The 144179-nt window shown below is 40.7% G+C and overlaps 2 protein-coding genes and 1 long non-coding RNA gene across 4 annotated transcripts; 1 reads left to right on the forward strand and 2 right to left on the reverse strand.

The window, feature by feature from the left end:
- Positions 1-419: 419 nt before the first annotated feature.
- On the reverse strand, positions 420-2689 carry NKX3-2 (NK3 homeobox 2). Its single transcript, XM_064712412.1, has 2 exons — positions 2293-2689; positions 420-1876 (listed from the first exon to the last, which is right to left on the reverse strand). The coding sequence occupies exons 1-2, from the start codon at positions 2687-2689 to the stop codon at positions 1398-1400; spliced, it is 876 nt and encodes a 291-aa protein (XP_064568482.1). The 3' UTR covers positions 420-1397.
- A 17504-nt stretch (positions 2690-20193) lies between these two features.
- Positions 20194-56736, reverse strand: BOD1L1 (biorientation of chromosomes in cell division 1 like 1). Of its 2 annotated transcripts, none has more exons than XM_064711801.1 (25): positions 56352-56736; positions 55830-55954; positions 54400-54590; positions 52646-53245; positions 52031-52177; positions 50563-50726; positions 49610-49733; positions 49113-49257; positions 48393-48468; positions 41394-47508; positions 39259-39320; positions 37824-37893; positions 35311-35357; positions 34299-34386; positions 33156-33235; positions 32455-32539; positions 31403-31476; positions 30094-30169; positions 29979-30013; positions 28094-28139; positions 25219-25253; positions 25029-25113; positions 24427-24580; positions 22639-22782; positions 20194-21512 (listed from the first exon to the last, which is right to left on the reverse strand). In XM_064711801.1, exons 1-25 carry the CDS (start codon positions 56544-56546, stop codon positions 21404-21406), a joined length of 9072 nt encoding a protein of 3023 aa, XP_064567871.1. In that variant the 5' UTR covers positions 56547-56736; the 3' UTR covers positions 20194-21403. The 2 variants fall into 2 exon arrangements, with proteins under 2 accessions (XP_064567871.1, XP_064567872.1); XM_064711802.1 differs by having other exon boundaries at positions 35311-35354; positions 56352-56735.
- Positions 56737-136823: 80087 nt separating this feature from the next.
- LOC135447472 (uncharacterized) lies at positions 136824-139179 on the forward strand. Its single transcript, XR_010440150.1, has 4 exons — positions 136824-136945; positions 137161-137325; positions 137851-137922; positions 138738-139179. It is a non-coding gene; the product is annotated as an uncharacterized LOC135447472 (long non-coding RNA).
- Positions 139180-144179: the final 5000 nt, after the last annotated feature.

Below are 144179 nucleotides of genomic sequence, written 5' to 3' on the forward strand. Positions count from 1 at the left end.
CCAAAGAAGTGATTAGGGCACCCGGCCAGAGCTCCCGGGTCCCCTCCGCCTCCCGCAGAGGGAACGGGCATCAGCGCTGACCGCTGCAGCCGGGCAAGGCGGCCCAGATCTCTGCCAGGCCCTACGATCCTCACCGTGCGAGTGGGAAAAGGAGGGACGTGGTCTGAGCTACGGCCTGAGGTTGCTGCGGGGGAAAATATCACTGGGGAAATCCGTGTCTGCTCTCAGAAACGACAGAAGCAGCAGGAGTAAGTGTTAAACTAAAGTTTATAAATTAGAAAAAAAACCAAACAAACAACAAAACAAGTACAGCGGGTAGCTTACAAACATTCACAATTCATTTGAAGTAAATAATCTAGTTGAGTGCACAGTGCCATTAAAAGGGAAATAGAGGGGAAAAAAAAAAGAAGAAAAAAAAAAGCAACGAGTTACCTTGGAAGAAAGAGACTGTAATTACATTGCTGAGCAGATCAGAAACCCCCACCCCTGGAGGAGAGCTCTGCAGAAGAATTGTAAAAGGCACTGACGGTATTAAAGTTTCCTGTTACATCGATTTCTTAAAAAGCCTGACTAGAAATATTCACATTGAATATAAAAATAACAACTTTAATACATCTGGAAAGTGCGAAAAATCCATAACTCCTCCCTCCCCGAACACGGAAAGATCTCAGGAAAAAAAGGAAAACAAGAAGTCAGAGTTTTGATATAAGTCTCACCCTTTTGTGACATATTTATCCTTTGCCAGGGATCATGGAGTACAGGAATAACATGGGCAACAAGAGCAGGGGGACCTGAAAGAGGCTTCCATACATTCAGCACCATACAAGGCACACTCAGTTTGCAACAAGTTGGAAGACCAAGGACTCAGACGACAAAAATAATCTTCCTTACAATCCACTGAGGGAGTCCTTGATCTCCTCTTTTGAGTTGCAATTGGTTTTGCGGGTTGTATTTTTTTTTCCTCTCCTTTGTTTTCTTTCTCTTTTTCTCCACACAAGATCGAGTCTCTACCCATCCAAAGCAAAATAAAACAAACAAACAAAAAGTCTACACCGAATACACTGACAACATGGATACCATGAACAAGTTGTGCCGAATCGCGAGAGTCCTCGGCTGGCGGGATGGGGATGGGGTGAGGGTCAGGGTGGGGGTGGCCAAGAAGTCCTACGTTGAAAGAGGAGAGGGTGAGGAACCATCCAAAAATATTAATAATAAAAATAACAATAAAATAATAATAAATACTGTCCGAGGCACTGAGAGCTGCAGCTGGGGCTCTGGACTTGAGAAGCGGAGCGGACGGATTGATGGATGGGGGGGTGGCAGAGGGAAGATGGGTTTCCTGGCTGCCAGTGTGTATGCTGGGGGTGTCGGGGCCGGGGATTGTGTGTGTGTGCCTCTCACTGCGTGCCGGCAGCTGCGGCGCAGGTGGACAGAGCCCACCCGGGAAGGCAGTAGTAGGGGTAGTAGTAGGATGGCTGCAGGGAGAGCAGCGAGGGCGGCCGCAGCACCTCGCCAGGGTGGTACTGTCTCTGGTCGTCGCGCACCAGCACCTTGACGGCCACCTTCTTGGCGGCGGGGGCGGCGGCCAGGAGGTCGGCGGCCATCTGCCGCCGCTTGGTCTTGTAGCGCCGGTTCTGAAACCAGATCTTCACCTGCGTCTCGGTGAGCTTCAGCGAGGCGGCCAGGTCGGCCCGCTCGGGCCCCGACAAGTAGCGCTGGTGGTTGAAGCGCCGCTCCAGCTCGAAGACCTGCGCGTGGGAAAAGGCTGCGCGGGAGCGCTTCTTCCGCGGCTTCGGAGCCGCCGCCGCCTCCTCCTCCCCCGGCAGCAGATTCCCGCACTTGCCCGCTCCGTCCTCTTCCTCCGGAGGGCTGCGATCTGCAGGCAGGGCGAGAGCACGGCGGTCAGGGCAGGCAGGCACCGGGACAGCGGCACCCGCGCACAGGCGGCCAGGCGCGCTTCCTGCGGCCGGTCCGCAGCGACGGGGCGAGCGGAGAGCCCTCCGAGCCGCTGCCCGCCCCGTCGCCGGGACAGCCGCCGGCGGCAGCGGCCGGGGCTTCTCGCTCTCCTTTAAGCGCCTGGCGAGCTGCGGGCTCCGCCGGGCCAAAGGCCCTCCCCGATCCGCCCTCCCTCGCCCCGCGGGACGCGTTGCGGGTTTTCTCTCCCCCCCGGCACAACCGAGCCTGTCGCACAACTCCGGGGAGCCGGCGACAGCCACGGACACCTCCCGTTCCCAGCCCTCCGGGGCCCTCCTCGCGCGGGCGCGGAGGAGCCGCCATCGGGGCTGCCCCTACCTGAGACGGCGGCCGACATCTCGCTGTCGCTGAGGCCGGTGGTGTCCCGCTCCGCCGCCTCCGGGGGCTGCGCCTCGTCCTCCGCCGGCCGACCCCCGCCCGTGGCTTCTGCGGGGCGGGCGCTTCCACCGGCGCCCTCCTCCTCGGAGCGCCGCTCGCCCTCGGGGTCCTCGCTGAGCGCGGAGTCCGAGTCCCAGCCCGCCGGCGTCCGCGGGGCCGGGGCGCGGGCGGCGGGCGCGGGCAGCGGTGGGTCCTCGGCGGCGCCGCACAGCCGCCAGCCGCCGGCCGCCCCCGGGAGCGGCGGCCGCCCCGCCGCGTGGCGGGCGCGCTCCTCCTTCTTGTTGAGGATGGCTTGGATGGAAAAAGGCGTCAGGGCGTTGCCGCCGCGGACGGACATGGCCCGGCGACGGGCAAGCCCCGCGGACGAGCAGCGGACCGTGCCGCGTCTTCAGCTGGGCGACCGCATCGCCGGCCGCCGCCGCGCCGGTGCCGGGCCCTGTTCTGCCGCCGGGAGGGCGGGCGCCAGCGGGAGCAGCCTCTCTGCGCCACTGCCGGCCCGCCCGCCCATAGGGCCGGGGCCACCGGGGCCACCGCGCTGCGCCGGGCGCCGCCGCGGGTCCCTGGCGGCACGGGCGCTGCCTCCGCCCCGCTCTGTCCCGCCCCCGCCCGCCCTCCGCTTTTTCTGCCGGCGGCGCTGCCATCCCTCACGGCCGCCCGACAGCGCCTGCACCGCGCCTTCCCATTGGGCAGCCCCCGCGCGCCCCGCCCGCCCATTGGCTCCCGCCGCGGGCCGATGCGGCTCCGCGGGGCGCGCGCCGGGGCGCTCCGTCCCTTTAACCCCTTGCGGCCCGCGGGGCGCCCCCGCCTCGCCGGGCCGAGGAGACCCTCGAAGGGACGGTCCCTCTCCGAGGCAGAAAGCGGCGGCTTCCACCTGGACAGTGCGGGATCGCACTGCAGAGATGTTTTCCCCCTCGCCGCGCCTCAGCAGAGCGCTGTAGCCTGGCGCGGGGGAAAGGTTCGGTCCCGACGGGAGAGGTGGCGGGGACGGGACCGACGCCGCAGTGTGGCGGGCATTGCTGCGCGCCGCTGGGGAAGGGCGTCGAAACTCGCCTGTTCCGAGTCTGTCCGGGGCCGAGACGCCGTGCCCGTGCTGGGCAGTACGAGCTGCGGGATGAGCGCCCCAGCCCCCGGCCGCCCGCACTGTCGGGGTAAACGCAAATCAGCCTCGGCCAGTTTTGAAAAATGCGCTTTTCACTACTGCGTTTTTTTAAAAACATGGCCGGGTTTATGTTAAGTACGGTCTTCTGTCCATGGGGCTTATAAAGCCCGTATTAGGAAAGCAATTTCTCGCAGATTAAACTCTTTTCCCTAAACGATGCTTTCCCTAAAAGAAAACGGCCCTGCACGGGAAGACTTTGGAAACTATTACAGGCACGTGAATTGTATATCCGAGACTCGCTGCCAAAACAACAATATACCCCCAAGCATTACGCTTTTCTCTTTTTCAAATATTATTGGCTTTCTCGGAGCTAATAAAAATACCGGCAAGGGTATCAAGCAGGTACACGAGAAATGAAACGCCTGTGCTGCACGAACATGGGTGTTTGGTGCTGGGTGAAAGCGACAACATAAGGAGATAAAGCACAGAAAAAAGACACCCGCAAACTCGCTTTGCTCCATGAACTAAATTCTCAGAGTGTCACCGGGCTTCTCCACAGGCGTGTGGCCACGCTAACACCTCCCTACTTGATCTCACAGAGATGAACGGTTTGCAGTAGACTACGAAGTGACAATAATTGATTTTCAACGACTTTGGCACGAATTATATGTTTTCAATCATAAATTTTACATAAAAAATAAATCCATAAAATAAATAATTCTACTTTCATACACAGCGCAAAGCTAGAGAGTACCTCTGCCTGACTAAGCGGGAACTGTCTTTATCTTTCTGAACAAACTCAGACCATTTTAATAACCTTGCTTGGACTCACCTTTTACCTATTTTTTTCCCCAGGAAAGCCATCGCTTTGCCACCAAAGACTTCGGTATCACGATACACTAAAGAAATATCCAAAGGGAAAATTTTTTAAGAGCTAGAGGTAAACGAGAAGCATCTAGGAAGCTGCGAGAAATCCACTTACGAGAATATACGTAGGGGGATACTTAGGGCGCTAGGAAGGGTGTCCTGCACGAGTGTTTTAAAGGCTCCTTAACAGCCAAGAGATGGAATTTGGGATGTCAGAAGAGACGAGCGGCCTCAAACACGGGGACAGAGGAAGGGCTGGGAGCGCGGGTTGTGGGAGACGTGGTTTGGATTGGCGGCCAGAAGGGGGTTCGGGGCACGGGCGGACACGGGAACTCCGGACAGAGGGTTTCTTTTGTCGGGCTCTGCTCAGGTGCAGCAGAGCGCCCCGAGAGAGGCAAAGCGGGCGATGCCGGGGGCCGGCGAGCGGCGGGGAGGAGAGCGAACCTCTCCCGGTGCAGCCTCCCGCCGTGCTCCGGCACACGGAGCTCCAGCCCAGGAAGACCCTGATTTACAGAGTTTTGTGCCCAAGCTGTTGAAATACCTGCATATGGTTTACAGTGGCTGTAATTCTTTGCTAATTTGCTCAGCTCTTCCTTCCCCCCCACCTCCTTTTCTCTTTTTCTTTCTTAATTTTTTTCCCTCTTCCGCCTACTCAGGCGATCTCTGCACCCTCTTTCTGATCAGCAAACCTCTGTTTGGGGGAGGAAATGCCTGGGGAAGAGGCCGGGAGGAGAGCGGGGTAAGGCGCAGAGAGCGGCGGAGCGGAGGGAGGCCGGGCAGGGCCGGCGTGCCGGGGCCGGGGGCCAGCTGGGTGGTCTCGGCCCGCCCGGCCCCCAGCCCCGCCGAGGAGAGGGGCAGCGGGAGGGAGGGATGGAGGGATGGATGGAGGGATGGGGGAGAGCGGCGGCCCGGCTGTGCCCCGTGCTGTGCCCCGTGCTCTGGGGTGGGGCTGGCCCCGCTCCGGCCGCCCTTCGCCAGGGCAGCACCGGAGAGCTCGGGCTGCCCGTTCACGGCGTGCGGGGTCACAGGGCCCCCTCCGAGAGTGCGACGGAGAAACCGGGAAAGCCTCTCTGGAAAAGGCTCTGCGTGGACGTGATGGACGCAGTGGAGAGGCAGGGGATGTCTGAGGGGGCACGATTCCCACCTGGCCTCCACCCTTGACAGAGCTCCGCACCTCCCATTCCTCGCCGTCTGGAAGCGGCCTTAATACACACACCGTGATATACCGTAACACACGGATCCGCCGTTTCTCAGTCGTGTATTACATTTCAGCGGGGAAACATCAAACCCGCCGTGCCCCTGCCTCTCCCCGCTCCCACTGGAGACCCTCGGCCCGCTGTCCCGGACCCGCCTGGCTGTCCTGGGGCCTGGCTCGCTGTCCCGCACCCGGCTCTCTTTCCCGGGGCCTGGCTCGCTGTCCCGCACCCGGCTGGCCGTGCCGGGCCCGGCTCACTGTCCCGGTCCCGGCTCGCCCCGCTGTCCCTCCGCCGTCCTGGGGCCGTGCCGGTGCCGCCGGTGGCCGGGCTGCCCCACCTAGAGGCGGCCAGGCCGCACTGCCCGGCCCGGGCTGCCGTCGGGGCCGCGCTCGGAGGGGACAGCGGGGCCGAGGCGGACACCCGGGTGCCAAGGCACGGCCCCGGTGCCCGGTGTGCAGTGACAAACCACCGCGGGAGCGGAACAGCTGAGGGGAGCCTGGCTGGCTGCCCTGTGGGGCGGCTTCTCTCAGCCACCTGAGCGTTCTGAGCCAGGTGAGAGGCAGGGCTCCCACAGAAACGCTGCAGATGACATGTGGGGTGATGAAATGGGGAAAGATGTTCTGCTTATAAAGCCTTTTTACCACATGTGAAAGCACAAGGAAAGGTGGCTGCAAAACCTTAAAAAAGCCTTTGTAAAGAGCACAGATTTCTCTATAATATATAATGCTGTATAAAGAGACCCAGATCATCCCCTGTCTGGGAGTACAGTGCACTGGGAAAAGGAAATATTATAGCTTTTCCTTCAGGGTAGGATTTGCCCAGTATGGGAAAATAATTAGTGGTGTAATGTCCATGTGCCAGTTTTGGGGCAGAGCCAAAAGCACAGTACCACTTCTGCCTTCCAAGCTCTTCTCAGCTCTGAGGAAGGCCAAGGAGCTTCATGGCCAGGGGCTGCCACACACTGCAACCGTCTTGCAGCACCTCCCAGAGCCTGCATGGTGGTATGGTGGTGGCTATTACTTTTGCCATACCTTATTAGAGGTGATTTTTTTCTAGACACAAGCTGTCTTTCCAAACTGGTTTTCCTCCTCATATACTCAGGGCAATGCAAATTCTTGCTGAGTCTCCTGCTGGATCTTTCAGGGACTTAGATGGAAGATGACATTGGTACAAACAGTGCTTCCTTCTGTAAGGAATTTGAATCCGTTGTTGGTAATGGGGAAGATTTCTTTCACGGCTTTTACCTCAGCTGTGCTGCTCTCTGGCTGTGCAACAAAGACACACAGACATACCCTGGACAGGTTTTGACTCCATTTCTTGAATCAATTTATTGAAACAATTTATTTCCAACAAATGTAACTGTACCTACACAGTAGGTGAGAGCTGTACATCTCTAAACCACTCTCAAGATTTCTCTATGTATTTCAAGAGGGATCTCATATAAGTGACTGCTGCAACACTCAGTCTTCAAATTGCTTTTTGCAGTTGACATCAGGATCCTGTGCTGTTGCTGAGATGTCACCTGCAGGATGCTTCAGGCTCGAGTGAGAGGAGGATTTACCTTCTGCAATTAAGAAAAAAAATTGAATTATTTTTAGAATTCAACTGAATATGTGCAGATATAACGCTGACAATGAGAACTTTATTCTCACTAATGCGACAAGCTTTTAACAAATTAGCTCAGTAGGTTTTAATAGCTGCTTTACAATCCCTTTCATTCCTTATATGGGGAAAAGCCCATGTCCTTTAGGGCTGGGAGGATCAAACAAAAACACTTCTACAGCAGTTTACAACCAAACTGAAAAGAATGCCTGAATTTTGCTGGTTGCATATTTACAGTGACACAATTTCTCCCAGTTTTATTGTTCAGAGATGCTATTTCTGGGAAAACCAACCCAAATCTCCCTCTTGTTGCTTCATCTTTACACTAACAAGTGAAGGCTTGGTATGCAAAGTACCAAGAATGAAAATAAACCTACCAACATTTCATTTCACTGCATGGCAGTTTCTCCTGAATTATTCCTCCTTTCAAGACCTTGACAGGGAAAAGACACACAGGCTGTCTAACCACACCATGCTCTCAGGAAGGAGTGGAGCTGCATGGTTGTGTCTGGTGCTTAGTGCCAGGAGGCAACAAGTTCTGTACACACTGAGAGCCCTGTCCCACAACAGCCTCCAGGCACCACCAGCTTTTGAAATAAATCTTCTCTTTGACTGTCTCCTTATTTCTATGCTAGGTTTCTTGCTAAAGACATAAATGGCTATATGTTCCTTACTTTCTGATGCAGTTACCTATAGGATAGCAATACAACCTGGATAAGATTAGCTTGCTTTACTAACAAAAACCAAATCAGCATGTGCAAATAGCCAGGTGCTTCTCTCAGTCATAAAGTAAAGCTTTTGCAGATCCAGTATTTAGCTTTTAATCTGTTTTATTTGCAGTACCTGATAGAAAAATTGAAGTAGAAATGTCATGTATGAGTGAGTCATCCATACAATATATTTACTTGTTCTGAATTTTTCCCCATTATTTAGTAGAACATTTTAATGACTATCCACCATATTACAGTATATGCATTTGCTGTGTGCAAGTTTCCAGGCTTTTAAGAACACTCCTAGCACAGATTAATCATTTGATGTTTATTTGGTACAACATCATATGAAGTCCAGGTTTCCTTTTCTACTGCTGTTCCACCTATATAGAAATAATAATCTTTCCTACTTTTTGTTTGAAGTAGTGGAGCTCACTTTTCTCATATGATAGACTAACTTGGTAACTAAATCAATGGCTGCATTGGGGTATTTAACATTTAAATATATTTATTGCTTTTGATGCTTAGGTAAATCAAATGAGCCTCTCAGGATACTGGCACTATTGCTTTTGATGCTTAGGTAAATCAAATGAGCCTCTCAGGATACTGGCACTGTTTACTTTTCTGAAGTGATTTTACCTCTTTGTCTAGGACACACCTCTTTATCGATAGCAATTCAGTAGTAATTTTATATTAATATTTCTATCTCTTTATTATTCATATCAGGAGTAGACACCCACCAAAGGTAAAATCTGTGAGCGGTTGGGACTTAAACATTTTCACAGATTGCTGGTTGCTCAAAAATTTCAGCTTCTGAGATCAAGGACGTGTTTGTTTCACATCCTTCTCCCACTGAATAGGAAGCCTGAACTGTGGAAATGGGATGTGACATTTCTGTGTGTTTTGGGCAGTCTCCTGCATGCAGTGCTGGCTGATGGGATGCTGCTTTGAGGAGCAGCCTGACTCAGGAGCTCCTGTACTGACTCAAGTGTCTCAAACATGGTGTGCTGTGGAGATGAGAGTTGTGGAATATCCATCCTATTTTGGACCCAGGCCTGTGTGATTGCCTTCCTGTGTTGGAAGGGCAGTCAGAGGTGTCAGAGCAGCAGCAGCAACAGCTGCACCCAGGTTTGGGTCTGGTGCCAGGAGTGCCCAGCAGAGAAGGAAGCCGGGCAGTTTAGACCAAGATTCTCACTCCATGTGAGGGAGGCACCCCAGCCTGCTTGGGAGCACTGTGACCCCTCTGGGAGGGAATTCCCCAGCTCTGCCTCCAGCTCTGCCTGCTGTGTGATGGGGCTCCCTGTCTGCAGCTGCCCTGCAAGCTCACAGTGCTGGCCTTGCCCAGTGACCTGGGGTGGAGCAGCCAAGCCAAGCAGTTTGAGCATGGAGAGCTGGGATCCAGGGCTGAGTTTATGGAGTTAGGGCAATTCGCAGGTTCACTTGTGTGAGTTGTTTCCACTGGCAATGATTTTGTATGTACAGTGACTGTACATTTCATCTGAACACAGCTTTTACATTCAATCACTAATTCTTTTGGCTGGCTCAGTGAGAATGCAAATACTTACATGAACTTCACAACTAAATTAGTGACTCTCTTTTGTTCAGTACACCTGCAGATTTAATTGGCTGCCTGAAAATTACTAACCAAAAAATCAAACACTGCACAAGTTGTCTGCAGGCAATACAGATATTGTTCTTACTTTCTAAGTATTTCTTGAAGGAAAGATACTTTGGGCACGTCAGTTGTGGATGACTACAAATAAACACCCTGTCTTCTCTTTGTACCCTACCCATTACATGACCAAGTGTAAATGAGATGGTTGGAAAAGCATCCAGTACTAAAGGATTCCTATGACTTAGTGGAAAATTCTTGTGATGGGAGATGGACAGAAATGTAGGTGGACAAAACATCAGTTATGGATTCCTTGGAAAACCAAGAAAATCCTTTTATTTCTCCAGGTTTTTCACAACTAAAGGATTCAGAAATATGCCTGCAAGTGAAACGGAGTAGAGGAGTGCTGTCTGGAAGGAATTTTTCCAAGATGGCAAACTGTGATATCCTGCACTAAGGATGAGGTTATTTTTGGCAGGACAAATGAGAGCTTTCTGCTCTCTCTGCTTTGGAAGAAGGGTAGTCTGTAGTGTGACCTTCTGGTGCTTTATAGTATCATCTGTATTTTATGAGAGCTGATTAACAACCCCATGCTTTTATGCATGTTCTCTTAGGTTTCCAAGCCTGTACAGGACCAAAGTAAACTGCTGCCTGTAGGAAGCATTAAAACACAGGCTTTGGTAAAAATGTTGCTATCAACTCTCCTTTCAGATCTCTGGAGGACTTCAGATATCCAGATATTCAGATATAGATGTGGCTATATTTCTTTCACTCACTGTGCACTTTGTGCAACACCTCTCAAATACTGTTCTGCACCAGATATGCTCCCCCATGAGGAAACACAACTCAATAAAATGAGTTGTTATGCTTTATAGCTCCAAAAAGATGTCTGCAGTATGGTCTTCTGCAAAATAAGCAACAAAGCTGTTGTAGTCCAAGATCTTTGTACGTTGTGATGATTTGGTCAGGTTGACTGAACTTTCCAAACACAGAGGGAATGTATGTCTCTGGATCAGTCATGGACATCCATACCTCTGACTTTACCCATAGCTATCATGCAGGAAACAAAAATCTCTCATGGGCAAGGACCTTCATGTACAATCATATTTCTTTCACAAGGTTTAATTTATCTATTTTAGTGTCTCCTCAACATCTAACTGTAACAAACCCCTGCAAGAGTAAGACCTGAATGCTGACCCTGAATCCCTGTGAGCTGCTGGCAGGCTCTGGAAGAGCAGCAGCATGCCAGAAGGAAGAGTGGACATCCTGCAGTCTGTGGAGGATATGGAAGAACTTCCACCTTCCAACCCCAAATGCCTCAGTCCTTGGCCTGCACATGGCCAGGGGCACCCTACAGCTCCTGGGGCTGCTTTCCTCATGGTGACTTCAGAAGCAGGCCTGGGCAGCTCAGGTACCTGCTTTGGTATAAGGTAACGTCTGCTTTTACAGAGGATATAGTAAATGTCAGAACACCTGGATAATGAGATAGTGAGATCCTTTCAGTGAGGAGGAGGCAAGACTAGCATCTGAGCAGCTGAAAAGACAAATCAGTGTCATGGCAGGGATCTATGAATTGTTTTGTTCCAGTAGCCCTAGCCCTTTGGACTTGAAAAATTGAAAGTAGTAGTGGTGCTTGGGAGCATTGCAGTACCATATTCTTGCATTCAATAGCAACTGCTTTTCAGAAAGTGTTGATTCTGAGACTCCTGATAAGACCAGCTTATGAATATAATGGGTTGCTACAGGCTGTAGCTTGCTTAGATCCCTTGTCATGTGCTCCAGCATCTGGGCAGAGATGACAGAAAAATCCCAGTGCATTTTCTCCAAGAGCCAGAGACTGTTCAATAATTTCCTTGAAGAACAGATTTTATTTCCCCAACTTCTGGGTCAGCTGCTTTTTGATGTTGAGTCTGTCCCAGTTCTTGTTTTCTGCATCCTGGAAGCCTAAAACGTGATTCCAGCCACATCAGAGTTAACGGAAAGCAATGAGGAATAAGGATCGCAAAGGAAAAGGGGATTATTATTGCTTTACTTGATATTTACACAACTTCCCTCATCATATTGACTCACAGAAGCCAGTACAAATAAGGTAAAGGCCCCCAGGTAAAGGCTAACCTGTTTCAATGTCAGTACCTCCATGTACTCTTTCATCCACAAAAGTTCTTGGTCATGCCAAGAAGACTGAGACAAGGGAAGAATGGAGCTGAAGGAAGGATATTTTAAGAAATAAAAGGAGGACAAGAGTAAAGGGAGAGGTTACAATATATGTTACATTATATTATATGTGATTCAAGGTTTTGCAAGAAGCTGATGAGGAGAAGGGAAGGGGAAAGGGAAAAGAAAATAACAAGAGGAAAGCAAAGGAGAATGAGGTCTTAGAGGGATCCTGTGGGAGAATCGAAGTGCTGGGATGGGAACAAATGGACATTCAGTGAAAGACAGGTCAAATAAGAAGTGAGGATGGTGGAAGTTAGTCTGGAAAAGTGCTAGGAAGAGGGGCTAGAAAATGAGAGAAATAAGAAGGACCTAAACAAGGAAACAGCATGGAATGGAATAGATGGATGGCTTCTATTAAACCACCAAATCTAACTCATTACACTTGAGGAAAAAAATGTTAAATGCACTGTTCCTGAAGAAGTTTGATGTGCCTATAAATAGAGACCCACATTATATCGAATTTAATATTATATCTGGAAACAAAACACTTGGTGGACTGGGCTTGTGCATGGCGTGCTGCACAGCCTTCTCATGGATGCAGAGTTGAAGAAAGCTGTTTCTGCTCAAGGGGGTGAGTCCTGCTGTGCCGTGCCGAGCAGCAGCTCAGGAGGAGCTGGTGGGTGGGTGGCTCAGGACATCCAGGAGTGCTGGCCCAGGAGCAGCCCAGCCCTGCCTTGCTCCTCTCTCGAGCCCTTGTGTGTCCTGTCGAAACTGCGCCGGGCTCTGGGTTCCAGCGGCAGGAGCGGGATCCTGCCTGTGCCCGCCGCTTACCTGGCAGGCACCCGTTGCCATCTAGTGGCTATTGTAGGACTCTCCATGCCTGGAAAACAGTTTTTTCCCAACGGAATTGCAACCCAGCGATTGCTTTTCTAGAGAAGGTTTGAGCAATTTGTCCCCACGAGCTCCTGAGTGACTTGCTCAGAAGCACAGGAGTGATGCTTGGAGTCCCTTTCTGTGGCACCCAGAGTTTGGCCTTGCTTTGCAATTAGATAGATTATTCACCTGCCTTCTAGGTGGGCATTTTACAGAAGGAGGAGGCTGGGAAAGTCTCAAAAGCAGCTGAATAAGACCTCAGCCCTGCTGGGCTGGCTCCCTTACTGGCAAATGGGAGCTCAGCAGCACCAGGATCTTCACCTCTCACTTTTGATGATTCTGGCCAGATTATTGGAATAGGCTGGAAGTTTTTGTCAGTATATTTTAGTATTTTCACCCTTGCTAGATCCCAACTGGACCAAGACGAAATACTCTAGCTGTTGGGCCAGCACAGAGAAAATATTGGTCCAATGGGATGTTGAACTGGCTCCAGACCATTCCTCTCCCCTGGTCCCTGAGAATTGAAGACATGGTGCAGAGGGACAGTTTAAGACTGATGCCCTTGAATGTAAACCAAAGTAATTGGATTCCTTTTCCTTTTAGAGCTGCCAGTCACTTTCCAAGAAAAGAGATGATAAAAGCTGAGAAAATTTGAGAAACGTGGAAAAAGAAGGAGAAGAGTGAAGGAATGAGGTCTGTGGAGCAAGCCCTCTATTCACTGGTGTCTTTGAACAATCTTGTTATCTCAAAAGATCAAGCAGAAAAGTCTTAAGAAAAGAATTAGGAGAACTTGAAAAAGTGGAGTACCTCCCTTGCCCATTATAGGGAGACCACTATGAAGGAATGGAAGAATTTTCCTTCTCTGTCTCATAGAGTGCCTCAACACAGAACATCCCCACATCCTTTACTGTGGCAGCACCTACTTGGCTTTGTGCTCACTTGTGATGGATTATTCAGTTTTGGGTTATTGCCACTGTGGTGTATAATCATCATAGCAAATAATAACCAATTATTAAGTGCTTATCACTTACACACTGCTCCTATTGCTGTTTTCAGAAGAAAAACTTCCCCAGTTCTGGAAATACAACAAAACTCTGTGAATATTCATCATGAGGTGATAGTGGTAACTGGACAGTATTTTGTTCATGCAAGAGAAATGAAGCTCACAATATGTCTGTGGCAGCAAAGCTTTGTGCATGTGTTACAAGGCCCAGCTGCCTTTCTTCTTTCTTGGATGCACTTGAAGAGGATCCTTGAGTCTGCTTGCTCCAGGCTAAGGCAAACCAAGGTATCCCTGCAAAGCATGACTGCAGGGCAAAAATCTGAATCTGTTGTATGAAACTCCCTCCACCAGGCATGCTTTATAATGAAAAAAACTCCCAACTTTTTATTTATTTTTTAATGTAGAACTCTGTCCTTTTTATAAGTTTATTTCAAAACAGACAAAACCTTTGCCCTATGCTTCTGCTTAAATTGAGGGTTTTATACTATTCGGCCTTTTTTTTTCAGTAGAAAAGTGGGAAGAAAAATATATGAGCCACTGAAAACTCAGAACAAATACAGTTTTGATTTTTGAAAACAGAAAAGTAGCAAAACTAGATCAAGCAAAAAGTAGGTCTTAAGGAGGTGGGACTCCACTGTAAAGACATTTGGTCATACAGGGAATAAAAGGCAACAATTGCAACAGAGAATTTCAGGCTAGAAAAAATTCTTTACATATAATGATCAGCAAGGGTTGGGTGCCATGGCGGTGGTGTGTGTTTGCCATCACTGGGTATCTGTGGGGTCTGGTCAGACATCACACACTTGGGACAGCCTGGAGTGCCTGCCCAATGACCAGCCAGCCTTTTCCTTCCCCCATCAGAGAGGCTGTCCCGTGCCTGACTTCCAGAGGTGTTGGTGCCAAACCTTCATAAAGAAATGGACCAACCTCTCAGAGCCTCCAGCCCCTCGGTGGTGGTCTGGGCCCACCCAGTCCTGTTGGCAGCAGGGTGTGGAAAGGGCACAACCTCCAGGGCCTCCCTGGCCTCTGTGGCCCTTCTTGCTCATATCTAGGGGCTCCTCCACCTTCATGCCAGTCTCTGTCCACATGCCCTCCTCTGATCCAGAAAAGGAGGTGGCATCTTGCAGGGAATGGATGACTACCATTTTACTTTTATTAGGGCTTCCCCAAGAGGATATATCCTGTCATTGAGGGCCACATAGAGTTCTAAGTTCAAAATTAGTTGAAAGAAATTTTATCATAAGTTTTATTTTTCTTTTTAAAGTGGCCTTATATTGCCTATTTACTTAGCATGAAAAATCCTGAACAAACAGAGTTAAATAAGCACTATATTACTGAGCAATCCTTAGCTCTTGTTTATACAAAAGCAGCAGAGTGAACCTATCATTGTCTGAAAGGAAAGTCACATTCCAAATCTCTGCTTGCTTTGGGCACCAAAGCAGGAATGACTATTTAATTTTAACATTTTCAAGTTTATATATTGGAACTGATGCTGGAGTATCATGAATGTGATCACAGAGCATTTTTCTTTCATGTATTCCTCTTTATTCATTCATTTTAATGTATGTTGACTCATATAAATCATGGCACAGCATGTGTGACATTTTACAATGAAATCTAGAAAAGAAAAAGCCATCATTGCAGGGCTGAGTTCTCCAGCTGACAGTAGGACTGATAGCTTTGATGCTGCTCTGTTATTCATTCTCAGTTACATCCTCCATACACGTACAGAGGTACAGCCAGTGCCTGTGCTGTCCAGCTGTGTGATCAGCAAAGGAGTTGTGTTTAAAAACGTGGCTCAGTTTTGGTCTATTCTTGTGGTTTGTGAGGGTCCAAAATATTCTGAAATATTTATAGATTTAGATTTACTCCCACCAGCTAGTTAAGCTGGATAAGAGCTGCACTTTGTGTATGGCTCAGCTGGAGCCACATGTAAGCACTGTCCTTCCACAAGGAAAAGCCCCAAATGGAGCTCACCAGGACTGCAGCAGGTACCTGATCTCCAGACTGAACTGACAGAAAGGTTTATGTTTCCCCAGTGGAAAGCATAGATATTTTCAGTGTATTTGGTGACACCAGGGACCAGGGCTCTGCAACAGCTTTCCTACATTTCAGGGTACCTGAGCTTGCTGATGTGTGATATTGATGGTGAGGGTAGAGATCCACACCTTTCAATTGTCAGTACAATTTGTTGTCAACCCTAAACAAATACATGAAATAAAAATTAGAATCCTTGGGGATGCATAATCTGTCCTTCTTTCAAGAAGCCTCTTTGTTTTGTCACTAGAAAGGATGAAGCTCACAAATTACCTCACTGCTTACTTATATACCAATTATTGATAGAGAGGTGCCGTAAATGCCATAAATGGGAGAGCTAATGGTGCACCTCGATGACGAATGTAAGGGCGCTCAGATCCATGGTACAATGGGAAGGTGATTTCACAGCCCCTCTCTGCCACATGGATATCTTTGTGCAGGCAGCAGGATTTGCCCAGTTTCATCAGCAGCTGGTTTAATAAAACAATCACATTAAAAACTGATCTGCAGCTTTATTTTGCAGAGGTAGTTTCAAGCTCCCTGATCCAGCAGTCTGTGACTGTACAATTCAACACTGGCATGGAGAAAGGCACTGGCAAAGGGGCAGAAAAGGGAAGGTGAAAAGTGTCTTGGTGAAATGGAGTCACTGCCTGACCATGCAGCCCCACCCCTCTGACAGACAGTGCCAAAAATCTATTCGTGCCCTACTACGTTACGGCCATTTCAAATCATATTTTCATTCCCCGGTTGTTTGGCAAGAGTGTTATGTTCCTAGCTTTAAATACTATCTATCCAGGGACTCCCAGCAAGACATTTATTTTTATTATGTTTTTCTTTTGGACTTTATTCACAAAGGATAACTAAAAAGCTGAGATTTGAAAGAGAAGCGGGTTTAAATGAGAAATACCCTTTCAAGGAATTTTGGTGAAACATCTTGAAACAGAGATTAGAATGGAGATAGAATTTCCTTGGTGTTTAAACTTTCATGTTTTAGTAGAGAAAAACCCACCTTGTTTGAAACAGGCCCCAGATTTTTGAGGAGCTGATGGAAGTAATGGAGTGTGATGTACATAGCTGGGACAAGGAATATTCAGGAAGAAGAGAGCACAGTACCTTTAAGAAGTTGCCAAGACCTGCAGAAGGCTTACATGGGCAATTTCCTCCAAACTGAAGCTACAAGCAAATGAAATAGATGGAAGAAGGTTGTTGAAATTGAAGGTATGAGTCTTCTGAGCTCTATACAAAACAAACAAGCAGGCAATTATGAGGATACCAGAGTTATCAAGAGTTTGGAGTAAGTGTATGCTGTATGAATGTGCAGTCACCTTTGTCAGGATGGTCCCATTAAACCTTAAAACTGAAAATTTTACTGGGAAGAGAATTAAAGTGTACCAGTTACTTTCACTCTTTACAATATGAACAGGTGCAGCTTCAAGAAAATCAAGTGCTGCTTTGGAAGGATCTGTAAAGGCACTCAGTGCATCCCAGATTCAGGGCAGCAGCTCTCTCTCTTCAGACCAGTGATGCTCAGCATTGCAGAGGTGCCACCACCTCTTCCAAGAGCAGGGGAGTACCAAAAGTCTGTGGTGGAAAATGATCTTTTCCTAATGCAGAACCTGATACAGGTATCAGACTTAAACCACTTTTGGGTGTAGACAACCAATCTGGTGTTGGACTTGCTTCACGGTGGACATCTGCTGATTGTCACTACAACCAGGAGCACCTGCTGCTCTTGGTTGCCAAGTGTTATGGGACAATTTTTTGCTGAGTTTCTGGAGAGATTAAAGCAGCTCAGGACCTTATGGAGCTTTTGAGGGACTGGGGCCAGAGATTGTTCTGTATAGGATAGTCTTGGAACATTGGTTGGGAGAGAAGAGTAGATGTGTATTTGGGATGGATGTCAGAGATTAACCCGGCCTCCCTCAAGAGAGAAGTAGATGTGTTACTAGAGAAGCTGTTGGAATAGAAAACTGAGGCACTCAGAGATCTGCCAACATCAGCAAAACCTTGCCCCAGCTGCTGAGTGCACCTACTGACTTTGGATCAGGCTCTAGAGGGAAATTTCACCAGTTGCAAGACTGAAAATCTTGCCAGACCCCACCTAAAAAGGAAAACTGCAAACTTGTAACTGGTGACCCTCTAGCTGGTTTAAAAATCCACCACAAAAAAAAAAAAAATTCATTAGTGTGATTTAAACTCTATATAGTACATAAAACCATAGTATTTCAAGTTGAAGAGAGTTAAGAGGTGTAAATAGCCTTTACAGAGAATGCATCAGAAATATGAAGAGATCCTGAGAACACGCCAACAGCCAGCTGGTAACACAGGCAGCTGAGGTATGGCAAGCAGGACTCAAGGTCCTGTTCTGTAAAACTCTGGGAGGAGTTGAACTCAGTCTTCCACCAGCACATCTCTGCACACTCAGTATTTTAATATTCAGAGAAATGGAGTTGTCCCAAGAGAAGGAACTGGAAGAACAAACAGCCACTAAAACATAAAAACCAGCCAAGTGGTTTAGGAATTGACTGGGATTGAAGCCTAGCCATGTTATTGCACCAAACGGCCCTGAGCAAATCTCTCCACAAAACACTTTCAGGACATTCTGTTTCAACACAATGCAAGACAGTATTTTTCTCCTGACCTCTCTAAATTTGCATGGGCTAGGAAAGTGTCACTTCTTTGGACATATGTCAAGATTCAAGCTGGAGTACAAACCTCACTTCTGAAGATGGGTTGTGCGTGTCTGTGGCAAAAGATAGGTGCACAGAGGGAGCGGGAGGAAGACTCTTTTATAGGGAGTATGACTTGTCCCAAGATGAAAACCAGGTGAGAATTGCAGGAAGAACTGTCACATAATGAGATAAAATTCTGAAGTAGCTCCAGAGGTGCTTGTATTGTAATTGTGGATTCTGCAAAGCCAGAGTGCAAACACTTCTAGCTCTTCCTGCTGATGTATAAACCCTTTAGACCTGCTTGTCTTACACTGGCAATACTTAGATACTGTGTCAGCAATAAATCCAGTCATAATCATCCACATAACCAGTGCCAGAGTTACTGTGCCTGACTCTTCTCTCTACTACTTGCCCTTAACATGACTTGTTGCATACCCCCAAGGAAAACAGATTCTTCTTCCCCTCCCTGTTGTGCTCAGAAGGGCTCTGGGCGACAGAATGTACAAAAGAAGTGGAAGTTGTGAACATTCAATCATAGAACCACAAGGGCTGGAAAAGGTCTCCAAGATCATTGAGCCCAATCCTTGATCAAATGCTGCCACATGAACTCAAACACAGCACAGTGCCACATCCAGTCACTCCTGAACAGTTCCAGGGATGGTGACTCCAGCACCTCTCTGGGCAGCCTGTTCCAAGGCTTAACTGCCCTTGCAGTGAAGAAACCCTTCCTTATGGCCAACCTGAACCTCTCAAGTTTTGCTTAACTACAGCAGACCAGTACTGTTCCTGTAAAGTGCAACAGTAATTTAGATGACACTTTCAAACTACTGAGCAAAAAAAACATTGGGAAAAAATTCCCAATAGGGATTGACAGTGATTGGTCTTTCTTGACAAGAAAGGTGGCAGCAAGTGAAATATGCATAAGCTGAAAGTCTGTGGAACTGGCAGGTTTCACCCTCTCTTTAAGAGAAAGTGGATGTCCTGCAGAAAGGTAATTCCTTTAATGCTTTCATATTACAGAAAAACTTAATCAACAATCAAAGATACATTCCATACATGAGATGCTGCCAGACGTTATTCCTAAATGTTATCCATCACTAGGGGAAAGGACAGTAGGCTACCTCTTAGGAGCTCAGTTTTGAGAGACTGACACTGATCTTCGGAGCTGTTTATCTACTGAGATATCAGAAAAGAGCCAGTCAAAAGGATCTGACACAAGTCAGAGCTTTGTCAATCATTATAATCCCTCAGAAGAGCTCTGCTTGTGAAAGAGGCAAATATGAACTGTCCTGGAGCAGCAGGACAGGTACTACCAGCAGAGAGAATAAATGTAGAGTGCAGTGGCAAGGCTTCCTTAGGAACCGCCTGAGCAACCTCACTACTGAATCCAGGTGTAAGGAAACAAATGGAAAGGTGCAGGCAAGGACTCCAAATCCCACCTAAAGACTGGAAAGCACCCATGGAAAAACCAGCAGCTCAGTCTTACAGAACAAAGGCTGAGACAAAATATACAACTTCAGTCCATGCATGCTGCAGGGGGCAAAGGGGGAAAAAATGGAAAAAAGGAAAGGTTCAACTTATCCTACAGCCGTGCATATGCATCACTGTTAGTAACACAAAGGAATATATCAATCAGTATGCTAGCAAGGCCTCTATGGCAGCAGAGTTAAGGTACAAAGTAAAAGGAATTAATTTTCAGAGCAAAGGTATTTTCTTCTTTCAGACTAATTTACCTAAAAAAGTATTATGTGAGCACTCTTATAGTGTCCTAAGGCAGGCAAACAGATTTTCCCTACTGTTTACGTATCTAACATGTAAGCACCTGTGAACATTTTTTAAAGACACTAACCAGGTAAAGTTTATAGACATGACTCCAACCAGACATGTGTAAAGACAAGTTCCCCAGTAAAACAATTAAAGGAAAATAAAATATGGCAACTCAGATTTTTGGCAAACATTTTATATTTTTATACAAAAATCTCAGTAAGAAACCTAGCAGAATATCTGACCAAAACATTTGCCTTACAAGTTCGAAAAAAAAAAAAAAAACCTCACAAAAAAAAGAGAAATAAAGAAAAAAAAAGTAAAATTCCAACCCCCCAAATAGTTTTTAATTATAAACCAGAATATCAACAAAACACTTAAAATAATCTCAGATTGTTTGGCAATTCATCACATCATAACAAGAGACACATTTGATCATAAGAAAAGTTTAACTTTATATACAACTTCACTTGAACATTTGCTCTTACCAGAGTTAATATACATTAAAAAAAGATTCTGGCAATAATACCAGCTTCTATTTTTAATACCTGTGTATAAAATGTAACATAAAATGCAGAAGCTCTATAGTTAGGAGAAGTGACATTTGATTTCAATGGGTCCCTCTTTGTTGAAAAAGATAAATACTGAAAGAACACGTGTTTAGTTGCAAAATAAAACTTTCATTTTAGGGTGGTATTGGTTGACTGTGAATAAATCTAACCTAGTACTATTTATTTCTTGAAGTTGGTAGTAAATTTCCAAGTGAAAATATAATCTAGTAAGATTACATTTTAAATGCTGTACTTTGCCACAAATGTGAACAGAAAGGAGCCAAGTCCCTTTCACTATGCTAAACTACTTTAATGCATGCGAGAAAAATATTTTACCAACTGTCTGAGCATATTTTAGAGAACTTCAGATTTTAGACAGCCCTGGGGGAGCGGAGGGGAAGTTTCCTACTGACATCTGCATAGAATGTAAAATATATAATTAAAAAACCCTAAGATATATACTAAAGTTTACAGACCAATGCTTTCCATATAATAAATAAAATGTCCATCATTGATCAGATTCATACACAGAGTAAAATACAACCTATTTTTACAAGTTTATGTACAAAGTATTAGTAGGCACATGGGTGCCTTATGGGCTGGAAGCATCTGCATTAGCATGTCACATTGGGAAACTCCAACTTTCCAAGTCAGTGATAAAATATATAACTACTTTGTTTTTCATTCAGATACAAAGTAAACTTATTTTTCATCTGAAATAAATGTACATAATATTTTGTATAAACAATAGTTTATAAAGCTGTTTAAAATGTAACTTAAAAGTACTGCATTGTTTAACTTAGAGCTCTGAAACAAGCACGTGCAAATCCCTTTGCTTTAAAAAAAATAGAAGCACAGATGTTTGTTTTCCTTTTTACTCTTCCACGAACAGTACTGGCTGGTAAAGATTATCGCTTTGCTTTCTTTAGTGGTGCCTCCTCTGCCTTCTGCTGGCCTTTTCTCCGTACCACTGTTGGGCTGTCCTCCCTTTTACGCTTGGCAGACTGCACCTTTAACCTGAAAAACATCATAATTATTTCCACAATGAAGAGTGGTCAGGCACAATTCTATTCAGAGCTGAACTAAACTGTCCATCTCTAATATTTTATATAAAAGCTTACTACTAAAACCCACTTCTTAGTAAGAAATCGGGTACTAATTCTGTATGTTGGAGAGCGCTTCACATGTACAATTTGGGGCTAGGATTCTATTCTTCCTTCTCTTTCTCTTGAAAGATTTGTGGATTTATAAGAGAACATAATGGACTTCAATATTCTGTCCCCTGTCTCACAAAGACAGAATAGCAGCAACAGTGTCTCAAGCCCAGCATACACAAGAGGGAGTAAGGGGCAGACTTCACATACCCTGTGCATTCACACTCATCTATATAGTCACCATATTTCAGCTGTAACTAACTGTAAATGGGTTTAAACTCTTGGCCATTCATAACCACACAAAATAATGGAGCTGAGGTGTACTGTGACAGTCATCAGTGCACAATGCACAAGTTCTCCAGGCTCAGCCTGAAGACACTGACACATTTCAGAAAGGATGACAGCTTGTCATCCGTGTTTGGCATACAACACATTTTACAGGTAAACTACAAGATGCAGAGCAACTGTGCACCACGTCTGTTACTTATTCCCTTGGGATTCTGCACTATGATCTCAGCTTTACAAATTAAAAAGTATAACAGGAAAGGAGGGAAAGGGAAATACATTCAAAACTTGGTTATAAGGGCTCTCAGTTTCTCCTCTTTTTATCAGCTGATCTTAGATCTTTAAAGCATTAGAATCAAATCATCATATTTAGCTTTAACCTGAACCACCAAGGCTCTTACCCCCCATCCAGGAAAGAATCACAGCTGAAGTTAAAATACTACATAAACAGCACTTTCAGATTCTCCCAAGAGGTTTCCAAGGATATAAGAAAAAAAATCTAGTCTTCCAAATGTCAAATAAAGGAAGAAAAAGAAAAAATGTAAACAGAAGAAAATCCTTTAAAAGCTTTTATAATTCACATGAGAACAGAACAAAACTAGTCTGCTGTTCAGATTTTGAAGCAGTATGTTACATATAAGGAAAGGATCATTGTACTGGCTTCCAGAACAAATCCTCAAAGTGAATTCAACTTTAATACTTACTGTGTCAATGGAGGAGATTTATTAATTTTTGTATCACTTGGAGATCGTTTTTTAGCTGCGAGTTTCTGTCGTTTTCTAGGAGAAACTGAACTTGGACTGCTGCCTTTAGAAGTTGCACGTGTGGTTGGCTTGCTGGCCTTTTTTCTGTAACACAAAAGCATGATGAATTTATATATAACCAAATACTTCTACCAAGTCAATTTCTTCTTGCATTCCAAGTGCAGATAATCAAGACTGCACAGTATTTGCAACAAGTAAATCAAAGTTGCCAAAAGAAACAGTGAGAAAACCATATTTGCCTGCTTCAAGACACACTGTGAAGCCAAGCTGGGTATTTTTGTATCAAATGTAGAATCAAAAGATCGTTTTACTGTCAGTATTTGGTATTTACAAAGAAAACCAAAACCAAACCAATCCATTCCAAATCTTGCAGTAACTTTTGTACATAAGTGTCTATGTTTAAAAGAACATACTATAGTCTGAATTCACTCATGTAAGTCTTGGTATCCACAAGTTCAGAAACCTGAAAAATTGGTTATTAGTGATTAATTTAATAGTTAAGAAAACAGGGGACTTAAGTCAGAGAATCCAGCAATGCTGAATATGAAGACGCATCCTCTTCAACAGACTTATTCCCAGATGCTATTTATAAAATGCATACTGTACACAGCACCTTAAGGTAGAAATGCTTGTTGAAATCAGTGTCAGAAAGGTAGCATTGGAAATCTGAGACACAGCCCCAAATTTATAAAAAAAGTAGATGTTTCCACAAGCAAGCAGAATAAACCCACAAATACCTAAACCTTTGTTACAATTTTAGAGTTAACAATTATGTGAGACTAAAGGAAGTTCCCTGTGGCTTTACCAAAACAAAACTGTTGTTTATTAAACAGTAGTGGTAAACCTTCACAGTTTTTATGTAAATGAAGAATCATGTAACTACTTACAGATTCAGTTCTGAAATTATCAGTTCAAGAGCACTGTGGCTAACATATAATATATACAATAGAACATAATATTCTGAAGAGGGAAGTCAATATGGTCAATTGAAAGTAATCCCACCACCAACATAAAAAAATGCCTGCACTCCAATTCTCTTCTGAAAGACAGCAACACACATCAAAACTTTCCAGAGCTGCTGTTTCATTGCTTCCACAATAAGATCAAGAGGATGAGCTCTGCTAGAATTCAGTATGCCTCCAAAAGGCAGACCAGTGCTAAGGCAGATGAAGAATGGCTTCCTGAAAACAGAACTCTTGCTACCCACACTTGTCATTCTCAGCCAGATTGCTTTCCAAGCTTGCAGATCACCATACTAGAAATAAAGTCCTCCAGCACTGCAGATTGATGTATTTAACTTGGACAGTGTACCTAAAGAAACCAACAGGGATAATTTTATTTTCAACTTGTTCCAACACCAAATGGTGAAGTGCACAGTCAACTCTGATGTCCCATTTTACCCACCAGAACCAAGTGTCCTTAGACTGAAATTCTGAGGCATCACTAGGATGAAGAGTGCCAATAGGATCAATTCTTACCTTGCTACATACTCAAGTACGCCTTTTGAGACCCTGACAATTTCCCTTAACCTCACCTTTTGTCCCTTCATTCCTTGAAGAGTGGTACTAGAATTGGAATGAAAAATATTTGGGAAGCTCTTATCCATTTAAAACAAACAATCAGAAAAAGGCAAAAAGAGGAAGTCACAACTCTTTCCTGCAACAAACCCCACAATACCTAAAAATAAGGTGGAAAAAAAGCTTGTTATTGGAGTGTCTACACAGTTACCTTTGAGCCTCTAATCTTGTGGCTGATCTAGTTGTGGCCCCAGAATGTGCGTCATCATCTTCCTCACCATCCTCTTCCTCACCTTCCTCTTGCTCTTTTAGCTCATCTTCAGAAGAAGTCAATTTCCGACGTTTCTTCTCTGGCTCCAGTGTTTCTGTCCATTTAAAATTTTACACATATGCTATAATTTTCCAAAAGGCCTCCAAAAGGATATGAACACTTAATTTAGAACAAGTATTCTAGTCACAAGTCCCATTTTCAGTAAGTAATTTTCCATTTCCTTCACATTTCAACATTTTTAATTCACACTTGTTTGACTTAATCTTGCTAACACATTCACCACAGTTTACTTACACAGCTCATAGCCAGAATTCATAGAAAATTCATGAGGCTTTATAGAAGCATCTGGGATGTAGCAATTCTGACATGAGATTACAGCAATTTACACATATTTACATAATATTTACACTAGCTGTAACTCAATGATTTTTCCTCAAGAAAGGAAAATTGAATAAAGCTTATCTTGTTGCTATTAGTAAACAGAAAGGCACAGCAGTATTTTCTGATTCTGTTAGGAGTGGCACAGCCTCTCATGCTTTTACCCGTTTCCTCTGATTGAACCAGAGAGCGCCTGGGCTTTCTTCCCCTTTTACGCACAACCAGTTCTGCCTTCTCAGCTTCATCTTCCTGAAGAGACAAAATGGAACCATGGAAGTCAAGAACTATTTACTTTACACAGAAGACAGACATTTTTCATTATATACTGCTTGTAAATTTACAAATCACACTTACATTTGTTGTTTCTTTCTTATTAGATATGTCTGTACCTAAAAAGAAAGGAAAGAACAAAACTTGATCTTGAACTTCAAATCTTTTACCAATCAATTTAAAAGGGAGTTCTTTCATAGTCTCTCAACTTTGTGTAAACATCACTGTTGCCCTAAAAATATTTCAAGTCTCTTTCTAATTTAGAAAATAGCTTTCTTGTTCTTTGTTACATACAGAGACTGGGACAATGATTAAATTGTTAAGTACTAAGGCTTTATATGACTGACCGTATTTATTGTTTTGTTGCATATGCTGTTTTGTTTTAATGGAAAAGAAGAAGATACTTACCCCCTTTAACTACTGTCAACCAATCACAGAATCACAGTACAATCTGGCTTAGAGGGGGCCTCTAGAGGTCACCTAGTCCAATTTCCTGTTCAAAGCATGGCTAAATTAATCGATCTAATCTTGCACCAGATCTTGTTCAGTCCAACTTTTAAAGTCTCCAAGAACATGGTTCCTTCAGGTGATCTGTTCTAGTGCTTAACTGTGCTCATACCAAGATGACTAAGATGAAGCTTAAAAAGATACTATTTAAAAACTTTCTATCATGTGAATTACAGAACTTCCTCTGCTGAAACACTTCTTACTTCCAACTCAGTAATAATTACAGGCTAGCCTATACATGTTAAAACAGACTTTTAACTTTACATCCCATGTCTCAGCTTGGCTTCTCTCTATGGTTACTACTTCTATCCTAACTCTGTGATGAGAGAGATTTTACAAAGCTTTTGAACTCTGTCAAATGGAGTTATCTCTAACACTGCAAGGATAAAAATCCTTAGCAATAAAAAAGAGAAACCTAAATAAAAGCAAGTTTTTATGTATTTTTCCCCCGCCATAAAATTGCTGTCTAATTTCTGAAAGCTAAATAAGAGAGGACACAAACTCTAAACCCCTCACCAATAAGAGTGAGAAAACAAGCAAAAGAATGATAATGCAAAGGATCTAAAATAGATCTCAAAGAGCAGAAACATTCTGAAACTCACAAGCTTTTTGGCACTCCTTTGTAAGGTTATGGGGAAAAACTCTTATGCAAATGAAGTAAAACAGAAATATAGTTAAGTGTTCAAAAATAACTGAAAAAGTGTTCAAAAAATATTGGACTGTCCACTGTATTAAGCTCTACACACAACATAAGCACATACATAATACAACCAGCATTATCAGTATTAGTTCTATTGTGTTCAAAAGAGATACTTCATAATTCTGGTTCACTTGGGCAAATCTGTAGCAAAGGGGTTTTTGACTGAAGAATAATCCCATTTAGGTCCATGACATGCCTTTAACAGATTACCCTCTGTAAGATACCAAAATGTAGCATTTTGCCTAAAGATAAGTATAAAAATATTAAGACATAGTATCTAAAATCACACTAATTTTAGAGCAGCAACTGTTGATTAATGTTAAGTAATTAGTTTCAAGTTCAGTGTTAGTGTTATGGGAGGATGATATCTTCAGTAAACATGTGTCTCTTAATGTGCTGTAGTGACCAAAAATAAAACTCTGCGTCCCACTTCACTCATGTGCAAATCCTTATGCAGAACACCCAGAACGCACCAGAGTAAGTGAACTGCACAGAGAGATTCAACTTTGCTTCCTTTTCATCACCAGGGGTTCTCAACCCCTTAATGCCCATGAATGCTAATACAGGATGAAAAATTTAACAGTACATTCCCCTTTATATACTTCTCTGAACATTGCTGTAATAGCAATAGCCTGTTACCTGGAAAACAGAAATGTTACATAACACACTCAAACTTTAAGTACACAGTCAGGTGTCTGTGCTTTTGAATAAAAAGCAAAGCAGAATGCACTTTTATTTCATTCTCACATTCTTGTCTGTTCTCTTGGCAGTTCGTGGAAGTCAAGTACCACACAATGAGCTAACCCTCCAGAGACAATTCTGAAGCATATGGATTAAAGCTGACATTTTTACAAATGTGGAGAAAATAGGAAACAGCCCATATGCTCGGTGCAGCCAGATTAGTATATCTGTAGAAACCTAAACTTTTGGAAACTCCAGAAGATTTGTTTTGAAGACTTGGTTTCTCAGATTTTCTGCCTCTTTGTTTGCATTTGTTTACAAACCATTTTAATCTACTTTTCAGTTTCACCTGCTTCCTAAAATGGCTTTAAAAAGTTTTTTTTATGAATGGCCATAATTAAAAAGAGACATTTAAACAACCAGTGCAGTTCAGACTCTATACACAAGAAAAATTAGAAAAGAGAAATAGAAAGGTATTTCACTTAATTGTATTTTAGTCTGAAGCACTTAAAATACATTTTCGAGTTAAGCTAAGCAACCATGTTCCAAAGATCTTACAGCAATTGTGAAAAGGGAAAGAAATATCCTCTCAAGATACCCCTAAGATCTTTAGACACATATCCACAGATCCAACAATTGGCTGAATAAAATTTGAAAGGTAATGTAGTAAGTGTGACTGATAGTCAGTGTATTAAAAAGAACATGCAGAAACAGAAAACAATCACTAAGAGCCAGTCTGATGGGGCACCTACCTTCCTCTGGAGCTCTGCCATCTACTTAGCCTACTCAATCGTTTGGTATATTCTGTAATGCATTATTCAGCACTGAGCAGTGCTGCTACATCTTTGAGCTAAGTTCTTATCAAGCTGCTCTTTTTTGGAGCTAAAAACTTGGTAGCAATTAGGGACAAGTCTTCACTTCATCTCTTTCTTCAGAGGCTTTCATTCATGAATAACACACTGACTGCCAGAGATGATGTCAGGATGAAGGACCCATGTGATTTTTGTGAAAACCCTCTTTCATTTCTTCCATCTTTCATTTCGCAAGTTGAGGCAGGTATAATTTGCTTACCTGTTTGAGGTGTTTTCCCTCTACTTGCAGAGGTAGGAGACTGCAGCTGAAATTAAAAAAGTGGGTTTTTTAATTAAAAAAAAATCAGGAAAATTCAGCACTGCATCACATTATCACAGCAAGCTGCTCACATTCAATGTAGAATGGATCTGTAAATCTAGGAAACATGAACACTAATGAGCACACAAAGTTTGTACTGTAGTTTAAGAGTAGGATGCATTTTTCCATTTTGATAAATAGCGGAAACAAATCAGCTCATAAACAAATCACAGCACTTTTAGTAACCTGACACTAAAGTCATTGCAATAAAGGACACAAAAGATAAAAGCAGTTTCAGTCAAACACATTTCCAAGTATTTAATTATCAACAAAGAAGTTAGTACAGTCACTTTAGAACTACAAGTCACCAGAAACTGTTTATTTACTCAGCATGCAGAAAAAGCTATATATAATTACACAATATCCTATGACTGCCCAAAACCTTCAGTGCTTTCCCCACTGAATGACCACACCAGGATGCCTATGGCTCCTCTAAAATAGCAATGTGCTCCCAAAGCAGCCCTGGGGAAACCGTCCTGCCCTCCTGTCTCAGGTGAGCCAGCCTGCAGCCCCTGAGCCAGCCTGCAGCTCACACCAACCCCTCACTCATCACTAGGAAGTACCAGACCTCTGAACACTTGAACCAGAACAAGATGATTCTGTTCCAGTACTGAGGGTGCCAAGGTACACCTATTTCTGGGGCTGACTTAAAAATTAATCTTAATCCTTAATTGAACAAAAAAACACCCCAAAAAACCAACCAAACAAAAACCAACCCACAACACCAAAACAGAAAAACCAAATATCAAAATCCACACCAGTTCAAATTACATTTCATTAAATTAACATTGAAAAAAAATCAACCAGGAAAGACTAGGAATTCCGAAACAGAATTCCAGCCAACCTGTAAGAAGGGACAGGACTCAAAGGACTGCCTGAAATATGAGGACAGAACAAGCAGGGACAATAATTCCTTTTATCCATAAACTAGGTAAATTCCCAAGATTTCCAACAGCCATGCCAGCTGCTGCCTCACCAGGCAAGCAGTAGGAAAATCTGTGTTTCAACACAACTTCATTTTTAAAATCCACCCTTTTCTATGCAATACCATTGATTCTGAAATAGAGGCATTTCCTAGACAGAAGCCTTTAACCAGAATAAACAAAACTGGCTGCACTCCACAAACACGCCTGACCCACCACTGTCCTGTGCTGTAATCCAACTGGACTGCAGAAACAATACCAACAGACCACCTTCCTAGCTGTGAATATTCTTCACAGGGCTTAGGAAATAAAACTACCACTGAGCTTTAGAAAACAGACATGTTTTCATGAGCCCCTAGGTTACTCACTAGTATGTCTCTCTCTCTCACATGAGGTGTAATACAACTGCTTTACATAATATTTTTATTTTACAGCTATGAAAAGATTCTATGTGCTATTATTATGATATATTCAGTAGAGGGAAAAACCTCTCATTTCTGAAATAAAGTCACCCTTGCTCTTCAGGCCAAAATTACTCCCAGCATGAACTAAAAGTCACATATGCACACCACCAAAAACTCACCCTGCACTCAGGTATATATTGCTAGCTAGAATAACACTTATATTAAGTGAACTAAGTGTGAAGCTGGTAGGTAATTTGCTACATTCTGAATTAACACTGTATTTTGCTTAAAAAGGTCACCTACATTAAGAGATACTATTAATAAGTTTTGTTTGCTTAGACTGAACTCAAATATCAAGTTTTCCATAAGATGTTTCTGAAATGCTGTTAACTGTTTAAAAGATAAATGGCTCTTGAAATACTGTGTTTAAATGCACCCAAACAAAATAAAGGCACTTACATTCCCAGTGCTCATATCAGCTTTTGACTCCCCACCTGAGGGAAGAAATATGAGTTCAGAACTTGAATGTCACTATTATCCTTGTTTTCCCACACAGGTACTATGAGCTACTTACCACCAGGCTGTACTGCTTCAAGAGGGTATTTACGAGGCCGGCCCCTTTTGCGTTTCACTACTACAGGCTGATTTTCCTATTAAAAGTAAAGGACAAAAATATTTTACTTTCTGTAACTGACTTTTGGCAGTTACAATACAAAGATTGCTAACTGAATTCATAATGTGACAGTGGCAGAAGTAGTACTTTGCAGTTAAAAAAAATAGATGAGGCAAGTTTAATAGCAAGAGACACTGCCTGTTATGAAATCCACTAATAAACGTGAAAAGAAACAAGACAATTCCCAGTTATACAAAATTCTCAGTGGTTTGACTGAGGCACAAAGCATGTCTGAGAATGCAGTACCTTCTGCTCCCCTAACCCCAGAACCTCTTAGTGTCACAAATGCTGTTGGCTTACCCCATACAAGAACTCCAGACTTTACATCCCATGAGCTCCTTTTCCCAGTGCCATATAGCACAGGCTGCATCCTGTATGTTGAGCAAGTGCTTCAAACAATTAATATTCTAATTATCCCAATACACAGATTGCTGAATTCTTTGTATAAACAGCATCTTTAGCAAAAAGGGCCCCTTCCTTTCAAGTTTTAAGCTTTGATAGAGAACTTTTAAGTAACAAAGTCAGATACAAAATCCCCAATAGGACTTTCTCTTATACACAAGGAAAGCTTAAATGCCTCATTCAGCATTTACTGAGGTTTAGCAGTATCTCCCCCAGAATGGTTCTTAGAAACTCAAGCCTTGAGTGAACAAATATAAAAACATATTCTTTAAATTTTCTTCTTCTTCCAAATTTGAGGCAAAAAAACCCCCAAATGATGAAAGCCAACACCTTTCTGAGATCAGTGTCTATTTCTAGGGGACAACATCAATTTTAATCTCGAGGGATCAGACATTTGTTTATAACCCATACTGCAGATTATCTCAAGTACGTGCCTAGGAGATAACAAAGACTTTAAAAACTGTTGATAGTATTTTTAAAAGCAAATTTTATTTGTTTATGACTAAACTGTCAATATCAATTACCAAGTTTTCAGGAAATATTATTTCTATACAATACAACTCTAAATAATTGCTTTCTAGACATTTTGTAAGCACTATTAAACCTAGGAAGGGAGTTAGTCCTATTTCCATATTGAGACATTGATGTTTTATGGTCTGTGAGTTTGTACTTTGTGACAGAGCTACGTAAGCCCTTAGTACTTTTTGAAGACAATTTTAATATGGCTGTCAACAAAATAGTTATGTACCACAAAGAGCACTGGGAACCTGCACTGTCTCAGTGAGTTAACATGAATAAGATCACTCACCTCTGGAGAATTTTCATTTGATTCTGGACTGTGCTTTTTCTTTTCAGACATTTCCTGTTCAAAGTTAGGTTCATCTTTACACATAAGAAAAGAAAAAAAAGAAAGAAATTGTATACCTTTGTTTTATTTGGCAAAAGAACTAAAAAGAGCCACAACCTCAACACTGAAAATGTTATTTCATTCTTTAGCCCAAAATTTCCTAAAAACACCCATCAGAAATCAACACTGTTTGCCTTGTAGCAACAGTGTATTGATCTGCCAAAATGCTTCCCACTAATGCCAGATGAGTTAGGGAGGTCTTCTATTTTAAGGTAAGAACAAAAGCTCACACTTGTGACATACTATAAAATAGTAGGGCAAATACAAGCCCTTATTCCATTTTCTCACATGTTCCATGAAACAGGAAGCTGAGGATACAAAAGCACATTGCAGAACAGATTCAGACTCGTCAACTTGCTCAATGAGAAACAAAACTATTAATAGGCCAAACTAACATCAGGGAACATTCTCGGAGTGCTCCCACAAAAACAGACTGAAGTAACAAAGCCACATAATTATGCGGACACACCACATTTTATTATTTATTTTAGTGCAATTTAGTCAATTATGACAGTGCAGCTTGCACTCTTCTCTGGTTGTTTACTCTACAGAAACATACAAAACTGATCTGATGGTTATGTCATGGATTTTTACGTAGGACAGCCCTTGCTTGTAGTCAGAGGTAGATGTTCTTATCACATAATGCTGACTATTCTATTTTCCCCACCTACCTGTTTATTTCCCATTAGCTTTCCTACCCAAGATACATACTGAAGCAATAATGGAGCCAGTGGATGGTAACAGCAAAAGCATCAAAACTTTTCTCATCGTTAAAGAAACTAAAATTAATGCATTATTTGCTAGCAGTAATAGAGTAGAAATCAACCAGAGAATATATGCAAGTACATTTGCTGGGATCAAGTTCCCACTTTCTCTCAAAAATCATTCAAATGAAAAGAAATGAGCATTCAATATGAGTTCAGAAGATCTGCCATAATGGGCAGTTTAATTACCTTTTCCTTCCACAGTACTTCTAGGAGGTGTTTGTGTTACATCAATTTCTTTGGACACTTCTGCTGCATCACCTGAAATAACGTCCTACATTATTTTGAAACAAGAGAGGAAAGATGCTTTACTACACATTAAAAATCATGGCCAGTTACACAAAAAAACCCACCCCATCCTGATACATGAGCAGTTATTTTACTGATCAAGGTTTTGTACTGTCTCTTAAAAGCTTTAATGTTGAGAAGCTTCATCACAAATCAGTGGGTGAGGTAGTCCCAAATATACTGCACATACTCCTAAAAAGAACACCTATCTTGTCCTAATTCCTGTTTTGATTTAGCAGAACTGAGGTAAAGTGCAATACACCCTCTTGAAGAGCTCAGATCAGTACACCCATGCAGACACTGAACTGACTGGAGCACTGGCATCCAACAATGCTCCATGAGATCCTGAGCTCCCAACCTCTGTGCAACCCAGTCCTCTCACACTTCCACACCTCAAAGAGTCCACACAGACCCCTGCCTTTTTGTTTTTTAACTGTCTCCCTCACTGAAAAGTATCATCTGCTAATCAGTTCTTTTGTACTCAAAGCAATGCAAAAGTAGCTTAATTATGGAAACATCTCAAAAAAGAAACCGCTGAAGAAATTATGATTAAGATTTTCATATTATCTACAATTGCAGAACATAAGAGTTCTTGAAAATACCTTGACGTTACCAGGTTTCATTTTGGAACACTGACTTTGTTCATCATCTTTTAGCACATCCTGAGAAATCTGCTTGTTGCCTGCAAAAGCAAGTGACAATTGAAGTGTTAAAAAAGTGTCTTCTGCATTTGTCATGTTTTTGTGTCACTTACACACCAGCTCACTATTACTGAAATTCAAAAGTCTGAAAAACAGTCTCTTACTACCAAAAATATGAACAGAAAGTTATTCTAATCACTCTTTGAAATGGGAAGACAACACAATAACAGAAGAGAATTACATGTTTCTTATATATTACAGGTGTGGATTGTTTTGTTTGCTTGTTTGTTTTTAAAGATAAGCTCAAAATTGAAATGTGGTAACACATCAAGAAATACAACACCAACCTCAACTTCAACTCACCCAGAGACAGGGAAAGCAGTTAATGCTATGTGGGACACTAATGAATACATGACTTTTAATCACTCACTTCATCAGATCACAATTCTTAGAAGAGGAATAAAAGCTCTTATGAAAAATGCTATTATTAATGATACTAACTTTTTTCTAAATTTTTCTGATGCTGAAAAGACATAAGAAGTTGAATCCAGAGCTTGAAGAGGTATTACATTGTCAGTCTTGTAAATACTATATCAACAAAATGCCCAACTTATTTTCATGCTAGCTGCATCTAAATGAAATTTAGAAATGTTTATGCCATTCAATGGACTAAACTCCATCTCACTTTTTGCTTGCAGACAAATAAAAGGCTACACTAAAATTTATTTCTTTCCACCTAAGAAAAGGAAGCATCCATCCCCACAAAGTTTAGATTTTTCTAATGATCAGCTTCCTTATCTTTTATTTGAGAAGGATAAAATTAGTAATTATTTTATAGACTGAACAAAAAATGTTTCTTCACCTATGATTGAGAAAATGACTATAATGCTCTTCTGTGCAGTAATTACATTTGTTGCAATATTTTTATCAAATATTTTAACTGAAATATTAGATATTATTTTGGGAGTATAAATTGCTTTGAGTTTGAAATTTCCCCATCTCTACTATTTTCTCAAAAATACCATTTTATGGCCTAGACACAGTAGAACATGGCTTTGTCACAGAAAAGCTTTGCAGAAATTCCTGCACTTCTGTATCACTTACACTTTTTTTCATCCATTTTTTCTGGAGATTTAAGTTGAATTCCTCCAGATCTATGTTCTTCTGTTATCTGGGTAGCTGAGTTTTCCACCTACACATAAAACACAAAGAAGGATAACTTCTTTTTTTCTCCATGAAATTTATAAACACGGAAGGGAGAAACTTTTCCCTACTGGCTACTTCCAAGCACAACATACATTAAAATGGAAAGCAGCTGTTACAAAGGAATTTATTCCTAGAACTCAAGTAACATTCCTACTATAGAACAAAATGATCAAAAAACTTTAAACCTGCCGTATTTTCAAAATTTTTGACTGATATTTTTATTGATAAAAGTCTCTATCAAGTTCAGAATTAAGCACCCTAGTACATGTTTTAAAAGTACTTCATCACAGTAAATCACAAAGAATATTTCTGGGTTTCAAGAACATTCTCCTACCACAGGAACAATAGAATTATCTCATTAGCATCAGAAATGTGGCCAACCAGCATTTCAATATAGTAATAAATATATTTACTACCTGAGTTTAATTAACCACAAACACAATTTCAGCCCGCTATCTGTATTAAATGCCTTATTTTTGCTCCAAAAGATACACTTTACATTTGCAAGTTTACATTTGCAAGGCAAGAGTTATGCCTCTTATAAAATCTTGTGAAAGACAGCAGACTGCATTAAAATAGGTTTCTAATTGTGATATAAACCTCCAAGAATAATCCCTATTTTTTTTTTTCTCTAGTCTCATGGAGATCAGTCAAGCTTCTTTTTTCTGCCAGTTAACAGCCTCGAAATAGTCATAGACTATAGAATAACAATGCAAGATTTATTTACTGGCAGATTTGAAAGAATAATTAGACATCAACCTACGCAGCTGCAGAGTCTCAATAAACATAGTCTCTGCATATATAAAAATAATATTTTCCTTTAGAGAATACTTAATGTAAATAGAAGTAAATTCAAGTAAGAGAAATACAGTACAGATTTATAAAATAAATTTAAAAAACAAGTACTTACATGAGAAGTTTCTCTTTCTAAAGGAATATTCCTCTGCAGGATATCTACTAAAAATAATTTATCACAATTAGAAAAGCTGAGCAAATGCAAAGTATCACAGTATCCTCTACTTCACCTCCCTGAAAGGATTCCAGAGAATCTGAAACTACATAAAACTTACTTTCTATGTCAGAAGTAAAAGACATCCAATCTTCTCTTTAACAATATACCCACAAAACAAGAATATGAATTCCTCAGCACAGGATAACTGAGAATCACCTTATGGTTGAAATATAGGTAATTAGGGGGCTGTCATATTTCAAATTTACAGTGACTGAAATTTCAAATATAATTCCACCATCTTAATCGGAATTTCATCCATCACAATCCTAGATTCTGGACCATGGGATGAAGTAGAACGTGATTAAGCTACATTATAATTTCAGAGAACTAAAGTTTGCTTAATTGTACTAGTAATACCTGTAGCTGACAGAATGCACATAAGGAAATTGTCCAGTTGCTAAACTCCACTATACTCTGATGAAGTACAGCCTCAGCCTTCCATATCACAAAAATAGGGAAAATAATTATGACAGTTGATGAGTGGTCTGGAGTTTTGAAAGAATTCCATAACTTTCAATACACAAAGAGAATTATAAAGAAGCTGCTCTATCAAGTGTTCTTAAAATCTGATTAATAAAAGCACCAAATTAATACCTTGATTAAAAAAAGTTGCTGAAACTATCCAAGCAACTTTCCCTTAAAAACATAAACCTAAAATCAAATAAAACCACATTTTTTTAATACAGTTTTATATATTTTGTAGCTTGTTTCTTATATCTCCATGTTTTAGCAACAATTCTTCCATAGCTATACTGCTGAGCTGCACATCTTTCAATTTTTAAAGCAGTGTCAAATTAAGAGCTAGTTCCTACCCACTCAAACAGCAATGATTTGTTTACATTCCAAAGAATCTTGGACTACTAAACTACTGTGTCTGCTGTTCATACTCATGACAGGACACACATTTGTCTTTTAAACAACTTCCTTTTACGTATGTTGAGCTGTATGTATATATGCATGCATATATACATATAAGAGAGATTATTGTGGGGGAGAAAAAACCTCTCTACCAAGATCTACAAAGCATTAGTCTTCAGTATGTCACATCCAACATGATTTACACAACAAATGGACTTTTGTTAAACATTTTACAAGAAACAAGATTATCTCAGCTAGCTCAATCTGCACATTTAAAATTTTAAGTACTGTCTGGCTGGGTGACTGAGTGATGGGAAGTGGCAGAGTTTTAAAGGCACTTCAAAGAAACCTCACAGTACAGAAAAACCTGTTCGAATTTTAGATCTGTCGTTCTGATGTCTACATTCTTCTAACCAATTCTCAGGGTTTACATTTGCTTTCTTGTGAGCAGAGCATGTCTCTTATCACTCAGATGCATATACACCACCCTATAACCAGGTATATGCATCTGACCTACCCTGAGAATAAAAAAAGAATTCCAAAGTTTTATACCAATGCTCATATCTCACCTTATTGCTGATTTTGCTTTCCATGTCTAAAAATTTAGAATGAGCTTAACAGTGTGCCCCTTCATAGCATGTAGGCCTTCAGTTGCAACTTTCTGTCAGAGGAAATGCATCTTTAAGCTCCCTGGACAACATAGGCAGCAGTCACACTGGTACCTCTTGGGACTCATTTTAGTTCTGCTTGCTATTCCAATAACTGAGGATTAGCTCTCATCTGGCAGCCCTGTGAACATCTTTGTAACACATCTAGAGCACAAAATCCATCAAGATGGGCACAAAGCAGGCGTTTATTTCTGCTTTAACAGGAAAGCCAAACAATTGCAATGCATAAATTGGGTTTGGGAGGAATGGATTCTTTTTCAGTTTTGGTCCTTCTGAAGATTAGTTTAAGTACATGGAAAAGTAACCACTGAGCACAGATCCAAGGTGACTAACTGCGGTTTCTATCTAGATGATTACCTACTTATAACTGCTCTTCAAACTTGAGTGAATGCCACAATTATTTTAATCTTTTGAAGATTAAGAAGAAAAAAAAAACCAAGCAATTTTCTGTAAACTCTCTATGACTTGTCCCGTAGTACTTACTATTTTCATATTCTCACAAGGCCTGTCACAGCACCCTAAAACCAGGATGTTCAAAACCTATATGGATGAAAGCCATTCCTGGGAGAAGTTTCTCTATCTTTCCTGAACAAATGCTTTTCTTTATTTATTGATTTTAAGTAGAATATTAGCAGTTGACTTTTTTTTAAATCTCAAATTATAAAATCCTTTCCTACTTTCAGCATACCATGTTGGAAGAAAAGTCTGACCATCCTTTCCCACAAACCAAACTGAAGGCCCCCAGAACTTCTAGACAGAGTTAAAGATTTATGAAGGCTTCCTTCAATTCCTTTATATGCCGCATATAACAAATCTGCAACCCTCCCATCATAAGTATTAGTCCCTTCAGCATGAAACTAAGTTGCTATCAAGCATAAAAATCACCTTTTTGCAATTCTTTAGTCTGAAGATCCACAGATCCTTCTTCACTTCTTGCACTTTCAGGCTGTTGTGACTAAGCACAAAATGAAAATAAACAAATACTGCAGATATTCAGAACAAGTATGTCTCACTCTGCTCCTGCGTGTCACGATGAACATTGTCTTATCATGAGTTATAAAAGTCTTCAAAAGCTTTCTTTTTAAGACATCAGCACATATACTAAGAAGGAACAGTAAGAGCTAAGTTCAACAGTACAGTATTTAGATTTGACCTTAGAGTTAACATTAGCATCAGAGATTAGCTTAAAAAGGCAGATTTCAGGAATTCAACGTGCAACACCTACTCAGAGCTCCAAATAAAAGCAATAGCCTAGAAATGTTCATCTGTACATGGAAAAAAAGGATCTGCTATGTATAACAAGGTACAATGATCTCCCTTCAAGTTGTGTTTCAGGCAGATTTTTTTATGTTTGCTTTTAAAAAAAAAAAAAGAGAAAGAAGTTGCAGATCAGCTCAAAGTTACCATAGCATAAATAATACTACATGGAGCTAAGTGTATTAAGTCTGATCTGAACATTGTAAACCCAGCTACAGCACTACGTTACGGCTATACTGACTCCAGAACCATGTTACGCAGGTAAACAGTGCAGCTGTTTGCAGGTGGAATTATCAATAACTCCCACCAGACTGAAGCTGACTTCCACTCTCCTGAAGTCCACCCTTCCATAGATGCTTGAATCTCTGAACCGTGTTATCCCTCAAAAACTTATTCTCACAGCATGGCAGGATACATGAATGCACTCCTGCCTCTGAATGAAGAATTAAACCATGTGGAATCCTGCCTACTATGGAACACAGCCCAGACACACAGAGCCAGCTTTGGTTTTACACAGGCTATAGGTGACCGTGAGCCCCAACACCCTGGATGATGCAGGGTGCCCCACCCTTCTGGGAGAGCAGATAAGGGGCTGTGGTTATCAGAACACAGCAGCAGCAAGGGCTGCTCACACACACAGATGTGTGACTCTGAGGACTGGCCAGGAAGAATGCACAGCACTGTAGGTTTGTTTACTGGTTCAAAGGAATAACTTGCCAGCTCCAAGAGCGGGGGTGTGGGTGACTATTTTGCAGGCACTATGCACACAGTATGACCAGTTTTAAAAACATAAGCTTCAATGTCTCAATCACAGAAGGAGTATGGCTGAAGGAGGGAATTATTCCTAACACAGAATAACATGGACAGACCACAATTTAAAAGCCAGCTGCTTAGAAAACTACAGCTGAATAATCTGAAAAATTACTTTTTGAAAATTCTTCAGTTTAAATTTTTAAATCTCCATTTTTGCTGCACAAAAATCAAAAGGTACAGGAAGAAACCCTAGCAAGATGTATGAATAAGCAAGAAATAGTGCAGTAAAAATTTTCAAAATAACAAATACCTTGTCAGTTCTCAAGGTACTTTCTAGTTCTTCTGTTGACTTTGGTAAGGCTGCATTATTGCCTAATGAAATAGAAATATGTTAAAATGATCAGAATACATTATGCATTTATCTCATGCTACAGTAGAATGATAATTCTGAGTACTACCTCATGAATACGGCACATAAATTTAAACCCTTCCTGTGGACAAGAGAAACAATAGCCAGTCTGTTTACAGCAAACCAGCTCAATAAAACCCTGGCATCTGCAAGAACACAAGTACTGCTATGTTCTCCTTAAATACAAAAGGCTTGGAAAATATGGGGTATCAGGATTTACCACAGCTTACTTATGAATTCTGACTTTGGCATTTTTTTCTTGCTTATTTATGAATTCTAACTTTGGTTTTTACTTTTTGCTTTTCCTTCAAAAAGAAACCATCAACAGATTTTTTAGATCAAATTCCAAACAGCAAACTACCTCTGTATTAATAAATGCAGAGCTAAGAGTTAATACTAATGACATATTTTGTTTTAAGTGACAATTAGGTCTAAATCTGTCAGCTCTACAACCACAACCACTGAAAATGTTCAATTTCTACAGAGACTGAAAACTCAGTAGCTCCTGTTAGCATTGACACAGTTTCAGAAAATCATAAACCCCTTTCCCATTTCATTCCCCAGGGGAACAACTGTATGCTTGTAACACCTTCAAAACAGGCCATGGCAACAGCAGTCACATGAGTTTCACAACATTTCTTTAAAACCTATTTCAGAACCCTGTTTGGACAGCTCTTCTAAACAAAGAGAAATAGTTACAACATGATAATTCACCAATGATGCATGCAAAATGATTAAATTATGGTTGCAATCCACAGAATAAGTACCATTACCATTTATAAAAGCTACATCAATGGACAACAAGGATTGAGGCAAGCACTGAGATAGGAATACTTTACTGTGTAATATTTTACACTTTCATGGCTCATTTGACTCTTGTATAAACAGCAAATAACATTTTGCAAGCTTACTACACCAGCATCTTTCCTAGAAAAATTCCTAAAGTCCCAAAATCTGCAGAGACTACTCTCTTAACCCAAATGTCAATAAAACTGGAGAATAAAGCCAGCCTTTAATATAATGTGGATTTAGGTCCAGTTTATTTTTTTTGAAATTATAGCAAAGACAGACACGAGAAAGAAAAGATTTAAAAAATAGTACTTGACCAGTATCATTCCACTTCCTGTGGCATAAACAGATTTTTCTACAGTCTAAAATTTATAATGAAGTCACAACTTTGACTTCATTACAGCATCTATGTACTTCATCATTGTTCAAAAAAATTGGTGCTTCAGCTACTTCAGAGGGTTAAATACATGCAAGGTGTAAAATAGTAGGGTGTTCATTACACTGTATTTTAGGAACCAGCAACCATGCAGATTCACTTCAAATGCTAGTGTAGAAAAATAGATCTGGATACAGAGTATGATATCCTTCATGCCATATACTCATATAATTTTCTATTTAAAACAGACATCTATTGCTCATTTAAAATACTTATTTAGGATAACTGGCTAATTCCTTTGTAACACAAAGCAGAACCATTTCAAGTATATTCATAAGACAAAATTAAGTGTAATATAGTGAATCTGAACATGATCACTAAATAACAACCCAGAGAAAATCTGCAGTTATGACTAAGGGTGGCCAATCTCAATCTTCAAAATTATTATGAAGTTACCTTTCTAAAATGATGAACATATGTCAAAATGACATGCATCCTCTTTCCTAAAAAACTTTTTGAATTTCATAACACATTAAAAACAAAACCCATGTGTACCTTCATAATAATTATATTGGCTGACAACTTTAAGTCAATGTACTTTAGTAATTTCTTGCACTCTAATATTTGTTCTCCAACACAGCTCAGGTAATTGTGCTCAGTTAGCCTTGTTTGCCCAGAATCACATGCTTATTTATTTGTCACCAATTCTTAAGTGTATTAACAGCCATTCTGCAACTAACTAAAAGAAGTTATATACCTCACTAAAAGAAGTGAGGTATATTTGAACAGTAGAAGTTATTCCTAACTATAATGTTCATTCATTTATGACAACTTATGAACTGAAGAATTAAAAACAAAAATAAATGCTCACCTGAATTAAAGGTTGCACTACTTTTCTGAACAGTAACTTCAGTGCCAGTATCACCTGTTTTAACCAAGCTGGTTTTGTCATCACTGTCACATAGCTTTTCTACAGGCAATGAAGTGAGGTCCCTTTTCTTCCCTAGCTTTGCTTCTGTTGTTACTTCACCATGGTTGGTGTTCACAGTCACTTCATTTGCAGAAACTAAGGAAAGAGCCTGTGTCTTAGGCAGGGAAGTCCTTACTTCAGGTGAGTCACTTTCTTGAAGTACATTTGAATTTAATTGATAGTTTACATTTTTTACAGCTTCACTCTCTTTCGCTGCTTCTGAAATCGTACTGGAGAGTTCCGATGTGTCGTCCTCGTGCAAAACATCTTCTGCTTGCTCATCATCCCCACCTGCCTCTGGGGAAGGACTCTCAGCAGTCTCTGTAGTAATCTCCACACAAAGGGCCTCATCTACACTCATGAGGTTCACTGCATTTTCATCTGCTTCTGTGATTTCACTGTCTACTGTGGCCTGAGATGCTGCTGATTCTGTCGTCACCCCACTCTCACGTGTCTCATTCTCTCTCCCAATAACAAGCAAAGAATTCTCGCTTTTTTCTTGGCCTGTAGTTGAAAACATGCATTCAATCTGGTTAGCAGTATCAAAAATTTCTTCCCTTTTGTCTTTCACTTCTGTGCTCTCAGCAGGAAGTTGATTTTCTTCAATGACTGTGAAGGTGAAGAGACTATCACATTCTTCCATTGTGCTCAGAGTGATCACTGCCCCCTCCTCCTTATTTTCTACATTTGAAGCAGTGTGTTGATCTTCACTGTCAGTTGCAACTCTTAGCACAGGAGCTCCACATTCTCCCACAATAATCACAGAACCTTTGTTTTTCCCATCTGCATTGAAAGCAGTTAGTCCAAACTGTTCATTTACAGTTGCAGTGGTCTCCACTACTCTACATTCCTCTGATGCATTTGGAGAGAGAATGGCACCTTCATCTCCTGCTACGATGAGCTGACTTTCAGCTTGTGGTGCTGCACTGATCAAGACTATCTCACATTCTTCTGTCATGCTTGTAGTGATCATAGCAGCTTCGTATCTTCCTTCTGTTTCTGAAGCAGTGAGTTTGTTTTCATCTTGCACAGCTACACTAGACATAGGAGCTTCAAAACATTCTGCTGAACTTGTAGAGATCATTAATGTTTCATTCTTTGACTCCATGTCTGAGGTATGTTGAATCACCTCTTCTGTGACTTCACTTGACATTAGGATTACTTGTTCTTCGACAACACTTGTGGAAATCATGGCACACTCATCCTTTTCTTCCTTCCCACTAGCAGTTGGGTGACTTCCATCATCACCATTATCATCTCCTCCTGTGCTGGATTCACTAGGCATGGGAACCTCATACACCTCCACGTCTACAGAAACCATGGTATTCTCATTTATTTCTTCTGTTTTCACTGAGGGGATCTGACCATCATATTCAATAGCTGCACTTGACATAGGAGCCTCAAATTCCTCCACAATACTGGTGGAAATCATAGCACACTCATCTTTCTCCTGCTTACTGCTGGAAGTATTCACACACTCTTTAAACTCTGTAGCTGTGCTGGGCATAGGCACTGTGTCTTCAGAGTCTATTAAGATCATAGAGTTTTCCCCACTTTCATTTACTCTTGCAACAGCAAGTGGACCCTCTTCAGCATCTGTGGCTGAATGTAAAGCAGCATCTTCCACTGTGCTGGTAGAGATTACATCACCTTTTACCTTTACTTCTCTGTCAGCAGGAGTAAGAGAAGCCTCATCCTTTGGAACTGCACTACTTATAGAGGCATCAAGTCCTCTGCTGTCAAAGAAAGTCATGGCATTCTCATGTTTATCTTCAGCACCAAACTGTGTCTTATCTTGCATGGCCATAGCACTAGTCATGGGACCCTCACATTCCCCAGCATCTGAGGGAAGCAAGGTACCTTCATGCTTTTCTGTCTGTGCAGCTAAGGCACCCTCATCTGCAGCACTTGCACTGGTCACACTGCTTTCAACAATGCCTTTATCACTTCTGCCGTCTGTGCCACAATTAGCTTCTTTCTCTGCGCTTGTCATGCTGTCGACAGTAAGCTTATTTGTATCTGTGCCAGCCACTCCTGACTCAGCTTCCATTTGTTCAGCAACTATGCAGATAATGGAACTTTCACCTTCTTCTGCACTGATACAAATCAGTGCATTTTCACTTTCCACTCCTGTACAAGTAGAAGCATGCTCATTTTCTTCATTTCCTCTTCCTGTACTGCTCACAATGTCCTCACCTTCTTCATCCTCTTCTTTTGAGCCTGTACTAGTCACAAAACCTTCATCATCGCACAGACCTACACTGACTGTAGTGGTACTGGTTTCTTCCTTTGCCCTTGTACTGTCCATTAGACTTTCACATTTTTCAGTTTCTAAACAAACTACGAATCCCTCATTGCTGTCTTCTATCCCTGTGCAGACTGCTGAAATTTCAGCATCATCCTCTGGGGTTATGCCTGTGCTGGTCACTGCACTTTCACCATTTACAATATCCTCAGATTTGTCACCGCTAGTTCCAGCTGTGGCGCTGTTGTCTGTGACCACTGCAACACATGCACCAGTTACGGTACTTTCTCCTTGGGTATCTGTACCAGTCACGGAGCACACAATGAAGTTATGACCTCTTTCTTCTGCACCTGTGCAAGTCACAGTACTTTCATGTTCTTTTACTTGGCCAGCTGTAACATTGCCCCTAAATTCACCTGAATTATCACCACTGGTTGACCCTTCACCTGTTTCTGTCCCTGCACTAGTTACAGCTCCGTCGCTCTCCATTTCACCTAAGCAGGACACAGAGCTTTCCAATTTGCCTGTATCTACACAAGTTGAGGTCTTTGGCTTTTCTTCAGAGCCTGCACTAGTCACAGCATCATCTTTTTCTTCTGTTCCAGCACTATTTACACTGTCTTCAATTTCCACTCCACTTGGGTTCACTAAATCCTTACCACCTTCTTCTGCATCAACCATGGTACAGTCACCATTTGCTTCTCCTTCTGTACTTGTTAGGAAGCTTTCACTTTCTGCTAATCCTTCAGTGACAACACTGCCACCACCTTCTTCGGCTGCTGCAACAGTACAGTCACCAACATCTGCTCCTGTGACAGAACTGCAGTCCTCACTACGTTTTACCCATATGCCTGTTGTGAAACCTTCATCAGCTTCTATGCTTGTGCAGATTACTGTCACTTCACCTTCTTCTGAGCAAGTGGTTGTAGCATCACTGTCCTTTCCAGAATGTGATGTACCCTCAGCTCCTTCTCCTCCTGTACTAGTTGCCATTGCAGTGCTCTCAGTGATCTTTTCTGTGCTAGTTCCTATTGCACTGGCAGGAGTTTTTTGTAGGCTGCTATACAACAAACTAAGCTTACTACTTCCTGCACTGGTACCTACAGCATTGCTTTCATTTTTGTCCATGCCAACCACATTAGTCCCTTCTTGCCCATTGGCTAAAACAGAGCCTTTGAAACTTTCCTCAGGAACTCCTTCAGGCACTAAAACAGAGGAAGACTGGATCATATTATCAGTGTTATGCACCTTATTCTTTTCCACACTATCCATTATTGTGCTTCTTTCTCCCTTTGTGGGAGGATCTATATTCAAGCACTCTCTTCCTTTTCTTCTTGTAAGTTCTTTTGTTGTTACACCTCCATGATCTTCAGTTTTGCCAGACATCAAGTTTCCCTCTTTTCTTTTTAACTTCCTTTTTTGAGAGCCATCTGACTTTGCTGCTTCATTGCAATCTTCTCGCCTACACACCCCAGCTGTACTGTCTTCCCTGGCCTGTTCATCAGGCCGGGACACCTCATTCACTTTTCCCGTACTGTTTGCCACGATGGTATTATCACCATCTTTCATGACAGAGCTTGGCACTGCATGATCTTGCTCCATGTATACAACCTGTGCTGTATCACTCTTCATAAGGAAAGCATCTTCCAATAAGGAAGTCCCATCTGAATTGTGGCATTCTTTAGACACGGTACCTAAAGAATCTGTAGAATCTGACATATCCATATCTATGGACTTTGCATCAGCAGCATCTTCTCTTGAAGAATTAATTGCTAAAGGAACATCATCTGAATTAGAATTTATCACAGTTTTTAAATTCTTTGGTCTTCTGCTATCTTTTGAAGCCTGATCCTTACTGGATGCATTCTTTAAGATTCTACCACTTGTTTCATACACAGTACTTGTTTTGTAAGCCCCTTGTTTACTGGGACCTTGAGCCATGGAAGCTTTTTTGGACAAAGGGTCTAAGGCACCAACTTGTTTATTAGAAGTATCTTGTTCAACAGTTTTTTCAGCTGCAGGCAGAAACTGTGATTCACAAGCTACAGGATCCGCCAAGCTGTGTTTTAACTCCTTATTTGAAATAGAACGAGATACTTTTTGTTTTACTGCACACTTGGCATCTGTAGCATGGAGAGAGTTTTGAATGTTTTTTCCATCAATATTAGATGCTTCCTGTGCTTCTGTTTTTTTCAAATCAAGTTCAATCAGCTCTTCCTCATGACCAGCATGCAAGTCATCATTATTCATAGTTGCCTTTTGAGGGGCTGGAACCTGGCTGCTTTCAGTTGTGCTAGCTGATTGCTTTCCCTCCTTAAGTAAATCTTGGTTTGATATACTGCCTTTCCTATTTTCACAGGAGACTTTCTTGCTTTGTTTTTTATCCACTGCCATTGTGACATTAGATAATCTTTCATGCCCACTATCCATTTCTTTAGTATCTTTATCTTCCAATTTGATGCTCTCTTCCTTCTTCTTTATTTCCTTGTTGCTGTGCTTTAAGTTTCTGCTTTTATGACCTTCAGCAGAGAACCTTCTTTCTAGTCTGGAATTACTTAAGTCTTTATCGCCTCTGTACTTCTCTTTTACAGCCCCTTTTTCTCCAGAATGTAACTTAACTCTGTGACTAAAGTCTTTTTGTGATCCCTGAGTTGACTGTGGGCCACTTGCAAGCTGAAACTCAGCACCACTCTCCTCCAAACCTTTATCTTCATTCCTGGATTTCTGCTGTTTATCTGAATCATTGTCTTCCATGCTCTTATCTTTGTTTAGCTTCTGTCCAGTGTCTTGTTTTGTTAATTCTTGTAATTCTGTTTCAGATGCTTTGAACTGTTTACTGTGACTCTTTGACTTGGACTTTAACAAAATCTTGTCTTCTGCAAGGCTCTTAGATCTTCGTCTGTCTTTATGAACACCATCTTCAAGTTTTACATTACTATCAGAGTTAGTTGATTCTATTTCACGTTTATCCTCTGAGTAGCTTTCACTCCTTCTGTGTGATGCTGAACCAGGTTGTTTTGAGGCACTTAGGGAATCCTTCTGTGGCTTAGAATCACTCAAGGACCTCTTGGTCTTGCATTCTGCTCTTGGTTTGTCTGTTGAGAGATGTCTGTCTTTTTTGTTTTCCTTCCGCAGCAATTCTTCAGCTTTTAAGGTTGATTCAGAAGGGTTTTTTCCATCTTTCCCTGTTACTGACACTTTCCGTTCACTTCGGTGTTTGCTTTTTCTTTCACTTTTGTCATCTGAGGAAACCTTTATTTGTTGATTATGTTTCTGGCCACCATCCTCTCCTTTCAAACTTCGCTCAAATGAATGAAGCTCAACATCTTCACCTGATTTGTGAATACCATCTCCTTTATATTTGTGCTTTAAAGGAAGCTTATCTTCTAAAGCAGTTCTTTCCTTTTCATTTTTATCTCTGTAAGACTTGGCTTCTTTTTTGGCAGAATTTCTCATATGTTGAATTTCTGTGTCAGTATCTTTTTTGGGATGTTTTTCATTCTTAGATATGGATTTCTGCTTCTGCGGTTCTTCAGTATTGACTTCTGCTTTATCCAGTTGTTTTTTTGGATCCCTTGTTTCACTATCCTGCTGAGCTCCATCAGCATGAAGAGAAGTGGAAGTTTTTCTTTTATGTTCTTTTTCTGCTTTAGAATCACTTTTGCTTTCCTCAGCCAAATGCCCCCAATCCGAAAGTCTTCTAAGTTGTTTACAGACTTCATTTTTTCCATGATTGTGCTTCAATTCTTTGGAAGAATTTTTTTCAGAGGTCTACAAAAGAGATTTTTAAAGAATATATATAAAGTACACATTACACAGTTCCCTCACTAATGTGCCTGAACAGAACTGACAAGCACAGATTCTTGAAAAAAAACCTTAATACACTAGGGAATACACTTAATATTGTAATAAAAATTAATTATAGCCAAGAAATGAAAATTGCCATTTTTCTTTCAGCTATCTGCTATAGTGGAAAAATTGAAAGCAGAAGAAGTTATCCTTAAGCTGTCTGAACTTTATTATTTTTTCTTCATAAGGTAATTTTTCTAAAATGACTTAAAAAGGTTTTTGAATAGACAATCACAATTTCAAGTACTCTGTAAGCTACCTTAAATAGCTATTATGCTGTCTGGTAAAACAAAACTAACTAAAAATCTGAAACTGAACAACACATCAAAACTTAAAGATACATGTAGACTTCTACTTAAACTTCCACACCACCTTTTTTAATTTAAACAATTTTATTCATAAAATTCTCACCATAAAAATTTTCTTTCCTTTTGTGGTGGAGCACAGTCAGTTTTCCTTTCACTTTCCAATGAGAAGTTAAAACAGACCAAGCTCAAGTCTTTGCATATAAAAGACTGCTCTTTTTAAAAACCCAGCATGCTTCATAGATTAGGGCTCAAACTGCATCTCAGATTCTACTACAACATGCATCAGCACTGAATACACAGACCACATTTCAGTGGCTATTGCAATTCAGAAAATCTTACTACAGTGATGTCAGGTCACTAAAACACCTGAAGGAACACGCAGGGAAAAACTTATGAGTGAGAACGAATGCAACTATATGCAGTTTGGTGTGGACATATGAAAGAGTACCATCAGAATTAAAGGGAAGACTGGAAGATTTATACCTAAGAGACACATACCTCATTTGTCTTTTGCATTTCTTTAGAATCTTCTTCAGATGGCTCATTTTTCTTTCTGCAGCTATCTTCGGCATGCCTGAAACAGGTATTTGGACAATTTAACAAAGAACAATCGGTACCAGCCTAACATTGCTTTGCAAACTTTCTGCATTCAAAGCTGAATGCGAGAGAAATGCCCACTAAAAATACAGAAACAGAGCATGATCACCAAACTTCTGACTAATGCACCCAGGCTTTTTTCTCTTATAAAATTATATATATCAGCTTCAAAAATACCCTGAATACCAGTGCTTTTAAGCAGTATTAGGATGACATTACTACTGTTGTTGTCCTAATATGGGTAAAAGTCCTCCTTGCCCCATATCTACCTATATGTAGACAGTTATGTACAAATGTACATATCTACATGAAACATCTATCTAAAGATGAAGCAAACTTAACTTGCCTATTAGACTCACAAACATGTAAGAGCTCTCCATTCTCATGTCTTTATTACCATTCTGTGAAAAACCACAAAGACCATTACTGAGCTGCAACATATTTAATCAGTTGTAATTTTTCTGCTAGGATTTCATGCTTATTAGCAACAATATTATGCAAATATTTAAAGAAAAAATTGTTTAAATGGATAAGGCTAAGTAGAAAGTAGAAAAGAACCTTTCCAATCTGCAAAAATGAATGTTCAAAACATTAAGTCCTTTTGAGCAAATATGTAAATACCTTGAATCTCTTTTTCTTTTTCTGCTCAGGGCCACTTTTTTTTCCAAAAATTTCTGTTCTTTAAGCACATCCTTAATGCTGGTACCAGCTGTTTTTGACTCTAGACTTTTTGATGAAGGTTCTTCTAATTGCAAGCCACTTTTTCCTAAAATAATACACAAATGGTGAAACACATACAAATCACTATATTAGAGTTTCAGCTATAAACATAGACAGAAAGCAGTACAGAGAGTACTAAGGCATAGCAGAGAATAGCAGTTAGGTGTTAATTAAGCTTAAGTAGTGCAATGGATATATTGCACTACTTAAGAAGAAATTCTGTATTAATTCTTTGCATTATAATTTTTTCTGTTACATCACTGTTGAGATGTTGGGTTATTAAGGGAAGGAAATGACAATAGCCCTATATGACCACTATTCAAAGCTGAATGTTTTATTCTACGGAGGGTAAGCGAGAGCAGGGTGGTGTGGGCCACTCACAGCTTTTCCTCTCATACCTTTAACATTCTGATTTCCAGTTTTTAGGGATTTTGTCTTTTCTGCAGCCTTCTGTTTACGTTTTTCTTCAAGTCTCTCTCTGTTAATTCGTCTTCTGAGGAGTCTTTCCTCTTTTTCTTTGGCCTAGAGATACAGAACCAAGGTAAACGATTTATCATTAGGTTAAAGAGCATTCTTTGACTACAAATATAAGTCTAAACCCCCCAGAAAACAGAACACTGTAGCTTACGGAAAACTAAAACATTAATACACCTTAGAAAAAGTTAATGGAATCCTCTAATATTTTTGTGAAGGTAAATTAGCTGAGTTCCAGAATTTCCTTACTGCTCAACACTGCAGACTGAAGCTATGCAACCTTCTCAAAGAATGTATTTTTTCTCTGATGTACATACAATATATACATATTTATTATAGGTATAAATATATGCATCTGGCCAACAGAGAAATCTAAAAGAACTGCTGCTCCCTCTTCTGTCTGCTGGCCCTCCTGCCACAGAACAGAGTGCACATGCTTAAATCTGTTTCCATTCTCAGCGACTGCAGACTTGCTACAAACTACTGATTTCATGGTCAGCAAGGACTACATTTGTTAAGTGCTGGGGTAATGAAGTAGCCTGCAGTACTCTACACAAAAAACCCTGCTGAAGGCAGGCTGCAGGTAGATATGCTACTTTTTTCATCCATATTGTCGCAGTATTTTCTGTGGGGGGAAGGAGATAGAAGACTATCATTGCTTTCACTGCCAGAAGCCTTCTAACTATAACCAGACTGTGCCATATTGACAGAAACCTGAAGAAAGGGCAGCTGTGGTATAAGGATTAAAAGAAAAATCCCTGAAGGGAGAAGAAACTGAAGATTCCCCCTTGCACAAACCATCACCAAACCAGCAGCGGAATTTCTGCTCTAAAAAGTTTTGGGGCAGGGACGTGAGCAGTAGCGCAGGGGCACTCACAATGGACTGCCGGCGCTGCTCCACGGTTCGCTCATCGTCAGAGTCACTGAAGTACTTGGAGTAGAGGAAGGGCTTGCGCACGTACGCGTGGCGCACGGGCTTGGCTCTCCCATCGCTCAGCTCCTGCGGCTTCGTCTTACTTTGGCTGCTTTTCTCCTCTTCATCTAAACAAAGGTTGGTCAGGGTAGAGTATATTGATAAATTAGGCCAGTGCTTTCAGCATAACTTTTGAGAAGGCAAAACTACTCAAAACATATCAACCGTTATTTACTCTAAAACCACAGTCAAATTAAATCCTTTTAGTATCAAAATATCACCAGATTATGAAAAATCAAAGTGCATTGATGTGTTTGTGTATATCATTCAGCCAAAAAATTGCACAACACAAGCCCATTAATAAACCAGGACACAACAACTGGGCTTAGCCCTCTTGCCTCTAATCCCACTGCCCCTTTGCACGTAGTATTTAGTAGCTAGCTATGCATGAGAAGTCAATATAATTTCTGTTATGTATTAAATTCTAGCTCTCCCCACACCAAAAATACCAGTACAGTATTTTAGCACATAAAAACTAGTTGGCCTACTGAAATACATGCAAAAAACACACTGTTGGTTACACACATCTAAGTATTAATCAAGTCAAAATAAATAAATCTATTCCAGTTTTATCAGTATTACTAGATATAGTGCAATACTGTGCAAATTATTTGTATTTATCAAATGTACTTAAGGCTTGCCTTCATTTCATAAATATTTAGTCATAACTAACACAATCTGTCATGTTTCAAAGTAAGACCAAAGCCACAGAATACACAAGTGATTCAGTGCTTCTAAATTAGATTTTTAGAATATAACTTAGAAGCAGAAAAGGTAAGCTGTGAGCATACTTGAGAGAACTCATTCAGGTACTAAGGCATTCTGCATTAAGGTGGAAAGTTTTATTAACTACAGAAATGAAAAAGTCTGTACTACACAGGGAGAACAAAAAAAGGCAACACAATCAGTGAAACGACTTGGTGTTTCTGAACTTTTAAAACTAGATCCATTCCTGTTCTTTCTACTGTGGCCAAGCTCCTGAAACCTAAAGCTCTAAACCCAATACGTCAGCTACAAAGTCAGCTACAACCACAAAGCACTCCAGTGTTACTCCAAATTCACGGCAGATGGGAGAGGAAGAAAGCCCACAGAACAGTGACATTCACCATTAAGTGCTTTTGTCACCTATGTAATACTGTAGCATAAAAAAGATTTACAATGTTTATAATATACTATATTATATGAATAAAAATATTAAAAAAGTAAACCCACTACTCATCTTTTGCAACTGCACAAATATCATGCAGTTCACATTCAAAGCCTCTCCCATAGGTAGGTACAATATCGCAAACCCTCACATTTACAACATGTACACTCAACAAAAGCATTACATACTCCTTATTGCCAGTTAACAATGTAATTATATTACCACCTGATGTGATCTCCCCCTCTTCAGTACTGTCAGAAATTACAGGCTCCTCTTCGCTCTCCTCTTCAAAGGAAGAAAGGTCACTGGTGTGGACAGAGCTGACCGTGATGTCACTGAGTACATCCATATCTGAATCTATTAACATGTTTTCTTGCAAAGGAAAAAGTAAAAACAAAGAGCTGTAAGGCAGCACACTGAGTCTGTTAAACTTTTCCTACCAAAATATCAATTTTGTCACTGAAAACAAAACTATGTTAAGAATTAGAAATAAGAAAACAAAATTATAACACTGTAATGACATAACCAGGCTAACTCCGGTTTATTCAAAACAAAAATCACTGAGGCAGAACTATAAACTTTAAATGAGGACTAGAATTGTTGAGAGAACTTGCCAAATTAAGATGACCAATCATATAGCTGAGAAATCAAAGGTCATCTGACTCCTAATTCAGCTACCTCAGTTCAGAGAGACAGATCAAATCCAATTGTCATTAGCAGACCACTTTGCCAGAACTAGCAGAAAACTTACATTCCAAATATACTGATTCAACTCCTGAATTAACTTAAAAACCTCACTCCTTATCCCTAATTTGAGGAAGAGCATTGCCCACACCATACCTTCTTTAGTGCTTTCAGTTGTTTTGTGTTTATTGCTATTTTTTTCTGGAACTAAGTGTTTCACTGGTTCCGACTCTTTTGCTTGCTTTTCTTCTTTTGACTTCGTAGTATCATCACTTTTCTTTGAATGATCAGATTTCTTGTCAAGCTTTTCCTTCTTTTCTTTTCTTCTTTCACTTTTTTCACTGCTCTCTGATTTCTTGTCAGATTTATCCAATAATTTACTCTTCACATCTTCACTTTCCTGTGGAATATCTTTACTTGTAAACGTATTAGCATCCTTTGCTGAATTTTTTGTTTCCTCACTTTGGCAGGGAAGCTCATTTAAATCTTCACACTTTGCAAGTGTTTCAGCCCCTTCTCCAGAAAGGTCACAAATTGCTTTGTCTGGCAAGTCCTCTGCATTTCTCTCTTTATCAGTGCTACCATCCACACTCTGCTGAGATGAGAGTTTTTTTGCAACTTTGTCAATGTTCTTGGGATTGGAGGCCTCTGTTGAAGCCCTGGCAGCACTTGCTTCTTGATTAAGAGAAGTTATTGTTTCCAAAATGGACATTGCGTCACTAGCTACATTAGCACTTGGAGTTGTAGCAGAGACACCTTGAATAGTAAGAAAGAAAAGATTTTTACTTCACCATAGTTTCCGTAATTCTGTTCTGATAGAGGGTTAAACGTGAAAAGAAACAGAATAAGCACTCTCTACAAAATACATATACCTAACTATAATATTTGACTAATTCTACCTTGAGAGATTTTGGCTAAAAAAAAAGAACTGAACAAAAATCTCCAAGATGTTGCATTCCTGCAGCAAACACCGTACAATTACTAGAGACCCATTTTGCTCTGTGACACACCACAGTTCCTGAGCTCTGCCTAGAGAAAATGAGGATTGTCAACGTGAGGGACATCTGAGCACAGCCCTTGTTCAACTTCACCAACATGCCAAGTAGGATAATGACTGTGGCTAAAATACTACGTATATAATATATATTCCATGTATATGTATATACACTGCAAGAGAAAGGCAGTAGCTCACACCTCTAATATCTCCATAAATGTAATGGAAAATTGACTCAGCATATGGACTATATAACAACAGGATTATCAGAAATACCTTAGGCACTCTTCTACCATTTTAGAACCAGCTCTGAACTTGGACAACTAGACTAGTACTATCTACTGCAGCTGACTTGTTAACCCATTTTAAAGGAAGTGGGCCTCACAGGAAAAAGGCGTGGATTTAAATAAAGGTTACAAATAGATGGATGGCTGCAGAGCCTCTCAGAACAGGAAAGAATAGACAATTATCTGCAGGAGTGTTCAGAAATTAATACAGGTAATATGAGGACCTTAGCCATCCAAATTTTATGACACACAGCAACCGCACAGTTAACTATCTCTTAAAGAATTCTCTCATCTCTACTGACAGACAAAAAAGTTGCATCATTCTTCTCTTACAGTCTAGGTCTTATCTGATTCTCTAATACTGAGACCAACTCTTCTCCCCACAATAAACTGATCCCTCATAATCTCAAGCAGAAGTGAAAGAGTGACATGGTCATCACAGTGTGACATCTCTTGCGCTTTCTACCTTTACACATAGAGTAAGAGACAAATGTTCTGGCATGCTGCCTGAAGCTTAGCTTGCTATTACTGATACTAACAATGTTATGGCAACAGAAAACCTAGTCAATGATTCTGCACTCCCAAACCCCATTCTTTTGTTAACAGACTACTCAGAAATAGCAGAATACCTTGTACTGTAACAGAAGCATCTGCTTTCTCCTCACTTGGAGACGTACTGGGGCCTGCCTCCTCTTTGTGATTCAATGTGGCTAAAAATTCATGGACAGCTTTTTCCACCTGAGGTCTGAATGTGTGGTTGATCTTTGGGTCCACAACCTGAGAAATAATTCTGTCAATTCCCGATTCCAACATTCCAGACCTGGAACAAAGTTACATAAATTAGTATGACAAATTAATTTTTAATAACATATTAATGAAATATGATCATTTAGATGTGCTCCAATGAAGCACTGTTTTCTGAGCATTCTCACAGCTATGCATTTAGCCTGTGCCTTACTCGCAAGAAAAAATGTGCTAGAGAAAAAAAACAATCCAAGCACACGAAACTAATCCAACAAGCAGCCTGTTGCTATATGATTAGTGGTCACACTTAAAAGTGTTATCTAACTGCAAAAAACATATTTTGGAAAAAATTAGAAGAAACCTTGTATCACCAATTACCATAGCAAAAAAGAGATGAATTATAGACGGCATGAGGCATAAATAACTACTAAACTACTGGTCACTACCCTAAGTTACTCTCTGCCCAGTATAAGGTGGCAAGTTCTGCAGCTTTATAGAACACATTTAATCTTCAGTAAGATAAAACAGAAAAGAAAACCCACAGCTATAAAGCTTATCTCTTTATACCCCTTGTAGTCTTCTGTTGGACACATGCTACCTCTTGTTGTCATTGCTTCTTTAACAACAAAGAACAGTTGCTCTCCTCCCTACAAACTAAACAGGCCTCAGTACAGGTTACCAATGGTACCACCACAGCACAAGTCATTAAGTTTGTCCCCAAATCCATGGTTTGACCCAATTTAATGGCCAAACTCTTGGTACCCTGAAAAAATTTTTTAATGTCTCTTGTGAGTCTAAAATTTGAGAAGAAAGACTGGAGGAACCTTCGTAAAATAATGTAATACAGGTTAAACTGTCTGACATACTTTTAACATAACACCAGTTCTTAAAACCTCTTCTCTGTCCAGCCAGATTTAAATCCATTTTTCCATGTCGTGACTTTAGCTTTATATTTTGCAGAGTTTAGTCTGTGGAATGTTTCTCCTTAGCTCTAAAAATGATAACTGCAATTTTATTAACATCTCCCTTAAAAGAAAAAGTAAAGGTAGCCTTTAGCTAGGGGGTTATATCTCAAGTCAAAATCGAGGTCCCCTCCCTGCATAAACTTGGATCAGATCAAAGAACATCTGCAGTCTCATTCTGACTAATACTGATGGAGAGTTACTACCCCCAGTAGTAAGCTGAGAGAGGAAAATAACCCAACTTCTTCAGAAGTATCTCTGAAGAAAGCAACCCACTTTACATTGACCCAGACCCTCTGTCACCTATCACAGCACACAGGCATGTTCATAGAAATCCCAGAGCTATAACTTACTTGAGAACCTGCTGTCTAATGTTATTTCTCAGCTGGTTCTTGTTGAGATGAGGGCTCCAGGTATGAGTTGCCAAGTGGTTGGAAACAAAGTTGTCAACGCGCTGTCTCAAATTCTGGTAGGCAGGCTAGAAAGCAACAGCAGAGATGTTGGACAGGGAGCATCATGAAAGCGGCTGGTTATCCTCCCGGAGGCCAGGCTGGTACAGCGGGAGCCCCGGTCGGACCCCCGGTGCTGTGCGGGCGCAGCCGCTGCCGTGCGGCGTTCAGCGCGTTAAACGCTGCCCGGCCGGAGCCCGCGCGAACCGGCTGTGTGTGACCGTGCGTGCCCTGCCGGCCAGCCGCGCTCCCCGCGCAACACGGGGCTCCGGCTCTCCCCCGGCCGCGAGCGGAGCCGGAGCCCCACGCGGGCCCAGCGGCCGCTCCGCCCCGCCGAGCGCGCTGCCCCGGACCGGGCCCGTCCCCGACCGGCCACAGCCCCGGGCGCTGGGACCCCCCCGAGCCTCCGGTCCCGCCCGCCCGCACCTTGGTGTCCACGTCGGCCAAGCAGTCGCGGCGAAACTGGTCGAAGAGCCCCTGGCTCTTGAGGTGGTTAACGATCATGGACACCAGCTCGGGCTCGGCCGCGCCGCCCCCTGCGCCGGCCCCGGCCCCCGGCAGCGGCGGCGGCTGCTGAGGGGGCGGCGGGGGGGGCGGCGGGGGCTGGGGGTTGGTGGCCATGGGGGCGGCGGGGCGGCGGCTGCTGCCGGCGGTGCCGGCCGGGCCCCGGGACGGGGCTGCTCAGCGAGCAGCGGCGGCGCTGACCCCGGAAGCGGAAGGGGACGGCGGGAGGAAGCGGCGCGGGGGAAGGCGGAGGCGCCGCCGCCGAAAGCGGCGCCATCGGCGCGGGACGAGCACTGGCGGGGCCGCGCGCAGCTGCCGCGGGCCCTGCACAGGGGCGGAGGGGGCGGAGCCGCTCGCGGCCCCCGGGCCGGTGCGACCCCGACCCGCCGGGCTGAGGGGGGAGAGGAGCGGCCGCGGCGCCGCTCGGCCTCCTCCCGCCGCGCCCACGGCCCCCCGCGTGGCGCGGCCGCCGCTGGGCGCTGCGGACACCGCGGGCGCGCCCCTCTCCCCGGCCGCCCCGCGCCGCTGCCGCACTCCCGGTGGCGAGCCCCGGCCCCGCCCTGCGGCCCGCCCCTTCCTGCGCCCGCCGCCATCACCGTGCGGGCGGCGCCGCGCGCTTCCTCCCTCAGGGGCGGGGCGGGGCCGGCGCGGGGCGGGGCGGGGCCGCGCGGGGTCACCGGCGGCGGGGCGGGACCATCGGGATCATCGGGTCTGGGATCATCGGGTCCGGGTCCGGGTCCGGGTGCCGCTTGGGACGACTGGGGGCTGTTCCGGGGCACTGGCAGTGTAACAGGCACTGCCTCCGCTCCCGCCCCGTCCGGCCTCAGGAGCCGCCCGCACTCCTGGAGAAGGCGGCTGGAAGATGATGCTTAAAATACTTGAATTGAAACTTGCCACCTTTACACATCAGTGTATTCTGACGTGCTCTTGTGAAAGAAATGTTTTCAACCCACTTCTTGTTTCCTGGTTACCTTCTTAGCAGTTGTTTTTCATGTAACAGTGTTACGGTCACAACTGTCCAATGTGCTGAGGCAACGAATATTAGATATTAGATATATATCCCAATACATTTCTCATACTAGATATTAGAAAACATTTTTCACTTTTCATATTTTGGGTGGTCAGGCGTTGCCATGAGTTGCCCAGCAAGGTGGTGGAGCTGCCATCCCTGGAATTGTTTGAGGCATCTTGACCTGGTGCTGTGTGATACAATTTAACCTGTAGCCCCTGCTATACGTGTCTACCAACTGGTTATAACTAAAGTTGCTTTTGCATTTTCTTTTAGGACAGTCTAACTTTTAAATATTTTGGCATATATTTAATACATAAAGTCTCAGTAAGTTTCATCATGTCTTCTAAGTAAAGTAGACAGCAGATGTAGTTCCAGATGCAGTTCCTAAACTTCAAGCAATATTTAAATTGCTGAGAAAATACTAAGATATGAGACAAACAGAAATGAAATGTATATGATATTGTGGGAACAAATTGTTACGTGACTTCAGGCTGGACATGTATTTGAAAGAACAAGTCACAAAATTCAGGGAAGGTGCTTGTGGCTCAGAATCCCTGCTCTGTAGGGGACTGGGAAGATATTTTTTTCTTTCTGGCTCTAGGCTTGCCTTTTGTCCCTGAATATGAGAACTTCTCCAGGGCTGGGCAGAGCCATTTCAGCCATTGCTGTCACATCAGCAAGCCATGCAACCTGTGATTTCAGATTCACATATTTTTGTCTCATGTTTTGTCTCATTTTTGTCTAACTGGGGGCACAAATGGCATGATTTTCACCTGAAGCAGAAAAAGGAATAAAATACTATGATGAATTTGGAAATACTGTTGCTTGTAGTAGCATAAATAAAAATAAAGCACTGGCAATAGCTCACTCCTTTTTAGACAATGTTGCAGAAATGTTATTCTGTGGATGCCTACTACAAGTGTCAAATTCCGAGTGGCCAAAGTGCCCAGCTGATTCTGAGTGTTCATAGATTTAAACTCTCTTGAGGTCAGTTTATACCATAATTGATAAAAGTGGTAACTGAATTTGACAGGTTAGTTGATGTTTTCTGGTTTCTGTTTTTCAGTGAAACACTTTGTGTGGTTTTTTCCTCAAAACGTCGTTCATGATGAGTATGCTGATAATGAATCTAAATTTATGAAGTAATTGAAATCCAGTTGACAGCTGGATTAAGAAAGTAAAAAAAAGAAGGTAAAAGTCCTTCACTTTGCATGGGAGTCAAGGATTAATCTGAACAAATTTGGTAGTGATAGGAGATGCCCTTCCTCTATGATGAACTCTATTGCAAAATTCTGTGCTCTGCAAAGATAAAGTACTGCTGTCAGTACTGAGCCTACAAAGGTGATGTTCCTCTTTAACCACTGTCATCTTTTATAGACAAGGCTACACAGAAAGGGGAGCTCTTTAGTAACATTTTGAGTTCTGTAGTAAAAATCATGACTTTTCAACAGGAATAACTGAAATGCCTGAGAAGATTCTTGGATAGTAAAAGCTCTAAAGCTGCCCAACAGCAACAAGAGATCTGTCCTGGATGAATTGCTCACTTCTTCTTGTACATATGTGGTAACGTCTGTGCCTTGCACCATCTGTGTTACCATCCATCTCTGAGGTTTATTATCTTTTAGTGTGTAGCTTATTGGTATGTTGTTTATTATGGCACGATAAACCCCAGAACTGTGGATGCTCAATTCATTTGTTGTATGAATGTGCATTGCCTGATGCATATTTCATTTTTGTTTCTCCCTGTGCATAAACAGTATACTTTTATGATTGTCTCTAGTTAGAGAAAGCCTCAGATTTTCTGGTGCTTACTGTTATGGAATTTTTCTAAAAAAAAGGCAAAATTATGCCTAGGAACAGCACTAGTAATCACAATCTAGTGCACTGTGTTTTGGAGCAGCAGAGAAATGGTGCCAGCCTTGCTGAGGTTTTATGCTTCATCAATAACAGCATATGTGGCTCCAGCTGAGCTGCAGCATGAAATGCTGGAGTTGCAAGACCGAAATGTAGCCAAGGCACGGACTGTATCTTCAGCTGGGATGTGACTGCAGTGATGTCCATATCCTTACATGGGAATAGCTGCAGTAGATAAAATGTTATTGGACTGCCATAAATGGAGGATATGATTCTGCCATCCTTTTTTTTTGGTATGTAAGTAAAAGCATTTAGATAAACTTGTTAATGGTGCATGCCTGAAGTGCTCTTTCCGGCTTTGTAACCATGTTTCCTTCCAGGTCTCAGTCATGTTTTTATTTGTTCAAACAGGTATATATATCTTTTATTTGGCTGGCTAGTAGGCCCTGTGTAAAATGTGAAGCTTGTGGCATAAGTGAATTATCTGTAGAACAGCAAATGTATATTCCTTCAATGGGAGGCTGCCTGTCCTGAGTATTTTCCACAGGCAAGCCTTTGGCAAGTGCAGAAATGAAAACAGTGACTAGACAACACATTTTAAAGTGATGAAAGGAAATCTTTTATTTGGAATAGGCTGTCATGACCTTGTACTGACACTTCTAAAACTTTTTGGTCACTTCTAAAGAGGTTCCTTGAGCAAAACTAAAACTACCATGAGACCCTGGTTCTCCCAGCAGGGAGAGCAGGATAATTGTTGTCAGTGATGATTAAGCTCAGCAGAGATGGACATTTGGTGGCTTCTCAAATTGACAAGTTAAATAGATAGACTGAAGTGCTTTGTAAAAATACTGAAGTTTCATGTTCAGTAGCTAATATAACTGGTTGCTGGGAAGATTGTCTGGTTATAATTTGAGAAAAAGTTGAGAAGTCTTCTAAATCACATTTTATCGACCTGCATTTTTTAATGCTTTTTATTGATATACAGAGACATTAACTCATTTTATTTTATGCAGCTTAACATGGTAGAAGCATTTAAAGTTACAGATCTGCATATAACTTTATCTGAAAAGTTAGGGTTATTTTTTCCAATTTCAGAACTTCAGTGTGACACCAAACTCACACATAATGTTTTTTAAAGTATATTATTTTGAAGGTACAGCTATGCCTCTTCTCAATTTTTCTTATTTTATGTCTCTGTCAATGCCAAGAAATTGAGTTTCTGGATGCCCAAGTTTTGTGAGATGAATAGAGCCTGTTTAGAGGGTGACATTTTAGAGCAAAAAAATATTACTGTCACAGATAACTTTAATACACAGTGTTACATGACTTTTTGTGAGTGTTTTTGTTGTTGTTGTTGTAACCAAGAAAGGAATCTTCAGGGGCAGATGGAACCTTGACCTGCCTGTGAGAGGAAAGCCCATCTGTGTGGCCGTGGCTGTGACTGGTGATACAAGGTTGTGTTGTTCGCTTTCAGGGCAATGAGAGAAGGGACAGGCACATTACAGCTTTCTTACCTCTTCACAAGCAAACAATGACTAATGGATGTAATATTGTTTGGATTGTTATTGGCATCTAGGGAGTCAGACATCTAATTCCTGCTAATGTGATTGATGATCTCAGCATATCTTTTTTTTCCCCTTTTTTTTCCCTTGCCTTGCCTTTTCCTTTTTTGAAATGTAGGTTCCTGCATGCTGGAGAAATATCACTTTATTTCTCCATTCTGGAGAAAAATGTTAGAAGGAGTTACTGTTCTCCTTTTAATAGAGTTTTTACTTTGGTGTTTGTTTTTGACTGGAAAATACATGTTTTTGCTATTTGTGTATAGGGAGACAGAGAAAATTTAATGGAAGCTCGTTCTCCAGAGAGCACAAGAGATTATACATTCTTTCTACACTCTTTCACTTTTGCCTGAATGTAATTTTAATGGTAAGGTAAAATGGTACAGCTCAAACATGAAAGCAGAGTGAGTGGATACACAAAAGCATGACGCATTTTATATCAGCATTCTTTGCTGACTACAGCAAGGTGAAATCAAGGTGGAAGCATTGCTTAAATGGAATGCATGAAGCTTAAAGTAGAGCTGATGGACTGAACTTTGCTTTAATTTATACCTGGTATAGTTCCATTGAAGTCAGCAGGGAGATGGATCAAAGCAGGACTCTGCTAAATAATAGGGTGCTCAAAATTGCTCATGCCATCATTTCTGCAACCTTGGTTGTAATCCTCAAGCAAAACTGAGAGTTATTGTATCTAGTGCAAAAATAGTATTTTCTGTGGAAATTTTTTAAAGTGTTATTTAGGAAAATAGCAAAAATAAAAAATAATAATTTGGGCTTTTGTCTTGTTCTCTTGTGTTGGGGGTGCCAAAGGTCTGGAGGAATAGGAATGTTGAGTCACATTTCAAGAGCATTCTTTGAGGAGAGGTGGGGTGGAGGCAGGGAAGGAGCTGGGTCATTTTGTTGCTGTTGACTGCCTGCCATGCTTGGTTCCTGGTGCTGCTGAGCACGAAGAGAGCACTGTCTGAGGTCACTGGGAAGGTGGGTGTGTGGAAGGGGCCAGGGAGAAGGTGCTGTAGTGAAACCCCACCCTGCTGGCTCTGGCTGCAACTTGGGGCAGCGGCTCAGGTGCAGTCAGGGTGCACCCATTGCCAGTCTGCTGCAGATACCCCAGCACAGGCCTGGCATCCTTGCTTGTCTCTCTGTCTCGGGGGCAGAGAGAAAGGAATGTGTTGCCCACCTGAGGCTGACACCACTGTAAATCCAGGTGGAGTGTCTGAATGGGAGTTGAGATTTACTGCCTTCCCAGAGTGCCCCCAAGCTATTGCACTTCAAGGACAGCTCCTGGGACTTGTTCTGAAGAATGTGGAAAATGTGAGGAAAAAAAATCTTCAGTGAAACAGCAGAAATAATAATGCTTGCTCAAAATCTTTCCTCCTCACCTATTGATTTACACAAAGATGATATGAATTTAATGTCTTTAAGATTTGTGCTTTTTCGCCAGGTTTCATTAAAATTGGCCAACCGTTTCAAAAGTTATGGGGCAGGGGTTGGAGAAAGACTGACAAATAGTGAAATAATTGTTTCCTGGGGAAAAAAAATAATTGAAGCCTGGATCGACTATGATATATTGTGTGTGGAGATAACCAGCTCTGAATCTATTCACAGACCAGCTGCTTTCTGAATAGGGACTGATATAGGAGTCAGACAAGGGGAAACAATCCCAGACTCACGCTGGGGAGTGTGAGAAATGCAAGGTTTCCTATTTAATTTGTTTAACCAGAGGAGAATGGAAAGTCAAGAAAAAGTATTAACAGTATTACGAATGCTAAGCCCCAACATTCACACATCCCAATTTTGATTGTACAGTAGGAAGAGAGCATTTTTAAAATTTATTTGCCTGAATGTCTTGGGATTTTAGCTTTTATTTGCTCTTAGCAAGGTTTTAAACCTTCCTGAAATGGAGAAGTGTCGTGTTTTCTTCAGCAATGGGATTAGTAAAAACACATTTTTGCTCAGTAAAAAGGAGCTAGTGAGGCTGTAAAGGAAGAAGACAACTTTGCAAGAGCCTTTTTTTCCTGTTTTATGGATATGCTGGCTGGAAGGGAGATGGGTGGCTGAAACAGCTCTGCTGTCACAGATCTGCGGGATCCAGCTGGCTTGGCTGTAGCCCCTTCTGAGAGGACAGGCAGGAGTGCTCTGTGTGCAGCTTTTTCTGTGCCTTGGATATCACAAACAGGTCCTTTATAGATTTTTTCCTGTCATCTTTATTGCTGTGTGTTAGTGATCATCACCTGACTGGCTTTGTCACAGACCTTGTTTAGTAAAAGGAATTCTTAGGAGTGCAGCACTGCACTTCAGTAGATTTATTTTGGAGTTAGAAATGTAGGTGCTTTGGTGGAGGGAAGGGAATGCTTCTGCATGCTGCAGGGGGACAAGGTGGTTTTTTGGCTTGCTGAAAACATGTGTGCCAGGTTCAAAGGCTGGTAGCTGAGGTGTCCAACCTGAGAAATGAGGACAGGTCTCCCTGGAACTCAGACTGCTCTGTTACCCTCAGGTGATACACACAGTGGGATGTTTTGCAGAGTTTATCACTGGTAAAAAATATTCTAGTCCTGCCAGGGCAGCTGGCATCAAAGGAAATGATCTAAAGTGGTGACAGTTTTCTCATTCTGTCTGTTTAGAATAGATTAAAATTTGTTTTTTTGACTCTCCATAAGTCCGAATTCCTTTCCCAGGACTGTTTGATTTCTCTTGTGAGAAAACAGTCTGAAATTTTCCAGAGTTTTGATTGTATTTACTTCTGTCCATTTATGAAAAAAGCACTAGCTTCCAACTCTTCCTCCACAGAGACAGAATGAGCAATTGCCCACATTAGACAAGAATACTTTAGTCCTCCTTTCTTGATTTCTAAAGTAAAAAAGGAACATGAAGCTGTGTAGCCATTGAGAAAGCTAAAGAGGAAAGGAGCTTCTTAGGACTGCTGCCTCCAAATCAGTCTGTTAGATTGTTCCAAAATTTGCGTATTCATATGAATAGAACAACTCTCTATATCCTGGTTTTGTGCCTCTCCTGGTATGAGCTTGGAAGGTATTTTTTTCAACTTTGTTTACTGAGTGATTGTTAATATCAGTTTTATTTAAGAACTGATACAAAGATCTTCCTGGAAAAATTTGGATTTTATTATTTTATTTTATTTTATTTTATTTTATTTTATTTTATTTTATTTTATTTTATTTTATTTTATTTTATTTTATTTTATTTTATATTAAAATGTCTTTCTGTACATTCTTGTTTTAGCCAAAACTGTGATTTACCTCTTGTTGAAGAGTCTGAAGAGACAAGATTATAAAAAATATGATCACTCCCCATAAACTAAAATCCTATGCGCCATAACAGAACTTTACAAGCCTGCAATAAAGTATCTTGAAAGAGAAAGGGAGTCAGGAGAAAGATACATGAACTTTCCGAACTCAATAGAAGCTGGTAACAGTGAAAGTTTGTGAAATCTACCATTCCTGAAAAACATCTGTTTTTTTAGATTATGCCTTGACTTTTCCTGACACGATTTCATTAGTTGTGGTGGTAGAGCACTGCATGTAAATCAGAGTGGGATTTTACCTTTATGTAGCAGAGGAGGAAGGACAGATTTGCCATATGCCAAATTTCTCACTTTGCCTGAGGGAAGGATTAAAATAATTTATTAGACAAGTAATCCAAAACTCTGAGACAGGTGAAAGTGTTTCTAGATTCTCCTGGAATTGTATATTATAGATTACCCCTCTGCTATTAAACCAGGCAGAGTGAATAGGGAAGGGAGGGGCTCCAATATCTGTTTCCTCTATAAAGCTCATCTCAAGATTCTCATCCTGTCACAAAATAGCAAAGATAGCCTGCTGTCTAAGAATTTCATTTTCCCTTCCCTTCCCTTCCCTTCCCTTCCCTTCCCTTCCCTTCCCTTTCCCTTCCCTTCCTTCCCTTCCCTTCCCTTCCCTTCCCTTCCCTTCCCTTCCCTTCCCTTCCCTTCCCTTCCCTTCCCTTCCCTTCCCTTCCCTTCCCTTCCCTTCCCTTCCCTTCCCTTCCCTTCCTTCCCTTCCCTTCCCTTCCCTTCCCTTCCCTTCCCTTCCCTTCCCTTCCCTCCCTTCCTTCCCTCACCCTGTATTTTTTTTAAGCTCCTGTTTAACTGCAGGTAGAATTTGCTTCTCACAATTACATTCTGTTGAGATACTGCTCTGTGTGTACTTGCAATGCTATTTAAGATGTCTATTTGCACTACCATATGAGCAAACTAGGAAAATGCAAATAGTGTATTAAATGAACAGGGATTTTGCTAATTTAAAAATATTAATTTTATGCATTTTTGTGTCCTTTTGCTCCTGGGCAGACAAAGGAAACCTAAGTTATGGATATCAAAATTATTCAATTTATTCATCTAGGCTTATTCTATTCTTCATATGAGTTCCCCAAAGACACATTTGTATAAACAGAAGCATCCTAATTAAAATTGCTAGGGAGTCATGATCTATTTAAAGTCTCAAAGCACAATTTTACTTTTAGCCTTCATATTGTGAGAGTGTAAAAGAGCAAAGTTTCTCTTGGAGGTTTAAACATAATGAGGTGAAAATTTTCTTTAAGTATTTGCTATTTGGCTGCATGCTGCTCTTATCTCCGCTAACATGCACCTGATTTCCTTTTCTATCTTGCCTTTGTTCATTTGTAAATCTCCAGCGGTCTTTCATGTTTTTTTAAAGGACTGCAAAACTCATTAAAACTTTCCAATTGTTTATTTCCTTGTGCTTTCTCATTTAACCCTCTTTTCACAGTTCCTGCAGTTTGACTTAAAGTAACAAACTTTAGAGAGTTCAGGCATGCTACTGTCTCTACAAAAGTATTTGCAGGTCAATTTATTGCCAATATTTATTTCTTCTGCAGATGTACAGGCTTAGTTCTGTTGATGTTTTTTTTCAATCTAGTGTCTTTACTTCCCAAACAAGGACCATATAATTCCATTTCTTCCAATCAATAGCACTAGTCTCCACATTTTTTTTTGAAGGATGACACTTCTCTTAGTTTTTTCTCCTTGTGTCTTCTCCAAGATGCTTTGTCAAAGTCTTCCATTGAGGACACCTGTGTAACTCAATAGCTACATATGTTTGAACCTTGTCTTCAGTGAAAGAAGCTCTCCAACATTTATACAAAGGGGCACATTCCCTCCAATATCCAGAAAACTTAAATTTGTTGTTGAGGAAAGTGTTCTCATGTTCTCTGTAAGAAGAGATAGGCAGTAATCCACTAAGCTCCTCCAACTTTCCTCAGCCGTAAATTCACCTTTACAACAAATCACTTTGTTTGTGTGTTGGTATGTGACTTACAAATTTTGGCAGGAGTCTGAAGCAGGCACAATTCTTTTGCCTTCATCAACAACACATATAATAGCCAGTTTGGGATTTGTGGGCCACTTGCTGCAAAATGGCAGCTCTGAGACAAACTTCTAGTGGGAAATAATCTGTTGGCTAGGAAGGAGGGCAGGAGGTGCAAGAGAGTAGTTGACTGAATGGCCAATACATACCTGTAAGAAATAATGTTCTTACAAAGCAAGTAACTTGCTTAGAAGTCATGAATACAAGTTAGCAGTAAGAGACCAGCAGGTTCAGTACATGTGCTTGTGCCTGCAGCACAGAAAAGCTCTTTTCACTTTGAGCACTATTGCAGCAACATTTTTTCACAATAATAAATTATTTTCTGGCAATTTGGGAGCTCCTGGTTTTGCTTAACACACAGTTTTGAACAAAATAGACTAGACTAGAATAGAATACTGCAGTTGGAAGGGACCAACAAAAAACCTCTTCTCCAACTGTCTTACCAGTTCAGGGCTGAACAAAAGTTTTTAAACATGTTGTTTAGGGCACTGTCCAAAGGCTGTTTAAACTCTGACAGGCTTTTGGCACTGACCACCACTCTGGGAAGCCCGTTCCAGTGTTTGGTCACCTTCTCGGTAAAGAAATGCTGGCTAATGTCCAGTGTGAACCTCTCCTGGCCCAGCTTTGAGCCATTCCCACACATCACTGGATACGAGGGAGAAGAGACTGGCATCTCCCCCTCCATCTCCCCTCCTCAGGAAGTTGCAGAGAGCAATGAGGTCACCCTTCAGCCTCCTTTTCTCCAAACTAGACATGCCCTGAGTCCTCAGCCACTCCTCACAGGACATTCCTTCCAGCCCTGTCACCAGCTTTGTTACCCTCCTCTGGATGCATTCAAAGACCTGAACATCCTTCTTGAATTGTGGGGTCCAGCACAGCACACAGTGCTCAGGTGAGGCCACCCCAGGGCTGAGCACAGCAGGACAGTGACCTGTGTGTCACCCAGCAGGACAGTGACCTGTGTTACCCAGCAGGACAGCGACCTGTTGTGTCACATAGCAGGACAGTGACCTGTGTCATCCAGCAGGACAGTGACCTGTTGTGTCACCCAGCAGGACAGTGACCTGTGATACCCAGCAGGACAGTGACCTGTTTTTCCTGGCTGTTGTGCTGTGTTTGATGCACCCAGGGTGGGGTTTGCCCCAGGGCCACAGCTGACTCCCACTGAGATGCTGTTGGCCAGCAGCACCCCCAGACCCTTCCTGCAGGGCAGCTCTCCAGCTGCTCCTGAGCAGGGGGAGAAAGGAAGGGACTCCTTAGGACAGCTGGAGTTCACCATGGTTCCTGCACTGGGGTTTAACGCAGAGCTTGGGTGCTGATGACATGGTGCTAGTCCACACAAGGTCTTTTGGGGCAATATGAAAGTAATCTCTCTCCAGTGCTTTAACTTTTGTGGTTTGGTTCTGTTCTCAGAGCCAAATGAGGCCAGATCCAGTGTCCAGTGGCCTCTTGCAGTTGCCCCTGAGCACATCAGGCTGTGTTTTCAGGTTGGAAAAATGTGACATTTTGCTTTCAATTCAACCCTGAATGAAAAAATCCAAAATCGAGGCGGGGGAGAAAGGGAAAATAAAAAAGGGAACAGAATACCAACATTTATATTTTAGGGTTTATAATTTACATGTTTCTAGTAGTGTGTACGATGCATGTCTTGTTGGAATAGACTGTTTTGCTTCGGCAAGAAAACAAAGCAAGTGTTTCCTTGAGCATTTGTTCTCTGTTGACATTATGGAAAGGAATTAGCACAACAATGCTGCCTGGTCCCCCTGTAAAAGTGTGAGGCACTGCTCTGATGTAGCTTGATTTCCTCAGGATTATCCATCAGTGATTATATTTGGTATTTGAGAGCTCTGGTTTGAAGCTTGCCTCTGTGGTTGAGGCATTTACAAGGTCCCCACACACAATTTCGACCGAGCCTGGATGTGTGTGCGAGTCCCTGGGTTCGGCCAGGAGGTGGCAATCTCTGCTTTCGGTGCGAACTTTGGGAAGTTGTGCCCCCCCCAGCCCCAGCTCCGTTCGGAGCAGCCTCGGCTCTGACTGGCGGCGGGGCGAGATCTCATTCCAAATCTCTCTTAGCATCTGAGCGCTTACTTAGTCATCAAAGTATTTCTGAAAGCAGACTTAGAAAGCCTGTTGCTTTGTAAGTCATAGTTGTTCCTTTCCCATTCCCAGCTCTCAATTACAGACAGAAACTCCCACAATTCAAAACTCAGCCATATAAATCAAGTTGTGTGTATCGTCTTTTACCGTGAACCACAGACATTAATTAATATGCCAGTACTCAGACCTCATAAACTCCATGTTCAAACATCCAGACTTAATGTTACTTATTAATATTTTAAATTAATCTTGTAAACAGGTAATGGAATGAGAAAAAAAGAAGCAGGTATTTTCCATGCCTGTTGATAAGTGTTTGCCTCACTTATTAGGTCCAAGCAATGTAATGTCCTTTCCTTGAGGAACAATTGGCCAGTAACTGTACCCAAGGTCAGCAAGTCCTTGAGCTCTCTGCTGTGTAAGTGCAGTGTTGCAAAGCAGCTCTGAGGTTCTTTCAGTACTGACATTCCCTCTCCCTGCCCCATTCTGAGACCTCTCTTGCATACCAAAATGTTACAGCAGTCATAGTTGAAAAATATGAAAATTATTGAATACTGATTTTTTTTTGCTTTAACTTTGTGTAATATTTGAATTTCTGTTTGAAAGTGGGAGAGACATATGTAAAAGTCTTCTCACAACAGGTATTTTGATCTTAGCTTTTCTGCCTGAGATACATAAGCAAGCTAAAATACTGTGATTGCTTGTCTATTGGCAGTATCAAGAAAAAAATAGGTTTTTCGTTGTTTCACTGCCATTTGCTCTGGACTATTAATACCTAGAATTTGCTACTTAAATACAGTCTGTATTCTGGCAGCTTGAGGAAATTCGATGAGGATTATTAGGAAATTTTGTTACAGTTAAGTTAAATAATTATGCTTAAGGCATGCAGTCTACCTGAACAAATGAACCTGCACAGATTCATTCTGTCTGGTGGTCAAAAGCAGAGTATGAAACATTATTTTTGTTCAGTTAAAGACTGAGGTGAGAGCTTTATGCAGTTTGTTGTTACAGCAGCAGATGAGGAAAAATGGAGTTCCTTACATTTTCTAGTGTAACTTCTCAAAGAGAGTTGCTTTTTTTCAGAGCCTCACCTGCTTTGTTTATGACCTGTCTCATTGCTCCGCCTACATTTGTGCTGCTTGTGATGAATAATGAGCATCTGCTAGCAGCCTGGGAAGCACTGCTGGCTTTCACCACAGGCAGGCAGCTGGAGGTTTCCTGCAGGAGCAGGGTCACCCATGTTTACGGAGAAATAAGAGCATCCTGTTAGCCCTTGGCAGCCTGCAAATGCGCTGGGTATTGTGTTGTCCTTGAGTTCTCATAGCTGTGCTGGGAGCTGCCTTGCAATTTCGGTATTGTTCCTTGGGTAGTTGTTTCAGGTGCTTGGATGCCATGGTGACAACTCCTGTCAAGACAGATAAGCAGGAAGGGTTGCTGACTTAAAACCAGTGGGATATTCAGCCCTGGCATAACTGCTGTTCTGAGGCACCACTTGAACAACATGTATTTTAAACATGTTGTTTAAAATATCCAACATTTTGGATAGAGTGGTTCCACAGTCCCTGTCCTCAGAGGTTTTCAAGACCCAAGTAGCTAAATCCCTGGTCTGATCTCACAGCTGACCCAGCTTTGATAAGGAGGTTGGTCTGAGGTCTCTTCCAGCCTGAATTGTTGTGATCATGCACATGGTCCTCTGCAATGCCTCAAGCCTTGAACCTGGCCAAGCCCTGCTGTGCCTCTGAGTCCTGGCCCCAAGACATCTGCGAGTGCCAGTCATTTCCAAGTTGTGCTTCAGACAACACTTACCCTTCAGCTGTTCTGGGAGCTGCTATCCCATATTACTATTGGGAAAACCATGAAATAGATGACCCTGGCTGAAGCCCCAGGGAGACCTCCATGAGGGCTGAGACTGGGATTTGGTAATGCAGCTGGAGAAGGAACAATATTTCCACTCCAAATTAATTTCTTGTTTTGTACTAGGGTGAAATCTGGACATTTCAAAGACAAGACAGAGAAAGGAGTTTCTTTTATTTCATTCGGATCTAAGAATAACCAATAACTGAGAGGTGCAATGGCAGGACATATAATAGACAAGGTTGCTATTTCTGGGCCAATGAGAAACATCATGGATTTTTTGACCTATAGATATTTTGGATTTGCCTAGTCTTTTTCTAGTCATTACCAGAAGCTTTTATAGTTTTTACAAACTTACTCAGCTGTCTCCATCCTCCCTCCTTAAAAAATTATCTATCTATCTATCTATCTATCTATCTATCTATCTATCTATCTATCTATCTATCTATCTAACTATCTATCCCTATTACATTTTTCCCTTAGTGTTAATTTGGCTTTTTATTAGAACACACCTTTTTTTCAATTCCATAACCTCATCTAGCTGGGAAACACCAACTCCTAATTGTGAGATGAAAGCATTAGACAACATAGTTTCATTTGCAAACGACATTGTTTGAACTTGTCAATGTCAAATGACATTGAGTGGCCAATGCAGGTGGAAATCACAGTTCACTTGAACTGGAAACTCTGGATATCAGTGAATGAAATCCAGACTCCACAGAGTCTAGCAGAATCTGCATTCAGTTGAGTTAACAATCCTTAAACACAAGTCTTGTTCTATTTGTAGTTCCTTACAGATATTTAGTGCTGTAATCATTTCCTCTGAGAGTAAAAGACAAAACATCCCTCTTCTTATTGGAGCAATTTGCTTGTAATGCAAAGCAGAACTATTCCAAAACAACTGTCTTTGACTTTTATGTTTTTTCTTCTTAATTTTGTATTTTCCTTTTAAATGTCATCCTTGGTACAAGAAATTGTCTTCCAAAAATTTAATAATCATCATTCTCATCATCATCATCCTTTCATCATCTTTTTTTCCCAGCAATTTTTTTCAGACGCATATTCTGTCTAAGCAGTATATTGGATTAAAAATCTAAGTCACAGCAGTGTTTCACTTTTGAGACAGTGTCAGGCTCCACAAAAATGTTTCAGAGTGTTGTGAGCTCCAACTAAACAGGCAGTAAATGGGCCACAGGTTTTTCTCTGGTGTTAGGACCTAATAAAGGCTAGTGAGGCATAATAAAAGAGGCTCACAAATAATAGATTGTGCTGCACTTCTCTCATGGCACCTCTTGATGAAAACAAACTTTTGTGGTCTTCAAGTGAGAGCTGCTGGAGTGGAGGCTACCTGAAGGAACTGGAAGGCAGAGACCATGGCAAGAGCCACCAGTACTGGAGAAAGAAATACCAGAGAGATAATAAAATATTGTTCATGGGGCCATTCCTGTTTCTTCCCTTCATTAATGAAACCATGCTGGTTGGCTGGAGCTAGGCTAGAAAGATCTAGGCACACTACCTGAATGGATCATGAATCCAGTTTTCTAATAGGATTAATCTGTAAAAAACCCCACATTTTTGTATTAAAGGTGCTTCCAGGTAAGACAGGGAATCCTGCAAAAGAATTAAATCCTGAAAAGGAGTATGATTGTTCTGTAGTACATGGTCACAATAGTTGTGTGACTGGTTCAAAACACTGCTGTAGCTTCCCTTTAGGAGTAATGCCTTTGAGAACTCAAGCCCCATGTTTTTGTAGAAAGCTTAATGGAGCCTGTGAAAAGGAGACAGATTTTCTCCATGACTTACTAATATGCTTTTCTTAGAGTAAATTCAGGAAGCTTTGCAAGATGAGCCTTGCAGAGTTTCATGAAAATTTCTGTCCCACCGGAGAAGAGCAGCTTGGATAAGCATGAGGTTCATTAACTTTTGGGTGACCTTTTCACAGTAGATACATGGCTGTTGCAGAAGCAGGTAATGAAATGCTGATAATTTTGCAGAAAACATTCCATAAATGTGGCTAGAGGCAGCAATATGAAATCTAAAGAAATAGGTTTCCTGCTTCTAAACTGGAGTTAAAAATGAAGCTGAATTCAAAGACAAATCAAATTGTGCAAGATTATTAATCTGATTTAAAGAGAACCAGTGTTGTTGGAGGTTTTGTTTTGTTCTTAGCATGGAGACATGGTATTTTCATTAAATGGATGAATAATAAACGGATTAACCTGTCAGGGAGGAAAATGGCATACTATGCTTAAATTCTGCAGCTATTTTGGAGAAGTTGACAAATGTGTGAGTGGAGATTAGGCTGCTTTTCTTTTAACTCTTTATTTTCCCTCCAGAAAATGCATATAGCTGCAAGTAGAAAAGACGAGGCAGGTGCCTGCAGAAGCGTAGGTTAACTGTGGATATATGTATTTTCTTCTAGTGGGAGCATTTGCTTTTAAATAGGAGGTTGTATATTGAGTAACCAGGGATTCCAGGACCACAGGAACAGAGCGTTCTGTGCTATGGCACATCTGATTGTGTCCTCCTTGGGAAAGTGTGCTCAGGTCTGATCTTTTGGGGCTTGCCTAAAAGATATCAGTGCACCCCAAGGATTAGTTTTTTCAAAAACTTAAAAATCCAGAGGAATGTCTCTTAGTTTATGTGATCAGAAAATGAGCACAAATGAACTAGAAATCCTTAAATTACACCAAATCTGCTGCAAACTGTATTTTTTAAATGAGAGGGATTATTACAAGTTGAGGAAGTGAGACCTCCAGCCCACTTTTTGTTAGTGGTGGGACTGAGAGAAGGCTGAGAAATTCCAGTCTGACCCATGGACATTTTTGTACACAGCTTCTCAGGAGTTCAAGCAAAGAAATACCTTTGTCATCTTCTGGTCCTACAACAAGAAGTTTTGAAGGGCTATCCTCCATCAGTGAAATTCCATTAAAGGCATCATAAGTACATGTGAAGATTTAGTGGGTTTCAAGTTTTAGAATTCAGAGGCTGGCTCTAACATTTGGTGAAGAGATTCACAGGTCTTTCTCTCTAAATTCCACAGAATTATCATAATGAAAGCTTAGTACTTCCACAGCTGTAAAATGAAATACCTACAGCCTGACTATAAGCAAATTGCTGTAATCAAAATATTGATATTTCTGCTTTTTAAAGTTAGTCTATTATATATAGCTGATATCTCAGTTCTAAAATATGGACAATAATCAGATGTGGGACTGAGCCCACTGTGACCTCTGGAGAGAATTAGGTTGGAGCTCTGTGGATCACCCTCCTCAGCAGATGTTTTCAAGCACGAAAACAATGCTTTTAAGATGGGAAGGAGAGGAAAGGGGATTATGGAAATCCCAGTGAGCTATCCTAGCTTTCACATTAGTTATTTGCTTTACTTTTCTAGAGTATTTCTGAGGAGAAAATGGCTAAGAAGCACTGCAGGTGTCATCTTTTGTGACCAGAGCATTATCTGTAACCTGAATTATTTTAAGAATGAGTTATATAGTGATAATTGGCTTTTTATTACATTTTATCTGACGTGCTGCTCTCCTGGGAACATTTGGGGTTGAATTGGTTGCAAAGAGTTAGTAGACTTACAGGGGGGAGCTTGAAGCTTCCACTACCTCCTTCACAAACATTTTTCTTCTTATATTGAAAACTCATAAATTTTATAACCTCCAAATTCAGAGTTCTAAACTGCCATGTCAGAATACTGGAAACAAACTGAGCTATATCCAGTGCCTGTGTAAATGTGCTCAGCCACAATTTAGGTTATTAGAATTTTCTTTGTGAAGTACAGCAAGATGAATTCAACAAGGCTGAGCCTCTCCACCCTCACAGGTGAGCCACGTGGCAGAGTTAGTACCTTGTCCATTGGTTGCAGTGCTTTAAGCTTTGTCAGGACGCTCTGAAGATCAAAGATATTTCATGTTCACACAATTCACAGCTTTGTGAGTGCATTTTGGGGATGGAAGGTAAATAGGGGCCAAGCATTTACTTTGGGCTGTGTTTGTACTGTGTGTTGAACCTCAGCTTGGGCTCTGGGCATTGGTCTAGCACCAGTATTGAAGCACTGGTATTACATCCTCAGCTGGGGAGGTACCCATAACACATATGATGCAGATGTAGCTTTTAATATGGTAGAAAACTAGCTCTATACTGATTGTTGGTGCATATTTGTAGATCTGCAATTTGTTGTTTGCATTTTGTTTCTTTTTCCTTCTTTACAACAAAAAAATTATAGGCAAGAAGAGTATTTAATGAATCTAAACTGAATTCTGACTGTATTGAGTTATTTGCCAGATTAGATCTCAGGGCAAGGATTTTGTCTCTAGTGCAACAATAGGTACATGTTTTACTTTTTCTTATTGCCTTGACTGTTTTATGAAATAATTCCTAGTTACTACCAGAATGAAATTCTTTAGGAATACTCATTGTTAAACATCTTCCTTAAAAGTTAGGAAAAAGGTGCATAGGAGATTAATATGATGAGTGCTATAAGCATATTTTATAAATGCTTTATGATGACATATCAAATGTCATTTGTGCATGGTGGCAGATACTTTTTAGGATATACCTGGATTTGATTAGAGACCCCTTAATATGCCAGAGCAGGGAAATGGAATTGAACTGGAAGTATAGATGAGCAAATAGAGAATAGAAACTCATCTAATGCTGTGATGTCCTAATGGACAGTAGGTGACTAAAGCAGTAGGTAACTGTAAAAAATACAAATCCTATTTAGAAAAGGATTGTGGACCTCTGCCATGTATAAAGGGGTACATGTGTGTCTTACTGTATTTGATTTAGCAAAGAATGGAGGAAATTTTCTTGTTACTATCCATTACTCATTTTAGGAACTGAGAGAATAAAGTTAATTTTCCTTTTGGAAGTTGCTTCTTCACAGCTGAAAATCCACCCTATGGCTCCCTCTTTGTTTCTGTTGCCCTCTGATTCTTATGCTCCAGATTGCAGTCTAGTTGCCTGGCTGAAACTGGAATTAGTCTTCTAACCACAAATAATGTCAGAGAGAATGAGGTTTCACAGTGTAGTAAACTTACACAGGCAGTGCCAGATGGCTTTTACAGTCCAGTTTGGCCCATGAGCGTTTGCTCGTGTGAGTGCATGTGTGCATTTAAAAAAACAAAACCAAAATCTAGTAGCTGCTGGTAACTGGACCATCTGGTAGCTGTTCCATCCAGTATAATGTAATTTACTTTTTTGCTTTTCAGGCAGGTCTGTTTTTAAATGGCTTATTTTAATCACCAGAAAGCACATATGTGCCAGTCAGTCGTCTAGTAGTTCCCAGCACTCTTCCCTCTATGCAGCCTCCTTCTGTCAGCTGGGGTTTTCCCCAAGATGCCACTCACACTGATATCAACTTTGTCTTTTCCCCTAGGCATCTTCCAGCTTTCCATATGCAGTACAGTTTTTTTTTTTTTCCAGCAGAAAGCACTTTCTGTCTCTATCATTTCCTCTTTGTAAGGACAAGGTCTATTCTTCCTAAATACTCATATCTCATTCAGTCTTACCATTGTTCACTCTCGTTCTCTCTTAGGATGAGGTCTGATCTCACCTGACCCCAATGAATGCTTAAAAAATTTAGGCTATGAAACCCAAGTTTCTTATAGCCTTTTCCCCATGTAGCTGAACTGGTTACAGAGCTGTGCAAGTCCCCAAAGCAGGTGCAAGGAAAATCATGCTTAACAGCCTTTATCAGTGGGGAGAAACATTTCAGTAAGTGGATCAGGAGGGAGGCGTAAATGGCCATTGGCTAGATAGCCTGTTCTGGGTCACCCTGGAGCAAGCTGAGCACCTTCAGAAGGTGCTATTATTTAACTATTTATGCCCTTATTTAATGGATTGAATGGGATCCAGGCTGAGGAAAACTAAACTCAGTGTGCTTTCCCACTTGAACTGTTTTCTCTAGCTTCTTTGCATGTCCTATGTGCATTTAATGTCCATGAGATACTGTTATTATACACTTTGTTGTGCTGGAAAAAGCTTTCAAAATGGGGATTCTGCTATTAATAATTATGTTAGTTTCTCTGGAATATATGTAGGAAAAGGATCGAAATTAGCTACCTGCTGTATGTGTGCAGATGCTTTAGCCCTTTCTCATCTTTTAAAAGCATGACTGATTTCAGATTCTGCTTACCCTTTAAAAATCCACGGCTGTAGGAAATTTTGTTAATGTGGCACAGGGTAATCTGTGCTATCTTTTCCTTTCTGTCTCACTGTAATTTGTATTAGTGAAGTGCAGTGAAGGGCCTTTAAAGAGGGCTGTACCTTTGGTGCGCCCTCGCCCTGCAGCATCCCCGCAGTCTCGGCTCTGGGCTGTGTGATGCAGAGGTTGTAATGCGCAGTGTTGCTCCTAAGATTTAACAACTCTGCATTACAGCTCACCCACAGGCTTGTGTGAGCTACATCTGCCACCCCAGTATATATTAAACTAAATGTGATCTCTAACCATGAGCGGCGAGGATGGTGAGTTGAAGTAGAATAACAGAACACAGAATCCTTCATTTTAGGCAATCTCTGTAGGACAGCAGGTAATAATAATCTGAATTTGCTACTCTGCCAATGTTTTCTCTGTTGTAATTTATGTAGTTTCATTTTAAAATATTAAATTAATTCTATAGCTTAGTCAAGTGGTGAAACTATGTGCCATTTTGACATTTTTTCACATGAAATGCATTTCATAATATGCATTTTTAATTTGTGCTTCCTCTGAAAAGCTATCATTGTGTATTCTGGCATTGCAAGCAAAAGTGAAATACATGGATGGTGGCAGTTCCACATTTTATTTAAAACTGTATAATATCATATCTTTTTGTGTTAAGACAAAGTTCTTGTTGAATGAATTCATGATTAGATAAAGATGACATGAAAAACATATCCTAAGATAGAGGTATATGAAGTCAGTGTTATAGAAAGGATTCTCAGCAACAATCCTCACTGTCATTAGAGAACCATGGCATTACTATGAAATAGGAATGCTTTGCTTTCTTACTCCTCACAGCATTGTCCAAGACCATCAGCTGTGATCAAGAAATTGGATTGGCAAGGTATTTTATCTATCACATTGTGCCGCTATTGAGGCTGAAAATTATAGCTGATTGATTTACAGACAGGATTCATAGATATTTTTATTTGTGAAAAATAGTTTATCAGTAACTCCAAGAAAAATACACATGGACTGGTGCATTTACTGGCATCTGGAAGAAATCTATGGACATAGGTCCATTGCTTTGTACAGATGTGAGCTCTTGTCTATCAACTGCACAAGTGCCTCCCTTTCATCAGAAGTTTGTTCCAGTGTTGGAAGAGAATTCCAGTGGTGTGAGAAGTCACCAGTTTAAAAATGTGTTTCTATTGGTTATGTGGTATTCAAGAGCAAACTCTTGGTGTGTGGCCTTAATGTGTTGTCAATAACAAGACATAAAATCAAATTCTCAACATCCACATTAATAGGGAGAACTCAAAGGGAAAAAATGAAGTTTTGACTGCCACTTTTTGCAAAACATGCAGAAAAAAAGAGTATGCTACAGATCTTAAATACATTTTTAGATAAACTTCCAGCTCTCAAGTGAAATAAAAGGTCTTAAAGTAATAATCACATCTATATTTGTTCATCAAATATAAAAATTTTCCAGAACCTGAAGAAGAAAACAGTGTTTGGCAGATATATCTGTGCTTCCTTGCTGCTGTTTGTTTCACTGCACGCAGGAACCCCAGAATAAAAGAACCACTGTTTAGCAGGATGTTATCTCTGATAAATATATAGGAAGTGTGGAGAGGGTTGGCACTCTGACCATTCCAGCACATTGCAGAAAACAACATGAACCCACACAACATAAGATCTTTTCCCCAAACCAACCTGCAGAAGTCCAAATAAAATTCCAGGCTTTGGACCTCATGCTTCTGGCCTCTGATGGCTGGGGTTCAGTTTACACACAGCTAACAAAAGCTTCGTGATAAGGACAAGGTTTCTGTGTCACCAGTGAAACACAACTTCCTACAGATAAAGGTGCTGCTGTCTGTGTTGAGAATAGAGGTTTCTTGGCAGCCTGTCTAAGATTAGACCAAGCACCCACAGCAGATGAGGATAATCCCAAACCTACTGTCTTCCTCCTCAAGCGCAAGTCTTTGTACGTGTCTAAGAGGCATGGTCAGATGTATGTACAGATGACATATAAACTATCTATATATATACAAAAACCAAAACCAAACACTGAGCACATACACATGTATGTGTACGTGGTATTTCAGGGGGTGTGTGACTGTCTGTCATGTCACCCAGGACTTCAGCTAGAGCAGTTGGAACAACACTGGCCCAGCCCAGCTGTAAATAAGACTAGAGGGACATAGCAAAGAACACTGTCAGTAATAAACAGCATAAGAAAAATTGCTAAGAGTAGGAGACTGTAAAGAATTGGCTATACTTAAAGAAAGAAAATAAGAGAGTGATGCAGTCTAGAAAAGAGTACAGAGCAAACAAGGCAGAAAACTCAGCTCCATTTCTCAGCTTCTTTTCCCACAACAGAGCAAACAATACTTTTGAAGAATACTTATTGAGTAGAATAAGGACAGGCTCAACAGAATGCTTAGAAATACCAGTATGACTGGGGTATAAAAAGAAATAAGTGTGGGTAGGTTAATAAAGACTGAACAGTGTGAGACATGAGTGGATGTGACACCTGAAACTGCCTTTTTCAGTAATGACACTCACTAGGTAAATTTTGTTTTGTTTTGCATATTGGAATGTTGCTGCTTTCTCCTGTATGCACAGCAGATTCCTTTTCTTTCTTCTCAAACCTCCTACGTCTCAGACACTTCATGCAGAATTCTGTTTTCCCACTGAGCTCCCATGTGTGCTCCAGGTGTCCAGACTTGGCTTTCCTCCCTGCAGACTCCACACCCATGCCTCTTTGCTTTTATGTTTCTTCCAGCCTGGCTCCCACTCTGCAACCCCAGTGCTTCTGCTTCCCCTCACCCATGCTCTACAACACCCCTTTCCCTCCATTCCCTCCATCCCCAAGCTGGGATCTCCCTGCTGTCCCTGAGCCTCCTCCTTGGGGTGTGAACCCCTGCAGGTTGTGCAGAAACCCAGGACACTGCTTGTGCCAGCAGATAGATGAGAAAAAACAACAAACTGTGGAAGAAGGAGGTAGAAAGAAGCACATATTACCTGGTCTCCAGAGCTGCCCCCATGCTGGCTCTTGCCACTACCTTGGGATAGTGGTGATTTTAAATTATTTTGCATTTCCAGAGGAGTTTCTATCATAACACAGATGACTAACCTGTTGTTAGCCATCTCATAGAAGAGCTTTCATATTCAGATGATAAAAATGCTGGAACAATTTATGACATTTCTGTAATGAGGTATCATTTTCTTTCATGTCCTAAGGCGGTTTGAAAGAGGCAGACTATCAGTTATCTTCTGAGAAAATCCTACAGATAGTAGTTCAGGAATTTGTGTAACCACTTTACATAGTCTTCTGAAATTTTTTTCTGCTGAATCCCTCTTTGCAGCTTCATGAGGACCAAGCTTTATTTAGTTTTCTCCTGTTGTTTTTTAATCAACAGAAAAAAATAAAAACAAAAGGCTAGCCCAAAAGAAATGTAAAAGGAATATTCCTTTATCCCTTTTTATGTAAACAATACCGCACTTTAGAAATTTCTTAACTAGAATTATGCAAGAAAAGGTTGATCTACTCCAGCAGACACATCCCTATTTCATCCTTTGTGTGTATGGTTAGAACTAGAGGAGCTGAAATCAAGCATTTCTTCCAGTGAATTACAAAGAATGTCGGTTCTGAGCCAGCAAGCTATAAAAATGAGCAAAATGATATAAGAACCTATTAGAGGTAGCAAGAGATAATGATGATAATGTCCATAATGTACTGTTTCTGCCACTTCATTCTGCATTAGAGACTGTTGTTGAGAATGATCTGCCTCACCAGGTTGCTGTCTGTCCTGCTCCTCGCCTGGCTGCAGAGCCTTGCCTGGCTCAGTGTGCTGTTCACTGCCCAGACACAGTAAATCAGAACCACTCCACTGAGCCCACAGCAGCATGTGCTGCAGCTAGATGGTACAAAACTATATTTTTTCATGCAGCATCTGCCAGGCAGAAGTTCCAAGAGATGAACTGATATTGGGACCAGTCCAGGTACCAGCCTACAGCACTGTTTCCTGGTTGCATACCCAGAAGAGAAAATGTTATCTTAGAACTACAATGGCAGCAGATAAACTTATTTTGTTTATTTTCTTAAGCCCTAGAACCAATTGTATTCCTATCTGATTGTTTCAAAGTCAGTATTTTCTAAGGGGCTGACTTCCATAGCAGCTGGGCTTCTCTATTTCCCCTGGGCAAGGAGGTGTGTGTGTATGCCATGTAGCATGCACACATGGTTGTTGCTAATAGGAGAGGTTTTACACCTGGATGTAGAGCACAGTAAGCACACAGTTATCCAGATATGTGTGCACAATGTCCAGCAAAGACACTGGGTATAAGCCACAAGGCCAAAAAGTGTTGAGCTCTCTGCGCAGACATGCAGACACTACAGAGTCAATCCACACAGCAGAAATTTGCATTTTTGCAGGATTTCCACTTAGCTACAACTACCACTTCTGACTGAATTTCCTAGGTACTTATGATTATGATTATTATTTTCCTTTTTTTTTCTTTTTTTTCTTTTTCCCCAAGGCAAGTGGCACTTCTATTCATTAATGGCTAGGCATCTCTGTACAGCTCCCCAAGGTGTCACCAGCCCCTCCAAATAATCAAGAAAAGGGCAGAAATAAGGGATAAAATCTCCCACTGCTGCACAATTTTCCACAAAAGGAAAACATTTGTAGTAACCGAAAACCTCATTCTATTGACTAACCTGGTATGAAATTCCTATAGGTTCTGTTAGGTAAAAGTTTGCTAGGAAAGTGTGTTGGTTGACACTGACATGGAGGTTATCTGAGATCAAGAACTCACTGTACCTATGAAATTGGCTGGATTACAGAGTTCCACAAATACTTCAGCTCTCTAAGACGCCATGAAAGTCCTAACTTGTTTTACTAAGGTAAGTTTGGATCACAGAAGACAGTTCCACACGAAGTTTTTTTAAATTTGCTTACAATAGGCTGTTTTTCAGCCTATATTTTAATGTTTCTTTTATGTCAGACATCCATTAGTTTTATCTTGCATGCTTATAAGTCAAAGCAGGTTATTTAAATACCTGTTTTGCAAAAATATAGCTATTCTAGTAGCATTTTCTTTAGCAAGAATTTCTAAGTGAAAATAATGCTTTTTGATGGTGCATGTCTCCTCTCTCATCTACTCTGTGTTGAGCAGGTATCTCCATGCCTAAGCTCATAAATCCTGCAGACACTTGTGGCTATTCAAAAGAGACCTGTGACAACCAGAGAATAAGTGCGCTTGGTTAGTAGCCTAGTCTTCCTCTAGTCCACCTATGTGCTCAGTAAAAATATAATTTGCAAGATACTCTTCCTTTTGTGCAGGCTCCCCAAAGCATCAGGGTATCCCAGTGTTGAAGACTTAATCATGGCAAACCAAGTGCTGCTGAGAGGTATCTCAACACTGTAAATTATACCATGTTATACCATGGTCTGTAGTTGAAGGCAGCTTGTGCTTATTTCTAGTTTGAGCATAATTTAATCTCATTGTTCTGAAAAGTAGCCCCAGTTAAGACTTTATTTTTAGAAGAGAGTAAAGCAGAATAGGAAAAGAGCTTTTAGCTGGTGACCTGGCCAATTCTAGTTAAAGAGAAAAGTTTGACCAAATATGACCAGATTTTTAAAATTCATTTCTTTCATTTAAATGAAATTTCAATGAATATTTATTTTTGACACAGTTATTTCAAATCCAGCCCTGTATGTGCACAAAATCTATTGTAATATATTAAATTAAAGAAAAAATATAATTAGCATTAAAATGTATTTGACATTGGTATCCAGTCTGAAAGACAGTGAGAAAGAACATGTTCATGTTTCATTCTGGTGTTATTTGTTTCATAAGGGCCATTAAAAGTATGATTAAGGTATGTATAATTAAATTCTGGATTTATGCCTCCTAATTGCCTGACTAAAAGGGTCTTCACCTAAGCTGTGAATACAGGCTGTGTTTATATTGCAATATGTAGTACAGCAATACACTATGTTGTTCATCCTCAGATGTCTACTCCAGCTGCAATCCATCTACATCTGAGGGTAAACCCAGAGTTCTTCCTGCCCCCTGCATGTCCTGGCTGTTCCTGCAGGAAAACCTCAGCCTGTGTTCAGGAAGGGAGAGCCCCAGGATTGCCCTGGGCTGATGAGAAAGAGACCTGGACTGCCTGACACCATGGATTGCACTGAGTTGCTGAACAGACAGGTCCCAAATCCCTAGGAGAGACTCCTCCAGACAGTGAGCTGGCTGACCTAAGGTGTGTGTCCAATGGGGATAAATTGCTCCATGCAAGTGTCTCTACTTGTGTTTGCAACATCTCCTTGAACAGGCATTTAACTTTCAGGCAGTAGAAATTAGAGAAGGTGAAGCCCACCCTGAATGACTGTATTTGTTCAGTGGCCCACTGAAAGCATGAAAGAAACAAGTGTGAAATATGTGAATCTGCTAAGGTTTTATTTTCATTGCCAGTGACTCACCTCTGGGTATCCAGGGCCTGGATGGTCCTGCTCTGAGAAATGGGCTGTGTAAGCATCAGGGATTTAGTGCATTCCTCTAGACATGAGTATGACCCAAAGGGTGTGCTCTCTGCTGTGTTTGGGATACGTGTTGCCAGGATATGTGCCTCTTGTGGGGCTGAACCACTGAGACAGACCAGGGACCTTGCTGTGCCAGTCCTGCTGGGAGTTAGGCGTGAGCTCAGTGCTGAGCTCTTCATTTCTGAGCACAGCTTTTCACCTAGAAGCAAAATAGAGCATGCCCTGGGGACTTTACTATTTGTTTGCAGCTGAAATACCTCAGGACTAGATAAAAGCTTTGAAAATCTGTATTTTGGATGTGTACAGTTCTCAGGGGCTGAAGCCCTCAGGTGCTTTCTGGGAGGCTCCTGCAAGTGCAGTTATCCTCAGTCTCTTGTGTTTCTGCTCCATCCCTGTGTAGTACCTGGCATTATTATCTTCTCCCAGATCAGACCTGCAGAAACTTGTTGGAGTCCTTATAATAACCTCTTTATATCTTTTTGTCACCTGAAAATGAGTACTGACACTGCCTTTCACTGTGTGCAATCTGAAGCAATAAATCAAGTGCACTGTCACACACACAAATCCTCTTGGTTTTGTCACTGTCTGGCTTTTAATTTAACTCAGACTGGATATTATTTCTGGTTTTAGACCAAGTACAGCAATTAGATGCTTGCCACACTGCTAATAATTTAAGACTTAAAAATATCAATCACTGTTACTGCAGATAAATGTTACCCAGTATGACCAATGCATGAATGACAACCTTCTAGGGTGGAGAGAAGCTGCAAGATAGAAAATAGTATGTTTTATCACAGGAGAGGCCAGCTACTAAAGGATGTGCTGCCACACATGTGTCTAAAACTACTGTTGGTTACAGAGGATGATCTGATAAAACATGGATATTAAAAATGCCCTCAGTTGCTGTCCTGCTGGGTAAAGGCATTTCAAAAATCGAATCCCTGTACTTTTGATGTGTCAAGACTTCTGGTACTCTGCTTCACTGTACTGTTCTGCTAGTGCTTGGGAAAGGTGGCAAGACAAAACCGTGGTGTCTTCAGCTATTTTGGACCAAATCCTGCAGCAGTGAGAGCTGGGGCTTCTTCCCCAGTGTGGCACTGAGCAGCTGCAGTGTTCCCAACGTGTAATATCCTGCTGAAGGGAGGCAACAGCTGAAGAGTGCAGCACATGTATGTGTGTGTTCTCTTTGTTCAGTTGAGGCACAGCCTGGATGTGGCAGTGTTCCTGGTAGGGGTTGTAGACTTCTGTCATGCATCCTTTTATATCAAATATCTGTGGAACAAGATTAATATATTTAACTGCCCTTCAGTTTTCCTTTTTTAAATTTTTTTTTAAAGAATCCTTTCAATATGACTTCTGATAGAATCGCATTGCCTAATTTCCCATGTTTGAAGTGACCTTTTCATCAGCTTCTTTCTAAATGAAATTACTGCAAATTCATTATTCATAGAATCAAGGCACAAAGACCAAGTTGTAGAAAGTCAGGAGGTTACTTTCTTTGAAAATCTTTTGAAATCCTCCGACTTAGCTTATATATAACAATATTTCATGAGGGCGTCAGCAACTTTGTTCTAGCAGAGTCCAGTGTGGTCTCTCTTAGGAAGATTGAGAAGCTAACTATTATGGGTGTGTATTTGTGACTAACTTTCCTTTGCCATGGCTAGTTCTTGATTAAAGTTTCTGGAAGCTGCACAGACTAGATAATTAACAAATACGCAAATCCTTGGCCATAAAAAATGCTAGCTTGATGGTGTGTAAACAGGTTTTGCAGTGACACCCTTTTTCTGGTGAACATAATTCTAGAGCTCAATTACTTTGTATCTGTGAAGAAAATCCAAATAGTGATTTCAAATGATGAATTATTACAGCTTTCATCTAGATATAAAGGTGTTAATATTCTTTAGGTTTATTGGTATTTTCAGAGAGTAATATTTTCCAGGTTCAAACAAATATGTTCAAAGATGCTTGTTTTATACTGCTGTATAAAACAATATTATTAATGTATATTTCCTTTTCCACTGATTGGAAAAGGAAATATCACTGGTTTCAGAATTTATCTGAGAAGTTTAGTTCACATGAACAGCCACAGTCTTTGCATGAAGAATAGGCCAGCTTGCCTTCTTTTAACTTGTTTTCATCTCTTAGGAAATACTGGGCATGTGACTCAGACTAGTGTGATGTTTCCAGTCTTCTAATAAGATAACATATGTCCATGCAGATGCGTCTGAAGTTTGTGTGAAGCTTCTCTTGGAGAGTTTTGATGCAAGAGTGCAAGAAATTCCTCCAGATTTTTGTCCAGCACTTTAAGAAAATGTGTCTTGGTTCACTTTTGCACTTGCAAAGTTAAGACTGTCTTATATTTGATTGGTTTTTTTTCACTTTCCAAGAAGGAAAAAAGCTAACTTAGATTATCCACAATGTATGTGAAAGATCTAACCCTGAACTAGATGAAGAAGCTGCACCATTGCAGGGACACTTCAGAATCCACTACAGTGAATTTTCTGTCTAGCAGGTCTGAATCAAGTTTGGGGATATTTGATAATAAGCAAAACCAGTTGATCTTAAATTCAGTACCAGCTTGATATTTTTCACTTAGTTTTGTTTCATTGTGGTGATTTGGCCCTGGCTGGATGCTGGTGGCCGCCAAAGCCACTCTATCACTGCCCTCCTCAAGTGGACAGGGGACAGAAAATGTAGTGAAATGTTCAGAAGTTGAGATAAGGGCAGGGAGAGATCACTCACCAATTACCATCCCCTCCATGAGGCACAGCTGCCTCACCATGGGCTGCACCAGGGCTGCAGGGGAACCTCTGCTCTGGCTCCTGGAGCACCTCCTGCCTCTCCTGTTGCACTGGCCTTTGTGTCTGCTGTTCCTCTCACTTGTTCTCACTCCTCTCTTCTCTGGCTGCCATTACTTGCACAGAATAATTTTATTTTCTTCTCAAAAATGTTATCCCAGAGGTGCTATCCCCATCTCTGACTGGCTGGGCCCTGGCCAGTGGTGGGTCCATCCTAGAGCCAACTGGCATTGACTCTGCTGGACATGGGGAAATCTTATAGCAGCTCCACAGAGATGGCCCCCCTTCCATTACCAGAAACTTGCCCCACAAACCCAATTCATACATACATATAAGTGAAGGTAACAGGATATTTGCAATTTGTAACAAAACCTCACCATTTATTTTTTTATTTGTTGCTTAACATGGTGGGACTGTGATAACTGTCATTCTTCTTATTTCTAACATAAACAAACCCAGTAATATTATAATACAAAAATAATTAAAACTGTTTTTGTGTGCCAAAGAAGTGACTGCTCATTTTTAATAAGCCATCTGTTTCATTTAGAAATTGGCTGTTTATAAATTTCCTTTAGTCAGCAAAATATTGGCTTCTTCCAGTAATATTGAGAAAACCCCACAGGATCCAACTAATAAACTGTATTCTCTTTTCACTGTGAAAAAAGAAAGAAACAACATAGATTTTAAAAGAAAATGCAATTATTTGTGCCTCACAAAAGTGTGAGGCACGGTATTTGTGGCCAGAGGAAGGAAGCCATTGGGAATTGGAGGGAGGTGGGTATGAGAAGGGCAGTGCCTGTCCAGCCTCATGGACAAGGCTCACCAGCACCAAGCTGGTGGGAAGCGTGGTTGGGAAAAAAGGAGGAGGGAATTGAACTGGTTACAATGACGGTTTGTATCTCTCAAGATACTTCAGAAGGAGTTCCAGGGCACCAAGAGCTCACAGAATGAGGTTAAAACCAATATAACACCTAGTACTGAAATTGCTGTGAAAGTTTCTTGTTCTCATGGCATTTTGGAGGACAGGGGAGACACAGCAGAAGATATTATTTCAGTGGTTAACAGCTGATTTTCCATGAGAGTTTTACTGTACAAAGGACACTGATGGCGTGTCTGGGAGGCTCCTGGTTAATGAAGTTTGCAGCACAAATAAGAGAGCATATACAAGAGGGGAATATGATGTAAAGAGCAAGACCACAAGGGCTGGGAAGCAAAGAAGGGCTGCAAATATGTTCATTTCTTATCAAAAGGAAGTTGAGAGATGGGCTTGAAGAAAGGGTGCTTAAGGCATAACAAAGATGCCACAGGGTTCTTCACCAAGGCTCATGCTGAGGATTTTCCAGTCTTGCTGAGAAAGGCATAGCAAGATGGCTGCTACCTGAAGTTAGATAAAATGAATTCTGAAAGAAGATGTGGTTTTTTAGAAGGGAGAAAATGAATAATTCATTAGGGAATGTGGTAAATTTGGCATGCCTTCATGTGTTTATGGCAAAAGTAAAGTACATCTTTTAGGAGAATATTTAATCAAGCACTCAAAGGAAGTTATACAACTTGCTTGTGTAATGGGTTTTGCTGTGTGTTTGTGATTATTTTTCTTTGGTTTTGGAGCCAATGAATATATGAAGTTCCCCATTTATTTTCTTTCACAGAAAGAGAATAAAAACCCTTGCATTGTCCCAGCATATTCATTGCTACTGCTGTTCTGCATTAAGAAATGCCTATAACAGAATCTCATTATTTAGAGTGTCTGACAGTTGCCTGCAGTGGTCAGACTTTATTCACTTTCAGTACGTATTTGCCTGAAAATATTTAGTTTGGGACTGGTTGGGGGTGGCAATTGTTTGCTCTGAAAGTTAATAACATTCTTTATGGTTGTTCTGTACATGCTTTCTGCAGGGTCTGCCATTTTGGGGGCACAAAGGGTGCCCTCATGCCCCATGCCCTGTGCTGGGCATCTCCTCCTGTGAGAGCCCCTGGATGCACCTGAGGTGTTGCTCTGGTGCTCTGCTTCACCTGCTCTCCTACTGTTTGTAGCACACAGGGTGCTGGTGTGGCCAGTACAGCACTGCTCCCACAGGGCCACAGGGGAGCCCTGACCTGCAGGCCATGGCCCTCAGCCTCTCCCTTGCTGGGCTTCTGAGCTCTGGCTCTTCTGGCCACAATCAAGTGACAAGATGTTCATAACATTTAAAAGGTGCAGTGGTCACATAACAGAACATGTAATTCCAGTCTTCCTGTAAAACTACCCAAGATGCAGCAAAACTTATGGAAAGTAGATTAATCTGTTAACTTTTATAGGTTTTGGAAGTAATTTCAATAAAATCCACGTGGTTTCTTTATTATACTAGATTTTCCCCTAAAGAAATTGGTATTTTATTATGATGTTTGTCTTGGACTTTCAAGAATTGCAGTTTTAATGTACCCAATTATTTTTGTTATTAAAAAAGTCAGAAAGCAAACTGATTAAGATGTTAGAATTTTTGATTGTACTATCCAAACAATTCCACTTTGTTAGCAGAAATATTTGGATCCAAATTTTACTGGCAGCCAACAGACTTGTAATTGGGTTAAAAATAAGCAGGGAATCAATTTTTTTAAAAAAGAACTAAATCATTTACTCATGCCTCTGTACATTTTGTGCCATAATATAGTCTGATTTGAAGGTTTCTTTTCTTTTTTTTTTCAAGAGGTTTTGATAAAACTCATATGGTAGGTGACACCTTGTTCTGCAGTGGGAAAAGTGGCAAATCAAGTTCAAAATTCCCTTACTGCAATACTTCTTGAAGTCAGGCAGTACCAAAAGTAGGATTTTGAATTTTATCTTAATTTAGAGGTATGCTGTAACAGATACATTAATTTAAATACTTCTCACAATGCAGTTGATATTTTTCTTGCATGTGAATCTTAATAAATCATGCCTGCCAACGTAGTCCATTAAATGAGATGCATAATGTTGTATGGTTCTCCTAGGAACTGGGTGGAATTTTGGCCCTATGGAAGTCAGTGGGAATTGTGCCACTGGCTGCAGCAGGTCCAGTCTTTTCCCAGCACATTCATTCATTCATTTTTGAATGTGCGTGTCTAGTGTGCTGATTTTCAGCCTTAATGTTTGGTTTTGCACTTACATTGAAAAAGAACATTTTAAATCCTATCAGGAAAAAAGCCAATGCATGTTCTTAAACCTTTGGTATTATTTCCTTTGGAAGAACTAGACAGAGAATAATATGTATTTTTTCTTTATCTGATGGCAATATGCTGTACTGAAATGAAAAACATTTCAAGCTGAATTCAATTTTATGTTTTCATACGTATGTGTTTGTGAGTGTGTGTATTCTACTGACGTTATTTCCTATTGACTTAAGATACAGTTAAATATGGGTAACAGGCACGATAGGACTTTCTTTGAAAACCCTTGCCAATTAGGAATTGAAGGCTGGTAAGAAAATCTCTCCCTTCTTCAGTTCCTTTTTGATATCTGGAAATTCACAGCAGATGGCCCCGGTTCTCTCATTTGCACCATTCTGGCTTCACTGATTTAGGTTGTAGTAAATCCTGATTATCCAGCTATGAAAGTGGGATCAGGACCAGCGTTTTGGCAACTGGCTCTGACTATAAAAAGAACTCGGTACAGAGGAACAGTTTGTGGCTCTAATAAAACCTGTGGGATTTTTGCTGTTTACTTCACTGGAATCTGGATGTCACTAAAGTGTGGTGTTCTAAGTCACCTCTGTTAATATTCTGGTAATGAATGATGGATGAGATATCCCAGGGAAACAAAAAATGAAAAAAGACATCACTTACCAGTTATAGGGCAACCTGATGTAATTAGTGTTTGCAACCTTTGCGAAAGTGGGTTTTGTTTGTGTGATTTTTCACTTCTGTGAGGAGGGAGCAGTGAAATCTATGCCCAACATACCATAGGCAAAGACCTGTTCTGACAAAATAGAACAGCAGATTTAATTTTCATTTTGTCTGAGAGATATTTAGCATTTTTGCTAAACTGTAATATGCCACTGTGCTGAAATCTATAAATGCGTAACTTTCCTGAACTGCAAATTTAGTTATACTGAATTTGCTGGGTTTCCATAAAATTGCTGTAGAAACTTTACGGCAACAGAATTCTACATAAATGCAATTTGCAGGTTTGTCACTTTTTCAGCTATATTTTCCATCCTTCTCATCTTTGTGTTATGGAGAAATACTGACTTTGTGGAATCACTGCAGAAAGTTATAAATGATGTATGAAATGAGAAATCCCTGCTCAGAGCACAGAACTTAATCTATGCTATTTGCTGTGAAAGTCAGCTCAGCTGCAAGCAGAAAAGCCCACCAAAGCCAGAAGCTACAGACTAAGAAAACTAAAGCGCACTCTAAGTAATTTTTTTTTTTTTTGCTTTGTACCAGGGATAAGCCAGGGCATAGTACTGCAAGCTGCAGAAAGTCATGGGGAGGGCAGGCATTCTCAGTTTGGGTGTGCTGAGTTCCTGTGCAGGCTGTGGGTTGAGCAGACTGCCCTTATCTGAGAGAGGAACTTCTCTGTCTGTGCTGAAATGGGAAGAGGTGATACAGGGACAGCTGCAGGAGAGGGATTGGGCTTAATTCCCCCAACGCTGCATGGCCACCAATGGAAAAAAACTATAAAATGCCCCACTGTTCTTTCAGGATTTTTCAAATTGAAGTGTCTTTGTGTGTGTAGTGGTTACAGCACTTTTGTGGGATCACTTGTCAGCGTGACACAGTTTATGTCACCTTCTTGGATGGACAGAATCCACAGCTACTGCCATCATCCTACAGGATCCAGCCCACTGGAGAAGTAGATGCTGCAAGAACAAAAAGTAATCCTGAAAGGATGCAGTGATTTCCCTCTCCTCATCCATAGATTTTTTTCAAGCTCCTGCCTAAAATCTCCAATTCTGCACTAGAGTTAGGGAGGCTGCAGTCAGTTGGTTGTGTCTTTCTGTAAAGAAGGCATTTTTTGCAGTTGTTGTCTAAAACTCTGTTTCTCATGAAAGCTGCTTTGTCAGAAAGATACATTAGCCCTACCTATGAATAGGAACAACCAGCCATTTTGTGATAGAAGCAGCTTGCAAATAACTTCAGTGGTTCCTAAGAAACAAACACTTCTGCCAAACACCTGTAGTGGGGAATGCACTGTACAGGTAACAGCAAACCTTGGCATATCACACTGTTTATTTCCCTTGTCCTCTCTACTTTATTGTGAACTCCTTATCCATTGTGGATAGCTGCTGAGAAGGATGCTAAAGGAAGCTTCAAATTCTGAAATCCCAGAGTCAAACCTGGGCAGGAGGAGAGAGCAGCAGGTCATAGGTTGAAGTGGCTGGATTCTAAGCTTGGCTTTGTAAGAAACTCTTTTGGGAAGCTGTCTCTGCTGCTGTCCTCCCCCAGTAGCTTACTGCAGGGCTCTCTGTGGCTGCAGGCTCCTTCAGTAGCTGCTCTGCATCCCAGAGCAGCCTTGAGTTCTGAAGGATGAAGTGTTTAAATGTGCACAGAGGGTCAACTTGGAAAGACCAGGATTTATTTACAGGACAGTTGGCCTGCAGTCTAGCACACAGAGCTGCTGCTTATATCCTAGGTAAAATAGATGACTTGGCACTTGGCAAGTGCTACAGATACTGCTAAAAAGGTGTTTCTTGGCTCATCCATCTCTTGCAAGGTGCAGAGGAGCTGTGGCAGCTATATAAAGAGTTTGGGGAAAAATAGAGACACATGAGTAATGGAGTAGTAAAACTCAGTTCAGCTCCTTGGCACTTGCAAACTCAAGCCAAGCCCTGCGGCCTTAACTTGAGAAAAAAATTATCTGGAGAAATCAAAGGGAGTTTTAACTTAGAAAACCACTCTACTGCTTGCTTGTTCTAGGAGTAGGTGTTCAGCAGCAAAGTTCCCTTTCTTTGGCTATACAGGCTGTGACTAGGGACAAGTGTCTCCTCTTAGTATCACAAGTGATGCAAAATTAATCAGAAGCAAAATTCTGACAGCTAGAAAAATCTGCCATATTATTAAGAACAGCTTCTAAAATGCTGAAGAAAAATATAATCAACCGCTAAAGCACATCTTGGGGAACTAAAGGGGTTTATAAATAATCATTAGAATAAACTGCTGCCTGCCGTGAGGCACATCTCTTATTATGTCTGCTATGTCCCTTTCAGCTCTCTCACTGCATCATCAAGCATGGATTAAGGTCAAATAAATTTAGGATGACTGAACTCAACAGTCTTGACTAAGTTTCTAAAAATGTGAAGGACACAATCTTGTGAGTGAAAAAGTGCAATGTATTCAATTGCACTAAAATACTCAGATTACAACTGGTTCATAGACCTTTTCACAAGAAAAATTTATTGACAACATCACCGTGCCAATAAATTCACATATATTTAGAATAATGCATATAATTATGTCAATATAGTGAGGAATAATTATGGTGGAAATAAATATGCCCCCTCCTATTTTTAAAGTACTTTACTGTTTACATATTTTTCATGTTTGAAATGGTATCAGTTTATCAGAAGATACTCCAGGTTTGAGCAAGCAAGGATTATGTTGCATAATATTATTCTCATGTTTATTGACACTTCTCTTAAAAGAAGTTAGACTCCTAGACCAGCTTTTTATTGTGTGTGTTTATTTCCAGTATGATGCGGTTTGTGCCTCCCTTACAACTATGAAATTTATGCCAATTCTAACTTTTAGCTTGAATAGATCTTCCTGATGCTTGTCTTCACAAATGTTTCCAGAAAGCAGCTGGCTCCCAGTCGCTGGCTTCCAAGGCTGGCTTGTTCACCTCCTCCTCTAAAAGAAACTCTGCTCCCCAGATGGGAGGATGTGGAGCTGTGGAGGATGCCTATGGGAAGTGCCTTCAGCAGCACCAGAACTGAAGGAGGGAGGGCTATAGGTCCATTTTCGTCTGCGCTGAAGGAGGACTACAAACCTGACAGCCATATGGAGAGAATGCTGACCAAACCTGAGAAATTAAACCTGATCAGAAAACATAAATATAATAGGTGCAAGGAGACCTGGTGGGAGCTTCCACAAACCTAGACAGAGAGAAGTAAAGCTTTAGAAAGGTAAAAGAGTTGAATGTGAGCAGGGCAAGGTGTCTGCTGCAAGCAGAAGAGAACCTGTTTCACATCTGCAGTAAAGAAGAGCACAGTTTTCCCACAGAACAAGCCTTCAGAGGGCTCCCTGGGCTCCCCTTTCCTGGGCAGAGGGACACTTCCCTGTGGCAGCGTGCTCTCCATGCAGGGATGGAATGGCAGGGGCTCCATGCAGGGATGGAATGGCAGGGGCTCCATGCAGGGATGGAATGGCAGGGGCTCCATGCAGGGATGGAATGGTAGGGGCTCCATGCAGGGATGGAATGGCAGGCTCTCCATGCAGGGATGGAATGGCAGGGGCTCCATGCAGGGATGGAATGGCAGGGGCTCCATGCAGGGATGGAATGGCAGGCTCTCCATGCAGGGATGGAATGGCAGGGGCTCCATGCAGGGATGGAATGGCAGGGGCTCCATGCAGGGATGGAATGGCAGGCTCTGCATGCAGGGATGGAATGGCAGGCTCTCCATGCAGGGATGGAATGGCAGGGGCTCCATGCAGGGATGGAATCGTAGGGGCTCTCCATGCAGAGGTGGAATGGCAGGCTCCCCAGTTATTGCTTCCAGCCTGCCTCTATTCTCTGGCACTGTGCTGAATGCACTCTCCATTCTTTTCTGAGTGCTGCTTTTCAGCCTCACTACTGAGCTTTATCTTCCAGGCTTTTGCTGATCTCCTATGTATTTTGTTATCCTCTGATTTCTCAACTGATGTTATTATTGATGTTCCAAGGTTTTTTTGAGAATAGTCTGAATGTTTTTTATAGCTCTGCATGCCAATATCACATTTTATAATGGGTACTGCAGTGAGCAGTTGTTGACTGTAGATGCTGTTGTCTGTTCAGCAAGTTACAACAGTTTTTTTTTTCCTGCAGTTTCTAGTAGCCAGTGTGGTTAAGATGCATGACTAAAAACTGTCCCAAGCTATAGATGAAGACCAATAATGTTTCCAGTGTTTTTTTGGACTTTTGATTTGTTTTGTTTTAGATTAGCAAAATCTGCATTATCATTTTGAGGGTAGAAAGGGAACTGACTGCAATAAAAGCAGAACAAGATTTATAGCATGTTCTTAATAAATAAAGGCACACTGCTCTGCCAAATTATGCAAGATGTGGCATGTCACATTGTTCTGTTCCTCTTATGATCTATGGTGCCATATGGACTTAAAAAATAGGACTATTGTATGGATTTTTGCAGCATAATTGGCATTGACACTTGTATTGATTGAATAAATGAAATAACATGCACAGTTCTGACAATCTTTTCAGGTTTCTAAGATTACAGTCGTAATGATTCTATGTCAGCAAAAAAGTCTTTAGGAATTTAAAATGAAGCCACAGCCAGTTCATTAATATACATATGTTTGAAATTGCAGCCCTAACAATTGAGTTCTCTGCACTGAATGCTATAATATATATTGTCGTGAGCTATATGCCCTCAGATCATTTCTGTGAATTACAAGAAAATTATGGAGTGGAGAACATTTTATTATTGTGCTTTTCATCCAGGGATACAGCTTTTCACTGATGAAAATTGAAAACACTGAAAATTAAAATGTAAATGCATTTATCAAAAGAAGAGGAAAAAATTGAATTCTGAACTTTAACTGCTTTTGCATTTTACTTCTTCAAAAAGCAATTTTGATATTTACATCTCAAAAGCACAAGTAGTCAGACTGTAATATCTATTTGGATTCTTACTAATAAGTGACTGGCTCTTTGTTGCTGGGGGTCTGAAGATTTGTTTTAGTAAAACAGCATGGAAAGCTGCGTGGGTGTTTATTTGTGTATGTGCATATTCTGAGAGACAAACAAAATAATTATACATTTATTTAGCCTTTCTCTCCTTTCTGTTTAACACATTCTTTTTGTGTTTTTTACAGGTCAGTGCCACATTACAAAAGATGTGAGTTACTCATGTCTTTGTACAGAAGAAAGAAAAGACAGAAAGCAAGGAACACTGGAAGCTCTTTACATGAAATTTAGCACTTAATAGACAGGATAAATGCATAATTTAAGGTTTATTTAAGCTGGATTTTTTTTTCCTTTTAGTTACAAAAAATATGTGTTGTTTTTTGGTTGGCATCCTGACTTAACTGAGGATATGTTAACAGCCCCCAAGAAGAAGAAGCTCATCCATATTGCAAAGAAGGCTGTGGGCTCAGTTTCCTGCAGAGGAAGAGTGCTGGATGAGGCATGGAAGCAGGCAGGCTGTGCAGGAAACTGAGACTTTCTGTGCCTCTGGTGCTACCATGTAGTGTAAGAAAATAAATGTATTATCTAAATGGAGACTGTGCCTGTTTGTGCAGTCCTTACTGTGTGCACAGTCAGAAGAGTTGACTGTCTGTAGTTAAAATCCATCCAAATCCTCTACAACTGGCACAGGTAATGAGTAGGTAAATCCTTTGTGTATCACTTTCACAGCTTTTGTAATTCCCTTCTCTTTCTTTTCCTTAACTTTGGAAGCATATTTTTTCTGGACATTTTCTGAACTCCTTCATGCTGGGCAGCAGTGCTAGATCCCTAAGATTTAAGTGACAAACCCCACAGACTCAGGGACTTGATGCCAAAACTCTCACCATGTGTAAATACAGAGGAGGCACCGGGAGAGAAAGTGAGTGCTGTTCTTCCCTCCCTATTTGTGAATCTTTGGTTCCATCATGTCTGTCTCTTTTAGTGTTTCCCATTGTATTTGGAAGACAATGTTTATCTTTCTTTAATATTTTTAATTAACTTTAAAATTGTAAGGTGATAGCTAAGCATAAGAAACACAGAATGTTATACATGGCACAATATCTATCACAGAATAATTGGTACCAAGCAAAAGTTGATGCCTTTTAGGATCTCAGATACTTAAATGGTTAAGAATTTTCTGCATTCATATTTCATAGGAAAAAACTTTTCAAGAAAAGATATTGGAAAAATATGTCTATTTATGCTAAATATGTTCATAGCATTTTTTAGAATGAAAGCAAATCTGGTTTCATTATCTTTATTTAAGAAAAATTACTCAAAAATTTTGGTTGAGTTTTGTGGTAGAAAAAAGTTATTTTTTATTCTATTTAGGTATCTGATACCTCTTTTTACTGTGAAAGGAAAATTACTTCATTGTTTCAGATGTGTCAGACAGTGGAATATCTTGGGCTATCAAAACAGACTACAACAGTCATGATCAGAAACATTTTGCTTTAGCATGTAAGCCATTATTTCTATAAAATCATTCATATTCTTAGGATTTAGCAGGCATATTTTGTGAATTTATTTACATCTTCCCAATGTTTTATTCATTTATTGTTTCAGTTTTATCTTTGTTTTTTCTGTTTCCCTGTCTTTCTTGAATTTATGATTAATGTTTCTTTAAGCAGCAAAACAATACATTCCAGATCAAGAGTTATGCAAAGACATAGCTTTTTTTGAAGAATAAAATATCAATAAAATATCAGTATTCATAGCAAGTTTTCTTTTTATGAGAGAGATGTTGTAGGCAAAAGTTATGCTTAGACCAAAATAAAAACTATGCAAAGGGAGAAAAATGAAACAAGCCATCAATGTTTGTGGAAAATTCCAGTCACTACCTGGATCTGGATACAATTGGCAAAGAGGACAAAAGAACTAATGGCATGGATTTAATGGATCAAGTTTCTCTTCTGCAGTTCATCTCTTCATTAATGGCCCATGAAAAGTGAAGACCAAGATATTTGGACCAAAGAGCTGCCAGAGACTAAACCAACCATTACCCCTTGAAAGATTGCATCATTGATGCTTTAAATTAAATCTTTATTGCCATTGTAAAATGTCTGTGAGTTACCTAGAGAAAATAAAATATATGGTTCTCAGAGAGTGGTCATTATTTTTAAGCTAAATAAGAAATGTCCTTTCCCCTTAGGAACAGTGGGAAATGGAGCCCTCTGTAGGTCTTCCTCCGCTAGATTCCTGGCCAAAGGCTATTCTACCTTTCCATGCACATCTGGTTCTTTGTTCCTTTTGAAAGAGGTGAATCAAGGTTTGGGTCACATCTGCAGGCCCTATTCTAACAGTAAAATAAAAATAACCATATTTTTTTATGGAAGAAAGAAATTTTCCATGAAAAATTATCTAAGACAAAGATGGGCGTTGTTTAGAAACAGAGACTTGGGAGGGACCTTTTTGCTCTCCACCAATACCTGGAAGAATATTACAGACAGGTGGGGGTTGGTATTTTCTCCCATGCAACAAGCAATAGGACAAGAGGAAATGACCTTGAGTTGTATCACGTTCTGATATTTATTCACTTAAAGGGTCGTCAAGCACTGAAACGGGCTGCCAGGGGCAGTGATGGAGTCACCATCCCTAAAGGTGTTCCAAAAGTGTATGTCTGTGGTGTTTGGGGACGTGGGTAAGGGATGGACTTGGCAGTGGTGGGTTACTCGTTGGACTTGCTGATCTCAAAGGTCTTTTCCCACCCCAACAATTCTGATTCTATGATACTGTGTTTTAGTGGTGAACATGGCAGTGATAGGTGAGTGGTTGGACCTGATGATGTTAAAGGCCTTTTCCAGCCTAAACAAATCTGTGAGTCTCTGGCTCCATGGTACAACCTCTGGCTCTGTGGTACAAGAGCCATGGGAGAAAGCATCACTGCCTCAGGCTGCTCTGTAGCTTCCTGTCTTACATCTGAAAGGCAAAGACTTAGAGATCTAAACACCAGCATGGCCCACAGGGGTTTGGGTCAAGAGTTTTTGGTGACAATTCCCTGACAGGACTGTAAGTAGTTCAGTGGCCTCAGAGGGACGGAGGGCCCAGGCAGGTGCCTGTGAAGAGTGGCTGTTCAAGAACCAAATATTTTTTGTGTGAAAGAGAAGGTAATGTTTCAATGGAGATGCAGAGGTTTGGATCTTCACAGTGTGACTCAGGAGCATTCAGGCCTAGCTTCAAAATATCAGTGTGCAAGGGAAATACCTTAATAATTGCTGGATGCAGTGGCACAGCTTAGCTCCAAAGAGCTACTTTGTGCTGGACAAAATGGCTCTCACAGGCACTCAATCACAAGACTTCCCGTTTCTGAATAACAGAAATATTCTCAGCTGAGAAATTTGGTCACTGACAGTATCCTGGCAGCTTGAGAAACAGCCACTTCTCTGTGAATAGTGGGGAATGTAGCATTTGTAGCTCTTCTGTTCAGGAATGAATGGGACTGCTTTCCAGGACACAGTGTGAGGATCTCCTGTAAAAAAAAAAAGGATGTAGGTGCCAAAAAACAGCAAAATTAAAGTGCATATACTCGGAACAGTAATTTTGAAATAGTTTCCTTGGCTCTCATATATATATGGAGGAATCTAAACTCCATGGCTGCCTGATATTATATTTTTGTTTATTTGGTTCATTTAAAAAAATTAATTAAATAATTAATTTATTTACAGTCAAAGTTGGATCATTTGTGAAGACTCTTAGAGACTCTATCTCAACTTTCTGCCCAGAAAGGTTCAATCCCAAATTTCTCACCTATCCTCCATAGGAGAGGCCCAACAGCTGTGATGCTGGGACAGGAGCAGGAGCTGGAGCAGGGTGTGTGGGGTGTGATCTGCTGTTTCTCTGACTGAAGCTGTTCCACTATGCAGAAAAACCTTCACAAGTAAAAAGATCAATCAGGCACCAAGAGAGATATATTTGTACAGCCACCTGGCAGAAGGAAATCTACATACCACCCCTCCACCAGGCTCTTTCTCATGACTTTATGAGAAAAAAACACTGGAAAGTGTATAAAAAAATTCTGATCCTATGATCTTTCTTTTCACTTTTTATTTAATTGGATTGTACATAAGTGCTTTGCATAGGAGGAACCCTTGTCAGAAGTGTGAAGCCCTTCCTGCTGAATGGGCAGATGAAAACATGCTCAATATGCTGCTGTACGTGTCTCATAAGCTAAGCTTCAAGTTGATCTTTGATCCTATGAAACAAAGAGCTGCTTTTAAAATGTGTCTTAATTGCAAAGTATGAAATAAAAACCAGTTGTTGGTGGCAAAAATTTCTGTGCATCCCTGCTATTACCTACAGAGAAAGAAAGTGCAGGCAGCCTGAGAGACTCCCTGGAGTCTGTGCACAAGTCACAAGTCACAGCACAACCCTTCTAGAAAATCTCAGATAGAAATTAATAATGTTCTTTTTCCCCATCTCTGTCTTGTTCTGGGTCCAGCTGAGGCTTGACTGCTTATACAGCTGAGAAATTCAGGTCTTGGTGCCTTTCTGATTTTGTGCAAAGATTTTACTCAAGCTCTGCTTCATTCCCTAGATTTGAGCCTTCTGTGCTTTACTCACATGCATTGATGGCAGGACAACTCCCAGTACAGAGCAGCAGTATGCAGAGCTTTTTGCGAGGTTAGGAAATGAATCTGAAACTTACAAACCATTGTTTATCTCATTATGTGCATCTACAGAGAGCCAAGAGCAACCTACACAGGTTGTGAGTTTTAACTCCCAGCTGATGGAAGCAGATTGCTGTTTGGAGCAAGGGAAGCCCAGTGCATGGAGTGCAGCCGAGCCTCCCTGCCCTGCCCCGTGCAGGAGTCACGGACTCTCGTGGCTGTGGCTCCCAGAGTGGCCTCAGTGAGCACAGCATCCTTCATGCCTGGCTAACAAATTCACTTAAAGGAGCACTCACTCAGAGGCTGGCATTTTTTTCCCCCCCATTTTGTCAGATGGATGAATGTCACAGCAGCCAAGGACAGATGAAGGTTTGAAATATTATGAACAGAGGCTTTTCACTAAGATAATATAAAGTCAATTTTTGCAAGCATATCTCTGAGGAGGAAATAGGCTGGAGATTATAATGAGAATTTTTTCTAGCTGTAAAATTTTGTTAAGATGCAAGCAAAAAAAAGAAAACAAACAATCCACTAAGCCTATCAAACTTAGCTTAGTCCTGAAACTCCAGTGTTTCTTAAGACAATACGACTTGAAATTGCCACATCATTCAATTTTAAGTGATTTGCATACCAAATGCAAAAAAAAAAATTATTAACTAGAAACTTACCCCCTACACCCCTCTGAGACATATGGTGAGACAGCCACAGAAATGATGGATGTAGTGGGTGATTGCTTGCTGAAGCAGTGTGTGAGAAACTATGCTAGGAATAATTCATGTCAAGACATGGTCTTAACTAAAAGACGTATTAAAAACAACATCTTGACAGGTTTAATATCTTACATGATACAAATAATCCGTGACTTCTAAAGCATGTGAACATGATATTTCAGTAGAACTTCAATTTTATTAAAAGATTTCAAGAAATGCTTCATCTAATGTTAAATCATCCTTTCACAAAATAAAGGAAACTTCAAGTCGTTCTGAATTATGGTATGGCCTCATCTTTATCTAATGCTGCTTCAAATCAGTAGTAATTCCCCAGGGAAAGCAGAATAACGATGGTATGAAATAGGTGAAAGTCACCCAATAAACAGGACAATGAGGCATTTTGTATGAAAATGCATTTCAAAGTATTAAAAAAAGGATTTAATACTTTTTCATGATGAGAACCCACTGATATCTTTGCTAATACAGCAGATGTATTTCACATGAATTTCTGTGACCTGTATTTATTAAAGAGTAAATTTTCAATAACTGAAGTGACAAAAGTTGGATGTTTAACAATGAGGGAAATCAGATGATGCTAACAAGTAAAACTAGCATTGCTTACTGCTGTGATTAATCTGTGGTTGTTGAGACAGCTATAAGATCAGCAACAGTGGGTTCTAAAGTGACCACTTGGCTGTACCCACCATGAACAGAGATCGTGGGTGAAGGGACAGAGGATGGAGCTGAGACATACGGACTGCTCCTCACCTAGCATGGGATCCTGGGCACTCCAGCTTTCCCATGTCAATTCTTGTTTGTCTCACAAGTTGAGAAAGCTGTCCTTGACTGAAGGAATTTTAAAGTGTTTTTCATAGTCATTGGCCAATGAAATAAGCTAATAACAAGTAAAGCTTATAATAAGTAAAGGCTACAAAATGTCTTCTATTCTATAGTGGTTTTCATCAAAGGACAGGATTCTCAAGAACTGAAATAAAGAGAGTTGGGATCAGCATGCAGAAGAGCCAAGTAATTAATCCGTGTTTCACACCAGAGGTGTTCAGGTATCTCTGAGGTTAAGTATAAAGAAGATTGTCCTTTTTCACTCTCATCTCTCTAATTTTGTGCATCTACTTGTTTTGAAATTAAATTGGGTCAAACTTTGCAGAAGCTAGATCAAAAAAAAAAAATCTTATGTGTCCTGTAAACCATGGAGTTTAACAGATGCTGACCAGATGGAAACAGCCATTTTTTTTCAAATGATCTAGTATTGTCAGTTGAAAAGTATGCAGTTTTGTGGATTTATAGTGTTGCCCTCTGAAAAATCTTGCTAGTTCTAACCAGTGATGTTTTTATCTTTCCATAAATTAGACAAAGGCTGAGATTTACCTCACAATGAAAGCATAAAGTATATATATTCCATATATTCCTGAAAACTAAGAAAGTAATCACATAAGCCCTGCAGTAATATTCAAATGCCCAGTCTTCTCGTATTGCTATTGTTTATCAGTATGGAAGTCTTGAAATAATAGAATCTGGATCATAAAATGGTATATAAAAATTATTTCTTATCTTTAATATGCCTTTCTATCTGGCAAGTGAAATCCCAGCTCTCTATGTTTTATATGTGAAAGGGTGATTTTTTTTTCTGCCAATGGCCATCTTGTCAGCAGCTTCTTATTAATTCCTATAATCCTTTCCTTTGATGCCTTCTGACATCAGAACTTCAGGAGTGTACATTTCTGTGCACAAGCAGTTAGACATAGTAATAGAAGAGAACACACTTTTGGTGGCTCTGACAAAGACAATTTGATGGCCAATAGCCCCAGCTTTTGAAAAGTCTGACTTATCTGTGAATGAACCCTTAAACTTAACTGATTGTGAAAAAACATAGAAGACTCCCAAAGATTAGTAACAAGGAATAATGGAAAAGCAACAGGCATCTCAGAGCAATAAATAAATCAATATTTGAAGTTGAATATTATCAGAATATCTATAGATTTCTGAAGAAATCCAGCTTTCTTGAGCAGTCCCCAGCTTGCTCACTGTTATATGACATAATAATTAAATATTCGATATTGCAAACTTTGCTAAAATAACCTCTTTGCACTCATGCAAGAGATGAAAATTATTTCCTTCCAGTTCTCAGAGGGAATTTGGAAATTCAGAAATTAAATTTTAGAATCTGCCTTTATAAGGAAATATCAATATATTGTAACATTTGAGAGGCTAATTCAGTCAAACTACTTTTTGATGTTTCTCGGGAAAGGCACAAGAATCCTGGTGTTCTATGGGAGCCCAGAGCTTGAGAACAAGAGGGAGTTGGAGTTCTTGGTTCTCAGTTGGTAAGTGTGTGTGACATTGCCTTGGCTTCTTTCAAGTCCACTGAATAAATCACTTTACACTGCCAAAGTGTCTGACCCTAATTAACCACAGAACAACCTGGGGAGGTAATTAGGCTGTGGGCAGAGAGAAGCACAGAAAAAGGCAAAAGAGCCATGGATAGTAATGAAGAAATTGTTTGTTAGTTGAACCATTGGGAGAGGGGACCAGAATGAGAAATACACTTAGGTTTATGGATGTAAAACAAGGATTAGACAAAAATTTGCTTCAGCTTTGAATTTCACCTTTAAAATTATTCAGGTTACTACTTCTTTCATATAAAGTAAATTGACGGGTATCTGGTTCAGTAACTTTTCTATTCAAATCTGCAAATTTTATTTTATTTTATTTTATTTTATTTTTGCTCCTCCTGAGCTGAGCAAAATAACATGCAGAAGAGATAATTGGATCCCACCAGTGATTTTTAATTCTTTTTGAGTTACCTTGCTGAACACATGAGCAAATGGTAGCACATCTTATAAATCAAAGGCTAATAACCCAAATCAAAAAAGGAGACCCAATTCTGCCAGCTGGAGCAGTGAGGCTGATACCTTTTTTTCAGGACCTTAATAAGCTGAGAAGGTCCATTCTTTCAGAGGGAGCTCTCAGTGTGTCAGACAGATTCAACACATCAGTGAATTAATAGGTGAGCTGAATCCAAGCTCAAATAAAATGAGAAATAGAAGTTTAGACAGCAACATCTAAGCAGTGAGAAAGTACCTTCCTATTTTTTCCTGTTTCATGTAAGCTTAGAAGACAGGAACAAACAGAAAGAGGTGAAGAAGTAACAAAAAATGGTAGAAGAGTAATGAGTTCTCTGTTTAATGCACTCAGCAATAGCTTGTAGACAGAAAATTTCTGAGTGCAGTGGATGTATTTCTCTAAAATTAGAAAGGAATAAAAGCAACCCATTGGTTTGGTCCCACAGGATGGGATACAAAGCTGAGGTCCATCAATAAAAATTGAATTAGATTTACAACTCTGCCCTATTACCTAATTATAGCATGCTTGGGGATATATGGTAATTTATCAATAAAGAGAGACCTATTGAACATGTTAGTTATAGGTTTCACACTGAAGACTATTTTCATTAATCAAGCAGCTAGATAGTTACCCTCACCACTTTACTTTTAAAGGAAGGGGAGTTAAGTTTCTCCTGTAGAGCTGCTTCTGTCTCAGTGCCTGGCCGGAATATACATGAGTCAAGAAAAAAACATTCTTTGTTTATATGCAGAGCATGTTTGCAACTTGTGTTAGTCTAGTGGCTCCAGTGAGTTTGCAGCAGGCTGGAAGTTGCCTCTGCATGTTGCATTCTGTTTCACCTATTTGTAATGTGAGCAACACCAATTCTACATATAAAATCATCTTTTAAGATGTAAATAAACCCACCAGATTCTTAGGGAAGAAGTAAAGGTTGCTCAGGCATCCTTGCTTCTATTCCTTTGTGTGTGCTTTATGATATAGTCTATAATTATGTGACTAAATGTAAAAATGTGCTGGGTGTAGAAGAACACGTGATCACATATTTATATGCATTGAGAGCCAAGAGGATGGTTTTTTGGGTCAAAATTATTTGTGACTTTTTCTGAGCACCTAATATTTCCATCAGTTTTCTGCTCAAGTACTATTGCATTCTTTTGGAGACTTTTTTTTTCTGTGAACTGAGGACAAGAGAGCAGAGTTCAGCCAGATACTCTGTGGCTGCCCATCCTCACCCTTCCATGTGATATGGAGCGTGTGCTGCATCTGCTCATGGGCAGGTGCTCCCTGCCCCTGCTAACTTTCCCCAGAAAATCCTGCACTGGGAAGCTTTCCTTGTCTGCATGCTGTAGGCTGCCAGTACACACCTGGACATTGCCTCTGGTCCCTGTGCCACAATGCTCCTCCAAACCCATCATTTTACTCTGACAGTGGCAATCTCAGAGCTTATGCTCTGTGCCAGGGATAAGAATAAGAGAGCCCTGCCAGCACGGGAAAGTGATAGTGCAGCTGCTGCAAAAAGTGAGTGTAGGGATGATAGTGAAGAGAGTAAATTGTTAGCGACACAAAATTTACAATTGTAATGAGGATTTGTCTGCTGACTGGTTTATCATCCATCAGCTATTTCTGGCCTTAGGCAACACCCATGCTGTTAGCTGTTAACAACTTCAGTCTGCTTCCTTCTACTTTAGTTCATTGCTTTATTTTTGCTTCAGTAAGTTTCAGCACCTAAAAAAGTGAAGTTAAAAATGGATATGAAAATTTTATTTGTGGGTGCTTTAGACATGGAGATTCACCCACAAAAGTGTAAAATGTCAACTGCTTATTTATTTTCTTCTTGATGTGTAGGATTTGGCTACATTAATGAAGGATTTCCTCCCCCTCTTTAGAATACCACATTTTTATTTTAAGCCTGAAAAAGCATTGTCTTCACAAGTATCATAGGCAAACTTGCTGAGGGTTCACTCAGTCCCACTGTCCATGTCACCATCAAATATGTTTAACAGTGCCACTCCCAATACCAGCCCTGAGGAATGCCACTGGTCTCCAGGCTAAAGGAGCATGTACACATGTTCCTCTTTCAAAGGCTTTTAAAAATACATTTTACCTGAAGAAGTGGGTAGAATAAGCCCAGTATCAGTCTGGCAGCTAGGGCTGAAGTGAAAAATCATTTTGCTTCTAGCTTTTATTCTTCTATTGTGCAGTGAGAGCCCTTTAAGGTGAGCATCTGAATAATGTTTTGACTGCAACTTGATACATTTTAATTCCTTCATCATCATCATTTGCTGGAAAAAAAATAGTTGGGCAACTGAATATGAATTTCTCTTGAAGATGGCATTTACTGAGGCAATGGAACAATGAGGCACAACTCCACAGTTGCATGGAGGTTTTATATTCATTGGTTCATGTTCTTTTCCTTAAATCTTTGCCTATGGAAAATTGGACTGTTATCTATCTGTAATGCTCTTGAATTCTGGAGATGGAAAGTACCCATCAGGTGATGTGACAATGGCACTGGCTGTTGTCTACCATTTTATTTCCAATTCTAATTCTGGAGAATTGTAAACACTCGTCAATAATTACCAAAGAAGAATACTAGAGATGCCTAAACATTCACATCTTCCACAGAGCCAACAAGACTAAAAGTAATAAGAATTAAATAAAAACAATCCAAACTGCTTCTCCATTTAGAATGCTTAGTTCTTCCTAGTTCTGAGACCCTAAGAAGTTTAGTTTGTCTTGCTTCCATTTTTTAAAACATGTTAAGAACATTTTTTGTCCTAATGTACAGGAAACGTAGTTGAAATGATTACTGCAAAATCTGCACAATTTTGTGCATGTGCATTGCCATCTATCCATAGTCTGCAGTTTCATCTTTCAGAATGGATGTGCAGATGAAAGGCATCTACAGCCTTGGCAAAAACAGCCCTTGTATTTGAGAGGATATGAAAGCTCATTTTAAAATACGGGTATTCTTGTGTTAAAACACATATAATTAGTTTTAATTTTGGCCTTAGCATGTAAAATTTATTTCTGAAGTTTTACAGCTTGCTCACCTTTTTATGTCATTTCCAGTCATTTACAAACATTGATCAAAGGAAATCCAGTCCTATATAAACAAAAATGTTGTTAATTTTTGTCTCACTCCAAGAGTTTTTGTATTGCTAATTGCTGGGTTTATGAACCAAAGCTGATTGATTGAGAGCATTGGATATAAGATGCTTCCTGGTGTAGCACTTTAACTTTGGAAAGTGCTTTGCCATACTGCTGTGGAAAGCTAATTGAGAAGGGAGTGTTCCAGTCTTCTCAGCACAGAGCAACTGCAGTGTTTTGATTGCTTTTTGCTGCTAATTGCTTCAATTTAATGAAATGTCAAGTATCAGAAAGTTATGTCAGACCAGCACTCCTGGTCCCGTGAGAACAGCACAACCAGGACACCCAGGAGCACCAGAGCTTTGTGTCCTGCCTCTGGCAACAGTGACACCACAAACCTGGGGGAAAAATTAACTCTTTACTTACAGGAAATGCTTTGGTATGCTTCCACAACATTTTAGCAGCCTCTCACAGCTTTCCGCTCTGAAACTTTGTCAGACAGAGCCGGTATCTCTCTTTGACTGCTCCTCAACAGATTCTTCTTTAAGTGCATTGAAATGCATTTTTCACTAACTTCTAGCAACTGCAGCATCCTGCAGGAAGTCAAATTCCAGATAAAATGGTTTAATTTTAATGCTAAAAGACTCGTGCTGTTTGATTTTCTTTCAGAATTTAATTTCTCTTATCACTTTGGTTTTAATTCTATCTTGGATTAGGATTTTTTTAATTAAAGAGTTTTCTACAAAAGAGAAATCAAGCACATGTCTGCATGCCCAGCTGTATTTATGGGATTATACTATTTTATTTGAGGGAAAAATAGGTAGTCTTATGATTACAGATAATTTGCTGTAATGCTCTTAATTTATAGCAATCATTGGGAATAAAGATGGAATAAAATAACAGGCAGAAAAATCCTGGGCTGTAATCCATATAATGAGCAAATTGAAGAGAATTAATGTCTGAGTTTGCTATAAATTTGCTATTTCCTCATTTTTAAGCATTATCAGTTGTAACCTTGGTTACATTAATGCAAGTTTTTATATGCTAGTAGTTTATATTACTCTGAATTTTATATGGCAGATTTTATAGCTGCCTAATTGCTCAGCCCTAATACAGAAGAATCTCAAAATGGGATAAAGTTTATATTGAGTTTTAATGAGCAGCACTAAGAAGTCCAAAGACATCCCATGCTGTTTCAGACTTCTGGGTCTGAAAGTGAAGCTGAATACATCACACAGCAAAGCTCTTTCTTTCAGCTGCTGAGATTTCCTGATATCTGAAGTGGCAGCCTTCTGTGATCTCATAATTTTCTCTTGAATGTTAGAAGAGAAATGGAAATACATAAAAAATTGAAAGTAACAAAATATAAATTAAACAGAAAGTCATCGGAGAGCTTGCACTTTTTCAGAATGGTTTTATCTGCACTGCAGAGCTGACATGTGAGAGCATTGGTTATATTCCATACACTGAAAATTCCTAACTAGCTTCCAATGTCAGCTGATAATGCCAAATAAACAGCTCTGGTTCATAATCTAGATTTTTTTTTTTTTTGGCACAGGGCAGGGACTGAATTTGAATTTCAACATATGCCAGGGAGAAAATGCCCACCAGGATCCTAGAACTACACAGTGCTTGCTGTCATCAAATGATGTGAGGACCTGTAAACTGTGATTCAAAAAGACATGAGATTATCTGTGTAATCACTCAAATGTAAAGAAATAGCAGGGCCACGTTTTTGGCACTGTTATCTTCTCCCACAAAATATACATATTGTCCTGTCAGCATGACCTGTCTGTTTCTGCAGCTCTTCTTATGACAGAAATGCATATCTGTCACTGCAGCAATCCAGCAGGGAGCAGGTACTGGTGGTTTTACACTGGTGTCATATTCATCCACCTGCTTTGTCCTGAACACCTGTAATCTAGAAATGACTGACAGCACCAGAAACCTTGGGGAATTGTATCATTACTGAGGGAAGAATTTGATTTCTGTCCAATTCACTTGCTCTGTTGATTTGCTGAGCAGCAGACTGGTCCGGATTGCACAGCAGGGCTGGATTCACCCAAAATGTGGAAGGGGAGAGTGCACTTGAGCACAGGCACTCCATCTCCTCACCTGGAACACATCCTCTGTCCATGAAGGCTCACAGATGTTTTCTCAGAATAGCCATTCTCACACACTTTTAAACAATGTTTCCTGAGGTATTGGGGATACAAAATCACCTGTGACCTGTGGCTTGCAGTCCTTGCCTCCCAAAATAACATAATGCTTTCTGGGAAAGAGGAAGTCCTGACTCAAATTTCTATTTTCTAAGCAGGCTTTGATGTCTCATGTGCCAGGAAAATGGCTATCAGCCATTCTCCATGGGTGTTCCTCCTGTTGGAGCTGCTCAGCTAGCTTCTATTCATGTTAATTCTAAGTTAAATAATAATTGCTCTGACTGAGTCCATGCCCCCCTGGTAGGTGTACTCAGCTCAGATCTAGGAAGCTGAGGTCTCAGTCCCTGCTAAATGTTTAATGCTGTGTGCACAAAGAATAGCTCCCACAGGAGGAATCCCCAGCATAGAAAAGGCAAAGATTCAATCATCCAGAAGAGTGGTTTGAACTTGGCTCTTTGACATTGCAGGGATACTATAATTGGATTATCAGATCCTGTGAGGTGGAACCTCCCTCACTTTTTTCTCTTTGCAAATGGGGTAGAAACATTTAGCTCCAGGCTTGCAGGTTGTAATCACAGGCAACAGGAGAAACCTTCACAGCCCTCACTGTGACTGGGTGAGCTGATGGTCAGGGCTGAGGTCAGTTTTAGCTCTGTTTTACTCCTGACTTTCTGTGTTGTGGATTGCTCTAAAAACATCTGTTATGTCCACAGCTGGAGGCCCTGGGCAACAAGTGGGGAAAGCTTGGGGAACTCTGCCTCAGTCTCTGTTCAGGAACATCCTGAGAAATCTGTGAAAGGAAATACTGAGCAAAAGGACAAGTAGAGCCTTCAGTTACCTGACTCTGGAAACCAGTGTCTATAAACAAGAAGGGGAAATTAAAAGAAGATTTCTTCCTGTGTTGAGGACAACATATAGTTCCTACAAAACACTGCACTAAGTAACTCGTGTAGGGGGATAGAATATAAGAAAATAAAGGTAGTATAGAAAGTAATCTTACCCCTAAGGAGTTGCAGCTGGGCTAACAATTAAGCTTAGGAGCAGGCCTGACTTTAACAGGCTACAGCTGTAGCCAATAATAATAAGAAGAGTGTTATAAAAGAGTGGATTTGTTTGTTGAGGGGCAATTGGAGTCAGTTGCTGCTGTGAGGACAAGGAACAGTTAGTGCTTAGAGGAGATGCCTATGAGAAATATCAATGAGATATGAAACCCTTACAATAAGGAAATAACAATATGGAGTCTTTGCAATTTAATGACAACACTAATGAAAATTTACTTGGCTGTTTTGATTAATTAATATTTAAAATAATTTAAATGGTATCTTTCCTGAAACATGTAAATCCTTTTACCTTGCCTTTCCCAGTTGTTCTTATTCCATACACTTTGGTTAATTGATTTATATTACAGAGTGAACTCAAGGTGTCTAAAAATGGGTTCCTTTGAAATGAAACTAAACTGGAAAGTGCTCTCCCAAAACACAGCTTGCCCATTCTCATGCTAGGGCTGAACCTATAGGGCCAGCTTAGAGTTGAGTAGAGTTGAAATCAAACACTGGGATGTGCATTGTGCTGCACTGATCTGCAGATCCACTTCTGGTGTGCTCCTAAAGCCATTTCAGACTTCATTCCTCCTACAGCCTGCTCACCAAGAAGTTTCTCTGAGCACCATTAATTGGCACTGGGGACCCTGGCCCTTTCTGTGGCCTGGAAGTGACCATTGTTCTTCCAGTCTCCGATGCCAATTGAGATGAGATGCTTTCTTCCCTTGTTCCCTTTCCTTGCCCACAATGCGCAGTAGCAGCCAGTTTTGGAAATGTGTCTGCCATGGCAACAAATTTGTTCATGCTCAGAATTGCTGCACCTCTCCAAAATTCAGCCATGCCAGCTGACTTGCTGCCCAGCTGCTGCGGTCCCTCACTCTGCTGGCTGACAACCTCCAGGGTGAACCTGACAATCTTCCTCTTTGTGTTGAGTTTAGATGCTATTCAGACTTTCATTTCTTAGCTGCTCTTTTCTTTTTCATGAAGAAAGGCACAAGATAAGAAGAAGGAATAGATCAGCTTCCTTGATATCCTTCTTAATTGTATGAACCCAAATCAAATAGCTTCCATTTTTTTTGCTTTTATCTAGTGGAGGTATTGAATGAATAAAATTTAATCTTGAAGTGCTGAAACAAACAATTAGAATGTTATTTAGTTATCAGGCACTCTTAGGGGTCATGGGATAATTAACGCATAATCTGACTGCAAGTAGCATTTAGAGTTATTGTATTGATATTTTTTATTCTTTTCATATTGAAAAAAAACAAAAGGACCTCCCTCCCCTTCTTCTTTGGTGTTGAAGAGTAGCTACAAGTACAGAGTGCTTTTGTGAAACCAGGGAATTTTATGATCAATCCTAATGTGATCTGCCATTGACATAACTACAAGTGTGAATGCAAGATGACATCTGGGTGGTATTAGCAGAATTTATATTAAATTAAAACAATATGAATATTTAGAATAATGTGATGTAGAATACTTAACCAAACTTTTGTGCAATAGATGCATGGTTCTGCAGCTGAACCATTTCAATAGGCAATGAAAAGTAGGTTAAAAAATAAGTAAGAATGAAGAATCTCTTCACCTGATACTGACATATAAAATTGCAAAATAGCAAATGTTGCATTATTATAGATCTTTCAAGAGATGAGACTGCATCAGTACTGGAATGATTGCTAACTGTTACATTTGGGCTGAATTCAAGAGGGCACAGTGTTTTAGAACCTATTATCTCTCTTAACTTGCTCTTTATCTCAGTGGGTAGAATAGAGGTAATAATTAGAGAATTAAGCTTTGCTCACTCAGTCATGAAGTGCACAAATTCACTTGCTGTTTCATATTTATTTTCCAGCTGGAGGAGTTTAATTTATTTTGCTTTCTGCTGTGCCCACACCTGACTGACCAAAGCAGCTTCACAAGGGTCCCAATGATCTCTACTGTTTAACCCCTGTATCTCTTCATATTGCTTTGCAAAGCAGATTTCCTTGGAGGTTTGTGCCTCAGATCTTTAGATTCAGCTTCAGTGACTGCAATCCCTGTTGATGAACATCCAGAGTACACTCACATTCCTTCCAGAAGGACAAGAACTGTGAAGAGGAACCTAGTAATGATGAATGGCAGGGTCTGGTCTTCACTCAGCAATATGTAAATTTTAGATATTTTTACCACCTCAGTTTCCCACTGTCAGATTCATAGGTCATGGTCTTCTTGCTTGAAAAGTACAAGAACGTTGTTTCCAATGGGCAGAAATATTAGCATATCACTGGGTGATACTGATGAACAAAATTGTGTTTCTCTTAAATGACTATTTCCTTTCTGAATCCAGATGTTTTCTGTGGTCCCTGTTGGCAAAATGCTGTCTGTGAGAAGGTCCTTGCTGTCTGTCACAATACAGTGTTATCTTGTGAAGGGTTCCTTAAATATCTGCAAGGTCACAGAGATTAACTGTTCTGTTGGGAAACTCAGGAAAAGTAGAATGTCAGCATCACCTTTCCCCCAAGTGAAAGGCTGAATGACATTTCCAGTGATATTGATTAGAGCATCTTTGAGTTTGAAAAGGGAAATGGTGATTTCAACATCTACAGTGAAACACAGGGGTAGAAGCAGTAATCTGTGAGTGTCATTTCAGCAGGAATCTGAGTGCAGACAGCATTTTGTTTCAGGAGAAATTCAAGTCTGGGAATCAGGAAATCTCCTTCCTCAGAGTGCTTGGGTCTCATCACAGGGGAGCTGGATTTTTCTCTCTCCATTTGCACAGGTAAAACTGTGGACTGAGAGAACCATGCACAATGGTACCTCACTCTTTCAGGTACCTTCTTCCCTTACTTGCCTTCCAGGCTGTAGTGCTGGGGAAAACCACTTCATCCAGGATGCTCCTGTGCTGTAAAGTCAAAAAGGACACTCCAAGCCATCTGTGAAAGTTACACCTTTTAAGATGCCTTCCTCTCATGCCAGTTCATACTGCAAGACAAGTCACTGGCAGCCCCAGAAAACAGTATCTCAGTAACCACAAGCGAACAGCTATTTTATCAGAGCTGACTTCTCTCTGTCTCTACCACAGCCACTTCCACTGACTCAGGGGTATGTGTCAAAGGAAGGATCATCACTATCTTGACTGTTTAGCATATAGTTTGTTTCACATTATGTATTTTATACAGTGTCCCTACAATGCTTCTGCATTAAATAGAGCAGCAGAGTGAAAAATTACCAAAGAATGTAAAGAAGAAAAGAAAATGGGGAATGGCAATTTTCATCTGGGGTAAACTGACAGCTGCACTGAATCCAGTGGAGCTATCCTGAGTTCTGCTGCAGATTCTCCAGGCAAGAATTAATCTTACTTTTTTTTTCAGAGAAGATCAGAAAAGTCCTGAAATAGGGAGTTAGACAGACTGTTTTAACTTGCAGAGCTGCAGATGATGTTTTGGCACCAGAAATAGAAGGGGTTTTGCCAACTCACAAGGAAGATGACAGTGCTAGGAAAGGAGAAATAGAGAAAAAAGGGCAGGGAGAAGAGCCTGAAACAAGAGATGAGTCTGAAGCAAGTCTAGAGTGCATCATTTTAACAGTTCTTTGAGTGTGCCCCTATCATATAATTAATACAAATGTATCTATTCCTTTTGAAATACATTTTTACTACAATTCTGAAGCAGTAAAATTGAAACAAGTCATTTAACAATACAAAGAAATCATCTTCACATTCTAACTTATTATAACTCAATTTGACTTCATTATTAATAGAGTAATAAAATAATCTTAATTAATGTTCAGATTTTCTATATCTTTGCATAATTGGTAGATGATCTTCTGTGCACTGAGCATTTTTCAGTTTCAAGATTATCTCCAGGTTGAGCTCCCAGGCTTTCACTTGATCTTTTCTGTCCTTCTTGACCTCAGTCTTCACAATCAAATGGCTATTTAGATTCTTATGATTGCAGCCCAAGAGAGAGAAGGCAGGGGAGGTTTATCTTTAGCCTGGCCCTTCTGTAAACCCATATTGTTTCTTTGCTATTACAGAAAGAAATTGGGGTTGTAAAAGTCTGCATTACATTGATCGTCTACTGGGTTCAGAGGCATAATGGGTTTTATTTGATTTCACTTACACCAATGTAAATTAGAAGGGGCTGCATTAAAGCTATCAAAAGAAGCAGCTGCATTGTACTGGTGGAAAGGAAATACTAAGACCCCCTTCCTCTCCCACAGCAGCAACTTTTTCCCCATTTCTCTATCCTCATCTCTGTTGAGTTAGAACAGAGCAATATTGTTGCACAAAAATAGCTTTTCACATTCTTGTATGACTATCCAGCAAAAATTTAGTCTAGCAAACTATCAGGATGATTACTTAAATTTTATGCAGGGATCACTGCAGCAGAGGGATGTGTTCTTGCCAACAGCAAAAGCTTGGGAACAAACAGAGAAGCGAACTGACAGCCTGGCAAGATGCCATTTTTGTCTTCCCTGATTTTCTAGGGCTTTGCTAGTGAGGCAAGCTGGTTTTTTTTTTTTTTTAGCAACCTTGATACCCTATTTATGAGATACAAGATGCTGCCCTGAAAATCACTGATTGCAAGGTTTGATTTCCTAGGGTGAGTACTGGCAGGTAACAGGGGAGAGGTGGCTGAGCTGCCCAAGGGGCACTGGCTGGCATTGTTGAGTGGCAATAGGTGACAGAACCTTTCAGCTCTGTTCTTTGATGGCATTAGAAATAGAAGTGGGTCTCATCCAAGTCTGTGGACCTGTCACCTCATCTCTGAGGAGCTTTGAAGTCTAGTTGTGGTTCTAATAGCTTCATCAAACTCTTTGTGTCTACAGGCAGGGCAAACTGCCTGGGGTTGGGGCTACACACAGCAGCTGGAGAAGGAAATGGCAGAAGGGCAGTTCCACAGGATTTGCTTAGGGTCTTCTGTCCCATTGATCCTGAAATATAAATTACAATGTTACCTCTTCAACAATAGAACATTCTGAATGGAGTCTGTATGGATTTCACTATGGCAGAATCAGGGACTAAGGAAACATGGGAAGGGGGGCCCATGCCAAGGTTTTACATAATTTTCTAATATTTATTGTAATGTGCAAAAGCAAGGTAAGATAGGTTTGGATTTTGCTGTTGTTGTTGCCTTTTGTAAGGCACTCAGTCATGTCACCTGAGTTTAACCATCAGAACCTGTGTATCTAGTCTAAGCCAGTCACCTCATCAATGAAGAAGGAAAGACATTCACAGGCAGCAATTAATCTAATCTTAAACTGGGGCCTGAGATAAGTGATCTCAATACCACTCTAGAGGAATCTATCTGACAAAAGACAGAGAACAGATAAAGAGTATAGACAAATTAATTTCAGACCCATGAAGTTAGGGGAGACAAATCCATTTGGGGTCATTGATGATCACAGATATTTAACAGATGTGGAAAATAAAGATGGACTTGGATGTTTTTCTGTGAAAGAACTGGAGATTACAGTGCAAGGGGGTGAGTACTTAAGAACCAATGTGCTGTGGGCACACTGTGAAAAACCTCCTCACTGCTTTGGCATGTTGGAATAGTCTGTTGTCCTTGACTGACCTGTATACCTTTAGGTGATTAGAGAAAAGATACCTGGCTGCCTTTTTGATGCAGAAGAATGTGAAAAGAACTCCAAAACAGTGGTGGAAAGAGACACCCTCATAAACCGTAAAACACAGATGCTGAGGAATTCCTTGCTACCAGGTGTTGCAAGGGCTAAAAGTGTTTCAGAGAAAGATTAGACAAATTCCTGGAGATTCAAGCAATCTGTGCGCAGAACTAATTGTACTGGAAGGCCAGTGCCCAAATCTAGCTCACAAAGGCACTGAAACCTCTAATCTGTGAAAAGATAATTGAATTATTTTTCTCTTCAAACTACCTGCCCTGACCACAGCAATCAGGATAATGAAACAGCTGAGCTTTCCCTTTCTGGCTGTAAGACTCTTCCCATGTTCTTATAGTTCCTTATGGCTATGGATAACCTAAATGTTCTGACCTTCCCTCTCCAACAACTTTGAAATTGGACATCAATGTGTGTTCCAATGCTGTCACACAACACTAGCAGCTCACAGAAGTATGATGCAAAGAAAAATATTTTGATGGTTTATAAAAACTATGTCCTTTGTACAGCTTTTTGCAGGGAATCCCAGAAAAGGTTTCAGGTATCTTCTTTTGTTGGCAAAATATTGCTGTGTTTGTTGCAAAAAAATAGGTAATCTCTACTATAGCCTGTTCTGATTTGGAAATATCTTGGATTTTTAGTGTTAGGTAGTGACAATAAAGAAAATTAAATTAATCACAGAGTTTTGTATTATACATGTCTACTCTGTGAATTTCTTGCTGTCCAGATGTGGTCACCAGGGTTTCCTAGTATTGTTTTTTGCTAGTTACTTTGTTCATATGGCTCATTAGAGGTTCTTTTAGCAGTACATATTAGTGTTTGTGTTGGAAAGTAGATTTTCCTCTATTTTTAGAGGTAGAATTCCTCTTGTGGCAAATATCAATGCTTGAGATAAAATGCTTTTGTCAGATCTTCATAAACAATGAAACCAATAACGTTTTAATTGGATTATTCCTCAATTTGTCACTACCTGGTATTTCTCTTTTCCTTAAAAGAATCTTAATTTGTGCTTGGAGGAAACCAAATTATTCTAAAGCCCAATCTTTCTCCTCACATAATATCCATTTTCTATGAATAGCAGTATTTATTGATTCTTCTTTAACTGAAGCTTATTAATTAGAGTGGTACTTGTGAAGTAGCTGCCCTTAAGCAAGATTAGTGTGATCTACAAGTTATTTTTCTACTAGGTTTAATCACAATTAATTATATATAACCATTTCTTATAATTCTCTACACGTTCCTAGGCCGATCACATGGTTTCACCCAGCACTCCTTAATTTTCTCATGTTGGGAAATGACAAACCAGAAAAGATTAAAACCAAGGTATTAATGAGTGATATTTTTAATCTGAGTTATTTTTCAACTAGATTTTGTTTGCTTACCAGCATGGGGGGTCAGAAAGTGACTGCCTTGCCAGAAAGGAGGCCAATGAAAGCAGCCAAAAGAACAACTGTATAACCTCTGAACTTTTGTACCATACCTGCCTTCTACCTTTTGTAAAATATAAAGCAGCAGTCTGAAAAATGTTCATAAAGATTTAGACCTCAAAGGTCTAAACACATATGCTTAAATCTGTGAAAGTATTTCAATTCCTAACACTGAACTGCAATAGGTATATAATTTTTACTGAGATCAATTATTCTGTAATAGGATTCTGGCCCAACAAAACATGTAGCCATGTAATTCTTGCTTACTTTTACATCGCAGAATATCCTGAGTTGGAACAGACTCACAAGGATCACCAAGTCCATCTCCCAGAGCTGCACAGCACTATCTCCAGGAGTTACACATGTGCTTGAGAATATTGTCCAAACACTCCTTGAGCTCTGCCAGGCTGGTGCTGTGAGCACTGCCCTGGAGAGCTGTGCCAGTGCCCAACCACCCTCGGCGTGAAGAACCTTTTTCTAAACCTCCCCTGACACAATTTCAGGCTATTCCCATGGATCCTGTCACTGGTCAGAGAGAAGAGAGCAGTGCCTGCCCCTCCTCTTCCCCTCACAAAGAAGTTGTAGACTGGGCTGAGGTCTCCCCTCACTCTTTGCTCCAGGATGAATGGACCAAGTGACCTCAGCTGCTCCTGCTATGGCTTCCCCTCAAGGTCCTTCATCTTCTTACAATGTGGCACCCCAAACTTCCCCCAGCACTTGAGGTGAGGCTGTCCCAGCCCAGAGCAGAGTAGGACAATAACCTCCCTTGCCCAGCTGGCCATGCTGTGCCTGATGCCCCAGGACAGGGCTGGCTCTCCTGCCAGGGCACTGCTGACTCATGTTCAACTTTCCATCAACCAGGACCCCCAGGTTCCTTTCTGCAGTGCTGTTCTCCAGGCTCTCATTGCCCAGTCTGTCTGTACAGCCAGGGTTGCCCTGTTCCAGTTATAGAATCTAGAACTTCCCTTTGTTATCTGCATTTAGCTGCATTGAGATAGCTTTAGAAGTGCAGCTCCTGTGTTATTGGCATTAAATCCCGATATTGCTGGATGGAATGTGCCTGGGCTGGTCTGGCTCTTGCTGCTTGACCAAGGGCAGCAGCTGAGGTGGTTTCACCTCAGAGACACCTTTGGCTGGCTGGATGCTGCAGCTGGCGCTGGGGACAAATCCAGGCAAGCAGGAGCTCAGGTTGACCTCTGGTGGAAAGGCTTTAAGCGAAGTGAAGGAGAAAGGAGTTGGGTTCTGCTGAAGGGTTTTGTTCCAGAGCTTTATTCCTGGCCCACAGCCTCTGAATCCAGCCACAGCTCCAACAGAACCCAGAACCGCATGGTTGCCATGTCTTTTAACCCCAGGGAGAGGGTGAGGGAAGGGGTGGGGGCCCCACCAACCAGGTAAGGGAGGGGAAGATTCAGGGGACAAATGACACCTGAATAGCCCAATGTCCCCAGGGCTGAGAGGCATCTTTTGAACTCTGCCAATCAGATGATGCCCTTGCTGGAATGCCGGATTGATGGACAGCACTCAGCAAGGGAGAGGTAGTTGGCACACCTGGGGGGGGAGGAACTGGGATAGCTGAAACAGGCTATTACATCACACTGCAACACTGTGTGGTGCTAAGAAACTGAATCATGGTATGTGATGGCCAAATCTTGGAAGAAATGAGCCTGGGCCCTGCCTTGCTCCAGCACTGGCCCTGCTCTGACAGATGCCCATTCTGTGTGTAAGGAAAATCCCTTTTCATATATGTGCATATGCAGGAGCAGGGCCTGAATTAGTCCTGTGCCATCTGGGAGAGCTTGACTGGCTCCCTGGAAGGTCCACTACCTCCAAGGGACTCAGACAAGCACTAAAGGAGATAAAAAAATAGAGCTTAGGCGTGCTCAGGGGACTGTGGCAATTTAAACTACTGTGAATTTAATCCATGAAAGTTGGATCCTGGGTTTAGAGAATTAGAGTTATTGGGATTTTTTTCATGTAGCTTTGCATCTCTGGGGCCAGGCTGATGCCCAGGACCACATGCAGCCATCTGCTCTGTGAAGTATTGAGGCTGGGTGTCTTCACTGCCTGCATGGAGAGCCCTGTGTGACCAGCTCAGGCATCTGCTCTGAAGGTGTCTGCATTTTGTCAAATGAATCCTGAGTTCTGGCTTGCTGTTAGGCAGCTAAAGTCATGACTTGGATCACCTCCACAAACACCAGTCATGTACTGTAAGTATAATGCAAATTTCAGGACAAAAAAACCTGTCAGGGAGAATAATATGCACAGGACTTGGCTTTCCTTTGCACTTAGCCTGACTTACATTGCACAGCTGTTAATAAAGGTGCCTTACACATCTATTAAATGCAAATTAATCACAATTTAAAACAACCTGACATGGTCTGAGAGATACATGGTGCCTTTAATGTAAAGGAGTAAGGCAGGTGCCACTCTGGCATGCTTGCCTTTTCAGAAGAACAGCCTGTTCACATGGCAGCCTGCCTTGCTGGACTGATTTTAGCAGATCTCCACACCTCTGCTTAATACAAAGCGTGATTCAATGCACCAGGGAACTGGCATATTTGCTCCCTGTCTTGGATGAGTAAGTCCAAGGATGACCATGATCTGCAAATGTGGCATAAGTGGAAGGAAATGGTGTGAGGCTGAGCAGCACTCAGACTCTTATCTTCCACCTGTAGCTGTGGTGAGGAGCAAAATCAGGTGATGAGAAGGAACAGCTACTGAGACCTCACACTCTACCATGTCATTGGCTCAAAGGCATGTGTAGCAAACAAAAGGTGGAATGTGTATACAGTGCTGAGAGGGAAAGGATGTCTTTTCCCCTTCTTTTCCCAAATTTGGATAGGCTTTTTGGTTACTAAAAATAGGGAAACCAGGATAAACTGGTAGTGCAATCTGTTACTGGAGCTTGTAAGTAGAAGTTGACTAACGCTAAATTGTGGTTTTACAGACAAAGGCTTATTTATTGTCACTGACTACATAAAAAATTTGTGGTGCACACAGAAGCCAAACTTCAGATTTTGCCATGGTTAATAAAATATTGAATTAAGCAGAAGTGAAGCTACCTGGCATGTCTAAAAGATAGTCTCAATGCCCTTTCAATGCTTTATTTTAAGACCAAGTACAAAAGGTTTTCACCTTACATAATTAACTTTTTATCATTAGGATTCAGAAAAATTGAATTGTGTTGGACACAGGTCATCATAATGAGAATTTAATGGATCTGTATTACTATGCAAGTTAAGCTTTGAATATGTGCTAAATGCATTACATTACCATTGACCTATGCAAATTTCCATCTCTGTGACTTTTTTTCCACTGCTGCTGCATTAAGACCCCCTCTTTCTCCTCATCTCCTTAAACAATGATTTCCTCATTTTCATATTAATTGCATCAGTTAACTGAGATAATGCTCCCACTGAAATGAGCAATAGGATGAATCACTGAAATGGTGCAGTTATTCTTTTTGCTTAACCAATTTCACAGGACCTTCACAAAGAACTGCCTTAATTTGACTTTATATAATTGCTTATCATTAGGCACAGCAGCCCCATGAAGTACCTTTATTTATTTAAGTCTCATCTCTGATTGATGGAAAATTAGTCACTTGCATATCTGAGGAACACAGATTGTTCTGCTACCAGGCAACTTCGATGTAGAATACCCTGGAGAACTTCAAAACAAGCAACTGCTAATGCATGCTGAATATAAAATACAGGGAAACAAAGTGCAACAGCTAATGACATCCAGGAGCTCCTGTAGAACAACTGTGAAGTCACAGAACTGCCTTACCTGCTCCTCACTAAATTTTCTCTATGAAAAAGGAAGGACAGGCAGATGTTGTTCCAGAAGAGATTATACAGCTGGCTTCAGCCACAGATACACTCTGCCTGTTTTCAGCAGTGGTGATGCCTGCCTATCACACAGTGTGAACACTGAAGGTTATAACATCCCTCCTTTTTAAAATTAGCAAAGCACCCTACATGGTTTGGAATTCACTCAGAAAGCTTTAATCCACTTCTCATTTTTAATATTCTTAAAGTATTTATTCAGGACAGCTCAAAGGAATTGTTCACGCTTTTCTTCTTTGTAAGGAAAAGGGTGTGTGTGTGGGGAATTAAAATTTCTAAGGCAAATTATGCTGTTATCATCGACTGACATACTCAGAAGGGACCTAGAAAGGATGCCACCTCCAGCATAAAAGAAGCCATAGCATATTATCCTATCATGGGATTTGAGTTGAAGGATTGCCTCCAGGTCTCCTCGAAGCACGCTGTGTACTTTTGTCCCTGTAGATGAGACTACCTGTCACTGAGCTAGATATCAGCAGTCATTAAATCCATACAGTCATAATATTGTTCTTTCCAGACATCAATACTGTGATTCATTTCCCCCCTTACATTTGCTCCCACTCTAATTCTACATGCCAGTCTCTCATCTCCCTCCCCAGCAGAAGCCTCAGTTAACCTTTCCCTTCTTGCCAGGCTGTTGTGGCTCCTGAGGAGCACAGCCCCCGAATGGCCCTTTGGACTGAAGCCTCAAATCATCTTCAGCCACTGGCATTTGAGTCAGGAAAAAAACTCCTAATGAGCTGAAAGCAACAGCAAAGGATTATACTGATTATTTCTTTGATGTGTTGCACTTGGAGCTATATAAAATACAAACTAAAGAGAATACTGCCCCATGGTTTAGCAGTCAGAAGTATGAATCTTGGAGTGAAGGCTGTTTTCAATTGTTTGGGAGGGTTAAATTTTGGTTTAATTCTGTTCCTGTAAAATCCCAGGTAAATGAAGTACAGTTTTGTTTTGTGTTGCTTCTGTTACTTTATCTCTGCCCAAAATAACTGCAGGAAAGAAAGTGGTCCCTTCCTTGGCCTGGCATTATACACATGATTAAAAAAATTAGATCGGTTTTTGTGGGAAGACTGAGATCTGAAAAAGTAGCTTTTCATACCAGCAGTGAAAACCAAATGCAAATTTATAAAAATTATGTAATGTTTACGTTAAACTATGTGTTTGCAGGTTTTCATGCTTCATTTCAAAACAGGACATGCCCTGAGAAACACAGATACCTGTTTTATTGAGTTCATTTCAAAAGCTGGAATAACCCCTGATCTCAGCTGGCAAACCCTCAGTAATGGCCACCTAAAGGTAAGTTTTAGAACTAATGCCAAAGAAAAAGTCTTATGTGCTTTCCTCCCAAATGCTGTTGTGTTCAAAGTTTAATTGAGCTGAATAAATTTTTTCCTTGTTACCTGGCACATTGCTTTGCCTTGATAGTCTCATAGATCAGGGGTATAAACTCACACGTCAGAGTATCCACAACAGGGGGGCCAGGACTAGACCTGAGCAGGCTTTGTATGGAGATGATGTCCTTATCAACACGTCCAAGGAGTTTCTGTGCTAGTTAAGCTGCCCACATCCTGGCTGCCAGGGAATGTTATGCAAGTCCTTACCTTCCTTATGAGTTTGCACAGCTCATCCTTGCTGGTAAAACAATTTGCTGTAAAAAATTAGGAGAATATTTCCCTAACTGAGTGCAAAACATGGAGCTATTCCAAGAGGCAAGTATTTGCAACTAGGAGACAGCAGAGTCTCAGGTACACTTAAGTACCTCACTGTATATTGTCATTTATCCATAGCTGCTTATTTTACTCTAAAATTGCTAAAATGAATACAGTTGCAGGAATCTTTCCCCCACAAACCCTTAACAGCAACAATAATGACTGTGTTAAATCAGACCTCATTGCAATGTAATGAAGCCTGTCTGACATATTGCAGGTATGATACTAAGTAATTTCATAAATTATTAAACTGTAATTGAAAGTAATAGTGCAGATTACTTTTCGACACACTTAAAAAAAGACCTTGGCATGAGAATAGGGACTGTAGCATGACTGATTGGAAATAATGATCAATATCTTAATTTTAAGAATAGCCACAAGTTCCAAGTTTGAAATCAGAACAGGAAAAAAAAAAATTTCTACTACTCAAGCCACTCTTGACACTTTGACTTCTGTTTAACTTCTAAGTGTAGAGGAGAAATCAAGACATGTTTTACCTCATAGAATGGGAAGCTCTAATGAATTTGGATCAGCTATGCTGAAATACTTATGGAAATCTCAAAATTTGGAGGAAAAGGAATTACTGTCTAGATATTTTTTAATATTTAGAAATGCATTTTCACTCTGCCACTTCAAGGAAACTAGTTTCACTGAAGATTTTGCTATTATATAAACTGTATCATTTTTGCCTCTGGACATTTTGTGATTCCTGTTTCACCCCAGTTAGAGGTTAGATGCCATTATATGTGTTTATTTGTGCACATCCTTTATGAAACCAGCCATACCCTTGCACTTCTGCTCACTTAATTATATTTACTCCAGATCCAGTGGCTTGATGCATTTAGGCAGTGATATGAAGACAAAGTCAACAAACCTTTGGATGTATTTTTAGATTGTTTATCTTGGAATATTGTGGCCATGAACTGCTTGAAAATAAAGGTATTTATTAGATTAACCTGATTGTTAGTACATTTAATGTCATGTTTGCACGGTCTTTTTTCACAAAGCAATTGTTGGTTAAAAATCAAATGTTCTAAAGGAAAAAGATTTAGCAACTCTTTTACTGACATGCTGAAATGTCAGGGAACACATGCATGAGGGGGAAAGGAGAGAGGGGCACGGCAGCCCAGTGGTGAGGATATCTGAACAGATCCACAAGGTCACAGGTTAAATCTCCACTCCCACCAAAAGGATTTTTTTTCTCATCAGGAGAAGGAGTTCTACCTTTCAGTAGGACAGAGTGAGCTAAAACTAATGTTTTCATAATTGCATGGAGACCTATGATGTAAAATACCCAAGTCATCCCACTGAAGACACAAAAATATTGCCAATTTTAAGGCAACTATGCTTCACAGTCTCTTGCTCACTTTACTGGATTTCCTAAAGTGAAGCACTTTTGGTTCAAGGACATCTTCATCTCTAGCTCTTGTTTATTTGTCTTGTCACTGGTCTATTGCTCTCCAGAGGAACATTAAACATCTCAATGGCATGGCTTATATGTGAAATATACAGTTGGTTCAGCACAGAGGGCTTCATTTTAGGGCTTATATTAGTGTGTCCCTTGTGAGATGATATTATGCCATTTTTGTCCTTAGATCTTATGGGGAAAGCTATCATCCAGTAAATTGCCTTAGTCAGATAAACATTACCAGATAGATCTCTACCTGCCTCTCTCAGCAATGGGCTCTGCAGAAGGAAAGGTCATTGTTCATTCTCTTTCATTTTATCCTGCTCAATTGTTTCTCATTGCATCAAGACAGAGTCAGCTAGTTTTTACCAAGGTGAACTTAGGAAATAATAGTAACATAAACACAGTTTAAGCAAACCAAAATATTTGACGGTTCTGAGAGAGTGTATTGACTCTTCTAGGAATTTTCTTCATTCAGTTTAATTCTGCCCTGAGTTCAGCAATATGTAAACCTTTTCCACCCCCTTGGTTTTCTACTTTTGCTCTACAAATCCTGTAGAAAAGTTTTCCTATGATTTGGAAATAGCTTTGTTCTATGTCTGCCAAGTGGTAAATTCTACTGAATGGGTTTTCAGCATAAGGAAAGGTTTACAAAGGCAAAAGCAAAGTGAACAGAGTTATCTATTTTTGACTGTGTCTAGCTTGTCTGTCCATAGACAGAGTAATAACTCTTAATATGGCAAATATCATGACTTGGTCTCTATCAGCAAGGAACAGTTGGGATGGAATGGGGGAGTAATTTTTCCTCTCTGCTCTAGCACTGCCATTCCTGGTCATGCTGCATCACCAGTTTGTTCCTGTCCTGGCCATGCAGACCCCAGCACTGTGTCTCTTGGAGGCATTTCTAAGTGGATAGTCTAAATGCATCTTGTCAGACGTGCTGAATTAATGAAGATTTCAAATTTTTCAAGATGGTGCAGAAAGTTCAGGCCATTACTTGTTTCTGAACTGCAGAGATGTAAGTGCACTGTATTTCAATACATTGAAAACTCAGTGCATTTTTTAAAATTGAATTCCCTTTAGATGCTTCTTAGTGTGACATTTGAAGTAAAATCAGCATCAAGCATGGCCTTTTTAAAGAATCTGGCAAGAGCAGTTCCTTTATGGCAGGCACTATTTCAATTTTATTCATTTGTACTGGAGCCAAGAGTGTGCATTTGAATCTGTTTAAATGTAATTTGGATTGGATCAGTTTAACCCAGAGACCATAGAGGATAGACTGATGCTTTCATATAATCAGTGAGTCATATATGGATTGCAGCCACCCCTAAATATCTCAAATAAAGCTCGAGATTGCAGCGTGCATTGGAGTAACAGATGATGTGACCAAGGGGCAGCAGTTAGCACTTACCCAGATGAGACAGATCATACCTCGGTGGGGTTTGTGAGTGCTAATGGGCAGGAATTACACAGACAGCCCCAGAACAGGCACTGAGCATGTCCTGAGGACTATTTAACTGTTCTCACTGATCCTGCAGGAATTAGGCTGATTAAGTGAGAGCTTCCAGGTGCAGGTTTTCTGGTGACCTCTCTTTTTGCTACAATCCTTCCTTTTCTTTGGATGTGAAAGGAATACCAAGGATGCAAAGCTCAGGCTCAGCCCCAATACTGGGTATCCCTTTCACTCTGGGAGGCTCACTAGACTCTCTTCCACAGATTGAGTTTGATTTTCTGATCCTAAAATGGAGAGAACCATGAGACCATTTAGCATTCCTGTTTCAGCATTCAGTTGGGCATGACTTACAGAAGTAGTCTAGAAATTCTAATGGGGAAAGCTTTCTTTGCTTTTCTTTTCCTTTTGGATACCACATGCATCTCAGACTTTTAGGTCAATAGCTTGTTGGACCTGTGTTATTCTCAGACTTGCTGCTCTTGCATTTGAAAATCCAAGCCTTTCAGAAAATGCTTTCTGGAAATATTAATATCTTCTGCACACATAAAAGGGCTCCAGTTATCTGGGATGATGCAAGGGTTGTTCCCACTGGCAAATCAGTCTCTCTATGCTGAAAATCCTGTCTTCAATCCTTTAAGAAATGGAACACATTCAACTATTTCACTGGTAACTGTCTGACATTCACTGGGAGGCAGAGGCTGGGGGAACTGACCTTGGGCAAACTCAGTGTATTCGGTGCTCTAGCAATTATATCAATCTGCCTTTTCTGGTTTTTTTTCTTAATTCTAAGAATCAGAAGAAAACTAAATAGCAAAAATACCTGTGCTTGTGAACAAAAGTTCTTGTGTCAAGCCCATACATGCTGCACAATGTGTGCCTGATATCAGCGCTCTTGATCAGTAGGAGAGGTGCACAGCAAAGCCTCCTGCAGAATTGCTCTCATACTGGCCAAAAGGCCCATCGGTATTCTGCTTTGTGGCTCTCTTTCAAGCCCCTGTGACAGAGTGTGTACAGAGCAAAAGATTGCTGTTACCAACACTCATATGGATCTGTCTGCCCTGCACTGTGTCTCAAATGTAAGAGATGCCACACTGAATTAGGCTGAGGATTTACTATTCTGATGTTCTGCCAATGACTGAAACCAGTTGCTCTGTAAGATATATCTGTGCAATAACTGAGAATTGAGGTTGGTTGGAGATGGCTTCTGTATCCTGCATTTCATTTTTTCTTGCAAAATACCACCCTACATTTACAGGAAGCAAACAGACCTTTTCTTCCCAACATCAGGTTGGAAAGTTCTCATCTTTATTTAGAGTTCAAGGAGGACATTATTAATCTCTTTCCTGTCTGGGTGACTCAGAGGTTTCCTCAGACATCACTACTGGGAAAAAAATAAAATATTGGAACACTTCTTGTCTGGGTCCAGAGCTGAAATGAGTTTTTTGTTTTTTTTTGGTTTTTTTTTTTTTTTTCCGCTATAACACAAGGTAATTGCATTGCATGCATTTGTGTTCTCCTAGCTGCGAAAGGTCAGTCAGATTATTGTGCATCTCCTTCAGCTGTGTCTTGCCAAGATTGTGACAAACAGTTGTAGGGAGTCTCTCTCACAGTACTTAGCTATTGTTCCAAAGCAGAGAAAATACACCTACTGCACTGAGCCTTGCAGGCTGCAAGTTTCTATCACTTTAATAGCCTATGTCCTTAAATATCACCTCTGTGCTTGCTGTGCTTCTTCAGCAGAACTTTAACATCTTTAAAATCTCATTAGCTGCTCAGAATTTGGCCAAGGCTTACAGAATCACAGAATATTCTGAGTTGGAAGGGATCCACAAGGATCATTGAATCCACCTCTGAGCGAATGGCCCATAATGGGATCAAAGCCACGACCTTGGCGTTGCTGGCACTGTGCTCTGACCAACTGAGCTTCACCAGGATCTTGGGCCTTGCTTGTTTAACTGCTTCAGCACCAAAACGTCAGAGCTTTTTTCAGATATGATGATTACTGACCCTGTCCTCTTTAGCAAGAAAGAGAAATGGTGGCAGCAGAAGAAGATAAAGTGTTGTCTTCTAAATGGACATGTTTGGCTTTCAGGTGGCAGAATCACTGTGCAGGGTGCATAGAGCTTTTGTCACAGCTCAGCTGTTGGCCACAGATCTCCAAAAGCTGCCCCACAGGGGTCAGGGGGCTGGCAGCTCGGTCCAGAACATGCCAAATGGGTTGATTAGAATGTCCCTTTTGAGGACACTGGATGGAAAGGGGAGCTCAGCTTCTGACAACATTTGCCTAAGTGCTTCTGAGGGGAAGCCATTGCGACAAGCCTCTGTGCTTTAGACCCTTTTTCTCCATGAACACAAGCAAGCAGTGGGACAGAGGGTTTGCCTAGAGAAACTGTGCAGTCTCCATTGTAGATATTTGAGATCCAGATACGCTAATCCACAGCCAACACTGACATTCTGAGGTCAGCCTTGCCTGACCCTCTAAGCAGAACAACCCTGGGGTGTGCGGCCCCCAGCAGAGCAGGGGACACAGACCCGGCTTGGTGGATACCTTTCTTCAGGAGGTGGTAAAGGATTCATCTTCCACTGGAGACATGTTCCCACGAGCCATTGGCTCTGTCATCTCTGCTCTCACAGCTCTGGGAGGAGTTGGGGCAGTGTGTGGCTGCTTGCCTACCAAAACACTACTCACTGCCTGCATGGCCAGTGTGGGGTATAAGTAATTTATACAGTTTCCCACCAGCAGATGCATAAGAAAGGTCATGAAAACATGGTTCTGTGCAGTTTTATTATTTAGTTTATCCTTCTTTGCATAAAAGATTGAATTTGGCTATTTTTTTAACCTAAATCAAAGAACAAAACCCAAGCAAAATTCAGTCTGGTATAATTTCTGGATAAAATTTCAGATTCATCATTTTTAAGAAAAGCAGGAAAATTTATCAGGCATATTTTTTTAAAATAATTTTTCATAATGAAAACTGGGTATATTAGGAGATCATGCAGGCAAAATTAGCTGGCAGTGGTCACCTGCAGTGGTAAAGAATGCAGATTAAATTGCTCTGAAACTTCTTTTATAATATCATCACTCCCTGGGTACACTCCCTACGTACACAAGGAGATGTGTGTAAGTCTCCATAGGCACAGACAGGCACAAAGTGGAGAAGTTTGAAAGAGGGATAAAACATACAACCTTTTGAAATTTATCTGCTTAGAGCACAAGGTAATACATAAAAGAAAAATTCATTTTCTGTGTTTACAGTTTATGTTAAATGCCATTGTAGATAGAATCTCAGTTACAAAGGCAGTTTGGTTCAGGATGATTTGGTTACTAGCTTTTTTTAATGGAAATATCACTATTTCAAAGCAAACATTCATTTCAGGCATGTCACGGGGCAACAGCTTTGACTAATCTCTTCTGTCACAACAGGTTCCTCCATTTTATTACTTTGGGTTTAAATAAAACTAATAAAATAATTTTCAGGAGTTGTGCACAAATAGCAGCAGCTGGGGCAGGAAGCCTGTGCCTACCCCAGCTCAGTGACAAGACAGGAATCACACAGGTGACAGAAATGCTTCAATATGATGTGACAGGTCATCCTCACTGCTCACCCTGTGTTTGGCAAGTCCCTGGTGACAGGCTTAGAGCAGCCAATTCACTGCTTTGCTTGAGTCATTTGAAAGTCTAGGGGCAAGCACAAGAAAAGAGTTGAACTGATGTCATTAGTGACTATTTGGTTTGAGAAAAATCCTCTGATTATATATTTTTGTCAGGGAAATGATTTTGTCAGCCTACATGCTTACATCCCACGTTTCAGCTCTGAACATTGATTTATAGCCAAAAGAAGCAAAATTGCAACATAATTAAAGACATAGTTGATGTGAATATTTGCTTTTCTGACAAAGCTTCTGGAAAGGAACTTTAAAATGACCTTTTCCTTCTGTGTAATAAACAATATCTACCATTCAAAATGGAGTAGTTTGTTTCATTACATGACTGAAGATTTTGAGTTTCCTTTAGGAAATCCTCCTTTAGGAGGACATCAAGTTAACTTGTGCACAAGGTTTTGCCATAGCCCTGGCTCAGTCACAAGGTGAGGTGGGAAGTGAGGAGCTTTGGGAGTCAGATGTTCCACCTGACCTTTGAGATTCAACTTTGCACAGATATTGCACCCCAGGAACATTCTTTTGTCCCTTGCAAGGTAATATCTGCTCAAGTATTACCATACAGGGCCAGGCTGCTGTTCCTATAAACATGTTTTAAAAGCATTTTTGTACAGTTATTTTGTAACTCTTATCTATAAATCCCTTCAATGAAATATCAGAGAGTTATTCAGCTGTGAAACTACGCAGAGGAGACATTTTCCTCATCCTGGGTCAGCATTTTCTGACTTTCTGTAAACACTCTCTCACATGATGCTCGTTAATAGGCTTCCTCATGCAGAAAATTCTTGGCAGCCACTGGAAAAGTTCTCCAAAAGACTGATTACTTTCCCTTTGCCTGAGGCCAGTTGCTGATCGTGGCCCTTACGTAGCATGACAAACAGAGTTAATATCAGAACGTGCAGCCAGGACTCTGAAACACTCAGTCATGCACCAGTTAAAGCCTGGCCTACCAACACCCCAGGAGGTTTAATAATGTGCTGCAACCTGTTGGAACCAGTTCCCAAGAGTGTTAAAGGGGGCACTGGGGGGCTGGAGAATGAAGACAGCAGAGGACAAATGTAGCTGGAGTTCACCCAAGGGCACACTGCCACGGTCTGAGGGCACTAATGTGATGTGTGCTCCTGCCAGCCCCTCCTGGGGGGTTTCCAACACTGCTCATGGCCCAGGACCACATTTCAGTTCAGCTGGCCTTCAAAGAGCCCATGCAGCCCTCACCCTGCCCCAGGGATGTGCCTGATTCCTGGGCTGGGCTTTCCCAGGGCCCCTCCCCAGGCCCTGCTGAGGCTCTGGGATGGACTGCAGCTGGCAAGGCCCTGCCCTGCCGCCATTTGTATGCAGGAAGCTCCTGGGATGACATCCCAGACTCCATCATTTTCCCCTGACCTAAGAACACAATGCACGCTTGTATCATCACAAATTGTACCAGCTTATTTTCCGAAGAAGGGCTCTAGACAAAATAAATATAGTTATTTCTGGGAGGAATCAGAATGTTGTTATTTATTAGTGATGGTAATGATCTTGCATGTCTGTTGTACTAAGCAGATGGATCTCTAGGCCCTTTGCAAATGTTGCTACTTTTATTAATAAGGGAGAGCTCAGCAAAGCTGCAAAAAAAGAAGAAATGCAGTAACTGTAACAGCAGGCAGTGCCACTGCAATAACTCAAGACAAATTAAATGTTAAGGGACCCTGTGAAGTATGTGGGGGATACAAGGTGTTTAGAGGGAAGAAGATGTTTAGAAAGGCCCAGTAGAATTTGGCAGAAACAACCATGCTGGCTAAAAAAATTTATTTTGTAACAGTTGTTGCAAAGTATTTCTCTTTGTCTGAGCTGTCACATTTAAACTCTGTCACAAAGCTGGTGAAATCTTATAATGGAAGTAGTTTATCGGAAGGCAAAATATGGGGAAAATAAGTATGTATACAATAGTGGAAAATAAACCTCCAACATACCCTTCCCAGGTATTTTGGGTGAGACATCAAATGTTTATGAGCCAAAAATAAAAACCCAGCCAAACACCCACCCCACAAAAATCCAACAACAAAACAATAGGCAAGTGTTAATATCCTGCATGAGACATAAAATTAGGAGCAGAAACCAGATCATGCTTTCAGACAGAATTTGGGTGATAGGATAGGTCTGTGTCATCCAAATTCCTTTGAGTTTGCAGAAACTTATAAAATTGTATATGACATTGTTCACTAAAATCTGACTAAACAAGTTCAAGTTCTCTGTTCTGTGTACTCCTTAGCAATTTTCTAGGTTTCTTTATTATGGCTGAAAACCCCCTCAATTTAGAATTGTGTAGTAAACACTTCCTCTAATCTCAATAAAAGACACTATCAAATTTTACAAGGAAAGCAGTTACATGGGCTTGATATGTCCAGAGGAAATTTTGTTGTAAGCCTTTAATTTTTATCCCACTCTCTTTGATTTCCAGACCTTAGGCAAGACTTCCACACGCCCACAGAAATGCTGAATTTCACCTACTTTATAAAATAAATGAACAAGTTACACCTTAGATTCCCAAAACCAGGTGCATTAACAATTACTGACAGATAGAAAGTTCTTTCAGCTTCATTCCTGTATTTCCCTAATTTTTTTTTCTGGGATTCCATATCTCATCTTTCCTCACTCTGATATTTCAGTAAGACACCTCAATGTGGAGGTGTCCTGTTGAATGGAGGGTGGGAGACACCAATTTTTGTGTGCATTGTGCTCCTATAGAAGTATTGCTAAGAATGCAACATGGCTGAAAAGACAGCTCAGAATGAAAATGTGGCTTTACACAGCCAGGATAGTCTATGAAGTTAATGCATGTCAAAGTAAAGTGATGCATGCAGGAAAACCATCATCCAAATTTCATTTGTAAAATGAAGGGTTCTGACCAAGCCTTTGCCAGTTTTGAGAGAGACTTTGAGGAAACAGTTGATAATTCCATGAAAATGACAGCCCAGCACTCAGCACTGAGCAGCAGCAACAACAAAACTGCAAACGATAGGAACTATTGGTAAAGCAATACAGAACAAACCAGAGTTGGTTATGCCTTTATATAAATGCATGGCATGTCCGTATCTTTATACTGTTCTGGCCTTTTCATCTCAGAAAGAATATAGGAAGAACTGGAAAAAGGTTCAATTGTCCTTGATTGTCAAGGGCTATCGATATATGGGATGTGTGCTGTGCTAGGAATAGCTAAGTAAGCCAAGATTCTTCTTTCTGGAAAAGAGACAAATTACAGGCGACATGATAGAAGGCTATAAAATCAGGAGTGAGGTGGAGAGGATGGATGGGAGCTGATGGTTCACTGTCTCTTCCACTACAAGTACTAGGGATCCTCAAAGTCAGATGGTAGGAACAAGCTTCAAAACAAGCAGAAGTGGGTTATTCTTCATGCAGTAGGTGATATGTCAGTGACATTGCCTGCCAAAGGATGTAGTGAATACTAAAGGTTTAGGGGGGAACTAGGAGAAATTGGACAGGTTAATGGAAGAGAAATACTTTGGGGAATATACAATACACGGTAGCCAGACTTAGCCCAGGGCTAAAAATAGGTGGTGACTCGGGCAGTGTGATGAAGGGCTGGAGTCTAGTCCTGCCATTTGCTTAGTTCTTCGTGATCAAGTCCCTTAGGGCAACTGTGACTTCAAACCCTGTCTTCTGCCAGTTGTGGCTCTCATCAGGTTGGCTATTCATATGCTCATTAAGAAACAATAACCTAGCAAAGGAGGGTTCTTCAAGTCTGGTGGGCTTGGAAGTGCTAGGTTCATGGTGGGACTTGATGACATTAAAGGTCTTTTTTCTACCCTAAATGATTCTAAGAAGCTTTACCTCTTTTTATATTTTTTCTTTTTTTCCCTTTTCTCTTTTTTTTTTTTTTTTTACAACAATGCAGTTGACAGACTGCATTTAACTCCTGTTGACCAATGTACTAATATACCCCTATGTATCAGACCAATACAGTCCTTATTCCAGAGGTGTTCTTGTGTCCATCAGTATAAATATGTCCTTTATGTTCACAGTCCAATTCCTCCCTTTTGTCTTTTTCCTCTCTGTGCTTTTCATGCCAGTGCTATGTCATTTCTATTGCAAAACAAAGGAAAGGCCTTTGTATTACACAAGGAAATCTAATTTGCTTTTCACAATGGACCTAAAACTGGTGATTGATGTGTTTCAGTAATTAATTCTGCTACCTGCAAGTTGCTGAATGTAAGATTTAGGAAGACAGGGAGAATGGGTGAAAATGGAAAATATATTAGCAACTTTTGTGTCTTGTGCTACAGTGTTCAATATGCCACCCATTTATGTTTGAACAGGAGAACAACTTTCTAATACAGGAAGATAACCCTCTATGTTGGAGAGGAAAAGTCTGATAATTATACTGCCTATTGAGAGAGGAATAATTGAGCACTGGGTGCCAGCATACATTGTCTCAGGAAAAGAAAGAAGCAAAAACTGTGAGTATTGGACAAGTCAAAAGTTAAAAGGAAGCTAGAATTCTTTGAGAGTAATGGTATATTTTAACTCCACATTGTTGTTAGATCCCATGCCATTCTCAGACTGTGTCTACACAGCACAGGCCCCCACTGTTCACAGATACACCATGTAAATCTGGCAGATGCACACACACAATGGAAAGCTTAGTCCCAAGAGTCTGCTGCTGTGTGGGCACTAATGTATTTTGCTTTGTTTTTCTACTGAAGCTTTCAGTGTCTCTGTTTATAAGACTCTCAGTGCCCAGCAGGCTTGCCTTCACAATAGGAAATGTGAATGATATTCATCACCTTTGGCTCATTCTTTTGGTCTGCCTCTGTAGGCAGAGTTGCATGTGCTGGGTGGTATTTTGTTTGTGTATTGGAACCTTAGACTGGTCTTTGGTAGATGGCCTTCCCCCATTTGAGGTCTTTCCAAAGACTAGATGTCCTGAATTATGTGTAACAGCGGGGAGTCACCTGAAAGGTACAGCCTTTGTGCTACACCCTGATACCTCACCAATATTGCAGCTGTCAGCTAAATGGACAGGCAAACACCTTCTGGCCTTCAAATCTGTGAATAGCTGCATCACTTACCTCTCTGAAAAAGTCTTAATGTCTGTATGGAGGACGATTTTGTAAGCGCTCCACCTCTGAGCTGCACTGTAGCTTGGTAGGCCTTCTAGTGCTCATTTTGTGTTCCCCTGACTGATCATCATCCAGAAATCTGTGGTGCCTGGGACAAGTAGTGAAAATTCCTCTTGCCTTTGTGGGGCTCCACAGCCTTTTCAACTGGAAACAGGGGCCTGTGAAGCCAGATTGGTGACTGAATCCAAGAACAATGAAGTGCTGGATGCACTCTGCAAGCAGGGTTCTTCCCATTGTGTTGACATGTTTACTTTGTGGTTACTTAATTTTCTAGCTGATGTTCTGACCTAATTAAGGCCATTGTCACTAAATTAAAAGTCATGATAATGTAACTGCTTTTGGGAGTCATAAAAACTGTTTGACATGTCGGGATGTTCACATCTTGGAAATATGGTATTTCAGGAAAATAGAAATAACTGTAATTTTTTTGGACTGGTCACAGTGTTAAGGGCTTTGTTCCTCTTATTTACAACATGGCATTTGCTCCCAGAAAGTCCTCAGATCTCTAATACTTGCAGCTAACAGATTCTAACAGAGGTGTAGGCCAAAAGCTACAGTATAAAACTAGGCAATGAATGATTAAGAATGACATGTATATTATAAAAAGTTAAAATCTGCTTGCAGAGATTTTTCAAAGTCTTTCCTTTCCCTATCCATGCTAATGATAAACAGGTTTTGAAAATCTAGCTTTGTTTTATAGCTTACAGAGAACAGTTACATATTCTCTTCCTTTTGATATGTAGAGTTTTTAACCCTGCTTTAGCAGAAGTTTAGCAAGAGAGGACTTAAACTTGGGGGCTTTCTTCTGCTGGCTTGTAAAATAGTTTGATTTTTTTGCTACTCTTTGATATTGCCTTCTGGGACAAGAGCAAAGGTACAACTCTGTAAGAAGAAAGATATCTTCTAAAATACATATTGAAACAAGAAATACTAATTTGTTCATACTTATCTAGTGTCAAAGAACTCTCTTTTATTTTTCTTTTTCTTTATACTTGCAGCAGCTGTTTGACATTGCTATTACCTTCTCTTTATTTTGTTATTAGGCAATGGTTACTGCTGTCATAGGTGGTACTGCAGTAATCAGGATTACTCGATAATGAGAGGAAAAATATTTTTAGATTAAGAAAAAGATACAGACAAAAAAGGAAATAATATGAAAAGCAATCCTGATTCCCTCTCCATTGAAATCTTTATTTGCATTGCATAAATTCTCAGACAGGTTACTGTGTGCTCTTGATATTTTTGCTCAGAAATTATCTTCTACCCAAATGCGTGTTATGTCATTTGATAAGCAGAGTGACAAAAATGGTCCTTGCTTTGCAACTGGGGCTATTTCTTAATGAAAAAACAGATTGCTGTAGAAAGGCATAAGTCTCAAAAAAGTGGGTTTTAGGCAGAACCATGAAATCATGGGACACAGCAGCGGAAGGAACTGCTGAGTGTGAGGATGCTGCAGTATGCCACGTCACATCAGGGACTTGAGCCTACATCCAGTTCTAGCCAATATAGATACATTCATTCTGGTGTCAAAACTGCTGCTTTAACCAGCTTTTCTCCTTCAGACATACTGGCCCATCTCCCATGATTTATTTATTAAACACCACATTATTAAATTTAATTTCAGACTCTCTTTTACCAAGGCAAAGCAAGCCAAAATTCCATGTCTCTTTCTTTATGGGTTACCTCAGCTCTCTAACAGTATTCTAGATGGTTCCACCTGTGGTAAATCTGGCCAAGTTGCACCTGCAGTGCTTCCACCTGTGCATGCTCTCCCAATAACTCTGATCCCTGGTGTGACTCCAAGGACAGCTGGCTGAGGGACAGAATACTCAAGGGATGTGGGAAGTAGAAGTTTGAGTTAGTACTTCTGGTCATAGGGTGTGTGATTTTTCTTTTCTGAATCAAGAAAGTCAGTGTTTGATTAAAAATATTTTTGGTTAACAGACTTAGTCAATAAACATAAGACCCTTGCATTCTGTACTGGCAGCAGGTTGAACTGCCTAACTCTGTTTATCCAGTAAGTTCAGCTACAAAAAGAAACATGAGAAGAGTATCTTGACAAGAAGGGCAGGTGGTCTAAAAAGTACTTTACACTTCTCCTGGCTACTAAGGGCAAAAAGGCTCCAGAGAATTTGGAAGGAAGGAACAAGAGGTACATCCTTGCAGCAGTGCTGGGAAGAACTGCCCAGTCCATTTGTGGCTAAGGAAGACAGTGGTGTGTACTAAAAATACATGTAGTAAAAATAAGAGAACTTCTCAAAGTTCTCCAAGACAGCTGGCTAGAAATGAATCACAGAAACCTATGGAAAAAAACCAAATTTACTAAATTTATAATAATACTAAAAGAAACCACAAACTAGGAATAACAGAATACACAGAGACTGGCTGACCTGCCATCCTGCCATCAGAACAAGCTAGAAAGGTAGAAAACATGATGAAAGTTTAAATCTGAAAAGAAATAAAAATGTGTAAGTATGAAAAATACATGATTTTCTGGCAAAGAGGTCATGTGAATCAAACCCAGTGTATTCTTTTAATTTTAATTAAGACTTGGTTCGTCAAGATAGATGGATAGACTATGACAGCACTGCATTTGACCATGATTAAAAAACCTTGCTCTTTTTAATATCAGTACTGAATACATGAAATAGAATTAGACACTGGCAAAATAATAGACCTCAAGGAATTAGTGCACAGAGGGAAATGCCACTGACTGGGATTCTTCATTTGTTTTAAGAGCTAAAAGTCCTAATTCCAAAACTGTTTTCACAATGTGCCAAGACTTGCCACCTGGGGATGTATACAGTGGAGATCACTGATGAGAAATGAGGAAATGATTTCAACTTCCATGAACTAGAATAGGGTTAATACTAGAATATCATATTTTCTTCTGCCACCTTCCTTTAAAAAAATGTTGAGAAATTTGAGACTGGTAGAAAGATATGAGAAAAAAAAAGAGGAAATTCTTCACAAAGAAAAACCCAGCAAATTCAGCTGGTCTATCAGACACAAGGCTTGCTGGTAGTGTTTAAATAACTTAATGAAAAAAGAAAAGATTTTCTAAAGGGCTTTTCTGGAATTAATGCCTGGAAACAGAACACAGGCAAATTAATCTGAAAAACTCAGTGCCGGTTTTTACTAGTGATTTCCATTACAGCAGATAATTATTGGGAGAGATGGATTATTTTCCATTGCTTAGTATGCTCATCAAGATTTGATACCTTTGGAGAAGTTACACTTTTGTCAGAAACCAGTTTAGGCTCTGTGTGAAAATGATGTATAATTGGCCTGTGGTATGAAGAGTAGGTAATCTAATGGTCCTTTCTGGGCTTTAATGATTTAATCTCTTGATGGTTTTTAGAGAATTCTTGTGCATTTAGTACTGAAATACATGTAAGTTAGCTTGCTGGAAAAAAAAAGTATAAAAGGTTGACAATTCAACCAAGAAATAAAGTGCCCTGAACTCTCAAGAGGACTCTTTTGTAGAAACAGCAAGAAACATCAGCCTCTCTTCCAGGAGCTGAATAAAGACCAGCTATTCAAAAAGATGAAAAATTAGCACCTTCTGTTGCTGTCAGTAGGTCAGTGTAACACTTGTGGCCTACTGAGTGCTCACCTGTGAGCAGTTTAAAAGACTTCTGGCAAGCAAAGGCTGTGCCTCAGAAAACCATGGAGCACTTCTGAGACAGCCAACCCAAATGTACATGGAGATCTAACAGGAAAAAGGTGAGAGAAAGATGGTCAGGTGAAAAGGGGAATGTCTTCAGAGCTATGAAATGACTGGTTAATACAAAAACCTTGTGTTCAGCTTCCAAATCTATTGAATTTAGTGGGAGTATTAGAGTTAAACAAACTTGTGTTTATATTAAGACACACATTACAGTGAGTGAACGAATATTTCTTTAAAATAATTGATTGATTTATTTTCCATCTTTCACCAGGGAACTTGTCCTTATTAAAAAAGAAAAATATGAGTGTTTTGCAAAATCTGAGTTCCATTCAATATCCACTCCCTCCTTGAACGTCTTGTCACACTCTTTTTCCTATAAATCAATGAACTGTAAGACGTCCAAGCTTTAATCAAAGGAAATGTTATTATTCTGCAGGTAAGTGCTTGCAACATGCCAGGGGGTGTTTGTTTAAACTTTAATGTGTAGAGAGCAAGTTTCATTAGTCTATGGACAAAATACATTTATTTATCATTAAATGTGAAGTCAAGAGTTCTGTAAGTTTGTTAACAATTCTAATAACTTCCAGATATAGTTATAGGAATGATCATAAATCCAAAAAATGTAGAATATCACCGGTAAGGAAAGGAGAGTCTATTTTTGTCCTTTGAAAACCCCCAAAAAAAACCAAAAAGAAAAAAAAAAAAGTCTGAAGTCTAGAATTGAGACTCAAGTTAAATAAAAGTTTTAAGCAATATAGACTTTTCTGTGGGCAGAGAAAACTCTGTGAATCCAGTTGGAAACTTCACACTTTGTAGTTAAGGATTGAGGGAGAGGGGGAACAGAAGAGCTATGCCCCCACAGTGCTGTTCCTACCAATATTAACTGAATAATCAGAAGCTCCCAATTTTAGCAAGGCAGCTTGGAAATTCTGAATGAAAGGTCTTTCTCCTGAGGTTTCAGGTACTTTCACTGTGGATTGCAGCTTTATCACTGAAAATTCTATTTTCACAAATCTTTTGGTGGTCCCAGTTGGTAAGTGCAAGAAAGTCAAAACCCTTTACCCCTCACTCTAAGAATTTTATAAAAAGGTGGTATTAAATTCCACCAGCACATGAATTTGTACAGAGATTGAAGAGAATGAGAGATGAGAAGAAGGAAGCATAAATCATACTGAAATGTTAGTATATGATATGATGAATATGTGGTATGATGGTTCCAAGGACCAGCTGTGTCAGTTGAGAATTCACAAGCATATGGGGCCTGATGGGATTCATCCCAGAGCACTGAAGGAGTAAGTGCATGTCATGGCAGGATGCCTCTCAATCATTTCTCAAAGATTTTGGGAGTTTGGGGTCATCCCCACTGACTGGAAGCTAGCCACTGGCATTCCAATTTACAGGGAGGGCATGAGGAAAGACACAGGAAACTACTGAATTGTTAGTTTAACCTCAGTTCCTGGACAAATTGTGTAGAAGATCATACCGGAAATTATCCAAAGGCATTTAAAGAACAATGCAGTCATCAGGCACAGTCAGCATGGGATTAAAAAGGGAAAGTCCTGCTTAATTGATTTGATGACTGTGGGCTGAGCACGTTCACATTGTGCTAGGTAAAGAATTGGCTGAAGGTCAGAGAATCCCTTCCCTTTCTCACAGCTAAAATCAGGACTTCTGGGCTACTGATGTTCATACAACTAGAAAAGACACTCTAGCCAAAGCGTTCACATCAACAGAACAGAAGACATATTACTGAAAGCAGTATATTAGTCTTTGCAAATGAAGACCTGAAGTATGTGAAGGTGAAGGGCTTGTTTTTAATACCACTGTTAATGCTTTTCATTTATGCAGGTTCATCTGGGGCCAGGTCTGGTTTTGCATCTACTGAATTACTATTTCAGCATCTCATTAACACACAATCAGCCCTGCTTGCACTGAGTTACTATTCAGTACCTGTTTATTTCCTGTTTCTCTCTGAAAAATCACCTGCCCTACTGAGGCAGAATATCACCATCTAATCCTGGCAACATGCAGCTCCTGTGGCAGAACAGGGAACTGAGCCCAGACTCAATCCCTGACTACTTCCTCACCCACAAGGTAATTTTCCCTTATGGCTGGTAATGGTGACTAAATAGTCATGGTAATGGTGACCAAGTTTGTTTTTGACTAAGCCACAGCTCAATTCAGCTCCCGTGCTCAGTTCATCTGCAATTAGTCAGCTTCACACAAATATTTACATGACACGTATCCTGGCTTGTTTTTTCACTTCCTTGCTTTAATAAAGGCCAAAATGACAAACTTTCATTTACTTTAGCCTGAATGCAGTTTGACATTTCTGGCTGAGCGAGCTCCTTGGCACATTTCTGCTGAAATCCCACATGCACACGTGCTCTATTGCAAGTGCTGAGTAAGCAACCATGATTTGGATGAAATACTGGGCCTGGGGCAACAGAAAACTGCATAGATTATCTAGTCCAGCTGCAAATTCACTTTCAAAGGTACATCTATAGCTGCCAGCCATACAGCAGCTTCTGTTCTCTCAACTCTATTTCCTCTAGTTCATGTATTAACAGTTGGTTGCTTACCAAACTGTGCTCTTCAAGGAAAAATGTCTGTTAATGTCTCAGTGGAGTCGTGACCAGGGTAATGAAAATCGTTACTCATGAATACATTATGCAACAACTGAAAAAATAATCTATCAAATAGATATAATTGCCAAAGAATGTTTGTTCCTCAATAAAAACAACAATAAGTAAAAGTACTCCATTTCAGCCTAGAAAGGTGGCTGAAACTTTATCAAATTTGAGGTTTTGTCTCAATGTTTGTTATGATGCTCACTACAATTCACTCAGTTTTGAGTTCTGAAGATGAACAAAAGTTGTTCTTGAATTAATCTGGTGTCAAAGGGTACTTAAGAGGCAGGAAACAAGGAGCTAAATAATCATCACAGGCAGTTTCTAATGGTGACAACATTGATAATGTGTTCCTTTCAGAATCATACTCACCGCCTTGCAGAAACATCATGTCCAGTAGTGTGACCACAGATCTCTTCACAGAGAGCAGCAGGCACAACTTTCCTAAGGATTTCTCCTAGGGAAAGGCAGTGAGAAACATCAGAGAAGAAGAGAAAACAATTCTTATCTCTCCTTGCTGTGCCTGTTGTTTGGCACATGTGGAATGTGTTATGGAGATTGTTTACTGAGAATGATTTGTTAATTGGACTCTGGTGATGATTATTTGGATTGATTGATCAACTGGGTCAAAGCTGTGTTGTGACTGTCTAGAAAGGGTCATGGGTTTTTCTTTAGTGTAGTATAGTGTAGTATCACTTTAATATAGTACAGTGTTAGTGTAATATAGTATAGCTTAATAGAGCAATTGTTCAGCCTTCTGAAATCATGGAGTTGGAGTGCATTATTGCCTGGCTGAGGGCACCCTGCAATGATACAGCAGGACTAGGGAAATGATTGCTTCCCTGTGCTCGGCACTGGTGTGGCCACATCTCGAGTGCTGTGTCCAGGTCTGGGCCCCTCAGTTCAGGAAGGACGTTGAGGTGCTGGAGTAAATCCAGAGAAGCACAACAAGGCTTGAGAAGAGTCTGGAGAACAAGTTTTAGAGGAGCAGCTGAGGGAGCTGGGGCTGTTTGGCCTGGAGAAACAGAGGTTCAGAGGGGCTCTGATCACTCTGTTCAACTACCTCAGAGTGGTTGGTAGCCAGGCGGGTGTCGGTCTCTTCTCTCAGGCAACCAAGACAAAGAGGAATGTTCTCAAATTGCTCCAGGGCAGGTTTAGATTGGAAAGATTTATATTCGGAATGTTTTCTTTCGTGGGATTTTTGTTCAGCATTAGAGCAGGCTTTCCAGGTAAGTGGTGGAATCCCTGGAGGTATTTAAAGGACATGCAGACATAGCTCTAAGGCACATGGTTTAATGGAGGGCTTGGCAGTGCTGTGTTAGTGGTTGGACACAATGATCTTAAAGGCCCTTTACAACCTAAATGGTTTGATGATTCTACAAGAATATGATTTAAATTGGAAGACATAACTCACTAGGTCAGTACTCTGATGTGTTAGGTGCTGTGCAGGATAAATGTAGCACCTGAACACAAAGGCATAGAAAATAAAAGTTAAGAATAAATAAATGTGGAGAGAATCTGAGTAGGTTAGTTGGAAAAAGAATAAGAAATGCAGTAACAAAATGAAAGCAACTGTGAAATTCACTGTTCCTTTCTTTGGACTACTTCAATTATACCAAAAAACCCCAACAAACACCTCTTAGAATTAAGCTGAGAGAGAAAGCTGTTAAATAAAGTAAAAACTATTCCTCATATGAATAATTAAACATATTTGTTTCATTCTTTTAGGTTTTCAGGCCACCAGATTTATTAAGCCTGTTGGTAAAGAAAGAACTTTAATGTAAGAGCAAGGAACCAAGTGAATCATATATAAATTAGAAAAAACAAAAATTGTGGTAAATTTCCTTCAGTCTTTTGTTGCCTAACATCAGCTTTATGTCCCTGACAACATTAACAACAAGAGCCAGCACTCTATATCCTGAGATGTAATTAAAATACACACAAAGCTCTGGGCCTATATACAAAATACACTGAGAAATTCATGCAAATTGGGAAAAATTCAGTACTACATTCTGAAAAAGCTTATTCATACCAGTAGTCCTCCTACACAAGAGCTTTATTCTTAATTTTCTCTCACCAAATTACTAGAGAAAGGGGTTTTGTGAAAAAAGCTGAAGGTCACACTACCAAGGCAATATTAAACTAAGGGGAAAATGTGTTGCAGAACTGAAGGCATTAGCATTTAAACCAACCTGATTTAGATTATACAGATGTAAAACTTGATCTTTTCATACAGTAAAGCTTCTTTTATTGTTACCAGCTGTAGCACTGCATCTTCCTGTTATAAATGCTGTGTTTACTCCATTTCTCTGTGAGTAAGTTCCTGCTTGGCACAGAGCTGGAATTAGTGTCCTTATGTCCCTTTTCCCACCAACTGCTTACATTCAGAGCTTGCTGGGACAGGGAAATGAAGTGTTGAAGCTGGAGTGGATTCTGGCTCATCCTGTACAGGGAATGGCTCCTTTACTGGTGTAACCTAAGTCTAGATCCAGGGTAAAGAAGAGTCAGGTATCTGTGCTCAGAGCTGGGACAGCACAATACAACAATTATTTAAATGGCAGTTGTGAGAGCAGCTCCTAGTGCATGTTTTCCTGTTCAGCGTCAGGAGGGGCAGAACTGTGTGGCAGGAGAAGGAAAGGGTGATGCTTTGCCTGCTGGCACTGGTCATCCCTTCAGCCTGCCCAGATGCTCATAAAACCTCAGCCTGATGCACTGAGGCTGCCAGCTCTCAGCTTTCCTCCTCACTAATATTTCAGTGTTATCCCATGGCATTGCCTCACTGTGTTTTGTCTCTGGCCTGATACATTAAAGCCTTGTGGTAAACTTTGTCCAAAAGAATCTGCTTTACTGTGTGAAAACAGTCTGTCAGGACAAAGTACCCATGCCAGCTCAGTACAAAAATACCTCTTTTAACTCATCATCCTCTAATGATTTAAGCTCAAGAATTCAAATCCATTCTTTGTTTTTCTAAAAAGAACAAAACAAACAAACAAAATCTCAATCATGGTTTAAATAACCCTTTATTAAATAGCTGAGAAACTGGCAAAATGCCAGATTTTATTATAGATCCTAAATGACTGTGGCTAATTTGTGAGGAGATAGGCATTCTATCATCTCCCCTGAGCATTATCTGAGTTCACTGCCTTATTTGGTTGTAGTTTATAAGCTATAATGTTATTTTAGCTTGAAAATAGGGAGAAGAAAAATGACTGTAGCAATCTGGGTATGCATTTACCCAGCTGCCCTGCAGATAAAATAGGTAATTCTGGCAACATTTGTCTTCTTGTGACCACATTTTAAAGTAAAATATATCTACTGTAAAATGCACATATCTCTGATGAAGTGTGGTTGTGAAGGAACAGAGAAGGTCAGATGTAATTTGATGTCATATTACGCCATGTGTTGACTTAAGAAATCAGAGGTGCAAATCATTTAATAAGGTTACTGTAAGGTGTACAAGAGAGGATATTTCACCATGAGAACTCTGCAGGAAGCTTCAAAATACATTACCAAAGTAAACACTGATGCACATGTAAAATGCCTTTTGAAGAAATTTTCTGTAAGTATTAACTAGCGTAAAGAAGCAGCCATTTGCACAGAAAAGCATGATTAAAAATTGTTTGAAGTAACAAAACGATCTAGTTAGGGGAAACTTTAATTTCCTTTTTTTTTTTTCTTTTTCTTTTCCAGTTAAATTGGAAGAACTAACTCCTACAGTCCAAAGCAGGTACCTACAAGGCATCTAAATCCCAGTAAGTCCTGTAGATAGTGGAGCAGTAACTGCTTATTCAATATCAAAATCTTGATGCTGAACAGGGTTCCATGTGCTCAGCAGCCTGTGGAACTTGAGGGATGTGACAGCTGCCCTTCAAAACACATTTATTTAAAGTGTTTTTGGAAGGGTTGGTGATGTATGAGGGATGTTTTACTCCTTATTCTTGTGGGTACATGCAAGATGTGAGTAGTGGTGGTGGAGAAGCCAGGAGGAACACAGTACAAGGTGTCTTGTGGAAACGGTCCTGATCTGTGCTGAAGGACCAGGTGTCTGTGAGTGTGTGGTTTCATTCATTCATGCTCTACACATGCATAGGGGTATTTTTCTTCAGAATTAAACAGAATCCAGCCTTTCTGGAGACAAATAATCATTTCAACGCATCACAAAGTATTAACCAGATACCTCCTCTCTGAAACAAGTAACTTGTTTTTATTAAAAAATATGAAGTTTGAATTTGAAGACACACACAGAGGAATAATACAATAATTTCCTTACTAATTTGTTACATTTTTGTTTTCAAAAATATCACTGTATCTTTTCATCAGATCAGCTTTGCACCAGGCCTAGATCTGGTTTTTTTCCTGCAGTGAAGAGCACTCTAGCACTAGCTGTTTCCTCTGCAGGAATGCACTCATACATTCATGAGAAAACATGAAAGCTGGGCATTTGATTGTGTCTTCTTTGGGTCACAAAGGCTGGGTTTGAGGTCTGAAGCATTCATAGGTGTCATCAACAGCTTCTCATATGCTGGATTAAGAGGCCATATATTTAAGTAGCCTTGTATTTAAAATGTACTCTCTGAATTCTGAAAATGACTTGCATGGAGGACAAGACTGAACTCATGATCAGTGCTGCAGCCTTTGCAAGAGCCAGAGGTGCTGAGGG

Source organism: Zonotrichia leucophrys, chromosome 4, assembly GCF_028769735.1.
Source record: "Zonotrichia leucophrys gambelii isolate GWCS_2022_RI chromosome 4, RI_Zleu_2.0, whole genome shotgun sequence".
Taxonomy (NCBI): domain Eukaryota; kingdom Metazoa; phylum Chordata; class Aves; order Passeriformes; family Passerellidae; genus Zonotrichia; species Zonotrichia leucophrys.

Excerpts from the sequence above, each read along its gene's own strand:
- NKX3-2 (XM_064712412.1), bottom strand. The coding sequence starts at position 2,689 with ATGTCCGTCCGCGGCGGCAACGCCCTGACGCCTTTTTCCATCCAAGCC. Across the intron at positions 1,877-2,292 it reads GATGTCGGCCGCCGTCTCAG|ATCGCAGCCCTCCGGAGGAA; the intron begins GTAGGGGCAGCC and ends CCCTGCCTGCAG.
- BOD1L1 (XM_064711801.1), bottom strand. The coding sequence starts at position 56,546 with ATGGCCACCAACCCCCAGCCCCCGCCGCCCCCCCCGCCGCCCCCTCAG. Across the intron at positions 47,509-48,392 it reads AAATGCAAAAGACAAATGAG|ACCTCTGAAAAAAATTCTTC; the intron begins GTATGTGTCTCT and ends TCTCTTTTGTAG. Across the intron at positions 31,477-32,454 it reads AAGTACTGTGGAAGGAAAAG|ATGAACCTAACTTTGAACAG; the intron begins GTAATTAAACTG and ends TTATGTGTAAAG.